Below are 120,614 nucleotides of genomic sequence, written 5' to 3' on the forward strand. Positions count from 1 at the left end.
GGTACCAAGAAGAGTGGATCACTTGAACTGGAAACTGATGTTGCCGCAAGTACCTTAAAGCCCTGACATCCATATCACATACAGAAGAATGCATTTTACCAAAATAAACAGATACCATAATGGATAAAGATAGATTTGACCAGAAATCTTGCTGTGAATGGTAGATGGCTTCTCTTCTCCTTAGCCCTGTTGAATGCTGCAAGTAATTTCTCCAATCCATAATCAGTATACCACATTAATAGCATAACATGGGATTCAGACACTCTCTTGACCTTGAATGTGGCAAAGAAAGTCATTGTGCTAACTAATAGGTGAGAAGAGAACATATAAAAATTAAACCCTCCTGATATACCTTTCCTGGAGAAAAAAAAAAAATCCTGACAAAATCCATACCTAAGCTTCTTCAGACCACACTATGAGCTTCCAAGGTTCAGATTTAAGAATCCTAAGTTACCTTCCGACTAATTTCAAATATATGATGCCTTTATACAATTAGTATCCCGAAGTAGCACCACCACATTAGTAGCTTTCACTTTAAAGGTAAAAATGGTGCTTGAAACTCTCAGAGCATGTTTGATTTAAGATCGAAATCGGAATTAGAGTGAGAATTGGAATGGCTATATTTCTCAATACATTTAGTTCATGATCGAAATTGAACTACTAAATGAGAGTAGAAATTGAATTTTAAGATATTGGATTGCACCGCAAAATGCTGTACCATGCTCATCGACCGCCATCAGGAGATGGATGGCTATAAACAGTGGCAAGCTATGTATGGCATATAAAGCTGTCTTGCATGATAGTCGCAAAATGGTGGATCTCTTTTTTTAACACATGCAATTTGATAAATTCACTCCTTTTTCTAATTTTTGCGTCCCTGTAAGCCTCAAAGGTGAAATAATGGGTGTCTATGTTGTAAAAACGGGAGCATCATATCATGCCGGCAGAATCAACAGAGATTGGCCGACTTCCATAGTTTTAAGTTCTCAGTTCCAAACACGCGAAATGCACGTGAGGAAAGGATGAACGGCTGTGATCTACGAAATCCTTCAGTTTGATGCCTGAGATACCTCGCCCTCATTGCAAGCACGAGACTAAAGTGGATTTAGAGCCGCACGAATAGAAATTAGAGATCTATAAGCTATAATTAATCATATATTAATATAATTAATTAATTAATTATGCTCCCCCGGGCGCGTGCTCTTTTTTTCTACTCCCGCTGCGGAAAATGGGGCTTCTGGAACGCGGCAACGCGAGGCGATCTCTTCGTCCCCGCGCTCGGATCGAGATCTCCGATGTGGATCCCCTCGAACTTGGCTTCAATCTGCTGCTTCCTTCTTCTTCTCAGCCTCGCACGCTGTAAAACCGTCAAGCGAGATGGTGCTTCTTTCTTCGACTCCAACTTTCGATACGTTTTGAGAGTTTGGTTGCATTGTCTCGTCTGCATAATTATTTCGAACTGAAGTGAGCAATTTTGCTTTGGATTTGATGGAAATGTAGAATTAGGTGGTTTTCGTTTGATTTTTTCCCCCTTCTTTGTAGTGAGATGGGTAGTTTAGTTTATTTTAGGAAGAAATTTAACTGAGTTTGGATTTCTTTTTCTGTTTGGGTGATGTAAATCGTTTGCTTCAGATCGGCATGCAGTTTTTGCTGTAAAGTCGTTACCTTTTTGTGAGCTGAAGTAATGATCATATCTGATGTTTGCTAATTGCGAGGAAATTTAGCTGATTGCAATAAAAAAATTTAATAAATTTTTTTTATTTACTTGTTTTAAAAGACAATATTTTATATCTTTGTTTGTCATCTGAATCAGCAAATATTACCTCAGTTACTCTTTGAATGCTAAGTTTTGGTGGAGGATCATTGAAGTTCAGAGTTATACATTGATTAAGTAAATTTAATAAAATATATCTCGGTATTTTTATAAGTGCTGCATTTACAAACATTTTTTTTAATCCAGTGCCTGTTTGATCCTTTCCGCAATCCTTAAACCCTTCATTCAGTTAAAGTTCTTAGCTGAAACTTTGAGATTTAGTACCTCGGTTTCTCCCTTGGTAAAAGCCCTTAACATGCCAAAATTTCAAATCAAGAGGTCCTTTGGTTTAACAGATAAAAGGCTTTTGTTGAGAAAATTGTCATGGTAACACTTAGATGACAAGATGTTACATTTGGGACAAGAAGTGATGGAGGGATAGCTATAGCGGCAGATGCCACAAAGCCATTGTCTACCATCATTGCAAGGTTGAATCTTGTTCTGATCTTTCTTTTAGTAAATAATGCTTTTAGAAAATCCTAAATAAGATGGAGAAGAAAGAAGGAAGCAGATGTAATACTTCTTTAACATGGACATCAGTCTTTTCTAGACTTAAAACCAAAGGAGGAGTTGAAGGAGTTAGTTTGAAGTAGGACCATCCTTACCTGCAGAGAGATGATCCATATGATTTGTCATGGGGATTCTCTTCTTGACTTGTTCTGGCACGTCAAACTTATCAATACTCAATAGTCTTCTTAGTAGCTTATTTGCTAAATCAATCGAGTGTCAAGATTAGCAAGGTGCAGTAATACGTATCTACCATCTCATGGGTCATGAGTGGAGTTGGATAATTTCACTATGGCACCAATGATGTAGCCCACTAAAAGGTTATGTACAAAGTGATAGAACAACAGTTAAAATCATTCTGGGGGCAGGAGAAAGGAAGAAGAGGAGATGACCTAAATGTGCTAGAAAGATTATAGCACTTCAAATCCCTCAGGAAAATTAATTAAGGGAACAACCCTCCCCTACTTATTTAGTAACAGTCAATAACTCAATCAAAGTCCTAATCACTTTACCAAAGCTTTCCGAATATTTGTATAACCATGCTGATTGAATTGGGAAAACCTGTAAACCCATACAAAAGCAGTGAACTAAGCACACCTCTGCCCCCGACACACCACCCACCACAGTTATTCTTTCACCGTATGACCACCAATAACCAAATGGATGACCTTATACAGTTGCGTCCTCTTATTTTCTCTTTGTTTCCAAAAATTCCAAACAATAGAGAACCATAGGCCTAAACCTTGTTTTGAGACTTCTATGATTATCTAAACTCTAAAGTATGCTATTCACCAGAAAGACAAAAATTCATTCTGTTGTTTGAATTGTTATGTTTTGATGGGTAACTCTAACTTGCAAACTGGATAGGAAGGAACACTTTACTCTAGTTGGTGGTAATTGTGCTATCTGTGAACTACATTTACTTTTAAATTACTTCAATTGACATATATGGAAAATTGATATTGCTTGCTTAGAATATAGTTCTTGCTGACAATGCAATGTGCTATGAATTTTTTAATTAATAATCTTCATTTATTATAGTAGTATAATATGAATGTTCATGGATTTGATCTTGCTTGAGGATGAAAGATTCTTCTTTGTGCTCTCTGATGGGCTTAAAATTGGCTTTGTTGCAGTAAAGGCATTAAATGAAATCAAGGCCTCGCTTGGATGGAGGGTGGTTTATGCATGGCTTGGAGATGATCCTTGTGGATATGGTGATCTTCCCCCATGGTCTGGTGTTACATGTTCTCAGCAAGGAGATTACAGGGTTGTGACAGAATTGTAAGAAAGCAAACTATTCGCTTCTGTCCTTTCTCTGTTCTCTCATTCATTTATTGACATTGGTGTGTAGCGCCACAAGTTTGATTGTCATTATTTTGGCTGATATTAACCATGGCCAATGCTAAGTTTGTAAAATTAACGGAAATGCATCTTAAAATGCATCATTAAATGGGATGAAATATAAAATAAAGTTTAGAATTGGTGAAATAAATGGGAAAAAGGCATACTTTTTTTAGGTCATATGGAGGTTGAACTTTTAATATTATATAATCTTTCAATTTATATCATATATAGCTGTTACTTTAGGAGCCAGCAAGAAAACCCTCAGCAAGTCATACTTTTACTGTTTTAATCCTTTAAGCTTTCAGAGTAGATCATATATGAATCTGAAGTCCAGAAGTCCAGAAGTTTGTAAAAGACTCCCTTCCCTTTTGCAAGAATTACTAAAGCTAAAGATACAAGACAAAAGAAGGTTATAGTTGTAAAAACACACATTTGTATGTGGTGAGCATTGCACAGAAACATTGTTTCATTGAAATTGCTTTGCAACATGAAAACTAAAAAGAATAATATTGATTTTATAGTATGGGAATAATGCAGCTGCACAGATATTTACTTGATATAAGAAGAATATGTCGATATGATGTAACTTTTCAGATTGATATTCAAACACAGGAATATATTCTTTGATACGTATTTCTTTATATTAAGGAGTAAAGTCTTGCATACTGTATTTGTCCTCGGGTGTTGATACAAACCACATATTGCATTGTTTGGACACTCAGCATACATCAGCATGGAATGACACATAAAATTACCATTTAATACTCAACACTAAGAGGCCAGTACTTCTGTTCTATTTGATCTAGGCTACTATTAATTTTATTTTTCAATTTATATAGTTATGTAAAATTTTAATGTATGCAAAATGTCTGTTTCTATATTAGAATGTCAAATTGCTTTTTTAACCTATTGACAAGCCTAAGTATCTCAAAAAGAAGCCAAAAGTTTGGATGTCTTGTATCCATAGTTCAATTAATGCACACAACAAGGTTCGCCTAAAAGGTACCGGAAGTCGTACTGGATGGCTATCGGTTCAGTATAGTATTGGCATGTACCTTACTAAGCCGAGTTGTATTGAAGACAAAGGATCGAGAGAAGAGGAGAACGCGTGGGGGGTGGAGGAGGGAAGACAAAGGGGAGAAAGATGAGAGAGGAAGAGGGGAAAGGGAGAAAGAAAGAGAGGGATAGAGAGAGAGGCGTACTGGTTTGAATGCCCGGAGAGGGACGACATCGGTGTTGGCATGATCCATGGTGAGGGTGTTGGCATTAGCATCAATCTAGGGTGATGACATGAGCATCAATGTTGATCGAGGGCGATGGCTTCGGTTAGGGTTCAAGAAGAGGGTTGAGAGAGAGAGAGAGAGATCTAAATACAATTAGGGGGTCATAGTTGCGGGGTTGTAATTGATGAGCTGAACTGTTTCAATTAGCCGAACCATCCCGATTCTTGGCCGGTTTGGTTCGGTACACCTTGAATTGCCCGGTTCAATTCGATATGTTCTAAACCATCCAATTCGGGATGGTTCGGTATTACCCTAAGCTATCTGGTTTGGGGCAATTCGGTATACCTTAAACCATCCTGTTCGAGATAGTTCGGTATGCCCTGAACCGTTCGGTTCGGGATGGTTTAGCATATCCTAGCACACAATGTTTGAGTTTGGTTTATAGTAGCTAGTATGTGCTAGAAGTCGACTGATAACCCTACACATCTTAATATATCATAGTTTCCTACGTGCCTTTATTTAGCATCTCAACTGCAAGCAACACGGATAGGACTGGTCAGCTTATTTCAGTGTCAGTAAACCTAAAGCAATATGCTCTCTCCTGCATGCCCACATGTATAGGGTATGCTTCAGATATGTCATATGAAGATTGAAGATAAAATACATTATTACTTGGTTTATATTATCAATGCTTTGGAACGAGTAAATGACTGAGACAACAATTCCAAGTACATCTTTTTGCTATCACTGTTCCATGATAGGACCACATCTATTAGAAGTTTTTCTAATTACATAAATATTTAATTTAAGGTTTTAAATGTCATTGTTGCTGTGGAGCTTTGGATTGTAACATCATAGTATTTATTTAGCACAATAAGGGATCACTGGTTTTCAGTGCCTCTCCTTTCCATGTATGTATAAACTTACCATTGGATGCAAATTGTCATTTAAAATTTTGAACCCTGAAAGATATTGGTTTCAAATGTTTAGAATATAGATTTTGGTGAACAAGCTCGAAGTGATTATCATGTTGAAATTCCCTTTAGTACATACCTTATATTATTATGATCCTATTTCTTCTGCAGGGAAGTGTATGCAGTATCAATTGTTGGTCCTTTTCCTACCGCTGTTACAAATCTCCTGGATCTGACGAGGCTGTAAGAATTCTCTTCTGTCATCAAAATCATGTTTATGAAATCTCAAAATCCTAAGCCTGTTATTTAATGGTTACTCTTGTTTGTAATGCTTTGCCAAGTAGTACGTTAGAATAAGAGAAATACTTGTGTTGCATCTGTGCTTGATCCTCGAGCTTGAAAAACCAGTAGTTCTACAGTTGAACATAAAAAAATAATTTATTAATCTTTGTCTGCTGTCCTAGTTACCTATAGCCATCCCACATCAACTTGAGCCTGTTGCTGGTGGTGACTTGATTTCGAAATAATTACAGAAACAGCATGTTCAGACAGTAAGCTTACTGCATCATCTTATGGAGTGAAATTTAGCCTAATGTGTCAGTCTCCAATGAATTTGTGACAAGTTTAAACATGCTCATGCTGTATTATGGATACTGAACCCATGGATTTTTTAATAGTCAGACATCCTTGAGAATGTGAATGGCTTGTATTGCTGACATCTGATGCTCTTTAATTGTATGTATTGAAAAATCATTAATCTTTGTTAATGCTAAGCTTGATTACGCTGGTTTTTTAAATTGTAAATATTAGCTGATTTTTGTGAAGTTAGATCATTGACGTTGTGTTATTGTTGTCCGCTAAGCATATGAGTTTTCTCCCCTTTGATGGGATAAAAGAACAGTGAAGCATGTCTGAAAATTTTGTTTCTGAGTCTGATAGGCATAATCAATTTATACAAGCAAAACAAATTCACCTTTCCATTGTGGAAGTTTCTGGGTGGTTCCTGTAGGCATGTATTTATATTTCTTTTCCTTTTTTGTTCAAAGTTGATGAAAGGCCGCTGCTCAACCTGACATCTTCAAATTACAGGGATCTCCATAACAACAAGTTGACAGGGCCAATCCCTCCTCAAATCAGGCGGCTGAAACACCTCAAGATATTGTATGTTTCTCCAAATTTTCTTGGCTAATATTCACATTTTGCATTATGTTATCGTCTATGTGATATATTTCTACTCAAAATTTTTTCTAATGTTATATTCTAAACATGAACACACCATGCAGAATTGATCTTTAGTATCATCCATTTAGGGGAAGTGGATTAGATAATATCTGTCCGGATCTATTTTCATATCCGAATCTCTCCAAATATGGATAGAAATTTGAGCATCTGAATAATATCCATATCCGTAAAAAAAACCCGGATATGAATATGAATAGACAACTTCTCGATCCTTATCTGGATATCCGATTCTCTTCATAATCTTATTTAATTGTATCCAGCGCTGATGAACTTTTAAGAAAAATAAATGATCATATTAATATGCTATTAACTTAGCCTATCATCAACTTAGTAATATCTTTGATTCTATGGTCATAAAGTTTAATTATTCGACTTGTATCCATATTTATATCCATGCTTCCAGTATCCGATTTGTATTCGTATCCGTTTAAAACAAATGTAGGTATGAATTTTTGCATCTGACTAACATCCGTATCCGTATTTGTATTCGTCAAATAAAACAAATATTGATATGGATATACGAATGTCAGATCCGTATCTGATCCGATTTCAGCCCTACATCCATTATATAAATACTAATACATATTGCAACATTTTCAAATTGGAGACCTTTTTTCGTGGAAAAATGTAGTTCGTTATTGTCTTTGGTGACTAGTTTTAGGATACCCATTTTTTGTGACCTGATCAATTTTGATGAAGCATTGCCGGCAATATTGTAGCAAAATTAATAAAATACAAGTTGCTTCCTTCTGTTTCAGATTTGGTTTTATAATTTCTTCATAGTTATTTGTTTCTCGTGATATTGATGCAGAATGAAAATATGTCCATTGTGGTGTAGAACAACATCAAAGTCGAAGTGGGCAATTTTTTTTTGGGTGTTAGCTTCAATTCTTTCTTCATGATGATAATTAACAAAATGCCGATGCATTAATTTTCATGAAGGTAATTTGGCAAATATTTAGAATTGGAATTCCATAGACCACCATTTCCAGGATATCCAATATAAGCCAAAGCAGAAATCCACTTTTGAAAATTATTCTGACTTTTTTATTTCTATATTGACAGCCAAACTATTTCCATGCTAGAGGAAGCCATATATTATGAAGACCAGCAGGTGTGGTCGGTGGTAATAACATGGTCACAAAGGGGGCGTTTGGTATGGGGTGATCGTCCCAGGATCAAGGATAATGTGGGTGGAGGTGATGAGATCACCGCGTTTGGTTGCACCACGGTGATCCTACGTGGCGGTAATCTTAAATCACCTCTACTCCTCAAATCACCCCCCAACTCGGTGATGGGATACCCGTCCTTGAGGTCGGAAATCCAAGATCACCCCAGCGCAGTGATCCTGGATTGAAAGTTAAAGACAAAAATACCCCTCAAGTTAGCAAAAAAAATTGATATATCAATATACCATCAATATATTATGTCAATATTATATATAGATATAATATTATGTTGATATTATATATTATATTAATGATATAAATTATATTATAATATATTACTAATCATATTATTATGCTATTATTATTAAAGGATAATTTTAAATTATAGTAGAAATATATCATTATATTTTATATTTATATAATGAAAATATTTAATATATTAGTATATTTCTCCTATTTACCTTATTTTCTAATCAAAATAATTATTTGTATTAAAAAAATCTATTATAAGTATAAATAAAAATATTAATTCTATAATGAAAAATAACATATTTTTATAAGATTAATAATTTATAGGAGTAATAAATGTATTTTTTAGAATATATTAATAATTAATATATTGATAAATATATTAATATTTTATTATTATATATTTTATATGATTAATAAATATATGATAAGGGCTACTAAAAGTAGAATATGTGATAAAATTATGGAGCTATTATAGAAATTAACATATTGGCTTACATTTTTAATTCATGGAAATTAAAAACACATAAAAAATTCATCTATGATATATCAGGGGTATTTGTGGTATTATGCGGTCAGTGATTTTGGATCTCCGTACCATACCAAACAAGTTACTCATGAATACCCGGGGATTTTTAATCACTGAACCATGGCCTACCAAATACATTGATCTTAGATCACTGGGGATCAAATCACCCCAGTATTCAGATCACCGGAGATCTTAGATCACCATGGTGATCCTGTTGGGGTTACCAAACGCACCCAAAGAGTATCAGGGCAATAAGCTTTTTATGAATGTATTGATTATTGATTTGGCTCTTTCCTTCCACTAAAATTGAGAAATATAACCTTAAAACTGACCAGTCTAGAGTTTTCTGGTCTTTTCAACTGGACATTTGCGAGTATACATTGTTTTGAGACAATAAAATACCAAATCCATGTTTCTAGTTAATATGTTACATGACATGAAAATGTGTCTTGTAAACTAGATGGTCCAAAATGTTTGATTATAATGTAAAATAACTGTTCATTTCTCATAATTTTTTTTAAAGCAAAACAGTGGCAAGCCTCCTTAGACTTCATGATAAATGAAATAAAGCTAGTTTTGAAAAAAGAAATCATAATTTCGATGTGATCTTCGTGAACTATCATTATTTGATTTTGATTCATAATTCCTAGAGGAAGTCAGTTTTGTAATTTATGCAATGTAGAGCTATCAAGTCTTGCTGTAGGTCTAACTGATCAGATTAACATCAGGCTCTACTTCAAATAAAAAAGTCAGCCTTTGGCACGTCATTTTCTGTTTCACATTTGGATGGTGCAGTCTAAATTATACCTGCGCAATTATTGTTTGTGTTCATAATATGCAAGAAATAACTCTACCTTTATTGTTAAATAATATTTTTATTGTAGTTGAGAAAAGCTGATCTAAGCTGACTTGTCATTATTTAAGCAATTAGTAATTTTATTTCTGAAATATTGTTCAATTGTGTACTTCTCAGGAATCTGAGATGGAATAAGCTGCAAGATGTTCTTCCTCCTGAAATTGGTGAACTAAAGAAACTAACGCATGTGTAAGCATGCCAGAGTTTTCCATTTCTTGGACTCGGTTTCCTTCTGAGTTTTACATACTGATGTTTGTTATATGAGATCTATGCAGGTACTTGAGCTTCAATAACTTTAGAGGTGAAATTCCTGTAGAGCTTGCAAACTTGCCAGAACTTCGTTATCTCTATCTCCATGGGAACCATTTTACTGGAAAAATTCCTCCAGAGTTGGGAAATCTCAAGAACCTACGACATCTGTATCTCTCTCTCTCTCATATGACTCTCCAGAAGAATCAGTCATTGATCTGAATTTCTAACCGATAACAAATTCCTAGATTTTTCCCTCTTATCATTCTCTTAACAATATTGTGCTGGCCAACTGTTATAATTTGCTAACCATTTATCTATTCCCAGTGATGTTGGTAACAACCGCCTCACAGGAACATTAAGAGACCTCATCCGCAATGGGGACTGCTTTCCATCCCTCCATAACTTGTAAGTGGATATCTCTCCAATGCTTATGTTATCATGATTTCATTTGAGGCTGTATATCTTCTTCCTAAATTAAACCTAAACTCTGATATCTAGATACCTGAACAATAACCACTTGAGTGGAGGATTGCCGGATCAGCTTGCAAATTTGACCAGCCTGGAAATTTTACACCTATCATATAACAAGATGACTGGACCAGTAACTCCCAAGCTTGTCGATATTCCAAGATTAACCTATTTGTGAGTTTATCCGATCTTTTAATCAGGAATTTCTATTCCACTCTGGAGGAAGGAAATCTTTGATAGCTCCCTCCTTTTTTGTTGAAATAGCTCCCTCCTTAGTGGGCACTAATCTGTCTTTCGTTTTCAAACATGTTATCAGGTACTTGGACCACAATGCATTCACTGGGAGGATCCCTAATGGGTTATACAAACACCCCTTCCTGAAAGAGCTGTGAGCTTCTTTGCAGTCTTCATTTTCTCATTCTGTATATAGTGTCATCCAATGAGTATTTTCTTACAAATACATCCGATGCAGGTGCATCGAAGGTAACCAGTTCAAGCCTGGGGCAAAGCCAAAGGGTGCACATAAGGTGCTTGAAGTCACTGATACGGAGTTTGCCTTCTAGTGAGCTTCCCACAATCTTTGGTTTTTTAAGGGATTGTTCCCACTTTATTTCCTAGAGCTCTGTTGTCCGCTGCCAATAGTGGATACAATTAGCTAATTTTTGTAGTATATGTTCCCAGATAAATCTGATATTAAATACAGAACTAGAAGATGTATGCAACTTCTACGGAAAAATGGGCAAGAATCTTGGTTAGAAACATTAGATAATGAACAGAGCATGGTATGCCGTACTGGATTGAACGGTACTGAGCGTACCGTACCGTATTGGTTTGGTACTAGTACCGGTACGGGCGGCGTACGGACCTTCAGTATGCTAAAAAAATCTGTACCGTACCGCATCGATACTATGCTAGTGTGGCACTGGTACAGGATTTGATATCAGTACAGCGAACCTTGAAATTGAAGGTACTCACATGCATAGCAGAGGTGAAGATGATGATGTGGATGTTTGATATTAAATAGAAAGGATAGAGTTAGAATACGAGGCACTCAAAGTAAGCCTGAAGAAACTATTTGAGTATAATTATTAGGGACAGAGAATTGATTTATTTATTTTTTCTTCATTTTGAAAGAATAATTGATATTGTTTCAAGGGAAGGAGATGGAGTTATGGATGGAAAGCAGTAGATGTACCCTCCCATTTTCATGACTCAGATGACAATAGCAGCGCACATTTGTTTTTCCTCCCTTCCATGTTTCCTTCACATGTTAAAAGCTTGTATTGCTCCCTAGCAATTCTCATTTTATATATTTTATTACCTTATAGTTGATTATATGTAAGCTGAAGTCCATATCTTGCAAGATACTTCTTTTTTTCATTTATTAATTTTTGTTTCTAGGTTCCTAACGGATACTATTTTTTTATTTACTAATTTTCTTCCTTTTAGAAAAAAGAGGGCGAGTCTTGATGCAACAGTTTGCTTCATTGTGATAAAGTTGTATCCATCCGACCTTCTCCAAACCTTGAGTCCCATACGCTAGACCGTTCTTTATTAGTTTTCTTTTTTCTGGACTTCTACAAGATCGAGCCAACCAAATTTTTTATTACAGAATACTGGTTTAATCTTAAGTTCCCCTAGATCTTGTGGCTACAGAACTTTAAGATTTTTTTTTCCTGTTTGGATGCTCAGAGCACTTCCTAAGGTGTAACCTTTCTGTCTTCCTTTCTGTCTTCTTCTTCTTATCTTTTGCTTACTGTCCTGTTCCTAATTGCCTCCTCTACTAGCTAACCATGCTTTCAGTGTAATGTCAAAGGACAGCTGCAGTCAGACCATTCTGTTTTTGCCCTAGGAGCCTTTCCAGAGTATTGCCTTCATGCATGAGGACCATCTGGGAGTCTTGGACGTGAAGAGCATAAAACCAAAGGCTTCATGAACAAAGTCTCAAAAAGTGGCCACATAGCATCGTTAAAGATGCTACTTGTCCTCAAAAAGCTTGTTGCCAGACAGTGCCATTATACTTATCTGATCTAAACCAAGGCCTTTGTGCATCATTCCTTTCTATGAAGCAGCCCTACTTTTTTGGTGGTCCCTTGAAACTTACATCATGCTGAAAATTCCAAGTCCTCCCAAATTTGAAATTATTGTAGTGTAACAACATCAAAATCCTTGAATGAGAGTGGAATCATACAAAACCCAACCAACATATGACATGGCTCCCACCTATCATGATAGCCTCCTTGATGGCTCTTGCTTTGGTCCATATGATCTTTCCCTATGTAACGAGTTTCGCTCTAATCCAATGAAATATAATTTTGCTGTGGCATCTTGAAAGCTGCCTTACAAATGGTCCTCATGACAAAGTAATTTGTACTGTACGAGCGTAGATTGTCGCAATCCTAACTAAATGACTGTAGAGTTTGCAAGTACTGGAGGTGTATAGACATGCGGCCAAATTATTGTAATGACGATGAGACCAACCTTGGACCATCGAATCATCGAGCACTAGGTTCCATATCAAGAAATAGATAGCCATGACTTGGTCTTAGTTTCAATTTTGAAATTATCACATGGAGTATGATATCTATTATGCTTGTAGTTTCTGTTCTTTGTCAGATATTACAGGTATAGAGATCAAAATCTCTAAGGAACGTTAGAGTGGTCCAAGTTGAAGGTCCTTATAGTACATGCCTTTGTCTTGACTGCATGGACACTTATAGTTGGTCGTCTCCCTTAGAATAAAGATGAACACACACAGAGCATCAAAAAATTTAAATGCTCCACAACTCCTTTTTTTTTCTTTTTTGTCTTTGAAATTTTTCTGTCCACTCTTTTCTTTCACTCAACCTTATATCACAAATAGAAGAATCATACTTACAATATAGCGAAAGAAGTCGCCACTTTCACCAAGCAAACATGGGCATGTAGATTAATATAAACTGTAGGTCCTCCTGCTTGGATATGTACAGGACTATAAGGAAACATTATACAAACTAGTAAATCACAAGGTTTACATTCACTCTAAACTAGGACAAGTTATTTACTTAGTTTTAGGGAGATTTATCCAAAGGATGGATGTTCTTAAAATAATATTCTACAGCATCTGAGTCTTGCTTCCTGAAGTGGAAGAAGGCATGTGAATTGTGGTTAAAATAATGCCTATGGCTATTGGCTTGGAGGTGGTCAGAGTGGCATTAAAACAAAGGATATGTGCATCCACTTAATCCTGCATCAACTCAATATAAATAAATCAATGCATCTCATTAATAAAATGCATGAAGTGCTTCATGGTGCAGAAAACCAATCCCACTTCCTAAAAATAAATGGTTTCTGAGTAACAAATTCACAAGAAAGTTAAACAATTATTCTGTAAACAAATTGTCCCCACAGACTGGGAACCCTTATCAGCAATTATCATATTAGACCTTTGTGACTATGATACTTATATATATGCATGTATGGGACAAGTTGCTGTAGAATACCATCGAGCGAGGGCTTATAAACTACAAAAAGCGAAATAATTTCTTCACTTTAAAACTACAAAAATAGAGGTGTCGGCCTGCCAATATAGCAGCGAAGGTGTAGATAATGCTTCAAGAAAGTGAGATTATACTATTTCGAGAAGTGATGCAAGTTATAAGTATATGATATGATCATGAATACTCCAAAATATTGTAGGCAGTCATTTTCATAGGGCAGAGGGTCACATTAGATGATGTAAAGTTTCATGCGTAAATTATGATATATGCATTATTTCTCACAAAAAGTTATGATTGCATGTGGTCATCACACCTTTAATGCTTTGTTGGCAAATAGGATTGCTCTACACTTCATCTTATTTTTTTTCTATTCTAGTAGGCTTTTTATGGTGAAGAAGAAGGATCTAAAAATAGAAATTTTGTATCGACTTTGTAAAGAAAGACCTATTGGCCAATCAGAAAGCTCTTGAATGCATCACAAAGAATTAATGCTACAGAATAAATGATAATCCTCATTGGCAATGACCAAAAACTTACATGCCACAGTCTGAATAAATTCTTTGAATTAATCAACTAAATATTTTGCTTTTTTTTGGTAGAAATTTACTAGTCGATTATTGATGCCATTGTATTTCATCTATTTGCAAGTAAATTATACTCTTACATACATCGTATGCAACAATTATGTTATGATTAAGATAAGAGAATAGTCCCATCCTTGATCCTCCTTTTGATTTGTGCAACTCTATCAAATTGTTTCACGAAGGTAGTTGGGTTTCCATAAGATCTGTCTCTGGCCGGTATTTCACCTAAAAAGAATAAAATAATATCACATGACTATGGTTATGATTGTGAAATTTGACTCTTTGATCCATTTTTTTGCATCAATCCAAACTCCATAATCTCTTTCTTTGACATAATAATATGGTTGGTATCTGAGTCCAATACCTTGATGTTGCTGGCTTAAGACCTTTCAACTCCTAAGGAGTTAAAAGAGATAGTGGTAGTAGTATTCACCAAACCTGGACCCTTCAATGACTACTAAACCATTTCCCACCAGCCCTGGCTTCTAAGTCTCCATTCTATTGTCACCTCACTAATTTTAACCAGTCAATTTGCAAACTAGCTAGCTCCAAGATAGGATGAGAGATGATGTATTCAATATGTTATTGGTAGAAGGACATAAACAATACTATCTTTGGCAATATCATCACCCTCTTAAATGGTTTGTTACCTTCCATACAAATGTAATTTAAAAGGTAAAATATTCACTTCTCCCATATCATGGAAAAATAGGTACCATGCAAAGCCATTTAATTATGTCCATATCCCTCCCCTCACCATCCATTATCTTCAGGTCAATTTTCTCCATTACCTTTAATTACTCAACATCAACTTCCCATTAATAGCCCCCCCCCCCCCCCCCCCCCCCCCCCCCCCCCCCCCCCCCCTCTCTCTCTCTCTCTCTCTCTCCCCATCTCATATTCTTGCTGACTAAGGACCAAAAACCCCAAAACAAATAAAAATTGATTAATTAGCTTATTCCTTATTTTTTGTATTTTCTTACTAAAAAACATAATTTTTATATTTAAATTATCTAAAACAGCAAAAAAAAAAAAAAAAAAAAAACTCAAGCAAGGAAGAAGGAAGAAGAAAGAGAAAGCAAGACCAGTCTCTCTCTCTCTCTCTCTCTCTCTCGTAGTCTCATGGAAGAAGGGAAGGAAAGATTCTCTCCCATAGCTTCTGACCCCCCCCCTCCTCTCCCATTTCTGGGTAAAAATTAAATTATAATAATAATAGCAAAATCTTTCCAGATTTTTATTTTTATTTTTAATATAGTATATAGAAAACAGAAGAGATTTAGAGAGAGAGGCAGCTTATGAACCGCTCCCACCCACGTTCTCGGATCCCCAATGCCGGATCGGAGGACCTCCCAAAACCCGACCTCGTGATCCCTCCGCTCCGCCGCCGCTTCCTCCCGATCCGATCGCCGCTCCCCTCGATGGCCACCCGCCGCTGCTGCTAAGGCCGCCGGAGCCGGCGCCGCGATCCCCTCCTCCGCCGCGGCCTCCGCCTCCGCCGCCGCAACCGGGCGGCGTCGGCGAAGACGATGCAGCTTCGGATCTCGCCGAGCATGAGAAGCATCACGATATCGAGCAGCAATGGGTTCCTGGACTCCATGAAGGTCAGGGTCGCCGCGCGCCTCATCCCCTACCGGACGGTCTTCCACACCATTCTCGCCCTCGCCTTTCTCCTCCCATTCGTCTTCATCCTCACCGCCGTTGTCACCCTCGAGGGCGTCAACAAGTGCTCCTCCCTCGGTAAGCCAACATCCCCACCTTTTCTTTTTCCTGCCCAAACTTTCGATTCCTTTCCACCTCCACATTGGTTCTCATATCAAAAGGAGATGTTTTGATGGCTGTGTGGCTGTCAATGGATGTGTTCTTTTTTGATCCGATGGGCTTCGGATTCGAATGGTGGTTTTCCAAATCCTATGTCGGTGATCTCACATTCCCTCGTGAAAAGCCTGGATTTTTAAGCTCAACATTGGATCTGGCATCAGTTGGACAGGTGTTTAATGCTTTGCAAACGTGCATCTCATGGGTTGATTCTATTTGGGTATTGATTTGGATTGGTTGATCAAATTTGGGTATCGTTTTGGTTGGTCTGTTTTGCAGTCCTCCCTTTTTGAGCTCCCCATTCCTTTCTTAATTTTTTGAGCTGCACATCGGCAGGTGTATTGCTTGGAGTTTGTTAATATTGCGAGTCATCATAAATTGGTTCATTGCAGGTTGATCTGCTATGGCTACGGATTGAAATTGGTGAAACTTATTCTTTTTTGGATTGTTTTTTTTTTGGTCCTACCTCAGTGCTCACCGAGCTCCCATTTTCTTGTTAAGCCGTTGAGATTGTAGTTTGAAGGATGGCGTTCGGATCTGTCGAGTTGTTTTCATGGTGGATTCTTTATTCATTTATACTGGTTTCTGTCTTTTTTATATTTCATGGATTGGGTTATAATGCTTGGATTGGTAGCAGATATGCTGATTTGAGCTGGGATGGTCTTTTGGCTTCTGGTTTTTTGATTGGTTGTTTCAGTTTGGATCACCAAGTTTTAGTGCAAGAAGTCAAATTTTTTTTTGGCATCTTGCTGTTCTAAAAAATCCCAATATCCTGGATTTTGATCTTTTTTTGATACCATTCTTGACTTCAGTTGGACAATCTTCGACTTCTGGATTTAGGATGATTAGGCTTTAGCTAAACTGAATTTTTGGTTACAACTTAAGTTTTGGTTCATTTGTAGATAATCTTTCATTTATTTTGTACCTTCTTGTGATGTCCCACACCTTCCCACCCCCTCCCCCACATACGCACACCAAAAAAAAAAAAAGAAGAAGAGAAAAGCACTTTAGTTATTGTTGTTATGCAGCTCGTCATTTTTGGGCTTTTCCTTGAACAAGGTGCACCTTGAATAGACTTCCCTCTGGTAGATTATAAATTGTATCATGATTGCTCTGTTTTCTTTTTTCGAAATAGGTCCCTAGAAAGTTATTTATTGATAGAAAGGCCTCTGTCAAAGAAATCATATTTTTCCTTCTTTCTTCACTTTGGTTATCAAATTTTAGGCAGATTATATCATATTTTATTTATGAAAGGGTTAAGGACTTCGTGGGCACAAGGGTTCCGTGGTATTCAATATGATGATGATGGCTTGTGGTTGCAATGAAAAATGTTTGATATGATAGTGAGCTTTACTACCTATTAAATTGAAAATTGGATTATGAGGTTCTAGGTAAATTATACAGAGAACATAGATTCCAACCAAAATGGATGATATAAGGCTCCTGGTGGTTTTCCTGAGTGGCTGATAGGTTATACCGCATTGAAGATAGGAAAATTTAAGGTGCATGATTGAACAATAACAGCTGCAGAAATATTGCTATCGGCAGCAGAATATCTGCAGTTCAAGCTGGAAAACTCCGTGCCTTATGATATTTGGGGGAAAGGGTGGTCAGCTGGAGGCAGAATGAAAAGAGTGTTTGAGAAAGGAAACCCAGATAGCAATACTGTTTTAGGAAAATAGAATAGTGCTTCTGTTGGATAAAGGAAGATGAATTCTTGTCTAGAGAATCATCTTATTTTCTTTTGTACTTTTGGTTGTTCTTTTTACCTTCTTGTCTTGATTATTTGGAATGCAAAACTGGACCTTCTGTTACTTCTCCTAGTATCACAACTTTTAGTGAATTTCCACATCATCTAAATGAAAAGGATTATTGATGAATCTGGATTTAAATTTGTTGCTTAGTTGTCCAGGTTTTATGATATGCATTTCATTTTTCTTTTGTCCTTCTATAATATTAAGATTGTAATGTGCATCTTCTGTTAAATCAAGTTACATGCAAACTGTGACAGTTTAATTAAGATTTTATGATTTTTTGTCTTTAACTATTGTATTATATTTATGTTTTCGTTTTAAAAATGATTTTACCATTCATGACCTTCTGGATCTGCGTCCTTTGTTGTGGCAACACAAAAGCAAGACATACTGAAAAAAGCAGCTCAGCATAACTGTTCTATGTGGCATATTCTTGTTAAGTTCAATGAAGCTAAAGTTGTATACTCTATTAACCTATCACAAATACATCAATATAATGATTGCACAAACCAGGGTAGTCCAACAAAGGGAAAATGACTACATGCATGAATTTGGCAATGAAAGGGGCTGTACTTTTAACTAAAACTTTACTATGGCAATGAAATAGATTTTACTTTAAACAGCCATCCAACAACTGTAGTTTAGAATACATCAACCTGGACCAAATAACTACACAGACAAGGAAAAAGAAAAGACAAAAGGAGAAAGAAATCCAAGGATTCAAAAAAATATGTTGCATGCGTATCTTAACTTTCATCTTTTTCTTTGTTCCAGATTGTCTGGGAAGGCGACTAGGGCCAAGGATCCTTGGCAAGAGGAGTGATGATTCTGCGGTAAATATGTACATTTACCATATATGCTTGGTTCATTATATCACAATCACTAGATGGTTTGATTTTTGAACGAAAAAAAAAGTTGCTCTATTGTCTTGACTGATCTAATTGAATTGAAACAGAGGCTTGTAAGAGATCTGTATAAGATACTTAATCAAGTGAATTCTGAGGAAATTCCAGTTGGACTGAAGGTGCCTGAATCATTCAATGAGTTTCTTATTGAAATGAAGAATAACCAATATGATGCCAGGACATTTGCTATAACATTGAAGGCCATGGTATGCGATGGACTGTGTAGATTATCCATTTAGTTGTTGCAACTTCTTGAGACCACTGCACTTGAGACATTCAGATATGCCAGTTATTTGCTTTAATTGTTTAAAAAACATCAAAATATATATGTTGTCATTATTGGAGGATTAGCATGTTTTTGTGAATGAAATAGCTGGAAATTGTGTTTGAGACTATTTGTTAATGGTTTTTCTATAACTGGGATGCTTGATTTTTTTTTTTTTTGATATGTGGCCATGAAGTTGCATATTGTTCTAGTTTTCAGAGGATACTCATTCATCTTCTTTTTATCATTTATTTATTTATTTATTTATTTATTTATTTATTTATATTTATGTATTTTGTGTGGGTGTTTTCTTCATGTTGTTGTTTTTTTGGGGGAGGCAACATATGTCATGGTTGTCCGCTGTTGTAGTTCTCTCTATGCTTTCACACAAGCTACTCCTTTGCGTCTTTCTTTGGCACCCTCGAGCTTTTCTTGTGCCAGTAAATTAAAGTGTTAAAGCTGCACATTACGACATGTAACTGTTGCCTTGATATCAGCCTCAATGTTTTAAAAGGCCACCATGGTATGTGAGCAGTCAAGGGACTGTACAGCATGTCCAGTATGAGGATGCAAGTGAATATGCCATTGTTGTTTTATAAATATTTATTAATTAAAAATACATAAAGCACAATAATAACATCAATATTTAGTAATACCAACAGCTGATAGTCAGTTGCTACTTACTAGTTAGTATTTGACAACAATAATCATCACATTGTTACAAACTAACAATGCCTTCATCCAACGTGGCTGTAGTCCATATCAAGCTGCCAACTTATTGAACCCACCACTACTCGCATAGATTTGCATAAGTAGGCCACATATGTGGCTGCATAATGCTAATTGGGCCACCTATTTGGCTTTTATGCATCCTGGCCTCATATAAAATATATAGAAAATGGAGTGCAATTATAGGACCGCATCAACATATATGACCTCACATACCACTTTTAAAGCATTGATCTGCCTTTGACCTACTTATTTGTACTCTTTTCTTTTTTTGCCACCTGAAGAAACCTTTGTTCTTGAACAGAAGAGAAAATATCATACAATGTCGCTGTTTATACTTGTAAAATAATCTTTAGCCTGGCTTTAGCTGCCATGTCATTTCAAGTCATCTATGAGATGTAATGCTGTTGTATCTGAAGTCAAATTATCACAGTAAAGTGTAAAGATATCTGAAGAGTTAAAATAATGAGCCAACTTCTTGTAGCAGGCTGAGTTGCCTGTTAGATGGTTCCAAGATCTGGGGAATTTTTTACACATACCTCTGAAATTATGGTGCTAAATGGCATGCCTTGAGTTAATATTTTGCATAGTTTGGGTGTGTGGTCAGACAGAAGTTGAGTAGCACTATTGTGCGTAGTATGATATTATGGTTAAGATCTCATGTGGCATGTCTGGGTGTTGTACATGTTATGGCTAGGTATAACTTGAGTGCATAGCTGAATGGTTAAATGTGGAAAGATACTATTAGGCATGGTAGCAGTGCACAGTCATGGGTGTAATTTTTTGGCTTCATTGTGCTGTATGGGCTTCTTATCCATTCTAAAAGTTTGGTCATGGGCCAAGATGGCTTGACATGTTTATATTAGCCTGCTAGGGTTTTGCCGCCAACAAAATAAGATTTCTTTTACATTAACTTGTCTATATAAGTAATATTGATGAAATGTTTATACACTAAACCAATTTGATCCTTTTGAATGTTAAGCAGTTGTCGGTTGAAAAGATGGAGACTTTGACCTTTATTGACTTGGAGAAAGCCTTTGATAGCATCTAACAAGAGTCATTTTGTTAGGTGATAAGGGAGGAATGTTTGCTAAAAACCAGTTTTGAACTCTAAAATGATAAGTATAACGAAATAATGGCTATCATAATAGGTTGTCATCGCCAGATTATTTATCTGTACTTGTGGTATGCCTTCACTTATAGCCTTTGATGTTTTTATTTCTTTCTGTATTGATGAAATAAATATTTGGTAACCACAAAAGGACAAATGATATATGTTATCTGTGGGTAATGCAGAGTTGATTGATGAGTCTATGGGTGAGTGCTACATTGGAAATATATAGGGAGATTTTTTTTTTTTTTAAGAAGAAAGCCTAAACACCAGGAGAATTAAAGTAAGAAACATTGCACAGAGAATGCAGTCTTCGTCAAACTTCAATTGAAAATGGGGTCCTGGTTATAGATATGGCCAATGGATATCACATATTAAACATTTTCGTTACATTGTGTATTACTGTACCAACAAATGGAAAGAGTAATGCTGTCATTTTCAAATTGAATTTTCAAAGGGAGAAATAAAGTGGGGAGGTGCCAATACATAGTTATGTAAGCATGTCTTCATTAACTAGAAGTTTATATTTTATTGTGAAGCGTGTCTCTGATAATGCTATATTGGGCATAATCTCAAGAATGCTGTAAAGGTGTGAGTTTTGAAGTAGAACTGTGGTCAGAGAATGGATGGATTTGTAAATGGGCACATTGAGTCTAAAAATGATTACAAGGAAGGAAGAACTGATAAAAAAATAAATAAATCATTAGTTGTTATACAAGCTTTTAAATGCTGCCTGATGATTATTTCAGCTAGCCTTGCACTGATGGTGGCCTTAATCATCAGGCTCTAACACTGTATCTGTTATAGGGCACAGGTGAATATGCCAATCAATAATAGTATGGGCATCTCATGACATCTAGCCTTGCCCAAACTATCTCGGTCTGGCTTTACAAGTCCTCATTAGCTAGACTTTCATTCCTATTAAGGACTATCTCTGATGTTATTCTAAGTCTTCCAAATCCTTTGTCACAAGTACCATCCAAGTTACTTTAGGTCTGTCCCTCTTCCTAAATTCTATGTGAAATATTTAGAACCTTCTTAACAGAAGCTTTTTTGGATTTTTCTTTACATCCTCATACTGTATTAATTTAGTTCTGCATCACTTTCTTTTCAATTGAGGTAACTTCTATAGCTCTGCTATACTTATTTCTTCCTCTAACCTTTCTTATCTCCATCACATCACATTTAGCTTGTTTTCATGGCCCTTTTTATTTCTCAGCATTTTGGGCCATACAACATTGTATGTCTCACTCTAGTGAAAAAAAGGTACATCTCACTAGCATTTATGGAAATTTCTATAAGTCATGAAAGTATGCATTGATCAAACAACACTGAAGAAGCACCCTTCTACTTATTCACTCATCTAGTTCTATTTCATTATATATGCTTTCCTTTTTCTCTTCATAGACTTCATTCATTTGTATAATAAATTGTAGAACATGGCACCTATCAATTTGCAGCATCTCTTCTTCATCAAGCTTGGCTGGGGTCCCATCTTCCTTTCTGTTATCATCAAGATATGGATAAAAGCTATTTGAGTCCATGATAACAACACCTTGTCCGGAGATTCTTGTAGTTCATTAATGTTTAGGATTCTTATTATATGACTCCAAACCACATAACAGAATGAAATTAACAGCATTTAGGAAACCTGTAATAGAAATAAATACAATACTAAGTAGTTTGGGTTTAATAAGATCCACTTTGTTAGTAGATATCACATTCATCATTGTGTATATAGTGTATCAATTTGTACAGCACCAAGCCTCAAGTTATGATGGGTTTGTGTCATGCTAATTAGGTCTTTTCATGATTATTGTACTATGGTATAATACATTTTGAGCCAAAATTATACATGTATGCAAGCATCAAAGCAGACTAGATACATTTGATGCTAAATTCTTCCTAATTGTCAGAGTTCCTGATACTGTTGCTCCTAGAAAGCAGCTAGATTGTGGCTTGCACCAATGCCTTTTGTCAGAGGAATCCTTCATGTATGTTTGACTCCTTTTTTAATTATCATCCTTTAGTGCGCTTGCTAAATTTACCATCAAAATCGTTGTGTTGCTCAACATTATGTAGATCAGTGTTGACCATGCAAATTCATTCACGTAATTGTTGATGTGTGATATCTTATATCAAATTGTACACCTAACTGTTGTGACATGCCATTCTTATCCTAGGAAAATTCTGTAAGATCCTCTACAAAAGTTTAGCAGGATCCATTTAATTTTCATTTGTAAGTTGGACCTCATTTGTATGAAATAACTTGGTAAAGGATTGGAAAGCACATCATAGTCATCAGCAAGCAATATATCGTATTTTGCCAGTATTATGAGATTTAGAAACAATGTTCCATGCCATATGCGTATTGGCTTGCAATAGCACAAGAGGATATCAAAGTTTGTGAGAAGGTACTCTGTAAATATATACATGAAAACCCTTGGTTTTTACTATCTAAACAATCTTTATCTTTTATTGTCAAGATTGACATATTTTGACATTTAATCCACATATTCTACTGATTTACACTACAATGCTTCTTGTACATGCATGTTCTTTTATATTTACATCGCTAGTATAAACATGTCATGCTATATCAAGAACTCTGAATCACAAATTACCAACAAGGAAAGAAGATCTTGCAAAAATAACATTTTTAGATAGTTTCAGAATTGCAGATCTCAAATGAGAACCTAATGCATCTTTACATGCATCTGAATTTTGCATTAAAGTTTAACAACTGGTTTGCTGAAAAACTGAACACCTTTTTGTCAATATATATAATATATGGCTTTCCTCGTGTGGTTAATATCATACTGATTAGATCAAAACTTGTTACTGTTGATATGATGGGATATGTAATGATACTATAAACTATGTTTGCACGTATTATGATATACTCTTAGTGATGGTTATATGAAGGAAAATAAATTTAGCAGCTCTTTTCTGTAGCAGTTGAATCTACAAAGATCTTTTTTCTTTTTTAAGAAAATTGTTAGATATTATGGGGATTACTCTTTTTCTGTTTATGGGGATTACCCTTTTCTGTTATCACTGTTATCAGATAGAATGTTGTTCAACTTAACTACATTCTCTCATTACACGTGGCATTTTGTTTGTTAAGCGTAAATGCTTTTTAATCTCCATTCCATTGATGTACATTTGTTTTACGAATTTTCTTCTTTTTTGGTTCATTCAGTAATTCTTAAAAAAACTTTTTAACTCATTGATGCAGATGGAAAATATGGACAGAGTTGTCAAAAGATCAAGGTTGGCGGAGCAGCTGAACAAACATTTTGCTGCAAGTGCAATTCCAAAAGGCATCCATTGTCTCTCTTTACGTCTGACTGATGAGTATTCTTCCAATGCTCATGCACGAAAGCAGTTGCCACCTCCAGAATTGCTACCGTTCCTCTCTGATAACTCCTACCGACATTTTATATTAGCAAGTGATAACATCCTTGCAGTTTCTGTTGTGGTCACCTCAACTGTGAGATCTTCTTTGAAACCTGAGGAGATGGTCTTTCATGTTATCACTGACAAAAAGACTTATCCAGGGATGCATTCATGGTTTGCACTGAATCCTCTTTCTCCAGCCATTGTTGAGGTAAAAGGTGTTCACCAGTTTGACTGGTTGATAAGAGAAAATGTGCCTATCCTCGATGCTATAGAGAACCACCGTGGTGTCCGAAACCATTATCACGGAGATCATGTTGCAGGGACCAATGTCACAGACAATCCAAGAGTTTTTGCTTCAAAACTGCAGGCCAGGAGCCCAAAATACATTTCTCTACTCAACCATCTCCGTATTTACCTGCCTGAGGTAAATATATTTGATCAGCGTAGATAATTTTTAGTTGTGTAGACTAATCTATCTTGATCCAGGATTTAGTGATAAGAAATTTACCAAATTGTTTTTTGCATGGGAATGAGAAGTTGGTTTGTGAAAAAAAGAACGTAGTGGAAGAACTCAATGAAATCTTAATGTTTGCTCAAGCTGTTTTGAAAGGTTGAAAATTGGATTGTCAAGAACTTGAAATGAGAAGAAAGAGGAAAGCACATTCAGATATCAAAGGTTGTTCAAGAATGCATACACAGAGGGGGTTTTGAATGCAGGGTTGGGTTTTAATAGGGATAAATATGATTCAAGAAAAAAAAAGGGGGTTGTTTCAAGACGTGAAAAATGGAGGGAAGGAGGGAGGGAGACTTGACTTGCAACATACTTGAGTGTTTCATGAGATGGAAAACAGAGGTAGGGACAGTGGAGCATGGGAGAGGGACTTGACCTTAAAGATACTTAAATCAAGAGGAAGGGAGACATCTAGATTCTCCCTTCTTTTGGCCATACATACAGGTTTGCCTCTGAAAGAGTGCTAAAAATGGTTAAGAAAAAGGAATATGGTCTCACCTGTCTTTGAATCAAAGCTAATTATTAGCATAACTGAACCATTTATGAAGCAAACAGCAGGATTTTTTTTAAAAAAGAGAAAATTCTGACTTTACATGCACGACTTCTGATAGCATAAAGTTGTTTTGTTTTTCCCCCATCATGTTCAGTTGTGACAAATCAATAGTGCTAGTGGACTTGGTTGACAAATCCTAATTCTTTAACAGTATCAGAATTGTGAAATGAGATTGCATGCAAAGATCCCGTTTGTCCTAGAATAAAAGTTATTTATCTTCTTTCACACTCGAGTTGTGTTGTTGGCCATCAATAGTGACGCTGCCCTTTGTAATGTATCCAAACAGCTCTTTCCAATCCTCAACAAGGTGGTCTTTCTTGATGATGATGTTGTTATTCAGCGTGACTTGTCACCTTTGTGGGAAATCGATCTTGTGGGGAAGGTCAATGGGGCTGTAGAAACTTGTAGAGGTGACGACAAGTGGGTGATGTCAAAGCACTTCAGGACATATTTCAACTTCTCTCATCCCCTTATAGCCAAGAATTTGGATCCTGATGAATGCGCATGGGCATACGGGATGAACATCTTTGACTTAAGCGCATGGAGGAAGACAAACATTAGAGAAACATATCATTACTGGCTGAAGGAGGTAACATATGAATTCACTTTCCATCTAGTATGTGCTTTCAATATGCACTAGTAAATACTTTTATATGGAAAATTTTGCATAAAAAATTATCCTTCTTTTTAGTGATGGTATCTTGGTTTTAGAAATGACTAGTGTTCAATCTTCTGCATGCATTTGTATCCTAGTTTTGACAGATCTTCATTTCCAGAACATAGTGAACATCTCATAGATACTAAGTGGTGTCAAGAGGTTCAAATTATATGCATAGATAGATACATATGTCCATGTGCGCACACGAGAGAGAGAGAGAGAGAGAGAGAGAGAGAGAGAGATGTATTTTATATTTTAATTTGTGTATGGCCCCAAATACTCTTCTGTGAGTAGGCAACTAGATTATGGATTGTGTTGCAGTTTAATTCTCTGGCTTATGCTTTTTGCATCAAATGAGTGCAGTTTACTGTTTCTTCATCTGGATTCTTTTCAAGCTTTGGGGAGCCCTAAAGGGTGCCTTTTGTTGTCGCATAAACAAAAACCATTATCAGCTCTTCTCTAAACCAAAGTTGCCTTGGCTAGGTGTCTGGCACCATTTAGGGCCTGTTTGGATAATCTTGTGCAATCCAGCAGGTTTTACAGGATCACAGGCTGGGCGAGGCCAATTCATAGGAATACCTTCAGAGCGGGCTGGCCCGAACACCATAGGGAGGAAAAAAAGGCCTCAGCAGGTCTTTTTTTTCTCCTTATGGTAATGGGCTGGGAGAGGTCTGGCTGACGTGGGCTGGGCTAGGCCTTATATTTTGTAACACTAGAAATCCTGTTTCCAATCCTGAGGATCCAGCGGTATTATCCAAACAGGCCCATATGTAGATCACTATCAGGTTTGATAACTCGTAGTAAAAGTTATTAAGGGGCTTTTTGGTTGTTTGTAGGTGATAGTTAAATAAAATGTGATAGTGTGGTATGAAGTTAATCAGATAATCAAAAATATAACTTTTATACAACTACCAAATAAGCATTTTGATAGAACTCATTTGTTTCTGCTTTTGCCTGGACCTGTTCTATTAGAACCTGATAAACAAAGAGCCCCGAATGCTACAAACAAAATCTTGATTAAAAAAATTGACCCCCATAAAATGGGATAAGGCCTGTTTTTTCTTTTAGGTTAAAGTAAAGGAGGTAATGAGGTAATACTACTTCATTATGTATGGGATGCCTATAATGATTTGCATAACTGAAAACAAGGTGCGTATCTGACACAACTGAGGGGCTAGATACAAATGAAGTAGGCAGGTGGGCTAAGGGTCATGTATATTGTATTTGGTTTTATGAACATGTGCAAGGTAGGAATGACCATGGACAAGTAGAAAATACTGGGCATGGAAAATGCAAAACTTGAGTTGATTTGGTGTCAGTAGATTATTAACATAGGCTAAGGGGTTGGGATGCCTTTAGATTATTGTACCCATAAAACATATATGCAATAGTGCACAGAACTTTGAGGAGGACTGACCGCAATTCATGCAAAATTAGAAGCATGAGAATTTTCTATTTAGGAAACATGATGGATGCATTTAAGCTAACTTAATATTTACCTCAAAACAATAAACCTTATCTCGTAGTTAAGTATTGAATATCCTTCCTTCTTTGCCAGTGGCTCTCCCATCATGGACTATGATCACTATAAATGCGAGTAAAATCCTTTCTCATGGCTTTCATCTGATATTTTTAGTTCTTGAGCTCTTTCTTGCTTCATTTGGCCAAATCTTGCTTAAGGGAAGGTTTTGGTTGTAAGTTCCATTAACCTTGCAGATCTTATCAAGAATGAAATCACGAGCTGAGGGAGCTCGTTAACTTCCTCACCATATACCCACATAAACATAAGTGCACACACAATCCCATGAGTACAACGTGCGTGTGCTGGTGTCTCCTTACAAACATATATAATTTATTTTTTTGGTTGCAGAATCTGAAGGCTAATTTGACGCTCTGGAAGTTTGGAACTTTACCACCGGCACTTATAGCATTCAGGGGCCACGTGCATCCCATTGACCCATCATGGCACATGCTAGGTCTGGGATACCAGGAGAAAACCAACCTTGACAGTGTGAAGAAGGCTGCTGTGATCCACTACAATGGGCAGTGTAAGCCATGGCTAGAAATCGGGTTTAAACACCTTCAGCCTTTCTGGACAAAACATGTAAACTACACCAATGATTTCATAAGGAATTGTCATATCTTTGAGCCTCAATGATAGATCAGAAGATAGGACAAGTTTAAAGAAATGAGGGAGAGAGCTGTAGTGAGTTTTGGTAATCCGGACATGGCATACATCATAAAAATTCAAATATTGGTCACACAACCTATGCAGATATCAAGATATTGCTGGTGGTTGCTGGTGATTGCTGGTGGCAGGAGAGATTCTTTCATTTGTAACATATTGATGCAAACTCTTTGCTATACTTCACCAAAGCCTTTTTGAGGGGGTACAGTATCCCTTTTCTGGTGCATAAGGGCAGCTAAGCATTGAAGTGCTCACAGAGTTGCAGAGGGTGGAGCAGCAGAACTGCACTGATCAATCTTACAGGAGGAACAAAAGGCCTGAATTTCAAGGCACCCAGATTAATCTTTTGCCCTTTTTTCTTTCCCATATATTTTTTCCTCCCAATTTTTGTTTCATTCTGTTAATTGTATTCATCCGGTAATTTGGACATTTGTTCTAGTACGGATACCATTGAACTTGCGGGAACTTATAGGATGTTTATTACCATTCATGAGATATTATTGGAAATGTGCAGATAATTCTTTCTATTAGCTTGTGTTATACCAAGTTGCTTTCTTTACGCTGGATAACTCGACACCGAGTACGCTGGATACTTCCAAATTTATATTAGCTTTCTTTCTATGTGCAGTAAATTTTTCCAAATTCCAGGCTTGTGTACGCTGGATAATGCATTGTGTTTCTGTTTGCAACTGAATGATAACTCTTGACGCCGAGTGTCTACTGGAAGGATTGTAAATTTGTAATTGAAATACCTTTAATGAAGTCTTGGCTTGATGACAGGAATTGTCAAGATACTTCCTTGTTGAGATGGGATGAGTGATAACTAAAGGAATTAAGGGACCGTTCGGTGTTTTTTTTTTTTTTTTGTATTTTTGTTTGCTTACAAATGCGTGAACTACCACCATGAAGATTGAGATATCAGTCGCATAGAACCAAAGAAATTAAGGGCTTGTTTGGTATTTTTGTTGTTTTTGGATTTTGTTTTCTTACAAATATATGAAATATCAACATGGAGATCGAGATATCATTTGCAGGAATTTCTGTCATTTCTTGCTTTTATTTCACTTCAACAAAAGCAACAAGTTTTTGATGCCCAAAGCTCCAACAATTTTGTGAACAATTTTAAAAGCAGAAAGGTTTCATCATGCATTTTTGTTCGCTCTAGTTCAATATTGTTCTTGGATTTTTAAAATAAAAATAGAAAAAAAAAAAAGCAACACCAAATAAACCCTAACTATCCTCTAAAATTAAAATCCAGAGAAGACAATTAGAACACAATGGGATCTTCAGATAATATCCTGCTGGGGAGACCTTTTTTTGAGGGACACAGTTTGTAGGGCTGATTGGAGGAGGAAAAAAAACTTTACTGCAAACTTTTCAGTTCTGAATTTCCAGTGAGCCATTACCCTGCACCCTCAAATGAATGAACTCATCTAGTGCACAAAAAAATAATTGATGCATGTAAATTGATGATGGATGCACCCATGAAACATGTCAATGCATAGACAAAAATGTTGTTTTATGGTGATCACGAGGCAGGAGTCAATGGTCAACTAAAGTCCAATACATTTTGTTTCCAGGAAAAAAAAGGCCTTGATTTGCAAAAGCATAAATAAAGTGAACTTATCTTGCAAAATTCATGTTCTTTGTATTCTTTTCTTTTTAGCCTAGAGGAATATGTGAAGTTAATAGACGGTAGGTGAGACATACTGTGGATGAAGAGATCTATATGGTTCGGTCGAAAAGATTGTCTTGATTCTCAGATTTTTTTTGGTTCTATAAGTTGATGGTCATGTGATTTGCTTTTAGATGTGGATGGTTCCTTGTTGATTGATTCTTACATTTAGATTTTTTTTATCATTATACATAAGCTTGATGTAATCATGATAAGATTAAACCAAATTAAGCCATTGTAAGCCATGGTAGTCTCTCCATTTTCTACTGATCAATTTAACTCCTAGTTAGCAACTGATAGAATTATAAAACAACGAAGGAGTTGATAAAACATAACGAGTGAACATAAATTTTCATATTAAATAATACTATTCATTTTTAGAAAAAAATTATGTTAAAAAAAGTTTTGTTTTTTGGTAACAGGAAGTGAGATAACTCACTACAAATAAATAAAAGAAATGCCTTCTACATCTGTTTTAATGTAGTTTGCCAAAATAGGAGGACAATCTTCGATTCAAATTCTTTTCACTTGTTGAGTGCTTGCCATGTCTGCTAGATAATCTGCCTACTTGATTAGCTTCCTTAAAAATATGATAGCAGGAAAAATTAAATAAAGTAGGAAATAGATTCTTCATTCTTCTTAATGGTAGATGCTGCGAAGCCCAAAAAAGTTTGTATTTTTTTGGTATTTTTCTTTTTCTTACAAAAATATTATTTGGCTACCAAAGAAGTGATCTTTTCATTAAACAATTGTATGTGGACTTGTGCTAGTAATCATGATGAACTCTGGTCTTTGTAAATGTTATGTGTTAATGCAAGAAAATATTGAAAGAAGCAACAATTTTGTATTATTATCAATTAGTAGCAAACTAGAATTAATATTTAATTGTAGAATGTTCATGACTATATTGTGCATCATGATTATTAGTGAATTGCATAAGTCATTTAAAAATCCAGTGAAGAAAAATTAATAAAAAATATAATAGAAATACTTGAAAAATATAACAATAATGGTGACTTGAATTAAAAAATAAGAGTTGTGCAAAATGGTAGACCTCCAATATAAATAGTAAAACTCAATGAAATATAGTGTTGCATTTGCAAAAGAATATACATATGTAACATCATTTCTCTTTTTTTCTGACAAATTTTAAAATAATTAAATGTTAGAGTCTTTTTTTTTGGTACATATAAAAATTAGTCTTTTAAAGCACTAAATAGAAATATCAACCTACTGAGGGAACAGTAGTCTTAGTTCAATTCCATGGACAAGGTCAAATGTCAAAGCCCACCACAATAATTTTCAAATTTGTTTGAAAACAAAGTTTCATGCCTGGGAGTTAGCAAAAGATCCCTTTGATTGGAAGGGAATTCCAAAGTAGACAAAACTTATATAAAAATTAATAAAAAACGATATTAAAATTAAAATAGAATAGAGGGCAAGGAGGAGGAGGGAAGGTGATAGAAATAAGGAAACATCCAAATGGTTTTAATTATTTTTCCGTGGTCTTAGGAGGCGACGGATTGGCATCAGAGCCGGAGAGGAGAATGATAAGGTGATAGGCGGCGGATTCATTTGACCACGGACTTCGGTGATTTCGATCCTTCCCCTGTCTCTCTCTTTCTGCGCGGCGGATTCTATTCAATCTGCTGCGGCCCTCGGTTTCTGCATCCGGTTCGGAGAACTCAGATCAGTACCTGCCTTCTAGTTCGGTGCCTATTTTATTTCTGGTTTTTTGGGATTTTGGGAACGCCAAGTTCGAGATTTGGGTTGTTTTGGCGGAGTTTGAAGGGATTTCGAGCGTTGTTTGGTGTTTTGGAGGAGACCTGGATCGAGATTTGGGTGATTCTGGAATAAAGTTGAGATTTTGGAGGGTTCTTCCGCATCGGGATTTGGCTGGCGAGAAATTAATCGTAATTTTATAGATTTTTTCCTTCTCTTGAAAACCCTATCATCTCCAAGCAGATGTTTTTTTTTAACTAATTCGAAAATGAAGTCTTCCAGATTCTTTCTTGCGAAAATAAATGTTTTTTTTAAAAAAAAATTATAGAGAGGTTTATTGTGGAACTTTTGGTTGTTTGGCTCCAGAGACCTTCTGTGATCCTTGGAGATGTCTGGAGTGCAAGAGCCGCTTGAGATCAAGTTTAGATTATTCGACGGGTCTGACATCGGTCCCAAGAAGTATGCGCCTGCTACCAGTGTTGCCACCCTCAAAGAAAATATCATTGCTCAGTGGCCAAAAGGTTGGCTTTTGATCATATGATATGTTCCTTTATATTTTGAGTGTTGTTGGATCCATTTTTATTGGTCTGCTCCATTTCAGAAAATATGATGGTGGTTTGGATTCTCTCATACTGTTGCTGGATACTGTTATGGCATTGTTCCTGATATTTATGTGAAGATTGTTAAATTTTACTTCATTTTTTTAATAGCAAGTATACTTCCCTGCTGTAAATTTGATAGCCCATGTTTCCATAATAGAACAGGGGTAGTATCTTTCTGTGATTTTGGTTTTGTGTTTTGCAATTTCTGTGCTTAGATTTATCTGATGTGCTTGAGTGCAGAGGGTAGAAATTCTATTGTCATCTTATAGATTGTGTCTTCTATTTAATTGTGGGTCATCATTATTGGTGAAGTCATACTGAGAGATTCTGAGCTAATGAGGTGAGGATCCTACCTCTTGTTATAAGCAGATCTCCTGCACTCATCGAAATCTAACCAGCATACGAATATGAACATGTGGTGAATAGGAGATAGAATAAAGTTTAATAAAGATAAAACTCGGAAGATGTGGGTGAGGTTTCATAGAGGAAAAATAAGAAACTGAAGGTACTTGAATAAAATGATCAAATTGTAGTGGCTTTTAATTTTTTTTTAATATGTAACTTGGCCACATGTAAATGAGGAGGAGTCGGTATGTGGAGACCATATCAATGGTACTGATAAACTTGCCACAGTTTCCAATTGCTAAGTCATCCTTAATATCTGGCATTTTAACCTTTAAAAAACCTAAATATGGGGTAGGTTTTGAACAATCTGAAGAATTACATATATAAATATTATGACTATGTACCAATATCAATAATCAAATTGTATTTATTTGATAAGTGTGTCTTCATGTCACATTTTCTTACAAAAAAAGGTTGTCAGATTTAGATATCCAAATTGTCAGTATTTGGTGGTCCTTGGAATGGTTGATAGTTGAGTTGACATCACTTGTATCATTTCAAGATCTTGTGAAATGTCCATGCTTCGGTCTAGTGTAAGCAAGAGACCCATTTTCTATCTGCCAAATAAAACCTCAAGTGGCCTATTAACATGGCTTGTATCTATTGTTTTCATTGCATATTATTTTGATATGTTGTATGCATGCATTTACAACTGATATGCACTAAAGTATTCTGATCGGCACTCTGTATATCTTGTCGGCAACCATATGGCATAGTACATGTTATCTAAGATGGTATGTTGAATGACTTATTGGCTCTTATATTATTAAGGTCGCACCAGGTATGGTAGCATCAAATGGCTCTTGTCTATATTAAGATCTTATGAGAGCCCTAAATGAATAGAGATACCTGCATATCAGCTTGAAGGTTTACTAAATTGTATTGAAGTCCTGTTATATGAATATAAGGTTTATGTGAAAGACCTACCATCAAAGCAGAGATTGCGAAGAAGAAATTGTCTCTGGAAATAACTGTTGTGATTGCTTAAACTTTTATCAAGGAGGTTGAACCTATACTTGTATTTCCTTGTCTAATGTTCAAAGTTTTCTTTATGGCTTTACCAAAAGTACACATTCAATTTCTCTTGCTACCTCAGATGAGATCATAGAGGATTAGAATACAATGTGGATGATAGAAATGTACCTCCTACTTTGGTTCATTTAGGTGCTCTTTATGTTGGGAAGTTTACTGGGGAAGAGAATTTCTATAATGCAAGCAATGCAAGCTATCATTTGCTACATCTGCTAAATGAGTAATCATCTATTTTTTTTTCTTTTCCCCTTGCTTCTCATTTCTCTTTGTTTATTCTTGGATCAGTGGATGATTGTCAGTCGTTCACTTCAGTTAACATGTTGACCGAATCACCACAATGGAGGGTGCAAAATCAGAAAGTGTTACTACAAGACATCAGTTAGTTGATATTCTCTATTCAGTTGAGATGGGATGACCTACTCCCGTGCCAAGTTTGTGATGATAAGATGGAATGTCATGAAGAAGCAACCTAATGTATGCAAAAATTCGGGCACCAAGATGTATTGGAGGGTGCTTAGCTAACAGTTGGGAAAGATCTGGAATGCAGAAACAAATAATTTTTGAAAGTTAATAGCTTTCAGTTGTTTTTATTTGTTAAACTACCTGAATTCATGCATACCACGTCAGTAAATTAGCATCCATAATCATTCATTCTTTTATTAGAAAGAGTGAGATTAGTTTTTCTTTTTATGTTAGTAAATGATAACTAATTTTACACCTCAATTTTTCCACGAAGCTATAGGAAGATTTAACATGAAACTGCTTGGTCTGAAAAGTACTCAAATGATGAACAATGTTGTTTGCATAGCTGAATAATAACAGAGAATCTGGAATTGCACAAGTATTTTATGTGGCAAGTGAGATGAAAAAAGTTTCTCAGCTTGGGAGAAATTGGAAAAAGCATGTTCTGCACTATTTGTAGCAAGGTATGCATCAACAAACTAGAGAGATTCAGAAGATAGTTAATTCACAACAAAATGAATTTTATGTATAAAACCTATCCCGAACATAATACATTTTTACTTAATTGTGATACAAGTAGGGAACTTTTTGATCAAAGATTTAAGGGAACTTTCTGAGGATCATGCGGCATTAGCTCTCAGGTCTGATATCTGTCTCCTATGTGATCACTAAATTGGGAAATTTATATTGTTGAATGCTGAAAATGGTGCAATGCATCCCACAGAAATTTGTTGATGTCAGAAATAATTGGTACTTGACTTGCTGACACTTGTTACACACTTGTACTGGGATAGGAAATATTGTAATATAAGCTATTTTGCCCCTTTATCAACACATTATTTTATTCTATTTGAGAAAAAGATGGAGAGAGCATCTATTATCAACTATTTGATGGATATATGCTTGATATTTAAACTATCATATGATGTGTAAGGTTATTACAAAATTGCAGTTTCAAGTCTGCAGAAAGAGCCGCAATGTGACATCTGTATTAGAATGTCATGTCATATTTTAGTGAGTGTCTTTGTTTTTTATAATATGCGGCATGCTTGTTATCAGTCTTTCAGTTGGTTTTTTCTTCTGTGCATTGTCCTTTTTATGCTACTTTTCGGTGCTGCTGATTCAGAACTCTTCAACAAAATGGTGTCTAATGACAGGGAAGGAGAATGGTCCAAGGACTGTGAACGATCTGAAGCTGATTAATGCAGGGAAAATATTAGAGAACAATGGAACTTTAGCCGACTGCAGGAGCCCAATGTATGATTTATCTGGGGTTACAACTATGCATGTTGTTGTTCGCCCCCCTTCTTCCGAAAGAGGGACTGGTATGTATTATCAATACTTGATAAATTTATAGATTCCATTATCTTGCCTCTCTTGCTCTAAATCCGGATTTGTTTTTCTTCGTACCTTATGTGCAGAGAAGAAGGCATTGAGCAAGCAAAAGCAGAACAGATGTGGTTGCGTTATCTTGTAATGTGCTCTTTCGAGAAAAGTAGCAGGAAGATCAGCTGGTTGCCTCACTCAATTATCTTGTCTTGTTTGTATGGTGCATGAGATTGCCAACTAATGGAGGTTTCTCCGCATTGAATGTGGTGTTGGATCTGGCACAACAATGACTACAAAGTGGCTCAAGTCTCGTATAAGCATAAGCATCGATAGAACATTCAGAATTTTTCAAAATTTTGATCCACTGCAGATCTTCATGCGAGTCTTGGCTTTCTTGATAAATTTGCTGTTATAATGTACATTTCATAGCAATCAATTTCTTACATCCCCAGACTGTGTACATTCCTTCCACTTCTTTTCTTTTCACTTCAGGTTTAGGCAGCATATCTATGATTAATAGCAATTGGAGTTCTGGAGCAAAAATAAAGATTGGTTGTGTCATGAATTCACTGGTCTATATCATGCCTCAGCAAAGCTGCTACAGAGATTCCCCCCCACCCCCCCTTACCCCCTACAGAATCCTGAAACCAAGATGGTGTTTAATAAAAAAAACCTTGAAACATCTTGTGATTCATGAACACCAAAATATGATGTAAAATATATGGCTATCTTTATTTTAGGATTTAAGAAAAGAACTAAAGGAAAACTACTAATTGCATCTTGTCAGCTTCTTTAGTTGGTTTTGATCACTTGTCGTTTATTATGAGTCCTCCCCCCAGAAATTAATGCCTCCTCTCTCTTCCTTTCTCCTCTCCCTCTCTCTCTCTCTTCCCCTCCCTCCTTATGCAGGATTTTGGTATAATTCTCGAGATTTTACTAACAAAATAATCTTAAATAACGATAAAAATTATATCTAGCGTCGAATGAAGTATACTTGAAAACTTCTAGGAAAATTCAACATGTCCCTTAATATTCTAGATGGGCATCAAAACAGACCCAATCCAATCCCAGCTTTCAACAGAATGGATTGAAATGAGGTTTTAAACTTAACTAACAATAGTTTAGGTTGGTTCTGTTGGACATGTGGTTGCAAGCAAGTTTGGGCTAGGTCAGATCGACCCAAACCCAATCTGATCGAGTTTAGTTGGGCAGTCAGGTCCCAATTTTGGACCCATGCCTGACCCATGGATCTTAATTACCTCAAGCATGATCCGGGTCAAAATTGCATACTTCGGGCAGGGATCTGCACCCTTAGCTGGACCCGACCCGATCCCGACCCGAGAAACCTGAGTTTGCATTGAATTCAAGGGCATGCTCATTTGAAATCTAAACCAGAAGGTTAACAAACCACTGCAACGAATTGGTCAAATTATTGCCTGAGAAAAATGCTTAAAGTGGCTTCCTTTTTTCAACCATGTGCTTAAAATTTGAACTCTTAACAATTCTTATCTTTTCCTCAATTAACAAATTTTAAAAAAGATTGCACATCCTTAACAAGCCCGGATCCTGGAGTATTTCTCGGTCCCACGCCTTCTCTCTCTCTCTCTCTCTCTCTCTCTCTCTCTCTCTTCTACCATCTGTGTTCCAAGTCAAGTTTGGCTATTCTCCATGCATAGAGCCATGGCTTTTGTATCCTTTTTCCTCTCCTTTTTGCTCTTCTCCAGCTTCTCTCTGAGTCTAGGGGACAAGGTGACGGTGGCCGTGAAGGCAGTGACCACCATTGCCAAAACGGACGACAACTTTATCTGTGCAACCATCGACTGGTGGCCCAAGGAGAAGTGCAACTACGACATCTGCCCTTGGTACAGTGCCTCCATCATCAACTTGGTACGTTCGTCCTTACTCATGTCGGCCTGTCAGCCTGTCAGCCATGTTCATGTTGAGGGATACAAACATGATACGTAAACTTGAAAGTTGATTCTCCCATTATTTGTTTGTTTGTTTGCTTGTTTGTTTGTTGCATATATTTGGAGGGGCTAATCCTTACCTTCTATCCGATGTTTGTCCCATCTCTCGAGGGCTGACTCTAATCGGAATCGAACTGTTGTCCAAGTGGCCAGAGGTGATACCATCCGAGCAAATGCCTCGTCGACAATATTTTTTTTCTATAGTTATTTATTTCTCTAATCATCTTCTTGTTTGCATCAAAGCCTATTTTCTTCTTTTCTTTTTACGCTCGCAGTTACCTTTTATGAAAAGCGAGGAGGAGGATATGTATTAAATAAATTCCATTCTAAATCTTTGGTAAAAAATTAACATAAATATTTTGTGACTCCAATGGCATTACAACTATATTGTGTAAATAAACTTTATGCATATTAGAATGTATATCGTAGGCGATCATCTATCTTTGATTCAGATTCTCATGGATTCATTCATGTCAGTGAATTCATCTATATATGGTTGTATTCATATGGTGTGGTAGTTGCACGCATGAGAGAATAACCATGAGTCTATGCTTGCATATCATATACTGTTACTGAGCTGGATTTTGGCTGTGTATCTTGCAGGATTTGAATAATACCATTGTATTCAATGCCATCAAAGGTAAGTGGTTTTATAGATGGTGCTTTTCAGGCATTATATAAGAGCAATCTTTTTTTTTTCCTCTTTTGCATGTCGTTGAGGTTTAGTGATCCCTCCCCATCCCCCCTCTCCTGCCCCCTAAGCTAGCATTTGGTGAATTGATGGAAATCATGGTGTGAAACTGCAGCTTTCAAGTCTCTGAGGATTAGGCTTGGAGGGTCACTGCAAGATCAAGTGGTGTATAAAATAGGGGAAGAACCTGCCACCTGTGAAGACTTCAAGCTTGACAAAAATGGGCTGTTTGGATTCTCTAAAGGCTGCTTGAGCATGTATAGATGGGATGAGCTCAACACATTCTTCAATAAAACTGGGTATTGATCTTTTTAAGTACATTTGAAATTTAATGACAAATCTTTGCAGTTTAGAAAAATCTCCAGCAGTACAATATTTACAAGCCTCTTGCGATGTCTATGAACAATTCATTAATATGTTTTCATGAATTTTTCATAGATAATCATTACAAAATTTTGTTGAGATCTTATTGTTGATCATTCAATGGTTGCAGAACTATATTAACATTTGGACTGAATGCACTAGCTGGGAGGAAAAAATCTCCAGAGGGTAACCTCTACATGGGTGAGTGGGACGCTACTAATGCTCGTCAGTTCATCCAGTACACTGTCTTGAAGAATTACAAGGTTGAATCTTGGGAATTAGGTATTTAATTAAACAATGTAAATTATTGATCAAAAGTTTCAGTTTTCTTCTTTCTGCAGTTTTCTCGCATATTGACATTGTGCTTCCATTCTCGACAGGAAATGAGCTCTCTGGTGAAGGAGTATCTGCAAGTGTGGATCCTAAACAGTATGGCAAGGATTTGATTGCCCTGAAAAAGCTTCTCGGTGATATATATAAGAATTCCAGTACTGAACCGAAGATATTGGCACCTGGTGGTTTTTTTGATGCACAGTGGTTCGCTGACATGCTTCAGACATCAGGACCTGGTGTTGTCAATGGTGTTACTCATCATATCTACAACCTTGGTGCAGGTGAGTTTGCTTAAATGTCTTTGTTTAAACTTGTATTTCTGTTGATGAATGCATTCAAGTGCAAAGCAGCCACTACTAAATTTTATAAGACAATTAGTAAAGGAAAAGTAAGCTTTTCTGCGATTTTCTGTACTCAGGTGTTGATAAAGAGCTAATCTATAGGATTCAAGATCCTTATTATTTGGATCAGATAGTACAGACATATAATGATATTGAGACCATCATCAAGGATTTTGGTCCATGGAGTGCTGCTTGGATTGGAGAATCAGGTGGTGCTTACAACAGCGGAGGCAAAGATGTGTCGAATACTTTCGCTGATAGTTTCTGGTGAGGCAATTCAATCTTCATCTCCTGTTGTCTGATGCACTGCCTTGTGATGAGCTCATGTCAATGACTTGTTGTGATTTAACTGTTCACCATCTCTTCTTTTATATAAAAATTTATTGTTGCAGTTCATATTTCTATAGTATTTTCCATACTCTTCAAAGAGTTCTTAAGTTGTCCAAATCAATCCATTTTATATTAGAATAATAATTATGTTGCTGGATCTCACTTTTTCTTTGGTGCTTTCATGGAGAGCTCTCTGTTCTTTATACTAATTCATATTTTAATAGGTAAATCTTCATTATAATTCAGTTATGTCCTTCATTTTACTTTCATTGTGAATTTAAACCTGCCACGGCTTTTTGTTAAATCTATGTAGAAAAATTTCTGATGAGAAACTAACAGATTGAGTTTTTGCTGGCTGGATCAGGTTCTTAGATCAGCTTGGTATGGTAACCACATTTAACCACAAGGTCTTCTGCCGGCAAGCCTTGATTGGAGGAAACTATGCTCTTCTTAACGCCACAACATTCATCCCCAACCCAGACTACTATAGGTTAGATTCGATAAGTTCAGAGCCTAATCATTAATATAAATTCTATTCAAATGTCCAGATTATGATGAGTTTTATCTCCCCTTCACCTCTTGCTTAATTTCTTCTATCAGTGCTTTGTTGTGGCATCAATTAATGGGACCTGGTGTTCTTCATGCCACTCACAATGGATCGCCATACCTTCGTGCCTATGCTCATTGCTCCAAACAAAAGGTAAGACTCACAATTCAATTCATTCCAAATGCTTCTGTATTTTATGTTACTCTTACCACTTACATGTCTTCAATTTTCTTCGACAGCGTGGAGTTACTCTATTGCTTATTAACCTATCAAACTCAACATCCTTCGATGTTTCGGTTGTCAGTGACCTGAACTTGTATCCACCTAACATGGCTCGATCTTTAGCATCTGTACAAGAAAAGGGACAGAGGGAAGAGTACCATCTGACTCCTCAAGGTGGCAATATCCAAAGTAGAGTTATGCTTCTTAACAGACGACCTTTGAATCTTACACGCAGCGGAGACATTCCTGAAATGCATCCATTTATTGCTGATGCTGCTGCCCCTCTACACATTGCTCCTCACTCGATTGTCTTCGTCGGCCTCGAGGACTTCAAAGCTCCAGCTTGTGCCAATAATTGATTAGCCTCCTATTGAAAAGTTCAGAGTTGAATGAGTTGAAGAAATTTGGGCTTAAAATATCTTTGTTTGATTTTTGCAAGCAATAACAGAAACTTTTACATGTTTGGCTGTCTTTAGCGTTCACTGGTTGTGCAATGTTCAATTAAATAAGAGGATTTCAGGTTTGATTTTTCCAATCTCTCTCTCTCTGCGCGCGTGCGCGCCTGCCTGCATGACTCCAGCACCCTTAGAATTTGATCAAGTGATTCTTTTGTTCTATTTATTTATTACATCTCCCATCTCTTACCAATATCAAAGCCAGAGGAATTCTTTTCTCATTCATCTTTCTAAGAAATAAAACCAGCCACATATTGAGATTTGTGAGCACTTGAAGCTCATTAGCAATAAGAAAATAAATACATATATCTATTGCAAGAATTCACTTCACCAAAGGTTCATGGGAAGTGGGGGAAAAAATGAAAGGCTTTATAATTGAATATAGATGATGCATATTGTTCTTTTCACTTCTCTTTAGGACATTCAGGACATAAAAGTTAAGTGTAATATAGATGGCACAAACTCAGTTAACATACCATCTATAAGCAAGTGGATAACAATAAAGAAATGGGACTTCTTCAAAGACAACATCAATGTTCAAAGAACATATACCTCCCTTCCACAAAGGAGATGTGAAGTTAAACACAAAGCCCAAGTGAAAGAGCATAAAAACTGAACCTTTTGCATTCATAGGAGACATGGGTTTGGATCCAGTCGAATAGAATTGAACTTAAAGCTACCAATGGCAAATACAAACTTTTCAGTCCTTTTTACAGTGGATTAATGCATGCAAGCATTATGATGACATAAGCTAACTATTTGATATTTATCGGACGCTTTATTAAGCTAATTAGCATTTGAGAAAGCTAATAAGTTTAGTTGTTGAAGTCGCTAGGAGATAGATAATAGCAATCATGGCTTGAGCCTCACCTCCTATAATTAAGATAAAATTGCAAGGAACTTTGCTCATCTTCTTCTCAAAAAGTAGTTATTTATATCTTAATGCTAAACTTGGTTCTCTAACATTTATCCTACCTAATAAACTTTTCTAAGATCTTTGTAAAAAAAACCCAAATTGTTGTCTTACACTAGTCATAAATTAACTAGATTGTTTGACTTGTTAATTAGCATGCCAATTGGAGCCAATTTGCTAAGAGTTAAATTTCATATGGTTGTATAGAATAACACAAAATTGTATCTTACCCTCACTAATTATAATCAACATCTTCTGCTGCAAAATCTAGCTTAATAATTGATAAGTTGACTTCTTTTCAAAAAAATTGATAGCTTCACACATATGGCATTCAATTTCTACAAATTTGCCGAACAATCATCATTTTACATAACGACAATTATTCGCTCCACATACTAGTGGAACGAAGTAGGATTTGAATGAAGCCATTGGGTGCAACTAAATAACTTTACTAGTGGTTTTTGGTACAAAAAGTTTTGCAAGCTTTACAGCTACATCTATCATTTTTTGCCACTAGCTTAAGTTCAGAGCTTCTAATAGTCATGCATGAATAAATACTTTATTTTGAATTGCATCACAACTGCCCATGGTTGCTTAAAAAAAATATTGTTACAAGTAAACTTCATCCAAATTGAAGCAAAAGCCCAATATTTCCAAGGCATCAACATTCTTGATCACAAAATGTTACTAAAGTTTAAAGGTGATCAAGGACACGAAAAAATCCTTTTACCCACTAATAAGCAAGGCATCCCAATTTCTTTCTCTTCTGATGTTCGCACCGTCAAATCACCGTCAAGTCAACATCGGACGGTCGAGATGATCCCCATCACAAGCCAGGGCTTATCCTCCGCTTCTTTTCCTCTCCACCACCTTCGCGACCGCGCTTTCGGGCTCTCCGTAGAACCTCCCAGAAACCAGCAGCTAATTCTCCCCTACTTCCCTTTTTTATATATATTCCCGCCATACCTCTCACATTTTCTCCGCCAAATTCCCTGAACGCCGCCGCCGGAAGAAGAGCAAGCGAGCAAGATCCTCACCGGATTCCGGCCATGGCGGCCTCGCTCTCAGCCCACTACCACCTGCTCAGCCTCGTCCCCCTGCCTTCCAAGAGCTCCGGGAGGAGCCCCTCCGTGGCGGCGCTCTCGTTCCCCGTCTCGCCTAATGGCCGGAGATCGCCGAGCGCCCTAAGGGCCCTCAGGTGGTCGGAAACCCTAGGGAGGAGCTATCGCTTCGTCTCGAAGAGGAAGGGGAGGTCTGGGAGCGGTTCGAGGTCGGTCGTCATCCGATGTGATGCGTCCAAGGATGGGAGGGTAATTTGTCTCCTCGTTGTTGCACTTTTTTTTTTGTAGCGATATTTGTTGAGTTGTTGAGTAGTTGCTGCTTAATGTCGACCAATTTGGGCTCTTTGCCTTGTAGATTTTTCTTATCTTGTTTCGTTTCATCTTAATTCGTTATCAAAGAAGGAACTTTGATTATCGAATGAGTCTTTTTCTATGTGATTTTGCTTTCTGGATTTTTTTTCTTTTTTGTTTTTCTGGGTGTCATGTTACGTAGCTTTATCCAAAGAGAGATGGAAGTACTTAATTGTGTAAAGCGTACATATTTAACGAGAACAGTGCGAATTCATTGAAGCTCTGCTTAGATATGTGAATGATAGCATCATTTGGAGCTCTAACTATCTATGATTAATTTTTCTTTGACGATGAGAGAGTAACTAGCAAGATATGGCAATGAGTCTTTAATAGCTAAAATGAAATAGTACTTGGTAACTAGAATAGCAGAAGGAATCAAACTGAACCTGTGTTGCCTAGACTAGTATAACTGGCATCACCTTATATCATTTTCCATGCTGCTATTAGTACCTCATTATTGTAATTAGTTCTTCTGAATGAAGAGTTCTGATTCTGTTTGAGCAAATTGAATACCAAGATGCTATGACCATGAACAAAATGGTTCAGATTTTTGTCTGGCATGATTATCGTGATGTGCATAAGAAATGCTAGGAACACAGTTATGATAGGTGGTCCACACCTGGTGTCAGTAACGCATCCACACCTTCATCTGTAGTGATACATGCAGTTTTCTTCTGGACTTGTATATGTTTGAGGTTCTGGGTTTTATTGGAAAGAATCCTGAGACATATAAACCAAATCTCATATAATATACCTTCTCCTTTGATAAGATATCCTGAGAAATTTACAAAACTTTAGATGCATGATAGACAGAATGTTTGGCATCAATTTAATGTTAACTTAGATGCATATTCGGCATTAATCTGTAGCCATGCTTATTTTATTATTTAACCATGCCATATTTTTTGGTACACGATTTTCTCTTGATTGTTTTATTCTGAGCAACATGTATTAAAACTTAATATGCTACAATTATGATATGAAATTACATGTACAAGCCATGCAAACACTGCATGCAAATTATTATAGCTTGCTATTTGCTCTATATTTTTTAAGTTAAAAATATTTTGACACCTTTGTTAGTGTTTGAAACAGACAAATATTTTTGACACCCTTGCTAGGGTTCAAAACAATCAAACTTAACCAAGATAAAAAATTATGTAATGGTTTATGCTTTAAAAGGGCGTTGCCTAATTATGGTCCTAGCGACCCAGGGTCCTGGGAGGGGCAAGCTGGGGATAGTCGGCATTTTTTTTTTTTTGGGCACAAAGTGTCTGCCTTAGGACTTGAACTTGTGCCATTGCTCTTGTCAGCCCAAATTATTTTATCAGTGCACCAAGCAATGACCCTTGTGTTTATGCATAATATACAATATTAATTTTTCTCTCAAAGCATGCACATAGATTAGTACATAGGCATTGCACACTGATACACATGCACACATGCATATACATAAAGATAATATGTTAGATTCATGATTTCCTTCTGAGAGTGTAATGATTGAATTTACATGTTTATTTTCATTTTAGATTACTCAACAAGAATTTACAGAAATGGCTTGGCAAGGAATTGTTTCATCACCTGAAGTTGCAAAAGAGAGCAAGCATCAGATTGTGGAGACAGAACATTTGATGAAGGCTTTGTTGGAGCAGAAGAATGGGCTTGCTCGTCGCATCTTTTCCAAGGCTGGAATTGATAACTCCCGGCTTCTTGATGCTACTGAAAAGTTCATCCAGAGGCAGCCAAAGGTTGTATAATCTGATATTTTGAGGTTGTCGCGATACTTATTTTCCATGTGTCCTATGTTCTTGGCGAACGAGGATCCATGAAGCTGAACCCAAATAGTTGGGAAAAAGCTAGAAGGCTGTCAACCACAGAAGAGGGTTTTTTTCTCTTGGTTGTCAACCAGAGTCCTTTTTGTTGCGATTATGTTTCCCTGTTTTCTTCTTTCCTTATATGAACGTAGTGCTGGAAATAGTTTCCCATATCTGACATGATTATGTTTTGTTGAAACTGTGAGTCTGGCAGATTTCAGGAGATCTGTGCCAAAATTCCCCATTGTTTTGGATTTTTAGCTTCTAGTCTACCAATTTTGGTCAACATGACCTGATCTGGTAGACCCTAAACTATTTTAAATATTAAGCCTCCTGATTTCTACCCAACCTGTGCAAGCTACAGTTATATAACTAAAACTTTGTCAGGCACCTATGTGTACCCCTATGTCTAATTTATCTTTTTTCACTTTATCTACATTTCCTTTCTCTTAACTACTTTGTTATACCTTGTGTGGTAGTTGGTACTTCATATCACTGAGTTAATAATGTTTCTATTATTTAGCACAATTACAATACTTTATATCGGTAAAACACTGCAGTGGAAAGACCAAGTTTCATCAATTCAGAGATAGCAACAAATGATGTTTCTTCAGACTTGGATTTGAACTCTTGTTTGGGTTATATCTAGTGTGTGATGGAAAGTAGTGCTGATGAATGGAATTGGAGGGAATAATGCTTAAACTTAAGAACCACTTGATATATCAATTTAGTTATTGAGATGTTTTTCTGATGATGTAGGAGGAGGGAGAGTTAGCTGTTGGGTTATCTATTGTATAAAAAGATGGGATAGCCTTGAATAAGTTTGACATCACATTTCTTAGTTCAGATGAGGCCTCTGGGTTTTGACCAAGCTGATACAAGAAGTATTTCATTGAAAGAACACTCACTTAGATTTCCGTTTCTCTGTCATGTATATTTTTGAAGGGTTAGAAAGCATAATAGTATATATAGGTTCACAAGATCTAAATTTTTCGCTACTCTAATTGACATAGACTATGCTGAAATTTTTCATATAGCTTTATCGCTGGTATTGGTCCAGAAATCATCATATCCTGGCTCAGTTTCTTGCTGACATTATTGAAACCATGCAATCTTGTTGCCTTATGTCTTGCTCAGCACTATTTGTTCTCTTCATCATTGCAATAACTATATCAGTACAACGAAGTTTTCATGCAAATGAATCTTGTCAAGATGAAGATGAATTGTCCGTCTTTATGTTTGCTAGTGTGTGACTTTGCTTTCTGTCCTAATATTTGTTGCCATCTTTCCCACCTTTTCCTGAGTGTGCTACTGTGAGTGTTTAAGTTTATTGCGAGCAAACAATTCATAGATTTATTGGTTGTATAGATTATTTATTTTGATGTGTCTTTTCTTTAATTGAGCTGTTTGAAGTCTGTTTGCTTGGTTATATACTTCTTTTAGTGGATTTATGCATTCATTGCAGTCCCTTTTTTACTTTTTCCTAAGTTTCGACATTTGGTATTACTTGTCTCATGAATCACCGCATATCATCTGCAAATGACATGCACCATGGATCAACCTTAGAATGCTATAATACTTAAAGCATCATTGGGCTGCAGCCTGTCTTATAGCTACTATAATTAATCATCACTTTATCATCAACCATATGGTTGGTTTCATCCCAATTTTCAGTTCACAATTTTGTGTACAATCCCTTTTGCAATTTCTTACGTAGAGATCATGGAGGGAGCCAGTTTAATTTTGACAGAGAAAAAAAATGCCATCACATATGTTTATTAAATACTCATTTTTTAAGCCAATTATATAATTTTTTATTATATATAAACATATTTTTCATATATTGGTAGAGTTCTTCTAGATATTCATCACTTCTTAAGTAACCTTATTCTCATGGAGTTGTCTAACCATTGCAGGTCCTGGGTGAGACGGCTGGGTCCATGTTAGGACGAGACCTTGAAGCTTTAATTCAGAGAGCCAGGGAGTACAAAAAAGAGTATGGGGACTCATTTGTGTCAGTTGAGCATCTAGTGCTTGGTTATGCTGATGATCGGCGTTTTGGGAGACAACTATTTAAGGATTTTCAAATTTCACTTCAAACCTTGCAATCTGCTATAAAAGCTATAAGAGGAAACCAGACTGTTATTGACCAAGGTATAATGAAAGAGCTTGTTTTTTCTATGAAAATTGTTGCAGTCTCCACTGTTGTGTTGTACTATTTCACAGTAAACCTTTTTCGAATCCTTTTTTTTTTTTTTTAACTGTGGAAGAATGTCATCTTTCCCTGGAAATTTCAAATGTTATGATCTTTTCATGACTGCAAGTACTAGCTGCGTCATTGTTGACTAAATCTTTTGCCCTCAATACGTACATGATATTTTGGGATATCTCAACCTAGATAAAGCTGCCTTATCCCATTCGTAGGGCTCATGCATATTGATTAGTCTATTTGATATATCGATAAATTTTTTTTTTGCAGTTGACTTTCTTTTTGGCACTTTGCTGCATGATTAATCTTTAAAATTTAGGCTTTTTATTGGTGCAATAGTTGTTTAGGTGTCATAATTTTTGTTTGGACTGCATACCTGTATAGTTGAAATGCTACTCTACTGTACATGCATGCACGCAACAACACTCCCACAACAAGCAGGCATGCAGCAGTTACTCTCTCTCTCTCTCTCTCTCTATCCATTCTGTGTATGCGCTTTAAACAAAACTGAGATTTATCATTGTTATTTATTCTTTGACATGTTAGACTATATCTAATAAACCACTTGGATAAGTTGCAACAGATCCAGAGGGCAAGTATGAAGCCTTGGAGAAGTACGGGAAGGATTTGACTGCTATGGCACGTGAAGGGAAACTTGATCCAGTTATAGGGAGAGATGATGAAATCCGTAGATGCATACAAATTCTATCAAGGAGAACAAAGAACAATCCTGTATTAATTGGTGAACCTGGTGTTGGAAAAACTGCCATATCAGAAGGGTAATCGTATATTATGTGTTCATAAGGAAAAGTAATTATATCTTCTTCATGGTATTTTTTTCAAGTTTATGTTCTATATAATTGCCCTGATGCGTTATTTTTGACAGGCTTGCCCAGAGAATTGTGCAAGGTGACGTTCCTCAGGCATTGATGAACCGAAGGGTAGGCATTTAAGAAACCCAAATCAGTGAAGTATTCTTTATGGCTTCCAATATTTGCTCTAGAAACTACAAACATTGCTTTTTACTTGAAGTAAGACTAGGCATATTACTTTGTGAATTCACATGTGTGATAACAAGCCTTCTGGCTGCACACAAGTTTGCTCTGCCTATTGCTAATGCTGGTTATTAGGAATTCTGGTTAACCTGCTCCAGTGTTAGCATTATGTGTCATGAGTTGCACATTAGCCCAAAGTTTGTCAAGGCTATTTGATTAGAGGTTTTCTCTACAATTCGCTTAACATATCGTCTGAAAGTTTGCTTAATATGAGTTATCCAAAGGTTTGCAAGAGTTTACTGTTTTAGGTATTATGGAATTTAAAAGTTTTGGGGCATTGCTGGTTCAAGAGATCTCTTGAGAGATCGCTGTTGGCAGGATCGTTCCCGGCTGACATGCTAAACAGACTGAATTTTGCAATATCTTCTTTATGCTAGCCCTATACAATGTCACCATGTTTCTGGTAATGGGCTTGATAATCATGATATTTTGATGACGTCAATGTGAAACGGGATCGCATATACCGAATGCAATACATTCATATCATTAATGTCTAAGTTATGGAATGGTTTATGTTTTAAATGAAACTTGCTAACAAATTTTATGCATTGACTATTAACTTTCAAGATGTGAACTTTGCAGCTAACATTTTTGTACTTATCAAATAAATACCAGAAGCTGCATATAATACCAATCTTATATGGATATGATTCAGTAATGACAGCAAAATCGAAGTCTCATTCATGGTTGAACTGTTGGATTTTTTTTTTTCATAACTTATATGTACATTTCAACTTGTGCACAGCTAATTTCCCTTGATATGGGTGCACTCATTGCTGGGGCAAAATATCGGGGAGAATTCGAAGACAGACTGAAAGCTGTATTGAAAGAAGTGACTGAATCAGATGGTCAGATAATCCTATTCATCGATGAGATCCACACTGTTGTTGGAGCAGGTGTGATTTATGCCTATAATAAGTGATTCTTTATGCACAGTATGCATGGTTTTTTAAGAAATTTTATTTTTTCATAGCTGTTCTTTTTTTAAATTTGCACTCTGATTGTGTTAGGTATATGAAATGAGAGTTAACTCAGTTATAAATGTTTTACTCTGGGCTCATCAAATTTAATGACTAATAATTGTTTATGTACCTATTAATGTGGGATTGACAAAGATATCTCTTGCATATAGATGCATTTCCATTGTGTATGTACCTCTCTAGAAAATGTTTAATAGAATGGTAGACCAAGGGAAATTCATTGTTTGGAAAAGCTACTTTTTTTTTTTTTTTGATAACATCATGATGGCAAAATTCTTAGTTCTTTTACATCTTTCTATATCACATGGCTAAAAGTAGCTGTTCCTTAGTTTATAGTGTCCCGTGATTGCTAATGTTTCAACTATATTAGGCATTTTTTTTGGAGAGTGGTGGAATATAGACTTGCAGGAAAGCACGTGAAGTTGAGAATTTGGCAGGTTAATACATATGCTAACATATTTTTTTAAATATAAATAACTTATAATGGATTCATTATTTTGTTAATTAAAATAAATTTTAAGTCTTCATGGCCTTATCTAATTTGCTTTGCTCTACATGATGGTTGGTTCATCGCTATGATCAAATAGTTGAAATTAGTGTCATCAAATCCCTTTATATTACTTACATCTAACTACTTGGATCTATGAGTTATTTGGTTTTCTCCTTCCCTTTTTAATTCTTTACCAGAATATAACACTCCGGATATGGTATAATGGTAGACTTACACCATATGATCGTATATGATACATTTTTGACAATATTGAAGCTAAAATCTTTTGATTTTTACCATCAGGTTTAGATCTGATTTATGACCTTGTACTGCCTTATAGACATATGAAGTATTTGTTATACTGCCATGGGCATCCTCATTCATCCTAATGGTAATTTTTATATTCATTAAATTTTACTCTATATGCTAACTAATGCTCCAAGCATTTCTATTTCAGGTGCCACGAATGGTGCAATGGATGCAGGCAATCTGCTGAAACCAATGCTTGGTCGGGGGGAGTTGCGCTGTATTGGTGCAACAACCCTTGATGAATATCGTAAATATATTGAGAAAGATCCAGCTTTGGAACGTCGGTTTCAGCAAGTTTATGTTGATCAGCCTACGGTTGAAGACACAATCTCTATACTGCGTGGATTGCGTGAAAGATATGAGCTGCACCATGGAGTCCGTATATCTGACGGTGCACTTGTGGAGGCTGCAATTCTTTCAGATCGTTATATCAGCGGGCGCTTTTTGCCTGATAAAGGTAAACTTCTGATTAAAAAGCCTCTTTTATTCCCTTAAATGAGGATGCAGGGGCACCTGTTTGCATGCTCAAAAAAAATAATATTTTTATGGACTTTGAAGAACAAACTTTATCGTTTAATGAAATGCTGAATTCTGAGATGTTTGTCTTGGCTGCAGCTATTGATTTAGTTGATGAGGCTGCTGCTAAGTTGAAGATGGAGATTACATCCAAGCCAACTGCTCTGGATGAGATTAATCGTTCTGTACTGAAGCTAGAGATGGAGCGTCTATCTTTAACTAATGATACAGACAAAGCTTCAAAAGATAGATTGAGCCGCCTTGAAGCCGAATTGGCACTCTTGAAAAAGAAGCAGGCTGAACTTACTGAGCAGTGGGAGCATGAAAAGTCAGTAATGACGCGTATTCAGTCTATAAAAGAAGAGGTACAGAGAGTTATTTCCTATTATTGTGGAATCTATTCTATAATAGATTTTGATGCATATACAGTAGCTTGTATTATTGTCAGTTTTTGTTGTTGAAATTAACCATGCATATCATCTAATTTGTCATGTTGTATACTGCCGAGATAGCCTGGTTGAGACTGGTAAGTTAATATGGGACTAACTATATAAGAAATTTACTTGAAAGAACTGTACCAACTCTTGCTATATTGTTCATGCATTTAGAATGCTGTGCATATGTGACTAATTTGTTAATTAAGAAGTCTTGGTTGTAGAATGAGGAAGTCAAATACTCCCATTAGGACTACCCTCTATACTCCCAGTAGCTTTCTGAGTTCACGGTCTCGAGCAAATAGTCCTTGAACATGGTAAGCTATTAAAGTGTCAGGATAAATTGGTAGAATTCTAAGAAAGATGTAAACGATTAATGGCAAGTACAAGGGTTGAACTTTCTCTCATACAGCTCAATGAGTAGGAAGGTCATTAGCCATACCCTCTTTATATTCAGTTGGCTGTATGTACCATTTTGTTGATATTTGTAACTAGGCTGATATTCTGATGCCCTGACACGAGCAAAAATCAGGGCATCAAGTGATTTGTGCAGTTCTTTTTTACTTGAACAAATTTGCACTTTTTCGTGAATGAGGAAATAGATATTCAACCATTATTTATTGAGTTTTAGTCTTATTATTCATCATTGTTGTTCTGCATTTGTACTACATTTTCATGTTGCTGCCTGTGACTTGGTCTGCTAGATTTATGTTTGTTGCTGACTTATTGTACATTGACGCAGATTGACAGGGTGAATGTAGAGATCCAGCAGGCAGAACGTGAATATGATCTTAATCGAGCTGCTGAATTAAAGTATGGGAGCCTTAATACCTTGCAGCGTCAACTTCAAATTGCAGAAAAGGAGCTGGATGAATACCAAAGTTCAGGGAAGTCAATGCTCAGAGAAGAGGTTACTGGAAATGACATAGCAGAAATTGTCAGCAAATGGACAGGCATTCCAGTTTCCAAGCTGCAACAGTCTGAAAGAGAGAAACTGCTGCATTTGGAAGAGGAATTGCACAAGCGTGTTGTGGGTCAAGACCCAGCAGTGAGAGCAGTGGCAGAAGCTATCCAGCGGTCGAGGGCTGGCTTGTCAGACCCACACCGTCCAATTGCTAGCTTCATGTTCATGGGCCCCACAGGAGTTGGCAAAACAGAACTGGCAAAAGCCCTTGCATCTTATATGTTTAACACTGAAGAAGCTCTTGTGAGAATAGACATGAGCGAGTACATGGAAAAGCATGCAGTCTCAAGATTGATAGGAGCCCCACCTGGTTACGTTGGATATGAGGAAGGTGGCCAGCTGACCGAGACGGTACGCAGGAGGCCTTATGCTGTTATATTGTTTGATGAAATTGAGAAGGCCCATTCTGATGTGTTCAATGTTTTCCTTCAAATACTGGATGATGGCAGGGTGACTGATTCACAAGGTCGCACCATCAGCTTTACCAATACAGTCATCATCATGACATCGAATGTGGGTTCTCAGTACATCTTAAATATGAATGATGAGACTGGGTCAAAGGATTCTGCCTATGAAGCTATTAAGCAGAGGGTGATGGAAGCTGCAAGGTCGATTTTCCGCCCCGAGTTTATGAATCGTGTTGATGAATATATCGTTTTCCAGCCTCTAGACCGTGAGCAAATAAACAGTATCGTCGGGTTGCAGGTATGGGTTCACTGCCCTCTGAATTGCTCTATGTTTATTTAGTTTTTCATAAGATATAACTCAGCAATTTGGATATCGACATTCTGGGGGTCTCTTATTGAAGATTGATTCCTCTCTCTCTCTGAGCATGGACCAAAGGAAACATTATTATTGTATTAAGTAACATCTCATATTTCACTAAAATGGTATCTCACAATAATTTCAAAAGTGAATATTTTTCTCCTTGTTTCCTCAGAATGTTTACTTGTTTATTTCTAATTTCTACTCATTTTATCTTTTTTTTATAAACTTTATTATTTGTCAAATATTTCTAAATATCAATAGTATGTGAATTTACATATGCACCCACACATTGCATACCTGCTATGCAGTACTCCAACATCCCTCGTACCAGGGCCATTTCTGAGACTTTTCTAAACATTAGAAAGAGAATAACAGCTGGCATTGATTTGATTTGCAGGATAGCGGGGTCAGTATGTATACAGTTTCAAAATATGTCATTTAGTGTTTTATTGTTGTAGATTCTTACTCAATTTCTACTGTAAGATTATTTTATTATAGGTCAGTGTGGTACCAGCCTTCTGTATTAATGTCTTAGTCATAGGTTTTAACTTATTGTATATTGTGTACTTTTTGTCTACTTGGAATATGGGGAGATGCTGCCTCTTGTTCATGTAGTGGAGAAAATTGTTTTAATCTAGAGGTGTAGCTCTAATGATACAAGTAAATGAGCGAGTCCTTGCACTGTGTTTTTCACTGACATGATGATATCTGTGTAAACAGTTGGAGAGAGTACAGAAACGAGTTGCAGATCGGAAGATCAAAATTCAGGTGACGGATGCGGCGGTTGAGTTTCTGGGAAGCCTGGGATATGACCCCAACTATGGTGCCAGACCGGTGAAGCGTGTAATTCAACAGAACGTGGAGAATGAACTAGCCAAGGGTATATTGAGGGGTGACTTCAAGGATGAGGATACCATCTTAGTGGACACAGAATTCTCAGCGTTCTCCAATGGCCAGCTTCCCCAGCAGAAGCTTGTGTTCCGGAGAGTGAATCCTGATACGTCGGATAGGCCTGCTTCTGAAGACCAGAGGGCTTTCTTGCCTAGTGTCTGATGATTTTCTTGTCTTCCCCCTTCAAAGTCCATGTAAAGATACACAGCTATGGGCTAATAAATAGCAAATGCTAATCGGCTTATTCATAATAAGATTGTACAGCATTCCCATATATTTTTTCAGCATTAAAATTCCTGAAAGATTAGTTATCAAATGAAGAATAAGAAAACTAAAGAATTTATGTCATTGCTCATTGTTCATTCCGGTGAAAACTTGTAAATGATCAGATACTTTCTTTTTGGTGGTGTGAGGAGATAGAAGGGGGCTTCTTGACGTTTTGTAGCTTGTTTTCAAGCTCAGTAGAAAAGTTGCGCTATGACATGCGAGAAATGGCTCCTATATGATCACATTTTGTCTTCATTTCTGACAATGCTTCGATCAAATGCTTACAGCTTTCTGGTATAATACAAATCCAATTTGTAGCAATGTTGGGAAGTACTGAAAACTGATATTTTTGTTGGAGGCAAAGCAAGGAAATTGATGCAAGCCTAAAGCTTTATATCTTTTGGATTCATCTCTCCACTGTATGTAGTGAAAGAGCTGATGTTGGGCATAGCTGAAATTTTGGTTGTCCAACCATTTCAAAGTATTTTGTGGAGAGTGGAGACTAATAAAGTCCACCTAACTATGATTCAATCTTTTTTGACCTGAGCTTTGAATGAGGTTTATTTGTTAAATCATGAGCAAATAGTAATTGGCAAGACCAAATTGGTTCTTAACATGTAAAGGTTTTCACTTGATTCCTCAATGACATCTCCTCATCTTTCTCCATTTATGGCCCTCTTAAGACTATCATGGTAAAATTATCATACAAACCTATGTGAAAGGAACTTTATTACAAATTACGAGGTCGACTCAAAAAAGAAAAGCCAAACAAAACAAGCAGCACATTGATCGTGGTCAACGTCAAAGATTAGAAATATCAGAAAATGTCATATCAGCTCGTGATAGTAGAACAATCCCTATCCTTGCTCAAAGTAGAACATTACAATTAAGTTAGGTGGCAATCACTACACCATTACTCCATGGGTCACAGCCTAGGACCATCACCATCACCATTCAGATTGGATGTTTGTGGCCTCCCCTCATGATTGATGAAGATTACCTTGATCATAATCCTCTTCTCTGGACCCACCTATTTTAGGATGCAGATTTGATATGTTTTAGGAAACCTTTGCACATAACACCCTGCCAAATTTTAATATTGGAAATGAACTACTTCCATCCGCTCTCTGTTCCCCTCTTGGGATTACTCATTCTCTGCTGTCGCTAAGTACAAAAATAGCACTCCCAAACTGTAGTAATTATTTAACGAGCCGCTAGGAGCCGACGCGGAACGAAGAGATTCCGAAGAATTTTCGATGTTAAAGCAGATCTCCGCCATGGAGTCCGTGGGTTTCCGTGGAGAAATAAAAGACTTTCTTCTCTTTCTTCGAGGAGGAGAGAAGTTCCAGTTCGGACTCGACTGATCGGCGGTGGATAGCGGGTGGAATAAGATCCTTGAAAGGGTACTCAGCTTAATTATTTTTTTTAGTAATTTTCTTTTGAATCTGTGATTTCTTGTAGTGGTAGACATTGTTTCATCCTTCTTGAGTTGTTTTCTTGTTAAATTTTCTGTAAGAAATGTACTTGGAGGCGGCGGCTGCTGCTTAATCCTTCTTCCCCGTACTAAATTTTAGGGTTTAATGAGATTTTTTTTTTTGGACCATAAATTTCGGTTCTTTTGTTGGAATGTTTGATGGATTTGTTATAGGGGTTTCAAGATGACAACTTTTCATATTTATCACTTGCTTTTTGATTGAAAGCAGAAAGGGGAGAGGGGTTCGCTGTCATCTGAACATGGAGAATAATGGAGAAACCGGTGATGATCCGGGCTCCGGATGGCTTGAAGTAAAGAAGGTACCCCGACACCTCATTTATTTATAATTTTCTGTTGTCCTTTTACTTATCGCCACTTCTTTCTTCAAACTTATTTTTTTGTGTGGAAGTTACTGATTGCTTATTGCGTAATTGTATGTAAGCAAGGAGTTTTCCAGGTGATACCTACTGTTCTTCCTGTGTTTAGCAGTTGCATTGTTTTAAATATGTTTGACTGATAACAAAAGAATGATCATGAGGGAAGCCATTTTGTTGGCATTAGAATGTAGATTGATATTTTCTTGTTGTTATTGTGCATTCAATTTAGACCATGTTGTTTTCATTTCAAGATACAGTTGGACTTAATTGAAGCCGAAGCTTTGATTGTTAATGTTTTCTCTCTTGACTTCTTGCAGTATTTATTTATTTATTTGGTGCAGAAACACAGAACAAGCTCAAAGCTTGCAATCCAGAAGGCTTTGGGGAAATCTTCCAACATAGCCCACTCGTTTTCTCCACACTCTCAGACTTATAATAATGATGAGGCTAGAAACTTGCAGAATCGACGACCAGTCCAGCCCATAGAAATAGGTTTTGATTGTACTTCTCATTCAAAAAATTCTTCTGCTAGTTCTCTGTTGGTAGAAGTAGATCAAGGTAAAGAATGTCCTGATAAATCGGTTGTAGAGCGGGTGAGCAAATCTCCAAAGGTAAATGTTGCTAATTCAGAAGGTGGAACAAAAGCAGTTGAGGGGGTGTCAAGGAAGGAAAACATGAGCACAGTTCCCAAAATCAGGTGGGGTGATCTTGAAGATATTGCATCGATACAAGATGAATATTTTGAAGATTCAAATAATTCTGCAAAGGACAAGCATGGTGAGGTAGTGGATGGTGGTTCCCAAGAACATGGACATGCTGTAAAGCCTGATGAGTCAGTATTACATGCATCACCTTATACTTCTCTCCTAGAGGATAAGGCCATGGTAACATCTAAAGATGTGGAACAACTTCCTGATGGAATGGTATCTTCAGATGTGCATGAAGAATCTGGCAAGAATACCTTGAAGAATGTTAATGAGATTCCATCTGAGGATGTTGAGGTAGTGAATGCCCATCCATATGGAGCTTTGGGAAATTTGAAAGAAAACCATGATGGGGGTGCCAAAAAAATGGAAAGTGAAGCTTTGGTTGACTTAGGTCCTAATAATGCAAACGTCGAAAATAGTCCTTCATCACCAGTTCAAGGGATTGTAAGACATGTGCTACAGGTGCCTCATGGTAATTCTGAGAATAGAATCTTGAATAGCTCTGAAATCTCAGTCGGCAACGTGAACATGGGTATAATGGTTGGCCTAGGAGATTCCATTTTGCTTCCACACCAAAACAGTGGAGTTAAAATGTCTGTTAATGCTTCAGTTACAACTTCTCTGGAAGATCAGAGAAGGCTGCAGGATGGTGCAACTGATGGAGCTGAATTTGGAGAAGGCGAACCTGGGGAGAGCAAAGAAAGGTTCAGGCAAAGGCTTTGGTGCTTCCTTTTTGAAAATCTCAATAGGGCAGTTGATGAACTTTATCTTCTTTGTGAATTGGAATGTGATATGGAGCAAATGAATGAAGCTATTCTTGTTCTTGAAGAAGCTACATCTGATTTCAGAGAACTAAAATGTAGAGTAGAACATTTCGAAAACACAAAGAGATCCTCTTCTCACCTACCAAAAGATGGGACACCAATGACTTTAAAGACTGACCATCGCAGGCCACATGCCCTATCATGGGAGGTAAGAGTATTCACCCTGCCTAACTATTTTATCCTGGCAGAACCTTTAATGCTCATTCATACTTCACATGAACAAATTTGCAGTATACAGAAGATGAAAGGTCTGTCATACATGTATAACCGTAACAACTTTATGACTTTCTGAATTCTTAATTAGTTTCCATGTTTGACATGTACTTGCTGCACAGTTGATGCATAACAGTGTCTAACAGGATGTCATGTGATTTTTTTTGGTACTTCCAATGAAATAACATCAAATCCAGGACTTTCAGTGGCAAATGCAGTGCAGGTTAGTTACAGCATGTAAGAGGAATGAAATTGATCTCTAGTACAAGTGATAGATAGGTTTTGTCCAAGTGTGCAAACAACAAGAATTTATTCCTAAGCCGAGGTTGGGTTGAAATTCTTTGTCAAATCATTCTATCATCTTTGCCGAATCATTCTATCTGGAGACCAAGGAATTCTTTATCAAATCATTCTGTCTTCTTTATAGCTTCTTCTGTAGTTGATTTATGAGATATAATGCTCTCAAGTAATCTTTGCTCGTTTGCTTTCAGCTCGTGTTTGGACATAACCCGTGGTTCAGTTTTCATATTGCACTATAATGCTGCGGTTTATTACTAATTCCATTTGATAATTTGACAACTCTTACCGTTGCTCTAGTTTCTTCTAAAGAAGTGCATCCTTTGGTTAGTAGGGCTTCATGTTATTGCCATCTTAGAATGAGAAATATCCTGAACTATTCAACAAAAAATCTCAAGGGTTTTGTTGATGAATACAGATGTAACGATGTTCATTTTAAGTGTACAGAAGTTTTGTGATTGCATCAGGAGACTTAGAAGTTTGGTACCGTGATTGAAAACACTAGTTTAGATTGGTTATCCTTTAGGGATTGTGCAATAGCTGTTTGTGTGGTGTATTTTGAATTATCATGCAACATTCGAAAGCAGCTTCGGACATGCTGGGTGGGTGGTCCTATCTTTCTATGCTTGTTACAGAAAACATTTTTAATGGGTAGGGCAATCGCGAGTGGCTCCAAGATCCAGCTTGAAAACTAGGCTTGGACTAAGATTTTAGGCCTCTTGATTTGATCAGAAAGCTACGAAGCTGGAATGATTTTGGACCCGGCTGTGGTTTATATTTTGGTGAAAAACGAATGAGGCCCCAATTGAGTCTGGGCTGGCCTGAGAAAATGCCAAGGCTTGCGTCAGATTTGAACCTGGTAACTTGGTCAGGCTCAGCTCGGGCCTCAGCTTTGAACCAAAGGCCTAGAGCTGCACCAAGGCCCCACATGGCTAGCCTAGTCTTTTGACACCTGTAGTCATAAAAAGCATCATAGTGATGTTCATAAGTTGGTGTTACCATGCTTTTTAACACAGTGTTAATAATAAGAGAGTTGGTTTAGATGCTAAATCTGAATTATATAAGAAAGATTTCCTTTATAAATTCAGTAAAATTAAACAAATTAAATGAAGTTTCCTTTGGCAGAAAAAGAAACGAAGTTGAGGCCCTAGGAAAATTTGATGTCCAAGAGACCAAGCAATCTTATCATTTCAATTTCCATAGATCTGCGGGGATGAACTGGAGATAAGCTACTGGGACGTGGGGCATTATTTGATCAATGCAAGCCTTAAGACCTCAGTGTTTGACAATCAAAAGTCTCTATTTGTTGTATCCTATTGATGTTCGGCAACTAACATGGTCCAGGCACTGAGATGAGCTTTTTATAGATGAGGATGCCAAACTGGATCTGCTGTTAAGTGAGAAAGGTGAAACACTGAAGTCAATAATATGAGGAATGATGTGAAGACCCAAGATAAGCTCAATGAAATTTGTGAGGAATTATTTGCAAATGCTTGCAGTTTAGTTAGACACAGCCTTTGATAAGGCTATATGATGAAGAAGAACTAATGAGGAAGAACCCACAGAATTGAAGCGTGCTCTGTTGGATTCATTTAGGGTTATCAGGTGAGAGACCATGACAAAGTCAAGATTCTTACAGGTTTGGCTTGAGCCTACTTTCCAGGAATTATATTGCACTATTTACGTGATTGCTATGAATGGCTATCCATTATTTTAGCGTATGCTCCTCGGAGATTTGTAATGTTTTGACTTAATTTTTTTATGAATAATTGTTGGTTGATAGGCTTGCTTAAAAATGCCAGAAGAGTCTATTTTACAAGTGCAGGACAATTTAAATGTATCCGCACAGATAACCGTAATTCTGGAACTAATATTACATCTTGAATTTTAATACAAGCTTGTCTTTTTACTAACAAATCTTTGACCTTGATCATCAAGCCTTACACTAACCATATAAGATTTGCTTCATGGATCAAGTTGTCATCTATTGATGTTCATGGCATTTTATTCTTTATCTTCAGTCTAACATCATTTTGCTTCAAATTGGTATTGAATTCCTAGCCAATTAGGCAACAAAGGGCCTCGCCATAAAACTCATAGATGACTTGGAAAGAAGGAAAGCCTATCATATTAGTTAAACTATTTTGAATGCATGAAATTTTGGAGAACGAGAGAGAGAGAGAGCGAGCGAGAGAGAGGGAGAGAGAATCCTTGATGCAGCCAAGTTAGAAGATCAAGCCTTATTAGAAGGTGAAATTCTTGGTAGAAAAGATAAATTTTCAACTGTATTTGCTGTGTAATCTTAGTGGTCTTCTGAGCTTTCAGTTTGATATGGGTTTGGATTTAATCTTTAAGAGATTCAGGGAGTTGTTTTGATGATCTTGGTTATTTACTTGATCAAGGGCTGATACATGTTTCAGATGGTCCATGGAGTCTATGTTGGTCTAGCTTTTAAGTTGCAATGCCCAGTCTGCAATAGGTTGGCCTAGCAAGGAGTAGCTGACCACTATATGAAGTCCTAATTGGTCTGGCTGTGTTAATGCAATCCCACAACTATGTAAGTGTGTGAAGGGAGTTGAGTGACTAGTTTTTTAGGACCAGTCAAAGGAGGTTAGTTTCTGATTGACTGATCCCTTACTTGGTTGTCTCATATTTGCCGTCATCTTTTATGTCCTTCCTCTATCTTTTGAGAAAACTAGTCAAAACGCACATTCAGATGCATGTAAGAATTAATCACCAATTTAAGATACTAAATCATGATAGATAAAATAAAGAATCACTGTAAGATGTCTCTTTTCCCTCTTAAACAATAATTTGTGGTTAATAATTTACTGACAGGCATCTAGGAAGATAATCCTACATTGTAGTTGTTACAAGGTCAGCCGCTTTAACTATCGCTAGAATTATTTGTATGATTCAAGTTTTTACTAAATAGGTGATCTTCTTTTCCTATGCAATGAGTGGCATGCACTCTAAATAAACTACTATCATGAAATAATAATGAAATAGCATTATTTGATAAAATAATAATATTGAAAACCTCAATTGAAGAAAAATGAATGATTTTGGGTTTAGTCAATGCAGTTTATTTTCACATCCATCTTGAGCTTCTCATCTTAGCTCTTTGCCTAGAGGAAGATTTACAGAATTAGCTATTGGGATGATAATCGGAAATTATTTCAATCTCTGCATGTAATATTTACATGACATGATGAGTTTGAGATGAATTGCAAATAAATGTCCATTAAGATGTCCCTTCTAGTGCAGGATTTGTCTAGGGTACGTGGTACTGGTAGGTGGAAAGAGACTAGCATATTATTATCATTATCATCATTATCATTATTTGTCATCATTAGTATCATTATAATCATCATCATCATCATTGCCGTCATCTTTATCATCATCAATCATCATTATCATTATCACCATTATCATTATCATTCTAACTAAAACTTCTATCCAGATGTGCACTTTTATCTTTTTATCACTGCAAGCTACATGGTGATGCTACTGAAACATATTTTATATTATGTAGGTTAGGCGAATGACAACTTCTCCTCACAGGGCAGAAATACTGTCTTCATCTCTAGAGGCTTTTAAGAAAATTCAATTGGAAAGGGCTGGCAAATACATAGCAAAAGATGCAAAAGATATGATTTTTTCAAATTCAACTCATCAAGTTCCTAGTAGTTCACAAGAAACAAATAATGTGTCCTCAAATGCTAGAGAAGCAGGTATTAACTCAAAAAAGCAAACTGATGTTTTGGATGCTGATCCAGGGGATACCAATAGAGAGAAGCAGAAAATGGAACCAACCAGGAGAAGCAAAGTGCATTCGGTGCAAATTGGACGTGTTTCTTCACAAAGCTCGTCTGCTTCTGCTCTTGGAAAGTGCAAAAGAGAACCACTAGAGCCAATTACTGAAACTGAGAAGCAGTTACCCAAGAGGGATAAAGAGTTTGCTGAAAGTAGGATAGAGAAAAATATGAAGGCCACAGATATGGTTAAAAAGCATCTTTCTCTTGCTCAGAAAGAGAAGCAAAATACAGCCCCATGGAAATCCATGGATGCGTGGAAGGAAAAAAGAAACTGGAATGATATACTTAAGTCTCCAATGAGGACTTCTTCTCGAGTCTCATATTCGCCAGGCATGAGCAGGAAAGGTATGGAACGTGCTAGAATGTTACATGACAAGCTGATGTCTCCTGAAAAGAAGAAAAAGAGTGCTTTTGATATGAAGAGAGAAGCAGAAGAAAAACATGCACGGGCATTGAGGATTAGAAATCAACTTGAAAATGAGAGGGTGCAGAGGCTGCAGCGCACATCTGAGAAATTAAATCGTGTCAATGAGTGGCAAGCTGTTCGTAACTTGAAATTGCGAGAGGTCATGCATGCGCGTCTTCAGCGTAGTGGGTCCCGCCATGAAGCATATCTTGCTCAAGTTGTAAAAAGAGCTGGTGATGAAAGCAGTAAGGTTAATGAGGTTCGTTTCATTACTTCGTTAAATGAAGAGAATAAAAAGCTGATGCTGCGTCAAAAACTTCAAGATTCAGAAATGAGGAGAGCTGAAAAGTTACTGGTTATGAGAACAAAACAAAGGGAGGATACAGCAAGAGAAGAAGCTGTATTAGAACGCAGGAAGCTTCTTGAAGCTGAAAAATTGCAGCGCCTTGCTGAGACGCAACGTAAGAAGGAAGAGGCTCAAGTCAGAAGAGAAGAGGAACGCAGGGCATCAAGTGCAGCACGGGAAGCGAAGGCTGTTGAACAACTTCGGAGAAAGGAGATTAGAGCTAAAGCTCAACAAGAAGAAGCAGAGCTGTTGGCCCAGAGGTTAGCTGAAAGGCTTAGTGAAAGTGAACAACGTCGGAAATATTACCTGGAGCAAATACGCGAGAGAGCTTCAATGGATTTTAGAGATCAATCTTCACCTTTACAGCGCCGTACTTTGAACAAGGAGGGTCAAACTAGATCTGTATCAACCAATAGTGGTGAAGATTGCCAAACATCACGCATTTCAGGTGCAGGGGATTCTGCTGTAAGACTAGTCAATGTCACTCAACAACACTCATTGAAGCGAAGAATAAAAAAAATTCGTCAAAGGCTTATGGCACTTAAGCATGAATATACGGAGCCTCCAGTTGTTGCTGAGAATATAGGGATTGGTTACAGGGTTTCTGTGGGAGCTGCAAGGGCAAAAATTGGAAAATGGCTTCAAGACCTTCAACGATTACGTCAGGCTAGAAAAGAAGGGGCTGCAAGCATAGGATTGATTGTTGGTGATATTATAAAAGTACGTTTTGTTAAATGAAACCCTTTCCTAATGATGACATTTTTTTTGTATAAAATGATTGCTACTTCCATAACTGACTAGATAATTTATATCATTGTCTTTAATAAAAAAGGTTAATCATTAGTGATTTTTTTTTGGTGGATCTGTTGATAGCTCACGCCATCTTTCGCTAATTTCCATGTCAAACAGTTTCTAGAGGGAAAGGACCTTGAGCTACATGCTTCTCGCCAAGCTGGTTTGCTTGATTTCGTATCTTCTGCATTACCAGCTTCTCACACATCAAAGCCTGAAGCTTGTCAGGTGACAGTATACCTTCTACGACTACTGAGAGTGGTCCTGTCACTGCAGGCAAATCGGAGTTATTTTCTTGCTCAAAATCTCTTGCCTCCTACAATTCCAATGCTATCAGGGTCTCTTGAGAACTACATTAAGGTTGCAGCATCTTCCAATAATGGAAACACAAACCTTTTATCAAGCAAAACATCAACTGACAATTTGGAATCAGTCACTGAAGTCCTGGATGGCTTCTTATGGACTGTGACTGCAATTATAGGTCATGCCCATTTTGATGATCGGCAACTTCAAATGCAGGACAGTTTGATGGAACTGATAGTTGCTTATCAAGTTATTCATCGTTTGCGAGATTTATTTGCCCTCTATGACAGGCCCCAGGTGGAAGGATCTCCATTTCCTTCATCCATTCTCCTAAGCTTGAATCTCTTAGCAGTCTTAACATCTCGGCCTGGAACCTTTTCTTCCATCGACTGGGAATCTTGTACATTCAGAACATCCACTGGTGGCAAAATTCAAGAATTAGAAATTTCAGAATCTCCTAATATAGGAGAACCTTCTTTGACAATCAACTCCTCTGGAGACAGCAGATCACCTCTGAATTTGCATGACTTTGCTGAATTGCCTTCAAATAAATCTGGTCAGATATCTGGGGAGAAGTTTCTTTCTAGTGAAGCATCTCTATCAGATATTCTGGTGGGCAGGCCATTAGATGAGGAGAACAGAGAAAGGTTGTGTGGCTTTTCACTTGGTCAGGACAATGTTGATTCTACATCACAAGGGCATCCACAAACACTGTCAGTTGAAACCCAGAATGTTGTGTTAGATGAACATGCCAAATCACTTATACCCCAAAAGGATGAAAAGGACTCCATGAATGATTGTTCAGAGAAAAAAAGAACTGATGAGCTTGCAGTGTATAATAATCCTGGAAGTAGGAATACAGTTAGCTTGAAGCAGCCCATTGCTTTACTTCTTTCTGCCATAGCTGAGACAGGCCTTGTCAGTCTTCCATCACTTTTAACAGCTGTGCTGCTTCAGGCAAACAACAGGTTGTCTTCTGAACAGGTAGCTAATTACAATATGAGAAATGTTTCTTTTGCAAAACACCATCTTCTTTCTCTTACCAATTGTACATAAAAAGTTGTATAGCTATTGTGCCTCAGGCTAGAATCTTAAGCTTCTTTCATAACTTAAATGGGTTTACTTCTTGAGTTGGTGTAAGTATACTTTTCTAAAGCAACTAGGAGTATGTGAAGTCCACAGTGTTGGTTAATTTTGCGTTCTATGTTGACAAACAACTTTCTTATGTGCAAATTTATTCATTTTTAAATGTAAAAAGGAATAATTAAGATCTTGCATAGGAAATAAGTACAAGTGGATCTTAATAAGAAATGATTACTCAAGTGGAAGGAAAAATGAATATGCCAGCATGAGTAAAATTCCTAATGGCCTTAAAGCACTATTCTAGCAAGTTTGCCTTCCATCATTTGTATAGCTGCTCTGCACTTGTTAAGAGTATTTTGTTTGGGCAGTGCAAGATGAGATATGGCATACAAATAGTGATCATGTCTAATTTCAGGCTTCCTATATTCTTCCTTCAAATTTTGAAGAAGTGGCTACTGGTGTATTGAAGGTTTTGAACAATTTGGCTCTGTTGGATATTACTCTTCTACAGAGTATGCTGGTAAGTCTTTGTTTCTTATACCTTCTGAATGTTTGTTCTGTATGCTCTGAACTAGCATCCTTGCTGATTATTTCTGCATTTAAATCACAGTGCTTATGACTGTAAGTTATGATGGGACTGCATTTCCCTTTGTTTTATAAAAATGTTAAAGCATTCCCATATATTCATTGACTACAGGCTAGATCAGATCTAAGGATGGAATTCTTCCACCTGATGAGCTTTCTTCTGACTCATTGCACAAACAAGTGGAAAGCAGCCAATGATCAGGTTCCATGCAATTCTCAAATATCCAATGTACCACATTTAGTTTATGCTTTCTTATTTCATGGTAAAGTTATAGTATATTTTGTTCAGATAGCCAATGATCAGGTTGCATCCTAAACTTTTGTTCATAGTAACTTTCCTTATGCAATGTATGGCTGCTAAAAGCTTGTTAGGTATTGTAGAACTGCTACCTACCATTTCAGTTAGTAATTCTTTCTATCTGTATAAAGAAATACTAAAAATTTCTTAATTTAATATACCTTTTGGTATGAGACAGCCACTGTCAAGATTAAAATAGTATATCTTAGCAATTAACAGGTCAAAATAATGTGATTTTAAGCATGTATTAATTGATAGCAATCGTCCTTCTGAATAGTAGCCTCAGCTTGCAAAACATTGATTCAACGGTAAACTGATTCCGATTTTGTTGTTGATTGTATTGCCAGTTAATCTAGCCTTTTTACCAGTATAGAATCTTCTTTGTTACATGCTGAAAACAATACAAACACAAGGTTGAAAAATGGTGTACTGTAATATGAATTGAGATTACAGAGCATAACATCTTCAGCTCAACATCTTCAGCTGCTTGAGCTGTTCAGCAAATGCTACCAACTCATAAATCCCATATTAAACAAGACAGTTGTTGCATTATTTGTGATAATTTGGGCATGCCTTTCGACTAAATTTCACACTCTTCTGCCTAGGATACAATTGTATCAATTTCTTTTTCTTCCTTTGAATCTCTTAATAGAGGTGTAACTTGGATGGTTTGGGTTAAGGCCCAAACATGAACAGTGCTACATCCCCACGCTGTGCAACCTGAACTGCAAGAAGTTGACTGTGAAGGTGAACTTGACTTGGCTCTAAAAATTTCTATACAATATTGGGTTGGGTTTGGGGTAGGTCATGTCAGGTTAGTTTCAATTATACTGTAATGAAATAGGATGTCCATTGTAAATCTTCATTATATTTTAGAATAACTTTAATTGGTTTGTGATGGGTTGAGAGCATCATGTAAATACGGGCAACATGGTTAGGGTTGGCTTGGATTTAGTTTGAAGCTCTCTAAAAGCTACTTGGGTTGGGTTTAGGATGAACGAGTCTTAACCTGAACTTGTGCAAACATGAAGGGTATCCTTTTCCCGTTCAAGTTTTACCAAAGTAAGTTTTTTCCCAACTAATAATAGTTAGGTACTTGCTGACCTAATTAGGTTTGGCAAGTTTTTGGTTACCCAAGCACAAATTACATACTTAGCTCTTGTAGATTGCGTCAAAGCTTAGTAGCAGGATTCTTTTGTTTAGGATGGCACACCCACTTTTGAAACTACCTGGAAACTCATCACTGCCCTTGCTGCCTATGGTTTCTTGTTAAATTTTTTGAAGAGACCCACTTTCCCATACCCACACCTGACCTGCTTCTGTATCTAAGCATCAAAGGCACTGGATCTTACTTGTATCTGCTTCACTTGCACCAGAGTCTTCTTCCTATCTCTGTATCAGTTTTCTGCTGCTCAATCAGACATCCTCCACTATCATCAAAATCTATCAAAGTTTTAGATTCATATGGAATGGAAAACCTTGGCAATTGAAGTCATCCACTTATTCTGTTATCATGTTCAAGATCAATATCATGTGATTTTGAAATTGAAGCAATGAATAATTATTTATGGAAGAAAAAGGAGACCACCATATAATGGATTTTTTTTTTTTGTTGGGAAGACAATATAATGGATTGTTATTGCTGTTGTTTTTGTATGCAGACTTCTATAATAAACTCTTTCTTCTTTCTGGAGTCCACTTTCCTGCTCTCCCTTGAATTTGCTTTTGCAAGTGTTCCTAGTCATGCTGCATAAGTTAGAAGTATAAGCTTAGAGGGCAATTATTTCCTGCAGGATGAAAAAGATTATTACACAAGCTAGTTTAAATCAATCTTTAGGTTTACATATTCATCTAACATGTCTGCACCAATCTATATTCCATTTTTGCACCTTCAGTTTCATACCATTGACTGTTCTTCCAAGCATCAAGATGTTCCATCAATTCATGTCTTGGTACCACATTCTTGTGCTTTATATAGATGTCGTAGTTGATGTATGAGGATAATATATGGTGAATGATATGCATATTGTATGAAGGCAATTGTTTTCATTTTTGCTTTTTTTTGGTAGGTTGGTTTACTTCTGCTGGAATCTCTCTTACTTCTTGGTTACTTTGCTTTATTCCATCCTGGAAATCAAGCAGTTCTTCGGTGGGGAAACAGTCCAACCATACTTCATAAGGTCATTGTTATTCACTGATGGTGTTTTATGTAAAGCTTTTGGAATCTTTAGGAAAATTTAATCTAATCTGCTTGATCAAATTAAAACAGGTCTGTGATCTGCCCTTTGTTTTCTTCAGCGACCCCGAGTTGACCCCCATTTTGGCTGGCACACTTGTGGCTGCTTGTTATGGGTGTGATCAGAACAGAGGTGTAGTGCAACAAGAACTAAGCACAGAAATGCTGCTTTCTTTGCTAAAGTCCTGCAGGCAGGGTTTGCTGTCTGTCCAATCTGATTCATTGCCACAAGATGGTAACGCAGCAAGTGATCCATCCGAGGGTAATCAAACAGTTGCAGAAGCTAGAAAGCCTCAAAGTGAAATTCCTGTAAGGTCAAACCGTAGAAGTGCACGAGCTTTGTTGGGAAAAGGAAGTGTTTCTGCCAGCAGCATTAGAGTCAGCAAAACAAAGATTCAAAAGACAAAGACGTGTGACGAGTGGGCCCTCAAGCACAACCTACCAGCCTCAGAAGCTTCTTCTACTTTCATGTTGCATCGGAGATTTTCCAGCTCTTTCCTGGATAAAGCAGAACAATTCTTTTCAGCTGAGACCTCAAGCCCTCCAGTGTAACTTGGTGAGCCAAATTTTCAGGACATCAGTCAACTCTGGATGTCCGATGTTCAGTATGCTCTCAAATAGGAATACAAGGTCCGAGGGATACCATCAATTTCAGAATGCTCTTAGCTACAGCTTCAGCACTTTTGATTGGCGGATCAAGATAGTGCTTCATGGACAACAAGATTTTCAGTAAAAGCTGTTTTGGTATTTGTTGTTATCGGCTGATGGCTGTGTACTTACTAACGACTGAAGAGATTCAGGGAAGCAGTAATTAGTCAACACTTGTAAATCATCATTATCTGGTTGATGGACTATATAAACATGTACTGAAGGTCCAGATGATTTGATCATCAGTTATGCTTGGGAGATGCAATCTGTGTTCCTAACTTGCGGGACTATCTAGAGAAAAACCTACAGCTCTACTAATGTCAAGAAAATAAGGGAAGACTTAAAAGTTTTCTTGAAGAATTAGCAAATTCTAGCAAGTATACTCTAGTTACAACAATATGTAGATTCTCTGGTCAATGTTACATGTATAATCCCATCCCCAGATTGTATGAAGGACAGGTACTTTTTATAGTCAACAACTGTTGCATTTCAAATTGTTTGACATTGTCGTTGCTTAATTTTTTGACTACCCTTTCAATCTTATGGGAACATTGTGAACAGCCTTGGCAGATCTGGATTATATTTGAATTCTTTCTGGTTGGTGAGCATGGCTGAATCACATAAGTCCCACCCATTTCACCTATAACTTGGAGTTTGCGGTTTGGAGGCTTTATTTCCCAATGTTATATCTCTTCCTTTCTCTAATCTTTTTTTCCCTTGGAAAAAAAAAATCTCCATTTAGGAAGAGGAAGTTTTATTGCTTATAGAACCACATTGACAAGAAGTCGGGGAGGGAAACATCATTAGCTGGTTCTCTACATGAATTGAAAACCTTCTGGTTCCTTGTTCCTAATGTTCTTTCAGACATTCGTAGCAAATGGAATTTATTTTGTCAAAAAGCATTCAAGTGCTATATTCTTCTGATTTTGCGGTACATTCCAGCACACCTTAGAAAAAAAATGCAAGATCTTGGTCAATGCCTCAACTGAGTTCCTCGGGCTGAGATAATTATTAGAAACAAATAGAAAGGCTAGAAAACAGGGGAGCGGAAGTTTGCTTAAGGGCTGTCTGGATGCTTCAGATTGATGCTTTCCAATCCACTCCAGGCATATCCAACCTACTGCACCATAATCATATGCTCCATCTCAGCAATGGTCCTAAAGTATATTTACAAGTCATCAAACAAACACAATTGATCCATAGAAGATGTTATACAAGCTATAAAATAGCAGTCATGCTAAGAAAATCAATTTTATGCTGTACTTTGTGAAGCTTGGTACTCAGTATACTTGCAATGTATGTGAAATGTTCCATCCTATCAAGCACTCTTTCTTATCATTAGACACTTCACAAGCTTCATCCCTTCCTTGGCAGCAAAATTCTGATGCTACTCCCTCTTCTGTTCACAGTACTACAGTGCTTATGTTCTGATTCCGTATTTTCTTGTTACTAATTACCTGGTTGCTTTGCAAGTGCCATGAAGAACTATTTGATGCTTGCCAGTTCTCGAAGTGTTGCTCTCAACCATGGGAATAGGCTGTTTTCCCCATCCAAATGCATAGTTTGTTAACGAACTCCATGACGCGGTCCTTTTACTATCCAGGAACCAAAGGCCTCTTCCTCTTGTATCTCATATATAGGAAAAAGCTAGCTGCATTCCTTGTTCTTCCCTGTCCATGAAAGCTGCAACCATAGTGGCCATTTGTCAAGCTGTCAAGGTCGCTTCCTCTCATCCAGACATTGTGCAGTACCATCAAGCCCAGGTAGAAGGTTTACACTTTGCTGACAAGGGTACCCTCAAGGAAATACAGATGCTCTACTCCTGTGGACGTTTCATCTTGTCCTGCATGACATAATGGATCATTTGAGCAGGCACAGTTAATATGCTGAACAGACTCTAGAGTGGTTATTGCTGGAATCTTTTGCCTTCCCCATATCATAGCATTATGAGGAATTCACATGTGACTACCATTAAATAATGTCTGATCGGGTAGCTGGTTCGGGACGGTTATATGTAGGTTTAGTGATGCAGCTTATGTCGGGTTTAGTATGAGAAGCTTGAGTAGTTGAGTGTCATACGCTTTCAAACGAGACAGAGATTTAAGCATTTCTATGGCATGTGTTGAGGCACAACAGCAAGGAAAAAACTTATAAATACTAGTGTGCGCGCCTGGTTTTGTATTATTCAGACATTTTTGGCCCAGACTGTAAAGGAAAATATAAATGTGAAAATAATCAGTCCAATAATTTTTACAATATAGAATGTCTCATGTTCATATAAGATCAGAAAAATAAATAGATCCATACAATTTCGGAATTAAACATGCTGTTTAAATGATTTAAAAATAATATAGAAGCATTTAAACAGTTTAGGACAAAATATTAATCAAAACTGTTAAATTTTTATCTCTGTTTTTAACTTCCTCCTGATACTCAGCACAAGATATACTGATCCTTTTTGGTTAATAGCTAGTCTATTTGATCTTTATTTTACAATCTCTTCACTTCAGAAAATAACACTATAACCCTTTTTTGTTCGAAAAATAGTCCTATATGACTTAGATTTATAAAGAAAATAAAGCATTCTACTGAAAAAAAAAATGGCAGTATTGCTAGTTGAAGCATATAAGCAAGAGCTGTGAAAAAGTTACCAAGACCTCTTTGCATAAGAGCCATATAAAAATGATTTATCTGCAGCATAGTTCCATGAACATATTTCAAGATAATGGAATCAAAACTGAAAACAACGAAAAAAAATGACCTTCGAGGAAAAGAGTCTAAAATTCAATGATATTATTATTAGTTCTAGGCAGATCCAGACATGATCAAAGGAAGTTCCTATTTGCCCCCCATATGTCAATTTTTTGTTAGCTAACATTGCACAGCAATTATTCATTATAGTTTGTATTAAATCAAGATCCTGTTCTTGGATAATTAAATGAATAAAGGCTTAGAATCCAAGGTTGACATTGAAAATTTACCTATACATGCTACCAAACTTTATTATTTGGCAGGTGCTGCAGCATCAATGCTCTTGTTCTGCCATCCGGTTTAAGGCCAATACTGCGCATCTTGGTATACAACTTCTTTGCTAATGTGATCTTGCCTCGTAAACAAAATCCGTGAATAAGTGCATTGTAGAGGGATGAATTTGGTTCAACACGCTGTTACATCAAAATAATAATAATAATAATGGTTAAAATATCGATTAACAATTTATGATGCCAAAATAAATGCATATATAATGCTTTTAATCATGCTCTCTTTTATTTTATAAGTGAACAATAGTGACACAGCACAAGGATCATAACCATAACCATTGACCCTGTCCCAGCCAAGGGTTTTAAGTACTGATGCTGGTCGGCAAACTGGTCACCTGCTGGAATCATACATATTGTGCGATGACTGTATAAAAAGAAGAGACTTTACTTTTTATTAAAATATAATAAAAAAATATTTAAGTAGGTGTTTCCCAACCAATGCTGTGTCTTGAACTGGCCTTGCATGATACATGCAAACAGCAAGGCTGGCACTTGAAAAACTGTGGTCCCAACTACTAGGAATTAACTCTATGAATCCTTATTTCCTGATGATTCTACTAAGTGCTATCTCTTCGCTTTAATGCTTGTTAAAATTTTGAATTAGCACTTGTCTCATGATTAGAAATGCCTGGCAGACCGCAGAAAGAGCTCTAACAGAATTAGAGATCACCTACTAGAAAGGGATAAGTAAAACAATTATTAAGCACAAAAAATTTAAAAATAATTTAAGTCCAAAAATTAGATGTGCACATTGCCAAACTATCTAGCTTTAGGAAAGATATCCGCAGACCTCTCAGAGAAGCACCTGAATTAGAAGCTTGAAGGAGAGGACCAAGAAACGATTTATTATAGAATCAAATTCCATGTGAAGCTTTACTGACAAATCTGTTTTTTTGTCTCTATCTGTTTAGAGCTAAATATTTAAAGAACTCTGCAGATCAATGTTTCAAATACCGCTGGAATGGGCAGTAAAAATGGTACTGTACCAGTAAATATGGATACGCAATAAGTTAAGTGTCTAACATGTCAAAAAAAAAAAAATCAAAATTTCAAGTGTGCAGGTAACACTTATAATGGGATTGGATTTGTATTTTGGTTGGATGAAGGACTACAGATTGCACCCTAGAATAACTCCCAGCCTCTTTGTTCAATCATCAATTAGCAGGCTCAAATTGCAGATTACTAACATGGGGATAGCTGGCAGCTTAGTTTTAAATAACCACCGTCTCGTTAGCTCAGGAGGCCTGCTGTCAATATAATCTCCTCCACGAATTTAGAGTACTGTTGCAGATTGTTTGAAATTCAGACAGAAACAGATCCTTCTCTTCCAATTCGACATGTACGACTACCAACAACGGCGAGGTTTTTGCAGCTCTGTTAATGTGATCTGGAGGATGAAGGTACCATTAGAAATCAAGATCTTCATTTGGTTGTTCTCTAAGAATCGGCTCCTTACTAAAGATTATCTAATCAAGAGCAATATATATTTAGTCATCCCCCTATGCATTTTATGTGAGACACAAGTTGACATAGCTATACATTGCTTTTAAAATGTCATTTTGTACAACAGGTGTAGAAGGGCTTGTTCAGAATTTGGGACACCAAGAAGAAGGACCTGGAATTATTTAGTTTATGGGCTAAATGGAGAGAGGATAACATTCGAAGGGACAACCTTGGACTGGGACATGACAATAGCAGAACTGTTTTGGAGCGCTTGGTTAGAATGGAATTCGAGTCTTCACTGCTATCAAGAAGCTTGTAGAGGAGATGAAGAGGAATGTCTGGTCTCTGGTTCCTACTGGTTATCAGAATACACTTTTGTCTGATAGGGATAAAGGCAACCAGTTTCTAAACAGGAATCAGGGCAGGTCTTTTACTTGTTTTTGTAGTCTTATTCTTCTCCCTCTGTTCACTCGTTTCCTGTGGTTAATTTGCTGGACCTGTTTGGTAGTCAGCATATGGTGTGTTTTCTCATTTATTCCCTTAATGAATTTAATGGGTTTCCTGATCTTCTCCCTCAAAAATACAGAGAGGACTTCTAAGTATTTGAACATGATTAAATAAATAAATGATGTAATTTGGAAACATGATTGTTAAATCAATTATACTAACCCTAGACTAACAAGTTATAGCTCTGGATCTTTGACTGCTTTCTGTTTTAACTTTTAACATTCCAACCATGTGCTGTTATATCTTTCCATTCATCCCCCATCATTCTATCATATTTTCCTATTAATTTTGGAACTCTATGCGTGCATTGAACAATACGCTTCACATTAATACGATGAAAGACATTATAAAAAGAGCAAAATATCATTTCATCCATGTATACTGATCCAATTCAAGTGTATGATGGTCATCAAAGCCAAATGTGAAGGGGAAATTGCAACTTAAAGCATGTCAAATTTCATGCGACATGCCAAGGTGTATCTTTGAACTTAATAATCATGCAGAAAGAAAAAAGATAGCATGGCAAGTGTTGTGACATATTTTAATAAGTTGAGAATGAAATTATCGAGATGGTATGAAAAATAAAATGCATAGTACCTCCAAGATTTCCTCCACTTCTGTCCAAAGAGATCCCCAAATACAAGTTCTTATCAGCGATAGGTATGTGAATGTATCTGGAGCACACTTCCTGTGAATCATATGCTGGTAGACTTGCAGGGCAACTTTTGGCTCCCTAGCAACCTCACAAGCACCAATCGCATGATTATAAGACACAGTGGACATTTGCATTCCACTTCTTTCCATCTGGCATAAAAGCTGTAATGAACGCTCCCATAAACCAAGTCTTTGACAAGACATCAAAGCAGTGTTACATATATGAGCATTTAGCTGAAAGTGCTGTTCTGTTTTAATCCCCTCAAAAAGTTGTAGGGCATCAACATATCTCTTAGACCTGTATAAGGCACAGAGCAATGCACTCCATGTATATGTATCGGGTGTGTGCCCCAAGGACTTCATCATATCATAAATACTAAATACAAGTTCTCCTTCCCCAGCCTTTGCAAGGCAGTTTATCATTGAGTTGAAGGTAATAATATTTGGCTTGATTCCATCGTTCAACATTTTTCGAAGAATGTTGAGAGCCAATGCCCAGTTACCTTCCTTAGTGCAAGAGGCGATTATTGCTTTCATAATATCCTCATTTGGTTCCAGCCCATTCTGAATCATTTCATGGTAAGCATCGACTGCTAGTTCTGTCTGACCACACTGCACAAAAGTGCTGATGAGCAGGTCATAAGTAATTTTTGTCCCTCTAAAAGCATTCTGCCTGAGTTTTCTCCACATTCTCTCTGTCTCAACCCAGTTCTTTGCTTTTCCACATACCGATATCATTGTATTGTAAACAATAGCATCAAACTTTTTCTTTGATATGCCTTCTTCTTCCAATGCATCAAACATTTTCAAGGCAGAATCACAACCTTGAGTGCTGGCAACAGCCTTGAGTATCAAGCTATATGTATGGCCTGTAGCGATTTCTTTCTTTCTTATCATCTCAAAAACTCTCAATGCATCATTAAGTGATCCATTTCTCAAGAGACAGGAGACAAGAGAGTTGCAAGCATGTGCATTCGGTTGAAGGCCAGAGACTTCCATTGATGCATATAATTCCAAGGCACTTCTGACTTTATTAGATCTGCTAAGGCTCAAAATTCTTTTTGATAATGTCTCTTCATCCCTTTCATCTAAATAGTGCAATTTCACTTCAGAAAGAATGTGCTCCCTCTCTGAGCTAGCGGAAGATGGTCTATTTCTCAGTTCAATAATAAGCTCCTCTGGAATAACTGGAGTCACAAAAGGCAGCTGTATGTCTTCATGATTATTAGTGATGAATTGCTTTGCCCGATTCCATGTGGACATGCCGACATCTTTTTCATAAACAAATCCAGCTTTAAAACTCGAAAAAGTTACCAGATTGTCCCTTCTTTTAGGGAAGAGGAGACAATTAATTCCTGACATCTCCAGTGGCTTGGATCCGTTCCATCTACCACATTTGACCATCATAGACGATACCTCCGATTCATCCACTGTAAGGATATCTGGACAAAATCTCTCTTTGCCCAATAGGAAATTCAGTCGATGGTAGCAAAATGGTACCTGGGATCTTTTTCTTTTGAATGAATTTCTTTCTAAAGGAGAGCCATAAGGTGTTATGCAGATTGCAGGGAAACCATGCAGCAACATCATCATGTCTACAAAGTGAAAGAGATAGAACCCAAAAGGATATGTCTATGAAAAGGCACTTTGGAAGAGACTAAACATTTTGCAGCATCTCTGTTCCCAAAGAAAATTATAAATTAAAAAGAGAACTATATCAGCTTCTGCCCTCCAAAACATCAGCTTCTACCCACCAAAAGAGAACTATATCAGCCTCTACAATTTTACAAACGAATGTGACAACAGCTGAAGCACGTCCAATTCTCAATTACGACAAGGATACCAGTTTGAATGGATTCGAGCCTCCTATACCAGACTATTGTGACTTCCAAAAAAACGAAGCAGAAGTTATACCCATCACCAAAACAAACCTTCCATAGCTTCAAATATCGGGAAAGATGTCATCTTGTGGCTAAGATTGGGACCCGTCTCAGCTTCTAACCTCCAAAAAAAACTAATTTTTGTTATAATTATAGAAACGAATTCGTATCAAGTTGGAAACTTTAAGGCCTCTAACATTAAGAATATGGGATTCCTTTATATTCCCCAAAAGATATCAGATTAAAAAAAACAGTTACGAAGCATCAAACACATGGCAGGCTTAGGATAAGACCTGGGTATCATTTGTACTCAAGCAGACGAAAACTTGCAAAAGAGACAGGGCCTACGACACCACTTGAGGGAGCCAATCCAAACTGGTTCTTCCCACAAACTCGGAGAAATTCTCGATTGCCACCCGATAGCAGGCGCTGGTCCCTCCCTCTCTCTCCCTCTCGCTCGGAGAGGAATGGAGGAGGTGAACTATAAATATCTAGTAGAGGACCGGTCTTAATATCCCATTGCATGGACCGGCATAAGGGCGGGTCTGAGTCGGTTGAATCGACCGGACCGGCTAAACCTGGGCCGACTCAACCGAGACGTGGGAATGAGCCCAGCTAGGGATAAGATAATATATAGAAACTATAGAGTTGTATAGAGTTATATATTTGGGTTTTTTTTTTTATGAATACCCTCCAAAAAAAAATTAAATTTGCATGAATACCCTCTTCAAATTTTTATTTATTTCTGTACCTATATAAAATATTATTTTTACACAAACATGCCTAATATAACCGTTCTTCTAACACCGTTAATAAAATTATATTTATTTTAATTAACAATAAAATAAAATTTGAAATTACTTTTTTGTTCTTTGTCATGATCGCTTTATAAATTTTTTTTTACACATCTATCTATTAAAAATATTTTAATTATTTTAATTTGAAACTGTTAATTTTATAACAGCATTAAATAGTATGGGTACATATGAAAAAACAAGAATAACAAAATAAGTGTTTTATGTAGATATCGATTTTGGAAGAGTATTTCTGCAAAATTCGATATTTAGGAGGGTATTAATGTAAAAAATCCTATATATTCTGGGCAATCCGATGCCGCGTTTCTGAAAACGTAACCCGGCCCGGCCTAAGTCTAAGCCTGCCCAAAACCGGGTCAGGGCAAAGTTTTCTACGGTCCAGGTTACCCATCATCTCAAGTGTTATCTTATTGGTAATCTAAAAGCACCTTGCTTCCAGATTCGGATTAAGGGATCCTTATGGAAGTTGGTGATCTTGCATGGCTTGGCCCTGGAAAGGTTGAAGTAATCTAATCATGGGTAATTTCGTTGCAGAGTTCCTAATATTGCATATTTTGAATTGCATGAGAAGAGTTCAAAATCTTTCCTCTCATGAGCTTTTTTTTCGACAGTTCTTTTGAGAGGCTCATTGCATGCATACCCAAACATGCACTTTGGCTCGAGCTTGTCCTTGGTCCCCAATTATTATCTAAGCTTCGAGCCTATGTGTATTGGGTGCAACATGGTTGTGTAGGCTGAATTTGGCTAAATTTGTTCTTCGTCTAATTACTTTGGACTTATGTTTTAGTGAATGTTTAGGCACTAACCTAATTGGTGTAGATGGAGTCCACGCGTGTAACTTTGGTTCATCCTTCTCCCTTGTTCTTGTTGTTTAATTTTCTCAGTGCCCATCTTCCTCTTTCCTATCCGTAACTAGTTTGAATTTAACTAGTTTCTAATGGTTCCTTTTCCACACTTTTCACTTCTCTTTTTCCTAACTTGATTGGGAGGTTTTTTGGCATTCTTTGCCCTTCTTTCTCTTGAGTAGGTTGCCACCCAGTGGCAGAGCCATGTTTTTGTTTTCTAGGGAGGAACAGTAAGATTACACTGAAAAAAACAGTCATATGGAGGCAAAATGGCAAGCTAATCGTCGTATCATGTCCCTCCAAAACATAGTACGCCATACCATTCGATCCAAACCGGACAATAGAGAACATACCGTACCATACTGTTTGGTATTCGGTATAGATAGCATACCGATGGCATGCTAAAAAAATTTCATACCATACCTTACTAATATATCACCGGTATAAGATCTGGTACCGAGATAGCGAATCTTGCTCTAAAATAAATGTATGGTGAACCACAATAAGCAAAAAAAAAAGATATTGTAGCAAAGCAATGTGATGGGTTTCAAGGTGTCGGTCAGGGCCCACCTGCTCTCGACCAATAAATTTAAGACACTATTCCTCTTTACCTAAATTTGCATAAGTTGACAGCTAAAAGAAGTTCTCTGCTATAAGATGTGCTCGGTCACCACTCACCATCCAGGCCATTATAAACTGAAATACCATTTGACACAACACAATTAGTTTCCAAGGGGCCAGCATTTGAAGCCCATTGCAATTGGTGATGAAACTTCTGAGCACAAGGGGGAGAGGTACCGGGATCACTACATCTGTCGTTGAAGGGGTAGACTGATTCTATTTTGCTGCTGCCTTCCTTAGTTCCCAGTAGCATATGCTCCCCAAACCAGTGAGTTGTATCAGTGTAGTAGTAGTAGAAGGGCTATCACTCGTCAGGCAACTCAATCCTGCTGAATTCGCCTTTCCGAGATTACTGGCAGAAATAATGAAGTTTCGACAATTGAACCTGCACGGCAGGGTAGAGCTTGGACGTAAAAGAAGTGCATACCTGCTTTGTAGCAGGAACTTTTTTAAACCCTCGAGAAGACAATATTGTAGACGTAATTATGTAGGCAGTGCTGAAAATGCAGTATATTTTCGTAGGACAGAGTATTTCTCTCCTCAGCTCTGAAATAGAACCAAAAAGTATTTCCTTTTTCTACATCAATTAGCTGCACATTAATTTTATTTGTTTTGTTTTCTACTCGGGCACTGCAATGATCTGCTAACTCAAACAAAGAACATTAATTTCCGTAAACAAGTTGGCTGCAACAAAAGGCATGGGAACAATGAAGCTATATAGCATTCGCAAAGTACTTTTATTCAGATGCATTTGAACAAGAATATGTCATACCTTTAAAATCCAAAAATGAAAATGTAAAATACTTGTCGTAAATCCAACATTTTCAGAATGGACAAGGCGTGATCACAATCACAACCATACAGGACAGCGTAAATATTACAAAACACCGATGTATGCCGGCTGTCGAAGGTGCCAAGAAGGCAATTAGCGAAGCATTTTGCTTCATCTGCTGGCGGAGCACTCATGTTCCTGGCCGTCAGGGGTATTGCTTTCCTTTCTAGAATATGCACTGCCAGGGACCTTAATAAACAGAGGCGACCCTTCAACAGGCTCCACCCCAACCTCTTTTCTTCCACTCCCCTAGAAAGATCATAAATTAGAAGGCAACGGATTATGGTGCCAATCAAATAACTCCAGCAGTAGTTATAAACTACATGAAGAGTTTGACATGAAACTCAAATAAGAATTAAGACAAAACTAAGGAGCTCAATCCAAAGACGAATTAAATTACCATATATGACGGGGACAAAGATATATACATTGGCAAAGCTAATATCATATTCTCAATTTAGCAATAGCAGGAATCATGGCTTAATGCAGTCCGACCTAAATCAGTAGCCTAGTTCTTCACAACAAAAATAAAGTGGTGATGCATGATACTGGCATTTGACATTCAATTTAGTTCAGCATGATATTCTACAAAATGTACTGCCAAATGGTCTTAATAATATAATCAGTAACATATTATGCAATTATTGCATATGAAACACTGCACAAGCAAAAATGAAATTAGCAGACTGATAGTGTAGGTACCAAAAAATAAAAGAGAGTGTATAAAAAACGTAGCTATATAAAACAGGCTGAAGATTAGTTTCCAAGTGAAATGCCCTCGAGCGACATTCTACAGTAGTGTCATTTTCCAACGTTTAATTGATTAACCACAATCTAATCCAGCATAGCCACCACTACACCCCCACTTCTTTTTGTGTGCGCTCCAAGGACCCTAGACCAACTCTAAGGCTAGGGCAACTATAAAATCAAACCTAAGAAGATATTAAATCTAACAGGTTTAGTTGGCAACCAAACATAACAAAATATATGCACAACAAACTAACAAAATGAAAATAAGAAGTAAATTAGCTTTGCCTTCGATTTTCCAGAATGCAGGGCAGTTTCTTTGTCCCTTGAAACAATATTATGGTGCCAAAACAGTGATAAAACGAGTAATAAAAGTCCTTCTAATGCTCAAAACTCAACCATCAAGATTCAATACTAACATCACTAGAGTTGGCTGGTTTGATATTGCTTCCATTTTCAAGCTCCTTCATGGCAATCTTGAGCTGTTTTTTCGCCCTCATCCTCATTAAGCATCGCTCAGCCCGTTGAGCCTTGGTGACCTCAGAATGACAGGCCACACATAGGGTCCTCATATTCTCCAATGTACACTCCCCTGCCAATGTTTTGACTTCAATTTTGACTTCTGAAACTACAATACCAACCAGATGTATAACATGGAGTCTGGACCTTGTCTTTATAAAATATCATACCTCCTCCATTATAGACTGGTACTATATGATCTGCATGCCACGCATTTCCTTCAATTGGTTCATGAACGAGTTTATCAAGCCTGCAACATTTCAAGGACTAACGTCATCTCTCAAGTTAAAGAACTTTATTGAGCAGTTCTTAAATATTATTAACAAGAAATTTCATATGAATATGCTTGGGGTACTCTGTTCATTTTAAACTCTTGCCACAATTCACTCTCCCTGTCAAGTTCTCATCTTGCGATAAAATTTCATGGACACTATACTTACTGCTATGTGCTACTCCTTTTGTAGCACAAGCTAGCAGAAGAAATGGAAAAACAACACAAGGTAATTCCATTATAGAGCATGGAAAGAATTTCTCCTTGTGTGTATGTCTCTTTTGTGTGAACTGACCCACTTATGTTAGCCCACTGAAAAAAAAATGTTTGTTAGAGTGAAAAAATGTTATTAAAAATTGAAGGAAAAATGATAGCATTTCTAACAGAACTAGCACTCCCATGTTTAAGAAACTCCTTTGTGCAGACCTGCTAACATAGTAATATTGTTTTACAATGTTTCAGCGTTCTCCAGTGTTATTCAGTAAAGCTACTGCACAATGCTGGTGGTTGATCCTTCAATACTTTATTCTAATTTCATGTCTCAAATATACATCAAATACCAGGTATATTTCAATTAGCATGGTTACATGTCAAAAACCAAGCATTTTAAAACTAGATAAATTTAAACCAAAACAAAGACCCACCTTTTTTTCCTTTTTCTTTATACAGTTAGTTATGTCTTTCTTTATACATTTGTCAGGCAATGTTTTATTTGGGAGATATTAGAAATTCATTTTGATGGAACAACTACTTTATGCACTCGTTTCCAAGCAGAGAAAGAATGAAAAAAGCAGTATAATTATTCAAACAGCAGGTGTAACATATCTAACAGAAAGACAAATAAAGAGAGATAAAGAGTCACTCATATTTTATTATCTTTTTTGGTGGGGTTGGGAAAAGTTACTCGTTCAATTAACCATTATATGATAAACAGTTAGTCCAATCAATTGTCTGTAATAAACCAGTCATGCCTTACCAAAGAAGAAAATATACCAAGTCATGACTATGCATGATTCCTAATTTACCATTACGTTCACAATTTGCTAACTATACAAGATTGATCATTTTAACCGAAAAATGTACTCATGAATTAAGCTAAAAGACTGTAGAGATGAACAGTACACAATCTGCAAACAGAATTAACAATAAGACAAACATACAGGCATGGAAAATACTCACAGCTTCTTCTTACTGGCCAAGTTTGGAGCAACCTTCTCAATGTACTTTTGCCGATTTTTAATAGACAAATGTCTTATACATTCTACAAGCTTGTGACAGTCGAGCTTGCACTGAGCACATACACCGTGTTCTATTTGGAAGAGTGCCTGATATTAAACCTCCGTATCAGACAAAGTTCATCATAAGTAATTTTGAGAAAATCTCAAGCATAATCCAAAATAGATATGGCATAAAGCAAAATGTATTTTTAGAAATGCCAGATTTACAGTGAGTTTTTTGTGTTGACCAGAATATGTGCACATACCTCGCGAAGGGCTCTTTGACTGGTTCTCACTCGGTATTCTTGAAAGCAGCTCAAATTACAGAACAGATCCTCGAAATATTCAGGAGCCTTCGCAAGCTTTCCACTGCATGGAAATAGTTCATTAGTAGTCAAATAATAAAGCATCAATCGAGCTTAAACCCCATAATGAATCTGAACCTACTTGCAAGGTTTTTGGCAAAATTTACAGAGAGGTATATCTCCAACCATCCAGGCCTGAGTATACTCTCTCTCCTTTGCGGTGCCACCATGCAGAGCAACCTTCTTCCAAACAGCATGTTCTGGTAGGGGACGGCTAATATCACTTAGAGGGGTAACACGTCTCTTACTCCCACCTTTCAGCAATCCCTGAAAGAAAATATTCCACTAATATCTAAGCCATGTTATCAGATAAATTGGTACCAATGATATTACATGAGTGGGAGAAATCCAAAAGTGGCAATGTGGAATTATGTGTTATCCACAAGCATGACTCAATAAAAAGCTAAGGCTAAATTTTTTAATGGCAAACAGAGAAATCAGATCATAATGAAGAATACATAGTCCAACTCCACTAGAAAAGAACTCTCATTTGCAGAAATAGATACTTCCTACGACAGCAAATTTGAGAAAATAAATTATGAATAATGTAAAACTCAAGTCTATCCAAATTGTCCCTGACAATAGGGTGCGCCATGCATTTTTACTCAAGATGAACAAAATCCTGAAAATAATTTAATTATTTTAGTACTTTTCTTAGTCAGAGCATCTTGCACATCCCTTCCCATAACTTCTTAAATCATGATATACATGAATATGAAACTGCAGCTTTTTCTCTTTACATTCAGAAAAAAAGAATGCAAACTTATTCCGAGGCTATAGTAGCTACTCTATTTGTTTGGTGCAATGTACCAACTTATTCACAAATAATGACTAATCAGATATGCATGTTAACATTTTTTTATTTTTAATAAACTAATTTTATCAACATAAGAGCACAACATTCATGCTTCAGATATATGATTAGAAGTTACATACGCTGCATCCGTGGTTGACACTCTCCTTTAAATAGCAAAGCTCAAGGCTCAGAGGAAGTTGTAATGGTCTGCCATGGAGCTTCTTCCGCTCAATCGGTCTTAAATCATTCCACTCTCCAATGAATGTCTTGAAGACATTGTAATATGCAGGATTTTCCTTCAGGAATTGTGTAGTTGTTTCCTTATCTATATCACCAGTTGAAAATGCCATTGACTCAAGTTCCTCCGCCCGGAAATTCTCAAACAATGGTCTAGGCCTGGAATCCTTTCCTTGAACGCAAATATACAAGTGAACCCGCCCTGTATATTGGCTCACCTAAAGAAGAGCCCCCCAACACCAACCCCGCACCCCCCCCCCCCACAAAAAAAAAAAAAAGAAAAAGGAAACAACATCAGAGGATGTAGTACTATAATAGATCAACTGACCTGTGGTTGAGGAAAAACATGGACGAGTAGACAAGCAAATTGAAGGGCTTCAACAATTCAGTAATCTGATGTAACAGGATATGAAATGCTTAACATGCACATCTCCAATAAGCAAGAAAACTGTAATGACTTGAGACTTTTGTTAGGAGACTGGCTAGCTTTGAAAAATACAGTTACTGGAACAAAAAAATAGATTGAGAACCATCACATTTGCCTCAAGAAGCTAAAACATCTGAATAGGTGAATCAAAAACTAAGCCAAAATTATAGTGTCCAAAGAGAAATTTTCAGAAATATGTTGTTTACACTGGAACATATGCCAACAAGAGACTTACCTATAATATCTACAATTTATACCCATATAACAAATTTGAAAGTACTGATAGGCAATGTTTTAAAAGATTGAATATGGCAGACGGGTGGCCGGCAGCCAGGAGGCTGCCTAGCACCGAGGTGCTAGGTAGGACTTCAAGCAGGTGCCTGAAGGTCAAGGCAGAGCACATATGAAAATATAAATAGTAAATATAAAAAGACATACAAAAAGATGGTTATAATCCAATAAATGAAGCATGACTTGCCGAGATATAGTAAGTCAATGGGAAGTAACAACTTGACAACATCCTCTATGCTTGAAGATGATGCAAAATTTTAAGATGAGTTCCAAGGCTACCACACCTAAGCTGACTGTCTTGGCAGCAAGGATGGATGCATATTCAACCTTCCATCCAAGGCCTCATAAAACACGTCACTAATCATCTCATAAACAGTAAATAAATACACCATAAACATGGTAAGACCAATAGGAAAGTCCATACCACTACCAGGGCTACAAATGCACTAAGCTGTTCATGTACATCCTGGACTCAGCTCAATAATAGTCTGGACTGAGCTTATGTGATTAAGAAAAAAGTGAAGCTTAAGCCTCATTTACACAGGGACTCATGGAGTCATAGACAAGCCAAGTTTGAATGCTCTGGGCTCACAAAAATAAATAGAAGCTTGGGCTCAGATCCACTCGTTCAAGAAAAGTCAATTTGGAAAAACCCAAGCTTGAACTTATTTTTGCTGAAGGGCATGTTTGAAGTTGCTTCTGCTTTAGAGAAAGCGAAGGAGAAGCTCGAAGGAAGGTTATCTAGCTTTCCTAAAAGCACTTTTTGACCTTTTTCTTCTTGTAGTACTTTTTAGATGATACTGCCAAACAGTCATATTTTTTTAGAAAAAGCTTTCTTCGCTTGAAGTCACAAAAGCACTTCTTTAAGCAATACCAAACATGCCTAGGTGCTTAGAAGGCCTAGCCTGCCTAGGTAGTGCTTGACTAGGAACTCTTCCAACAAAGGATGTACAAACTCCCTTTTTTGTTTGCATTGTTCTTACTTTGTTTTCACTAGTTTGACTGAAATAAACTTATTTTACATAAATTAGATGTGAAAATAACATAATCTAAGCCTCTAAGGTATATTTCAATTTGCTCATTTTTCCCTATCTTTCCCCAAGTCCCAAGCAGATGTCTCCCTCATCTCTCTATGCTAGGGCAACTGAGCAGCCCCCCACCAACTATTGATTAATTATCCACTTACGCATCACCCAATAGAGATTCTCGTGGAGCACAGCAGCCGTCCAATAGGCTGTCAAGAATTGTCGACTACCCAAAGGCCTCTTAAAGTTTTTCTTTCAATTATTTCCCAAACTTACTCTTTTCCTTTCTTTTTCCTCTTCTCATATTACTCTTCTTACTCTTTCCATTCTCACTTGAAAGATCCTTTTTCTCCTCTTCGTCCTCTGTTCTTTTCCTCTGTATTTTGTCTATTTTCCTTTTTTAACTTCTACTTCCCTCCTTGTTGCAATCCTTTTACTTTTGAATGTAAATGCGGTATTCCAGCTATAACTTATGAGCTTTAGATTTTTTAAAGCCTTGTCAAATATATATATTTCAAATTAACTTTAACAATTTGATTTTGTTATCGCATACCATTCCTATATTGGACTTAGTCGATTAACATGAAAAGAAATCATGCCGCCATTTGTAAAAATCCAAATTCACCATTATAGCATAATAGGAGGTTAGATTTTGTGTACAAAGGTTACAGGAGGTTAACTTGTTAGTCACAAGGCAGTCCACCTTGGCGCCAAGGCAGTTAGGGTTCCCTATTTACTAGGGACCCCCTACCCACATTGACAGCCTTGGAGCTAAACTCAAACTTGACTCAAGCTTGAATATCACTGTTATATAAAAAGACAGGCCTGAGCAGCCCAAAGCTCATCTCTTTTGCAACCAAGCCACTAAGATATAATTCAAGCTGAATTTCAGAGGTCAAGGTGGGTAGACTCAACTTTCTAATGAAAGAGCTTGTGATGTTAGACATTAACCATATTACAGTTATCACCAACCTCCGGTCCTATTAAAAGTGAGGAATTAATTTTTTGCCTTCTTAGAAGCAAGAACTAAAATTAAACACTCATGTTATGTTCAAAGAGAAGATTGAAAAGTATAACTTGCTTTCAAACAACCTCTTAGATTTCTTACTCCAAATGCCCCACAATACTGCTTGCTTAAAAGGACCATGTCTTCTTCCTAAATCTTTATACTTTATAAATGGTGTTCTAACCAAGGTCCACCGTACCGGGTCCGGTAGGCGTACCGGTTGCCTACCGGACCGGTACGGGCCGGTTCGTACCGTGCTCCGGGCGGTACGAACCGGGAAGCTCTTCCCCGCCGGAACCGGGGAAGAAGAAGAGAACCAGAGGGAGCGCGGGGAAGAGAGGGAGCGAGCCCACCTTCGGCCGCCATCGGAGAGCCGCGGAGGGGCGTCGGAGGCCGGTGGGGGGCGGCGGAGGCCGGCGGGGGGCGGGGGAGCCCGCGGGGGCGCTGCGGAGGCCGCGGCCGCGGCCGCGTCACTGTTTCGAAAGAAACAGGGGACGCGGCCGCGTTTTTTAATTTGGGGATTTTTAAGTGAAGTCGGCAAATCGGTTGCCGACTTCACTTAAAAATCCCCAAATTAAAAAACGCGGCCGCATCCCCTGTTTCTTTCGAAACAGTGACGCGGCCGCGGCCGCGGCCTCCGCAGCGCCCCCGCGGGCTCCCCCGCCCCCCGCCGGCCTCCGCCGCCCCCCACCGGCCTCCGACGCCCCTCCGCGGCTGTCCGATGGCGGCCGAAGGTGGGCTCCCTCCCTCTCTTCCCCGCGCTCCCTCTTTTTCTCCTCGTCTTCTTCGTCTCCGGCAAGAAACCGGCTTGTACCGGTTTCCACGGCTCCGCCGTACCGGTAGCTGGCCGGACCGGTTTGTACCGGCCCGTACCGGCCGGTACGGGCCGGTTCGGCATACGCTGGTTCTAACTAAGTAAAATATATCTCCATATTCTATTCATTCCTTCATAAAGCTCGCTGCAGGATCACCAACTGCATTTGCAGATGACATTTCAAGTCGAGTTATAATGAAACCAGATAGCAAGTGTCTCGCTCCCACTTGCAAGTAATTCTCTAAAAAGATGCAAATTTCTTCAACAATACTTGATAAGAAAGTCTAAAAATTTAGACAGCTTAAAGAACTGCAAACTTTTCCTTGCATCCACCCCCACCACCATTCCTTCAGTCATCTTCACCTTGAGACGTGAAGCATGCTATGATCAGAGCCTAACAGGCTCATTCTTTGTATTTAAGCCTCAAAAGAAGTTAAACTTAATAAAACTGTCTATAGTGACCAAGAACTTGAGAGTTGGATCACTTATTTCTCTGCCAATACTGATAGAACGTCCATTCTGCATATGTGTAGATTAACAAGTTAACCTCCTGTAACCTTTGTACACAAAATCTAACAACTGTAAAATGGGACAAAGTGATAAACACATACTGGAATGCTAGAATGTGTTACTTATACCCAATAAAGATCTGAGACATATATGTTCCTGTACTTTGGCAATACAAACAGCATTAGGCTTCCATAGAACCTAATATTAACTGCTATTCAGGAACTTTAGATTATCAATGATATTAACATGATTGAAAATTACCAGGACGTTCCATCATGTAGTAGAAAGGTACACCTAGAAGAAAAACTAGGAAAATAAAAAGTAAATCCATATAAAATAAAAATGCTAGCAATTCAAAAGTATTCATGCTTTCACAAAAGGATTTACCTCAAAGCGGAGTGACTCTGTTTGGGTATGATTATTTGCATCAGCCTCTATAGATACATGAGAATCACCATCAATATCATTTTGCAATCCAGCATGCATTTTGTCAGCCTGCATTATTCAAATTAACGTAGCCTTAGATGACGCATTACATCTTGTGATTGTGCAGCACCAAGTACAATAAAGATAACAGCAACAGACTACATTTGAAATTCAATTTTTTTGGTCAAAAAAACCACCTTTGGGGTTGTATTATCTGATGAATTGAGTTCTGGAGTGCCTTTGTCAAGTTTGCAACTAACAGTGCCATACTGTCCACCTTCTGTAATTTCTGAGCTATTGCCTTCTAAATTTTCAAATATTCTAGGGTGCACCTCAATATCTGAATCTTGACTGTTCTCAGCCTATCAGTGCAATTTTGGCAATTAAAAAACAAAATGGAATTAAGTAATTAAACAAACTCAGATCATCAGAATTTTGTATAACATATCAAGACACAATGTTAAAGTTTTCTTGGTCAGAGGCAGCAGAGGAAAGAAACAAAGTTCGACCTCAAATTGGAGAGGAAATGTTCCAATACAGGACTTGTTATCTGCTTCTATGTGCTCCACAGTACTATCACATTCTTTGAATCTGCAGTTGTATGTACTGATGGCTAGCATTGTCTGATCAACTGTACAAATTTCAGAATGTGTCAGATTTACTTGTAAAAAAATATAACATCTAAACTGCCTTATAAAAAGGTTTTATCAATCATATTGATGAATTTCTAAAAGATTATACCTGAATTTATTTTTGTCAAGTCATCAGTAGGAATGCTTTCTGGATTCACAATATTAGAATCATTGCCACTGTATTCTAGGTGGAAAATTCTGTCAACCTGGCAATTTCAAAATTGCAGAAATGAAGGGCTTACAAAAAAAAATACATTTAGTAGAAATAATGAAGACATCAAAAAAGTCACATGAACGAACTCAATGTTTAAAAAAGAATTCTGTGTTCTATAAGACATGAAAGAATTGGAGATTTCACCAGCTTGGCAAGACTCAAACTTTAACACTTTAAAGAAACCATGGCAAGAAAACACAAATCATATGTCACCTCTATCTCTTTAATGGCATCCTTCTTTCCATTCATCATGGATGAAACACGAAAAAGACTCTTGTTTAGGTGCAGCCAATGTGATTCATCTGATGTATACTGTCACACATTGTACCTTCATCAACAACGCAACAAACCAAATCTAACCATTTGGATCAACTTGTTGAAGAGTAAAATACCTTTGCACAAAAGATGTATATGTTGACTGCATTGATTTGTCCTCTCCTATGAGCTCTATCTTCAGCCTGCAATGGGTTACAAACACATACATACAAAAAGAAACTTAAATGTAATGAAATCAAAAGAATAGATCTAGCGAAATAGCTTAGGATTATAATCCTATGGGAAGTTTTAAAATGATCTAATGAAAAAGTTATATAGATGGAACATACTGAAGCCATCAACAGAATTAAACCAATGGCAGTTGTAGATAATCCTTTTCCTTCAGGGCATAACAACTATAAAGATACCCCCAGAAGGCACTAATGCGAGGCAATTTGGCATGTATACTACTTAGCACATGTGATGCATGACTGGTTCTGATGAAAGAAACATTTCATGGATGGCTGATGTTATCAACAGCCAAAATCTGGAATTCAATTTTTTTCCATGAGGATTTTTCCTTTTTTAGTTATATAGATTGATAGATATACTCCTGTTGTTGGTTGATGTAATTCTCTCGATCTTCTTTCTCAACTATAATAAATATTGTCTAAAAGGAGTTCTTTACTAAAACAGATGTACTCATAGGAGGTGAACTTCATGCTAAAATCCAACCATGCTGAGGCAATAACATTACATACTGTAGAGATAAGAGCATTTGATATAAGTCATGAAACAAGGTCCGCCGTACCGGTACCGGTCGGCGTACCGGTGGCCGGCCGGACCGGTACGGTACCGGTCCGGTCCGGTCCGTACCGGCCGGTACCGGTGGTTTCAAAAACCACAGCGCGCGGCGCTGTGGTTCTAAAAAAAAAAAAAAAATCGTACCGGTGCGAACCGGCCGGTTCGCACCGGTACGAGGCCCGTACCGGCCGGTTCGGATAAAAAACCGGGAAATACCGGTTTTTTATCCGTTCCGGTACCGGTCTAGGACCGGACCGGTACGTACCGGCCGGTACGGGCCGGTACGGCATTCCATGTCATGAAACATGTACAATATGAAGTTCAATGTGTAGAAAGTCAAAAACGGTGTGGAATATCCTAAAAGTTTTAAAGCATTTTTTCCTTTGTTGCATGAAGTATGAACATAATATGATGCAATTGCTGCCAACTGGGTAAGGCATCAAAACCTGGCAAAGAGAGTGACAAGTCTACATGAGTCAAAAACTAATTTCTTGAATCCTCGTGAATTGATCAGAAAGTTGGCAGGTCAACTCAATTCTCAAAATTCTCTAAGTTTGTTAAATCAGAACAGATTTGACCAGCTTTTTCAAAGCTAAAATCCCCCCCCCCTCTCTCGCATACACACAATTTCAGATCTTCTATTTTAACGACCAATCCAAAAGTTTCCATGAAAGGATTCTCAGTTCAGCATTTATTTTTGTATATAAATTTTATCAAAGTCACTGACACTAGATTGCCACACATAATGTTCTAATTAACAATATTAGGCTATCAAGCTGCAGAACTAAATGAATCAGGACAGACAACAAATGATATTTTCAGCATCAAATTATTCATACAATAACAGCTAAGTAAACCAAAAGAATCAACCTGAACCATTTCTGATGCAGACTTAGGCAGCTCTAAAAAAATAACATTTTGAGCAGATGAAAAGTCTAGCCCAACACCCCCAGCAGTTATCCCAATGATTGCAATCTTAACCTGATATGGACATGGAAAGCATGGTGACAAGTTAGACAATTAACAAGACATCATATAGAGGCTAATATAGTGGAAACAAAAAGTGTGGGATTGAGAATTTGCATCCATCAATCTTAAGGTAAACTATAAATTTACTTACAAAAGATGTTCTATAACACAACCAGAAGTGAAAGGTTTCATCTTGCTCATGCAACTACAATTAAAAGAACAAAAAGAAGACCAAAATATACACCTCGGTTGACAGACGAAAAGCTTCAACAGCTTCTTGCCTGTCTCTAGCCAGTGTTCTGCCATCAATACGGACCAATTTGATTCCTTTCTCAACAATAAACTCCTACAAGAGTCAAATAAATAAAACTAATAAAGCAATCAATTGAATTAAATAAGTTCTTTTTGAACAAAAAGATTACAGCTCAAATTGGGGGAAGAAAGCATATAAGTTAACTTTCAATGGCTGTTGTGTAAAATTAGGATGTGCTTCATCCAATCCTTCATCCAAGATTTGACCCATATAAATAAGGGTTTGAATAGAAAACAACTTGATATTTAGAAGTCCCCTTGAAAGGATTTAGTAAATCTTGCAACCAGCTGTCAGCATGACATCATATTCCTGGCCAGGACAAATTTAGTCAAGAGAGGAGCATCCCATGAAATCTATATGGTCAAGTGGTGCATAGGAAGGTCTATTGTATTGGATGCAGTCTATATTTTAAAATTGTCACCATGGCCACCTGGCTGTCCACCTTGACAGGCCATTCTACGGTTGCCCAGACACGTGCTTTAATGTTTTGTTTCAAGTTTGAATATGGAGGATGAGATCAATCTATGAGTATTAAATATCACCAAGCTTGTACTCCCACTGAATCACTACTATTTGATAATGTTATGACATTATGTTATATTCTTTTAAGTATAGCTTTTTTGCACTTTTCTCATATTTATTATTATGTGAATTATTATTTACAGGCCACCTTGACCTGTAGGTGCCCACCAACTATTTTAGGTGCTTGGAGGCCTCATGGACACCAACTTACATTGTTCTAAAATGTTGATCACAGTTTAAGCTCATGAAACCAAGGAGCAACCCTCCAAAATTCCCCTAGACTTGCAAAGAGTCAAGAAAAAAGGAGTACGATGATAACTTTTGATATACAAGCTATGTTCATCTCGAAGGCACAAATAAGTCAAAATTCTAAACAAAATGCAATCCGCCTAAATCAAGATATCTTACCATATAGAACATGCTTCATGGAATTCTTCTCACCAACTAATTAGGTGCATAAATGGGAATGAAAGAATATTTTGACTCAGATAAGGTCAAACTCTAAGAATGTGAACTTTAACTAACTACAATGCATCTTTTAATCAACAACTTTCCAAAATGAATTGATCAAAAAGTAGAGAAATGATTTTTATCCTTGAGATAACTTTGCTTTCAAGATACTAGTCATGGATTCTGGATTGTAGACCACAGATTATAGGTTATAAGAAACACAATGCCATGAAGACTGCGTTATTTTTTATGATTATTTGTCCATACAAAGTAGGTCCATACTAGATGGTTAAAACTGATATATCAAAGAGCAATAAAAGATTCGCATGAACATCTATTACTGATAAAAAAAGAATCGAAGGATCTGGTTTAAATACTTATTCATAATCTTAATCTCACAGTATTTGGTTCTCTTGCATGCACCACTCGACCAACAATGTCTAAATCTAGTAAGTTTGTCTATCAAATATCTAGTCTATAAACAAACTAAATATTGCATTTCCAGTCTGTCGATGACTTCCTAAGCTAACTGGCTATTGACGTTTCTTCAACCTAGACACCAGTCAAGCAGTGTCAGTGCAATATACATAGCCCCTGATTAAAAACATGGAACAAGTAGTAGTAGTCTTAACCACTCATCATTAAACTCTTCAGAAGGTACACCAAAAGATATAGGGTTAGAGAGAATGCACAAACCCTACATGTATATAACATTTCATAAATTCATCCTCTCATGGTAAATCAGGTTACATGCAGCCCATGGATGAAAAAATACACCTCAAAGAGACGTTTATGGCAGTCACTGGAAAAGGAAAATCCTAGTCATTGAGTCAAACACTAGTAAGAAGTTAAATATGCCAAGACCTGAAAATGATAAATTTGCAACTGGCAAGAGTTATAACTTTCAATTTCTGTTTTTCCAAAATTAGTGTATTAACTTGATAACAAAGTAAAATTAATTATCTATTTGAATTTAAATACCTTATCATTAATTAAATACACTTCACATGATATAGCCATTAATTAATCAAGAACCTTTAAATTGTGGAACATGAAGTCAATGTCATATAGTTCATCCCATTATGACAAAAAACTTGATCCTCTGAATGGTTACAAGTAAAACAAAAAGCAGTATAAGTTTCTCATCATCATTCACCACAGGCGAAAATATAGATCTAATTATAATATTTATACAGGTTTCACCTTTCAAACTAAGATCAAAAGAAGTGGAAAAAATGTTGCACTGAAAGCAAGTTATCTTTGTACCAAAAAAAAGCAAGTTATCCTATTTTCCCTCTCTTTGGGATACCTGAGACAAGCATCGCCATCTAGATCCGAGATTTACAAACAACTATCTGTGCTAGGGACATGCATAAATTGCGATCTGAGATGTTAAAACCTGGGTCAACAGTAACCCAAAATACAAGTCAAGGGGCATTCACATAAATAAGATGACTCTAAACATATGCCAGCAGTTGGAAGCCAGATTTCCTTTAAAAAGAAGGCATCAGAAAAGGTGTAAAAAGGTCCTTGTATCTGCAAGAATTTTATACAAGGTTTTAAATACCAATACCATGTTTCCATCGGAATGGTATGGTATTGTTACGCCACTCGTACAGACAGCACATGCATACTAAAATTGACAGTATTAAAAAAAATGAAAAACCATTAGTATCGACCAATACGGTTAGCACGGTATTGTCAGTAGACACAAATATAGCCTGGTACATCTGGTACATACTAGTAGTAGCATGGTTTCGCTGTTTCAGCGCCCATACTGTACCAATTTCATGTTAGAACTGTATGATATTGACGATATCGATTGTCTTGGCGGCTTTTGAATCCATAATATCATATTTATACTTCACTCTTTTAATGGATTTCAAATACCAAACTGAAAATCCACATTTCCTTTAATGGATTTTAAAAACCAAAATGAAAATCCATAACCATTATAAAATAAAAACTTAATGTGCATGTCCATGCATTGCCATAAAGATCACATAAATTTGTAGATGTAAATCAAGCTCATGAAGTGGAAGTAAGTTCCCTTGAGAATTTTTCCTGTCGCAACCATTCAGCAAATCAACAAATTCAGATAATTATCAACAATGTGGTTACGACAACAAGTTAACGACATGACCAACACCTGAAAATCCTACATTAGCACAATGTAATAACAAGCCATGTTCCTTACGACCTTACTTCTGTATCATATCAAAACAGTAAATAAATAAATCAAGATAAAAGACTAACCTGAATCCCATCTAAAACCTTCAAATGATGGGCGAAAATTATAGTTTTTTGGGAACCAAATCCCATGTCCAAGCTGGCAGCATCCTCTGATTCTCTAATTATCAAATGGTTGGAAAACCATTCACGGAATCCAGATAGTTTTGCAATGCCAATTTCTTGATCGGAGAGGAGTTTTGGAGTTCTTTTACGGTCATTATCTGAAAAAAAATGCAGAAAATAAGTGAAAATTAGTGAAATTCAACATGTCCTCTAATGGCATAACCAGATTAGTGCTTAAAAAGGCATGAAACCCCTAGCAAACTCCAATGAGCTGAAATCTTCATTACTGCATATCAAAGTCTGCAATCTCGGTACCGGGCACCGTATCAGTACCGGGTATCTTATCAGTTTGGTGCGGCATGGTTCAGCAGTATCAATACCTTATCAGTTTGGTGCAGTATGGTATGGTACACCTCTGTGCCGAAATAGCTCCCCAACCATTTTTCTCAATTTCCATCATGGTACGCTTTGGTACGGATAGTACACAGGTCGGTACACCTCGGTACAGGTTGGTACACCTCGGTACAGATCGGTACACCTCGACATGGGGCGGTATGTTTCGGTATAGGTCGGTACACCTCAGTACAAAACTTGTACCGACTTGAAGATGTGTTTCGTATTAGTTTTCTCTCGGTACGGTATGCCTCATACCTGACGGTGCGCAGCTATACAGCAGACCATGCTGCAAATAATAACTTTCTGTAGCTTTATAGTACCATCAAGCTGGATTTAGTTCAAAAGAACCAGAAAATACAATAACATCTACAGCTAACTGCTGGTAACAACATCTGACAGATTCATGAATGCAATAATAGAGACATGATAGCAAGACACAGAAATTATGCATATAAATTAAAAAATTACCGCAAGAGATATTACACTTCACCAATTTCTCATCTCCATCAGCATTACTTTGGTGACAGCAACAGTCCATCAAACATACCTCCTGGTGTTCCTCGTTAAGAGAAATCCTTTTGCATACCCTACATGTTGTAGTTGCTAGGAGAATATCTGCTGCCTTCAGCTTCAACCTGATGATTTGTCGACGCTTTGGAGGCAGTTGTGCCAACACATGCTCCTTCAAACGCCTTATCTATAAAATAAAACCAGCTAGACCAGCATTCAGCGAAAAAAGCACAACGACATTCCTTAAACATGCTATTAGATGTCAACTAAGCAGATATGTGATGCAGCTGATCTCAAGAACATCTAATCATCAAAATCCCTTCAAGAAGTGTTTGAGAAAGAAAAACAACAGAAACAAAAATGAATGCTTAATAATAACACCACTAAGTAACATGTACACGTACACCATATAGCCAAGATCAAATGTGATTCTAGGTTTTCCATCCAATGACTAAACTACCGCATCACAGCATGAACATGTGGAAATACTTCCGCTGTTCTGCATCTAGCCGCAGCAATCCTCCTTAAACATGAATAATTCACCCCAAATGAAACACATTCTGACATGAAGGATTCACATGGCACCTTAATCACTACATGAACTCAAACATCTTCATGCAGCTAATAACCACTAACATTCCTCCACCACCTCCTCCTTACAAACCAAATGCTGTCCACCTCTCTCTCTCCCTCTCCCTCCCTCTCTCTCTCTCTTGTGCAAGACAAATGAAGAATAAGTCTAAATAATTCACTTGCAGCTCCGCATTTAATGCGTATCCTGCAGACATAAGACAAGAACAAGAATACTAATTCACAGAAGTCAACCGTTCAATCAAGGATAATCCAATTCCTAATGTTATTACTATCAAAGATAATACCTTTTGGTTTACAAGCTCTAACACTCTATACACTGTAATTCTCATCCAGGTGCAACCTCCACTAATCTTTCACTGTCATACTAACTTCACCATCTACAAACTATCCACTTTCAGGTTTTTATATACCAACATCTTAGACTACCTAAACCTAAATATATGTTCATAAAGATCAGCAATTATATATCTCAAACATATTTTCATTCTAACTTGCAATCACTCCACGTACCATATGGTCCAAAAACAATCAATCACCTTCTTATCCACTGGCATACAATGCATATACACACACACACACACATATATATATATATACATATATCCATCCATATGAGTGTGTGTGCGCATTATCATCATCATCACAAAGAAAACAATAATTTAAGAGGACAAAATTAAAAGTGAGCCAGAAGGAAAAAGGTGAAAGAGGGAAAAATGGAAAAAAAATGTGAGAGCAAGCCATTGACACAATTGCAGATCAAATTAGTAGATATTTAAAAAGTGAGTACTAATTGCATAATCTACTAAAACTTTTGTAAGGGTAGTCTTTTCATATCATAATCAACTAGCCTCTTCCAAAAATTTTGGAATGATATTCTTTTGAGAAATCTAAAGATGAGAAAAACAGTAATACAAAAACTTTGAGGATAACCAAATAACTCAGAAAATTAAGCAAGTGGATGCAACAACATATATGTGGGATTCATAAAAAAATCAAGAATACAACAATTAAGGAGCATTACAAAAGACAGCATCACCGTATGACAATTAGATAAGAATTAGTCATATGAAAACAAGATCAAAGGTACCTATGATGGCATAAGTAAAGGGGATAAGAACAAACCATGAGGGTTTGCCTAAGCAATACATTCAACTCTCCCAGTCGAATGCCTTTTGAGAAATCCTGCAAGGATTTTGATTGATGAGGATTGATTCAAACAACAAAAAAAGAATCACAAAAACATAAAACAAAATAAAATACTTGAGCCACCAAATGACACAGAAATAAAAACTACTCTAACAAAAGGAAACTAAGCAGAAAAGAACTTAAGAGATTGTGTAGCCTATTGGCTTGCCCTTGAGTTTTGGGTGGCCTTGCATGCTTATTGCCATCTAGGGAAGGAGAAAATAGTGAAGTTTTACCATGCATGCAGCTAGCATATTGTACATCTAGTTGCTATAATGATGTAAAGTTGTAAACAAGGTCCGTCGTCTCGGTACCGGATCCCATACCAAAGTCACACTAACACTATATTGGTACAATATGGTATGGTGCGCCCCATACCGCCCGGGTTGGGCTGGTACGACGAACCATGATTATAAACAATAAGATCTGCATTTCAGAAACAGGAAGACCATGCGGTAAATATTTATTACTTACTCTCAAGGTACCTTATAAATTTTTCCCTGGTGGCCTTTAGCAAGTGTCATTAAGCAATAATTCTTCGCAAATTCAAACTTATCCTTTCCTAGCAATCGAGGCCTGAAGTTTGAAAAATGCAATAGAAGAATTATTATTAAAACCTTACCATCTTCTAGCATTCCTCAATTTTAAAGACAACAAAGATACAATTATGAGCAAAGTACTCACCATAACATATTTATTTGATGATAAATGTCATAAGGCCTATGATCACCTAGGAGAAACCAAAAATAGATTAACATTGCAAGTTACTTTGATAATGTAGTCAAGTTAAATCCAAATATGCAAACATAATCATGAAATCAACAAGAAAAATGTTCAAGATTTTCTCACCATTTTTTGTTTGTATATATAACTAATGAATCTCCATATTTCACGATCCAAAATAAGTGTAAAGTTGTGAATAAAAAAAATAATCGAAAGGAACTCCTTTTCTAGTTTTAACCTTGTAAGTTGGCCCTTTTAAACAGACGCAGCATATATAAGAATCATGGAGGTAAAGAGAAGCTGATTATAATGTCATAAGGACTGCATAGAAAAATGAAACAATAGTGAAATTGGTGATTAATAATTCTAAATCATTTGGAAGGTGTCATATAATTATACAAATGGCTGGCATTTCTTCACAACATATATCCATCTTGTTTCTTCAGATTTTTCATAAATTTCACTTATTTTAATTTTTTGAGAGCTTTTACTAATGGAGGGACTGTCCAAAATATCATTTGAATGTTCATGCTGAACTTTTAACTGCTTGATTTAGTAACACTGCCTTTGCCTTATAATAAATTCAAATTTGCGTTTGAAAATTAAAAAAAAATAGTTTTCCAAGAATTTGATGATGAATTTTCAGCCTACAACCTTCAGCAGAAGACCTTACAACAATCTGGGGAACCATGTTACCTCCCTAGCATGAGTAAATGTCTCAAACATTTCCTTGTGAAAATTTCCTACTTGGTGATCTGCAGTCCCTACTTAGCGTTAAAATGATTGGAGGACTCAATCCCTGATAAGTAGACTTATCAATTTCTTAGAAAAGTTTGAATTTAAATCAGAAAACAGCAATATAAGAAGGAATTTGAAAGTTAATTCATATACAACCTTGACAAAGAAGGTGTTCCAGAGAGTAGAATGATGCGCTTGACCTTTGCTGCTACTTCCAGTACAGCTTTTGTCTGCCATAACATCGAAACTGTTGTCACCAAAATTATTATACCTATATGGCAATGATGATGACTGAAAGGATGTCGCGGTGAGAACTTCAACACTCCAAATGTATTACATACTACAAATATATCTAATATTACAATTCAAACAAAAATCACAGGATGCTGCATGACCTTAGTTACATGGATTTGGGGAATGACTGTCAGGTGTCATTGCATGTCTAAGTGTCAGATCCGTCTAAACTACAGGAACTTCTACTTGAAGACCTATAGTCCAAGCATCCTGTTTATTACTCATATTGAAGTACTGGGCGCTCTAAGTCTTAGGTAAATTGTAGGGTTTATGTAATATAGTGCATAACTATGAGACAAGTGACATGCGACACCAACAAAAGGAAAGCCAAAGAAATAGTTCAAGCATAGAACATAAAACATAACTAAAAGAGCCCCCAAAACTAGAAAATACTTAAACCCCATAGAACACAAGCCAGATATGTGGGTCACTGGCCTTACACAAGTACTAGTAGACCTACCATATGGCCGACTGTGTGGGGACTGGGGATCATGTTGGCTCCATACATTGCAGCCGCCAAACCTCATATCCATATTCAAGGACATGTCAAGCCTCCACGACCATATTTTAGAACAGTGGCATTGAGATCAAACCTTAACATTGGTTTGATAGAGCTTCTAGCACGATCCATTTCTGTACTAGGTAAAATATCTCCACGATGATGAGTGCCCTCAAGTGTTTTAAAAGCCACATGACACGCAGCATAGGTCAAGCATGCCTCAATTCACGAAGTTGATATGACATGATCATAACAGTTGATAACCCAGACAGACCAGTGAACAAATTTTAAAGGCATTTTTCTTGAACAAGACTAGGCTTTTATAAGACCAGAGGACAAAGAAAGAATTTCAAAGCCAACCACAATAATTAGAGATGGCTCTTTCTAGTCAGCAAGTTCACATGTTTTAAAATCAATTTCATAAAGGTCTTCACATCTTTTTAATCAATTTCGCAAATTTAGCATGTGACATACTCGGAAAGCAAATAGAATGGCCTTTCAACTAGTGATAGTCATATTAAGCAAACTACCATGTCAAGTACAAAACGACCACAAAAAGTGCACAAATAGACAAATTTTGAAGTCATAATTGTCCTAAAATGCCTTAACCACATGGCGTCATCTGTAGAAAACCTAACTGGCAGCCCTTGCCCAGGACAGCAAATGAACCAATCTGTTCAGTTCAGGCTTGGCTCGGCAAGGGATCTTCCAAGCTCGCTTCAGCTATAAAAAAGCCAAGCTATAACATTTTTTAAAGCTCGGCTCAAAAGGGAGCTGAACGTGAACACCTTAAGTTTGCAAAACTAAGTAGAAGCTTGGTTCAGCTTGATAAAAAGCTTGTTCGATCCCAGTTCAAATGAAAACCGAGCTAGAACATACATTGTGAAGCCTGGCTCAAGCTCAATTGCCTCTTTCTTATAGCAAGCCAAGCCTGAGCAGTCTACTAATGGGCTTGGCTCAGAATATGGCTAAGCATCTAAGCATTCAATTGCCTATCAATTTACCAATTATGCGCAATTGGCTACCTCAAAGCAGTGGATTAACATACAACTTAGTGTATGGTATCAACTCTAATTGTTTGGACCCAAAAAAGTTGCACGTAAAGAGACAATTTATTGCTCCATAGGAAAGTCAGACCACCGATAGAGATAATGGGGCCTTATACAAGGACCTCCTGAGAGGAGGGTTTTGAAGAAGCATTTAGCTAGACCCTGGTTTTCTCCTAAAGCAACTCTCAGTTCTTCGATCTGGCTGTTTATTCCACATAAGCTGTGCATGTTTTGTATTATTATATTGGTAGGTGAATAAGTGAATTAAGTAAACAAAAGAAAAAAGAGAATTGACACTTGGTAGGTTAAAAACGGAATAGAGCAGTAAAGAGAACCAAGATCACCAATTATCTTCTATATGGAGAGCATGCAATGGAATAATGATAAAAATATTGGCATATTCAATCTTCGGTGACCAACTACTGCAAGCAAGGAGTTTAACATGTAAAAGTTATGATCACGAAAAAGAAGGTTAAAAAAGTCATCCCAAGGATTATAGCATCACATAACGCTTGTACCAATGAAGGGCTTCCATAGCACAAGCATGTTGCAATGCACCATTGGATATAAGGACAAGAATCAGCATAGCAAGATATACCAGAGTCACACTAACATACCGTAGAGAAATAAGTTTATCTTGAACTATGCTATGGTGACAGACATAAATGTCAAAGAAATCTAGCATGTTAGTTATATTAAAGGTGCTATATCATATCTAGTGTACAGGTAACATGAATTAGAATTGTATTAAATTAAACAAACAAATAAAAGCTTCATCCTCAAAGAACATAAATCATTTTCAGATAGCTTTCCTTGTAGACACGTGCAATTAAATTGCACGCCTACCAATATCGATCTGCGTCATAGCATACAATTGGCATGTGCTACAAAACAAGCTAATACATATCAACATGGTTGAACATCAAAATGCAATTCAAGCTTTTGCTAGCACTATGAGACATGGTTCATACTTGCAATAATAAAACATTGTATATAACAATAAGGTACATGTCTAGACATAAACCCTTGAATGAAGAAACTGACATAAATCCTTCCAAGCTATTCTCAGTCAAAATTTTCAGTAGAATTTTGATCAGAAAGATAAGAAGCAAAATAAAATTAAATTATCATTTCCCCCAATTTCTTGCTCAAAAAAAAAATGCAAATATGTTCCGAAAATACACACAAAAAAGTTCGCATTTAGACCATACAGGAAGCAAAATCATCATGTGAAACATTAGTCAGCATGCAAAATACAAATCAAACTCAACAAGAATAAAACCTTTGAAAGCAATAGTTCACCACCAAGACTACAAATATTATTAATTACAGAAGCATATGATGTAGTAAATTAAATAAATGCAAGGCAAGCAGCAAAACTGTATTTTTTTCTGGTTAGGTTTCTAGTGAAATATGCCCCACTGATTATGATATAACAAGAAAACAAGTGACGCAAAGGCCATAGAGAAAATGTATAAAAGTTGATACCCAGCTTCAATTTTAAGGCATATATGGCTTACAAGAAAATGCATACATATAAGTAGTCATTTGCTCCTTAACATGATACCTCTTCTGATTCCAATTTTTGCTTTGTGCAGCGTAGATTGTGTGATTCATCGATAATCATAAGTGCCCACGCCCGCTCTAACATACTCTTCCGGAGACGGTTCAACATTGTGTATGAAATAACCACTACTTTTGGAAATCTTTCCAAATAGTCAAGATTATTTCGGTGACCAAATACTGAAAATCAAAATAAGACAACAGTAAACATCTATCAACAGTAAACTTGGAACAGTTCCACACTATGTAACAAACTTAGTAATGAACAAAGGTAGACATCTGAAATTTGTCAAACACAACCAAAAAGTTTCAAAAGGATAAATACTACAATCACATGCATATGTGTAACACTAGTAGTACATTAAGAGGAAGAGAAGCATATACAATGGAAGAAAACAATTACCAAGATAGGATTGCCTTTTTTGTTATGATATGTATGCCTACACTTGTTAATCGCATTCGTGATTTACTCAAGTGGCTGGTAAAGATCACTAGAAACCCTCTCCTAATGGAGGCCTTGGTTCATGTCATATGGGTTGCTGAAGTTCATCAGCACATGTACCAGCTTTTAACTTATTGGCTGCAAAGCATGGTGAGCGATAACAGTCTGATAGTAGTCATAGAAGGAGAAGAAGCAATTCTGATGGTTGTGGCTAGAATTCAACCGCAAAATTGCATCAAATTTTTTTCTTGATAGCCCCATGGAATGTTATCTCAGTAGTACATGGCGCGGTGATGCACATGTGTCAAAATCCTGTGTCCATAGTCTGGATCTTATGATCCAGATCAAAATAGCCCTAACAATCTGGATCTCATCCTTGGATTGTGATCAGTTAGGATCATATGATCTAGATCTATATTAAGCAGCACACAATCCCTTGGAACAAAAGATCCAATTTGATAATGTTATTTTCATATCAAAACATGTGGAACCCATTTTAATAATTTATCAGCTTACATGGCCTTTAAAATTATTTGTTTGTCTCTAACAAGCTAAAGCACATAACGTAGCAAACTCACTAAGATTTTCAACTTCTAAAAAGTGAAGGCGACAAGAAGAAGAATTGGAATTTATGGAGTTAAGATCAAGATTCAGAATTCTCATATTTTTACAATCACTTGTTAAATCTGATTCCTTTTTTTTCCTAAAAACATTCTACCTAGAAGGCTAATTGAATTGATAGGTTCTATATAAATATCCTAGATAACTATGATGCCTGACTTACTAGACATGCTATATATGGATTCATGATAGTGGAGACAAACTTCTTTTATGTATGGCATTTTATTCTTCATTCATGTACTTTATAATTTACTCATTTTTGAAATATCACTTTTTTTATATTTGTAAGCTTTCTGAAGAAATCAGAAAGATCTTACAGTGCACAATCCAATCCATGACCTAATCCAACCTAACTCCCTCTATAATTTACAACTTGATCCTGATTTTAACAGCATTGTTTAGACAGATTAATAGGCAATCATGTCCCTTAGAAAACCAGCACTCCCTCTCACCAATTGCTTATAAGCCAGTACATGCACGGAATGTCAAAAGAACTGATCCCAGGTTTTTCTACTGATGCCATTCCCTCTATAAACAATCACCCCAAAGAGGTGAAGACACTCCGACTACAAGACCATACTTCCTCAGAATTGCATAATATACACTTATCGATGAAGCATCAAAAGCATTAATTATTATTGGTCATTTATGGCATTTGCAGAAACAACATTGTCCCTTATGTGATGCGATGGTAAGCATGCAGGCTACTTATATTATTTGGGTTTGTTTATATAACAGATTTCAAAGAATCTACACCAAGTTATGATCCTTATATTTTCCTTAGTTGCAGATCAACCCATTCCTAGAAAAATAGATGCCATGATAACCATAATGTCTTTGTTATTGTCATAGCCATATCCACTACGTAGCCCTTTTTATTTGGATGTTAGATTTTACTATATACTTCAATTATTTATTCATAAATTTCTTAAATTACCCCTGAATCTGTGTAATAGCTTATTTTATCTCCTGCCAGGCTAACTCAAAGACCTCATCTTTGTAATCACTAGGATCAAAAGGTTTAATGCCATAACGTGATGGGAAAAATATATGTTATTTTGTATTATAAACTAGAAAAGCTTATATAATCATGCAGAACAGGATAGGTATTTTCCAATTTCAACAAATACACTACCAGATGGTAGCTGGGAAATTTCTTCTAGACATCCACATAGGAGAGGCTCCAAAATTAAAGTGGAAGAACAGATGACCACAGTGAATATTAGTGTAAAGGGCAAGGTGAGTTAGTGTTTTAAAGATCAACTCAATCAGAACTAATTATCGTTACCATTAGCAGAGAAATTACATCACTAACCATTCACAATGAAAAGCATTTAGTCTGCTCGAACAAAATATGAAAAGAGAGTATGCCATAATGCAGCTTGCAGTAAAGCTTCAATGCTTCAGCAATGCTACGCTTTATGAGCACAATAGAACCACAAAGCAGCTCCTCATGCTCTTCAGATGAACTTTGTATGATTCGGTATCGTTTGAATTTACTAATATAATCTCCAGGTAGATCAAGGCCCTGTTTGATTGGAGGATAATCCCGGAACAGGGGTTTGTTATCCCATTATCCTGCCAAACAATCGCTTTTCGGGAACCAATTTTGTATCAGTCTATGCAACTTACCCAGCAACAGGTGGGGGAGTTATTTTTTCTCTCTCACTTCTTCCCCACTCATTCAGTTAATCCTACAAACTTTAAGCAAACAACTCTTCTCCTACCAGGAATAAGAGTAGCCTGAAGGCACTCCGAGGCATAAGGATAGTTATTCCTAGCTTTTCCATCCGACTATCTAACAGGCTTACAAGAAGTAGAGGAATCTTGTTCTTTTGACTCAGATCAAAATTAGTAATTGCCATGGTGTCTCTGGACAACCAGAAAGAAAAACTGTTTCTGGTACCAGAAGTTCTTTCTTAGCCGTTTTAGCACTGTTGTTGAAGTAGGAGGCAAATATAATTATATTTTACAGGATATAGCAAAAGATTTTTTTTTTCTATAAGCATCCTCAATTGATTGGCTTCGGAAAAGCATGCTAGCAGTTCCAGAAACTTCCAGAATATTTAGCTTATATAAGCCGCGCACTAGAGCAAATTATAAATGAAAAGATAATGAAGAAAAGAATATCCGCAATCCAGATTATCCTATTAGTGGCACGATATAACGGAACCATGACTGCAGAATGCACATAAAATCGGTAATATATAACAGTAGCTACACATAAATTCTGGGAATTTCAGGGCTTGGAGTTGGCTAAAAACAGCCAGGAAATTGGCAAAATTGATGGGAGAAGCCATGAAAAAATGCAATGAAATCTGTGACACTGGTGTTAAGAGCCTCACTTGGAGGTGTGATGCTAAATGGAGGAATAGTTATTCTTCAAAATATGTATGTTGAAAAAATCAACTTAAAAGAATCACTCATTCAGATTCAAAAAACTTGACAGAAAAGCAGGCTTCATTTCAGCACTAATGATGGTATATGGCTTGCTGAACCTAAGGTAAAGCAGGACATGTGCAGCGAGCAACCAATTGTTTCAACAATTTGTCCATTTCATCTAGTAGATTTTCCATGGTAATGAGAAAAATCTTACAAAACCAAAACAGGAATTTAAAGCAAAACCATAACTGCACATGCAGGTCCTCAAACTCTCTTCAAATTCATCTTAGGTATGAGATCTTAGAAAAATACCAAGATGGATATCATTTGGTAGGAGGGGAAGCCAGTGCTCTAACTCCTCTGCCCATGTGTAACGGAGGACAGCTGGACAGACTACTAGTATAGGGCCTTCATCCTTGAAACAACATGCTATTGCAATTGCCTGAAAAAAAATAGGGAATGCACAAAAAAATTTCATATCTACTATGGGTTAATTCAGCATCATGCTACTAGAAAGAATGTTTAACATCACAAGACGAGTTAACAATGTTCTTCTGCACATTATTAGCTAGTTTATAAAAAAAGAAAAAGGAAAAGAAACTGTACTACAATAAAGAGGCAATGTAGTGGCCATATTACATGTAGGGATCAGTAACTTTAGGCTAATTTTTAACAAGGAATTAACATAACATATAAAGACATCAAGTTGGGATTGTAGTTTGTAAATTGTTCCCTATCAACGTATTCTACCAAAGGTGGCATCCACTATTATACATGGCTTACAACTCAATCCTTGCAACTTCTGCACATGTTTCCTCATAGTAGCCACTTGGTCAAGCATGACCAAGCCATGGCTAGATCAAACCATGATCTCTAAGCACAAGGGTGGGCCAGGTCCCTGCCTTCTAACTGCAGCCCAGGCCAACAACTCAAACAGGAAACTGCCCTAATTTTCTCAACAACATAGCTTAACCAAAGGCCTACCTTGATGTAAAATGTTTTTAAAGTATCGACCAGAGAAAAGAGAGTTCAAATTTAGGGCCTTTAAAGGTTCATACTAGTTTAAGAACTTGGTGGTCCAATCTAGCTTAAAGACTCCAAGACAAATTGACTTTAGTGATTTAATTGTCCAGATTTGATTAGTTGTATTGAAGCATTTGCCCGTTGATGACTTCATATGAACCCTGGAAATTTATATAGTACATTCGGATACCAACCTTTTCTTTTTTAATTTAAAGACCTAGAAAGGACTTCTAAATCTCAAGTTTCACTTCTGATTTTAAGAGCTAGAAAGAACTTTAAAATCCCAAAGTTTGAATATTGATTGCAAAATCTACTTTAGATTTCAAGTTCAATTACATATTCCAAGGCCTGCGCTGGACTTTCAGGTAATAAAACTGATTACTATTTAATTTTTGAATCTACAAACAACATTGAAATCCATGATTTGGAAAATTTGATATCAGAATTTGGAGATAACTTTTAGTTCCCCCATTCAAATGAAATCTAGAGAGCAGTATCAGATCCCATAATCGAATTCATCAGTTCATTAGACCATGTGTCTACCAAGTTGACCGTGTGGACCACCGATCCCTATGATGACAATGTGAGTACAACTTTTGGCTTCTATGCAGCTTCCTTCAAGGCCACACATTTGTCAGCATTGTGAAATTAATTTTGAATTACAAATGCTTCTCCTAAACAACACATTTGTTAAATAAATCAGCCAGTTTCATCAATCCTCAATTTTATTTTTATAGGTTGCAAGCCTACTGCATAAAATTTCTCACCTACTTTTCTCATTCTCTTGCAACAATCAATACTTCTAGAAATTATCTAGTAAAGTGGTTGATTTATTATTTAACATCAAGGAATTCATATATTTCTCATTTTCTTATCTAACTTATGCAAAAAGTTGCATTTTAGATGTTTCATAGAGTAACTTCACTATAAGTATACAATATCTTCTTTCATCATATCAAGCCTACACCAGCTGTAACTAGGTCTATCTTCTTACAATTGTCACAAATAATAACATGGAATTTCTACTGGTGTTAGCTCTAAGTTCGCAAGTGCTTACAATTTTCATACAGAATCATAAAATTACTATTGATATTCAAGAGATACCATGGAGTACACAATAGGATAGTCAAATGCTAACATGAGCTTTGTTTAAATGCTTAATAATATTATACATGAAAAAATTGACTAATAAAGACCTAAATTTAAATAGAACTAAAACAAAGTAAATGAGATGTGGTTTCCTCAAACAAGAGAAATGAAGCTCCAATCAACATTGATGGTCAAGAAATACTATTTTGTGATCATGAATGTTATCCTGGAACAAACAAAGAAAGGTATAAATTCAAAGTAGAGCCAAGTAGAAAAAGTACAAGAGCAGTGTAAAATGATATTTCCTCAATGCATTACTTTGAGATTAAGCAAAAATTTTGCCAAATGGAAACAAGGAAGGCAAGCTGGATTATCCAAATACATTGGACAATAACAAGGGTTCAAAAACAACAAAAATCCGGAATGGAGAAATTTAAGGCGAATTATTGGTAAAACAAGGTAGATTAGGATAAGGAATGAACATATCAGAGGAAGCACTAAATCTTCAGCAACTGAAAGACTGAGTTATAGAGCACTTCGTATTTTGTATTGTCCTGCAAAAAAGAGACCTAGAAATGCTCCAATGTAGGCTCTGATTTGTATTAAAGAATTACGTGACTGGCAAGGAAGAACTAATACAGCAAGGGTGGAAGTTTAGCACATATTTAATAAAGGTATGTAATTCTAGTGCCTGTCCTAGAAATGATAAGTGAAGAAGGATCCACATAGTTGAACATAGATAGTTGGGATAGGACTTACAGTGGTAATTATGATCAGCAAAAATGTCAGACCTTGTACATTTCTAGACTTTAAATTATATTTTATTTTTTTATTTTATTTATATTATTCTTATGTGAGGGCTTTTAATTTTGTGTTCATCAAAGGTACTAAGAACTAGTGGCATTAGACTAGAGAATAAGGCTTAGTGCTACATGTTAAGGATTTGAGACAATGAGCTTTGATCAATCTTAACTCTAAATACGTAGAATTTTTGAGTGAAAACAATTTTACATGAAAGTAGACTTCAAGAGCTTTGAAATGGGTAGCAATTTTGGCATATTTAGACAAAACAACTAAGTTATGAATTTTTGAAGTTGGACCTGATGTACTGTAATAACCCCAAAATATTTTTTTTTTATATAAAAAAAGGATAGAATAGTCCTTTAAAATTGATATAAGGGGTAAAATGGGAAGGAATCAAAAGATAATGGCATAATTGCAGATATATCGAAGTGGCAAGGGCAAAATGGGAAATTAATAATATTAAAAAAAGGGTGAATAGTGTTTTGATGTGATTTAATTGGAGGGTTTGAGCTGGCTCACGGGAGTGAAACAGAGAGAAGAGGGGAAGGGTTCTCAGACGACACTGAGAGAAAGAAAAAGAGAAGAAGAAGAAGAAAAAAAAGAAGAAGGAAGAGGGATTCGAGGTGGAAGGGAGTCCTGGTTGCACTTCCAGCTGAAGGGAAAAGTGTAGATCTCCTTCTTCTCTACGCAAGGACCTCGATTTCCAAAAAGAAAAAGGTAAATATCCATCCCTATCTAGTCTTTTGATGACATTAGGCTATACCAAGGGTGGATATAGTCTAGAGGGGTCGGATAAGGGTTGTAGAGGCGGTTAAAAGAGGAAGAATCGGATTTTAACAAATTTTTCCGGCACTACGAAAAACTGTGTCGAAGTCCCAACTTCGGCGAATTATTTAGGGGGTCAAACGGCCTCCGATGATGATGCATGTTATCTCTTTGGAATCCTCTATGAGTGTAGAATGTTAGGTAAAAATTTCATCAAATTTGGAGTCCTGAAAGTGGATCAAAACCGGGATGAAGTAACCCACTGTCAGTTCGGGTTACTGTTCATCCGGGTGGAAAATAGGGGATTTCATGCTATAATAGAGTATTAAGCCTAGATCAAGCAAAAAGGGACCTTGTACTCATGCAAAGGAGTCCCTAATACACATAAATGGTGAGTTAATTAATTAAAAAGAAAAAGAAGAAAGAAAAGAAAAGATTTAGGGAACAGGGGAGTTGAATCAATTAAAGTTTCCTATGTTATAATTGGCACGTAGATTATAGCCCTTGATACAAGACTAAATGTATTGTAAATGCATGTCACAGTTGGGCAAGAAGCTAGGGAACAAGAGGAAGAAGTTCCCCACTGCCTGCTGTAGATTTTTGGAGGCGTATCTGGGCTGTGCCGGATTGACAGGTGAGTGGGAGTCATGTACTTTGCACCATGAGCATTCTTAATTCATTTTCATGAATGTCGCCAAGTGTGAATTGATTCCACTTGTGCATATTGACTGATATTGTAGTAGATTCCTCTATAATCTTGATTCTCCATGCTTGATTATTCTGTACATGCATTTGAGAGAACATTGAGAGGAATTACGAGAGGTTGATGAGTAATCAAATTGATTCCGAATTGTGAAATGATTTCTTTTGTAAATTGATTTCATTTCCTCTATTTCAAAGATTTGTAGAGCCTTTTTAGTGGTATATTGAGTTGTATTGCACTTTTTTGACCCTCACTTCTAACCCTGATGTTAGTTTATGATTGGGTCATGATCAAGTGAGTGGTAGTCTTGATTATACTCCTTTTTAGTAGAGTATTGGGAGGGTGCATTATGGCATTTATGCATGGCTTGACAGTATCTGCAGGACACCTATAGTCGATGGGGGTTGAACATCGGCCTTTGTGCACATAGTAGCCTTCTGGGTGGGCGGAGCCCAGTCCCTTCCTAGGGGGGACACGGCCCTAGGCGTAGGATCGGCCGGTCCTACGACTTATATTCTGCTTGCCGCCGGGCATAGTAAGACCCCGCGAGGTGCAGTATGGCTTTCCGCGGATGTAGAATTCCCGCGAGGTGCCGTTTAGTACGTAGATGTGAGATGGATTTCTGTTCTGGATACTGGCCAGCATTTACATGATCAGTGTGGTATCTTATCCTGCATATGCATGTGACAGTGGGGAGTTGTTGCTGGTTCGCCTGGGGCGTAAAACCCACCTCCCGATAGCTGTCTAGCATTTACATTATCGATATGGTGTCTTATCCTGCATATGCATGTGACAGTAGGGAGTTGTTGCTGGTTCGCCTGGGGCGTAAAACCCACCTCCCGACAGCTGTCTAGTGATGATTTCAGCATATTGACACCTGATTTGTATGTTCCAGCATTATGATCTGTTGAGCATATTCATGAGTAGCATATATGTTTACTTGATTATTCCATATATGCTTCAGATGAGTTGATATTGATTGTGGTGATATTGATGATTTACTCTATATTCTCTATGTTGAGTTCATGTTCATGTTGTTATTGATCTTGAGATTTCATCTCGAGCCATGATTATATTCTGTCTCATGTGCATAGTACTCTCTACTCCACTCACTGAGTATTCATATACTCACTCCCCAGTTTGGTGTTTTTGATTGCAGGGCAGGTATTGTATAGAGAGGAGCAGGGTTAGAGATTGTCTGCTTGCTATGCCGCTCCATAGTATAGTATAGTATAATGTAGATAGAGGTTTATTCCCTTTTGGTGTATTATAAACCTTCTGTGGTATTTAGTGTATAGTTACAGTCATAGATCCTGTTGTGGATATGGGTTTGACCATGGATAGAATGGAAACCAGATTTTTATACAGTTGAGTTATATGCCTGTGATGATGTATTGATATATATTGTCCAGGTTCGTTATGTGACGGATTATGTGATTGCTGCTCTGACAGGTAGTGTGTTGTATGTATTGAGATAATCCTGACAGGTCACTATAGGAAAAGTGATCATTTTGTGCATGCATCATGCCAAATTTTTCAAGATTTATTGATGATTGATAGGTAGTAGGGTTCTACGCGGTGGCTGGTGGCCTTATGCCTACCCGCACCCTAGGACCGTCGCGGCGGCCCGCCGGGAACGGGGCGGGGGTCGTGACATGTACAGACATGCTATAGTGGGTTATATGGGTTAACGGCTTGTCATTGAACCTGAGACCAAATTTTTCTCTATGTTAATAGGAAACCCTACTTTTCTCGGTGTTACATTTAAAAAGAAAGAAAAGGAAAGCTCAGCCATTGAGAGAAAAAAAAAAAAAAAAAGAAGGAACAAGGGTTGCAAAGGCAATTTGAAGGAAAGAACAAAATCTTGATTTTTGGAAGAAAAAAATCTTGCAGAGGGCTTCACTGATTTTGTTTTGGTACAAAGGGCTCCATTAATTAAGGTATGCATGGTTCATAACTTATTGTGGAGAGGTGGCGTATCGATTGGCTTTACCACCGGCTTTATCCAGTGTACACAATGTTTTTCATGTGTCAATGTTGAAGAATATGTTCCAGATCCGAGTCATGTGGTAGCATATGAGCCATTACATCTTCAGGAGGATTTGACCTATGAGGAGTTTCCGATACGAATGGTGGACAGAAAAGATCAGGTATTACAATACCGAACCATTCCTTTTGTAAAGGTACAATGGAATAATCATACGAAAAGAGAGGCTACTTGGAAGCTCGAAGAAGAGATGAAAGTCAAGTACCCACAGCTTTTTGAAACCTCAGGTATGTCAATTTTGAGGACGAAATTTTTTTAGGGGGAAGAATGTAAGGCCCGCATGTGGTTTGGGCCAGCCTCCAAGCGAGGCGGCCCAACGCATGAGAAAGCGGGGAGGGAGACTCCCGATTGGCTCCCTCCCCTGTTTTCAAGCTCTTCTCCCCTCCTTCCGAATCCATCAGAGGGGAGGTTATAGGGTGATAAAACCCTACCAAATCAGGGAGATTTCCTCTCTTTCTTTCCCTAGGGCATCAACCGAGAGCCCTTCCACACACAAAAAAAAAAGAGAAGGAAGATTGGAGTTCTACCTTGCCGCAGGAGGGATCGGACCGTTCGAACGTCGATCCGATCGGGAGGACCTCGTCGCAGGCAAGGTGAGCACCTTCTCCTCCTCCTCCATCATTTTTGGCCATTACCTCTTTGGGAATGTAGCCGGGAAGTCGCCGGATTGAAGGAGAAGCCGAGCCCTGTTCGGCCTTCTTCTCTCTCTCGTTCCGGCCGGCCGTCGCCAGGCGTGGCACCGCCACAGGCCGAGGACCGTGGGGCGTCGCCGGCCGTGGGCCACCTGCTGCCGAACCCTCTTCTCCCCTTTCCGTCGGGAAGAAGGAAGAAGCGAGAAAGAGAAAGGGGCTTCCCATTCCCTTTCTCTTATTATATTTCCTTCTCTCTCTAGTTTATCTCTAGGTTGGGTTCTCTCTCTCTAAACTTAGATCCAGGGAGATTAGTGTTTTGAGGGTTCTGGGTTGTCATTTATCCTGAGTAAATTTTAATATTTACTTGATTATGTAGGGGAACAATCTATTGCACGAGAGGACGCTGAGCGGAGTCCTGCGCATCCCAGTTCCTAGATCGCCGTAAGGGCGGGTGATTAGTCTGTCTGAGTTTGTCAATAAAGGGTAAGAATCCTTGTACGCCAATCCTGCATGATATAAATATTTTTACATCATATGTGTTTGATATGCTATGATCCAGACAAAGCAGAAATAGTTTTATATTAAATTATATTTTGATCGTGTTGGCTTGTGATTGGTAGTATGATGGATGCATGTATGTGTATAACTTATACCTGCATAATTCAATTTATGAATGTGGTGGTATGGACTAACCATGTTATATTGGTTGCTCTGTCACGGGCCGGAAACATGACCATGGTTAGTCTAGGTCGGATATAAGATGGAAAAAGGGAATTGATGTATGTGTGAATTGATTAAATGAACAGTGACTTTGGGCTTATCTCGTTAGTATTGATTGCCCCATCACAGGCTGGAAATGTGATATTATCGATTGCCCCGTCACAGGCTGGAAATGTGATACTATCGATTGCCCCATCACAGGCCGGAAATGTGATACCATCGATTGCCCCGTCACAGGCCGGAAATGTGATACTATCGATTGCCCCGTCACGGGCCGGAAACGTGACCGGGGTGTAGCCCAAAGTCGGAAAGATAATTGATCCGGATCAAGTTAATATAGAATGAAAAGAAAAAGCATTGAAAACATTAATTGAAGATTTTGAGATATCGTATGACGTATCACACTTGAGTGGCTGGACTTTTATTGACATTTGACTTGCATATTCATACTGATTATTCGAGCTTTTCGATAGCCGGTATATGATTTTATGATATGTGCATTGGTTTGTCGTGGTTTCTAAATTAATATTATTATTATGTTGGTATGGATGTGTAGGAATTCTTACTGGGCTGTAAAGCTCACCCCCTCTTCTTCTTTTTTTCTTTACCAAAGTTGCAGGATGCATAGATTTGGATGGGATGGGCGCAGAGTGCAAGTACCAGAGTCATTAGTTAGTTTGTTTGTTTATCCTTCTTTGATGTTGATGAACTAATTTGTTTATTTGGACATGTCGGATTTGTCTATTTGAATTATCAATTTCTTGTGGATTTAATGAAATTTTTGTTAATCATAGGCCTTGCATGATCTTTAGGGCACTGCTCTAGGGCTCATGCGGCCGGTCGCGTACCGGACCCGGGTGCTGGGTTCGGAGCGTGACAGTTTCAGCCATTAGGATTCTCCAGAGTATTAAATTACTATCTATTTTTAAGTTATGTTGAATGTATTCAACTGAGCCCTTGTGTTGGTTAACTTAGAGTTTAATTTTTGCCGATGATTTTTGTATGTATCTGTTCAACATGTAGAACTTTAAATCTGAAAAGTACCAAGATTTAATTCTATTTACAGGAAATTATTTTATATTTATTTCAGAGTGGCTGTTTGCAAGTTAGTATACCTGTAGGCTAAATAAGAGAACTTTTCTACAAAAGCTAGACTTAGAATTTTTTAACCAAATTTTTATGTATTGGAGACTTAGATATGAATTACTCCCAAACTGAGTAGGGTAAAAATTCTAATCCTAGGTCAGCTTTTCATGATAACTCTCTTTGCTGCCAGCAATGGCAGATCTGTAGTAATAACAGAATTGGTTATTTTTAATAATGCATTGATTCCCTAGAGACCCAGGGACTGTTTGGAATTGTGATGGAGTTACTATTGGACCATAGGAAGGTTTAATTAAAAGTTGCCATGATAAGGGATTATGCTATAAAGTGGTAAAACTAGTTACTCTAAGTTAGAGTAAGCAATTTTGAATACCATTTATTGAATATAGTTTTAGATGATTCTCTTTTTAGAACTTAATTAACAGTTATTTGAGCTTATCCGGATGCTATTGGTGAACAGTTTACAAGAAGAATAAGAGTTGTATGTAGGTGTTCATGATAGTCTATTTTTTCCTTTTTTTTAATATACTTTACTTGGTAACGTCATTAATAATTTACATTATGCATTTATATTATAAAATCAGATTTCTCTATGAAATCATACGGATTAAGAAAAGTGTTTTATAGTCAAATTATCTGTTTTTAGTTTGAGCATTTTTTATTTTAGCAATTAATGCTCATAATATGTTATTAATTAAATTTTGAAATTCTTTCATATAAGTTAAAATTATTGTGGTTCCAATTTGACTTGGCTTGATACTTATGTGCCACAAATATTTTGAGGTTAGAATTATATATGCGACTGTTGTACTGGCCAGCAGGGACGGTGTTGTTGCCCTTCGATACCGATGCCTTATTGTGCCCCAAGCTATGGGAAGCTTATGATGTGCCCATGGGAGCCTATATGCTATATTTAGTCTATGTATATCCTAACCTAACTCTATGCTTGTTAACATGTTTAAATGGTAATTTTTGAGTGAACTATTTGACACTGCCTTCTTTCAAAGATTGAAGGAAGCCCACTAATATTAACAATTACTCGTGATAATCTTTTTGGAGGAAAAAGTAAAAATATTTTATTATCAAATTTCTATCTTCTAGCTAGATTCTATTTGATATTATGAATATTTGTTTAGAGATAGGGCTTTGCTATTTAAGATGAGCAAATGATCAAGTTGGTGGAAAGCTGCATGTAAGGAAATTAGTTTGATATTTTCATTTTGTCAATAGTTTTGTACAATGATTGTTTTCTTATGATCATGGTTGGCGGAACCATTCCGAACCGCTCAATTCAGAGCGTCCCGAGCCGTACCAGCAGTGGACCGGAATGGTTCCAGCAATAAAACCGAGATGGCGACAAAGAGGGAGAAGGAGAAAGAAAAGGAGAAAAAGAGAAAGAAAGAGCAGAGGAGGAAAGGAGAGGGAGAGGAAGGAAGAGAGAGGCCGGCCGGGGCAGGCCAGCAGAGGCCGATGAGCCTCCGCCTCCTCCGCGCGGCAGCTCCCTGGCCTCCACCTCCGCGCGACGGCTCCCCAACGCTCCGCTGGCTCTCCACCGGCCTCCCTCAGCCTCTCCCTTCTCTCTATTTTTCTCTCTCCCGTTCTTCCTCTCCCCCACCTCTACTACGTCGGTACAGCGCCGGCATGGCACGACGCAGGGCCGTAGCGATCCGTGCCGCCGGGCAACCAGTCCGGGGCCCGGTACCGGCACAACAGACTTTACTTATGATTTTATTCTTTGTAGTTTTGGAGAGATAAGTCATCTTTCTAGAAATTATTTAGTTTGTATTTTGGAACTGAAATTTCTCGTGTAGCAATGATTTCATTGATTGCTTATACATTGAGGATTTAGTAGCTTTAATTGTCTTTTCATTTATATAGTGCTAAGAAATTTGATATTTTATTTAAACATAAAGCTGAAACATTTTGGAGTATTACTTATTTTGCTGGTTGAGTTCTTTATATTTGATTATCGGTGTTGCATTCTGGACCATTAGTGTTTTTTGGTTCGGTATCATGACAAAACATCCTTAACTATAGAATTCCTTCCTAAGCAATAGCATTCTCCTTGGATTCCAATTACCAGCTTTTGGAGTAAAATTGAGAGTCATATACCAATAAGATAATATAAGGTAAAAATAAAATTTAGCCCAAGATTCCTCACAAGACAAACATTTCAAAGAACACAGGCTAAAGGATATGAAGTAGTTTAAGACATATAGTACTATACTGGCGGTAGAAAGCAGACCCCAATATGACACAAGATCTCACCTGGATAGTCTTTCCTAGACCCATTTCATCTGCAATAAGGCAACGCCCACCTCTTCGGAGGCCGAACCTCACGCCATCAAGTTGAAAAGGGTGCAGTGCATCTCGTAACTTTTTAGGTAGTCTCCCTAGTAACTCATCAACTTGCTCGTCAGAATAATGCCCCTCCACAGAAGGCACCCAATGATTACCAACACACTGTGAAAATTTTTGGACAACCATTTGTGTAGTATAAGGAATGTCTTGCAACTCAACCCCTTGTAACTTCTTTAGGCATCTCAACACCATGTCATAATCCTCAAGCTTAAACACAGAAGTCCTCCGACCACCCTGGCTTACCATCGGGCAAAATGGTACGACCTAATCATATAAAACAAAATGAAATGAACCGTGAACACCATGAAATGACAGACATTTGTCATTTAAAGAGTGAATCAATGACCTAGATTCCTTTACAAAAGAAAATCTTGGCAATGCTGAAATCTTTCTTAACAAAATGAAAAGAACCATGAGCACCATGAAATGACAGACATTTGTCATTTAGAGAGAGAATCAATGACCTAAATTCCTTTACAAAAGAAAATCTTGGCCATGCTGAAATTTTTCTTAAAAGAATCCACGCAAAACAAAATCAAGAAAAAAGGCGCATTAAAAACTCAAATTTTCAGGAATAGAAGAGAGAAATTTAAGCTTCAAGAACTTCAAGAAGAATATGAAAGGATAGATATGGCCAAAGGGCAAACCGATGAGAGGGAAGCCTCGATGATCCGAAGGCACTCCAACTCTCCAGGAAACGGAGAACCCCGAAGAGGCTCCGGCGTGACGGAGAACTCGTCGGGAGAGCAAATCTCAAGGACGACGCGGAAAGGGGAGAGCGATGGCGGCGGCGGCAGCGGCGGCGGCAGCTCCGGCTTCTTCTCCGGTTCCGACGCCAGGCGTTGAATTTTGCAGCACTTGAAGAGCTTCCACGCCCCGACGTCCGGCATCTCCGCCGCGCGCTTCCGCTTCTCGAGAGCCGCGAGCCGGTTGGCCTCCGCCCTTCGCTTCTGCTCCTCCGTGATCTCCATCGATTCACCGAGGGAAAGGAAGCGGGTTCCGAGGATCCAAAGGAACACAGGGACAAGTTCTCTGTTTGAGCGTCTCGAGATTAGGATTTTGGGAGTGGAAGGGGCTAGGGCTTCAGAAGGGCGAAGAAAACATGGCGAAGCGACAGGAGGTCTTGATTTCGAAATGGGAACTGGGGGAAGAGCGGGAGGATCTAAAAGCCGGCAAATAGTTTAACGATTTCGTCGTGATCTCGGTATCGGCTCAAATTTTAGCCGTCGGATCAATGGTCTTACTGACCTCCTACACGATTACTAGTTCGTTTATCATGGTGGTGGGCTGCTGTATTATTTTATATTGTAGATAAAAAATAAATTTTATATTGTAGATTATGTGTTATTTTTTTTTTCATTTTCAATGACTTGCATAAGAATTAAGAACCTTTTTAGGATATTTCTTTTCATTGTTGGACAATAAATGATGAAACTCAGTAGAACAAAAAAAGAAAGAAATTAGAATTTTTTTTTGCAAAAAAATTGGAATTTCCGCTATAAGATTTGCTCGTAAAAACAAAAAACTAGTGGATTAAGATCACTACTCGATGTTAAAATAATTTTTTTGCAATTTAAAAAATTGAATTTAATAGAGTAAATTTTTTTATTGATTTTTCTTTGTCAACTAAAAAATCCATAGGAGCATATGTTTTACTTAAAAAAGAGTATGAGCAAAATGGAAAATGAGATTGTTGCCCAGAGATGGTCACCCAAGAGGGGGGTGAATTGGGTGTTTTAAAAGCTTTTGACTAATTAAAAATAAAACACACGAATATATGCACTAAAGTAAAGAAGGAGGAATAAGAAAGGTCAATCGCAAACACAATGTTTTATAGTGGTTCGGAGCTTCCACTGCTCCTACATCCACTCCCCAAATCACCTTTGGGAATTTCCACTATAATCCAAGATTACAGTACGGTAGTTTTGCGAGTTCACTACCCAACTCGTTGTTTTACACCGGGCTCACAACAAACCCTAAAACCCCCAATTTCACTTAGGCTTGGGACGCCTTTCCCTTGTTCCAAGTCCCTTGACTGGAACAAGCACCACAACGAAAGAGTTTACAAAAGAAAGGAAAAGCTCTAAAAAGCAAATATTGCAATTATGAACAATAGAACCCGGAAGAATCCTTTTGCCGTTGGAAGCGTGGGAGATATTGATTCTTCCGATGTGGAGCGCGTAGGATTGAGTGTGAGCTTTGAATCCCAAGCGCACGAGAGTGATTGAGCTTGAAATCACTTGGGAAGCTTGAAAACACTTGATTTCTTTACTTGAATGCACTCACTCCCTTGAACTTTTCTTTCTTACTTCTCTCTTGAATGATCTAGCTTTGGGTTGGCGAAGAGTTGTTGAGAAGCACTTAAGAGGTCCCTTTTATAGCCCAAAAAAACAAATATAGCCGTTAGAGACAAAGTAAAAAGGATTTGAAATTCAAACCAAACCTGAAAAGCTGTCAGTCGCGTCCCAGTCACTCCGGGGACGTCTCCGCTTCAACGGGAGACGTCTCGGCTACAAGATTTTACTTTTTCCGTTGTCTGGGGTCGACTCGGCACTTTCAGGGGACGTCTCGGCTTGTTTGCACTTTTTGAATGGGGACGACTCCGCTGATCTGGGGACGACTCCTCTTCTTTATCTCCGAAGAACATGTCCTCTGGTATTTCCTGAGAGAGTCGACTCCGCTCCTTCAGGGGACGTCTCGGGTTGTCTGCACTTTATGCATGGGGACGACTCCGCTGTCTCAGGGTCGACTCCGCTTCCTTATCACCCAAAAAACCATTCTCTGGAAAACCCTGAGAGAGCCGTCTCCGCTATCTTGGGGACGACTCGGGAAGTCTCCTTTTTACTTGCGGGGACGACTCGGCTTACTGTGGGGACGTCTCGCGCATATCTCTTGAAAACTGCCTTTCTGCCGCCACTGAGAGAGTCGACTCCGCTACTGAGAGAGTCGACTCCGCTAACGCGGGGACGACTCGGCAGGTGTCGGGGACGTCTCCAAGTGTGCCGGTTCTTCCTGTTTGTGCCAGAGACGTCTCTGAAACTATCCGGAGACGTCTCGGCTGTCCCTGATCTGTTTTCTTTAACTCAAAATATTCTTCAATAAATTTATAAAAATTATGGGAACTTGCCTAGACATTTCTTAACAATATTCTTAATAAGACACATGAATTCCTCAATTAAATTGTTAAGATATAATGAAATTTTACTCTAGTGTTTTGTATTCATCAAAATCTATTAGGGGGTCAACAATCTCCCCCTTTTTGATGATGACAAAACACTGAGTATATGCAAAATTTGAGATTTAAACATATACACAGTATTTGATCAGATGTACAAGTATAATGTTTTGATTAGAACTAGATACAATGTGCATCACTCAAAGTATTCAATTTTCAGTTCTTTCCTTGTGCATAAGATTGATCTTTATAGTTCTTAAATGATTTTAGCATATCAACTGAATTTGAATCAAGTTAAAATGAAGTATTGATACTGAGGATAATTGAAAGCTAGATTCTTTTTGACTCCCCCTTTCTTTTCCAGAAGGGCAATTATCTTAAGGTCAATATTCTTCAATTTTATCTTTTCTAAATCAACTTTGGAGAATGATTATAAATTTTGCATTCTATATTCAATATCCATATATATAACTGCTCCCCCTTTCACTATCTCTACATTCAATATCTACTCCCCCTTTTTGTCATCAACAATGAAGGGGACAAATTATCTCTATATTCAATATATTCAGTGTTCATTTTACTCCCCCTTTGATATTCAGGTTGTGCTCCCCGTGTTTCATATGCTTTGATACGTTGTGCCAAATCTGAATACTTAATGTATGTTATGAGATTCTTATGACACATCAAGAGGCACATTCACATTCATAGAAACACATACATAGAGTTGGCAATGTACACAGTTTTCAAAAGGGATTGTATTCATGTATCATTGTGAACCTTTGAAGTCAGTACATAGTCAAAAAGAAGAAATCATTACAAGTATTGATTTCTAATACAAAAGTGTTTCAAAAATAGCCTAGGATTTACAAAAAGAAGATCCTACAAGATATCCATCATCGGCGACGTTGCTCATGGGCCCTACCAGCTGTATTTTGTTCATAAACCTTACAAGCTGCATCTATGAATGTGTTGATGGAATCCATGAGGGTCTTAAATTGATCTCCCTGTGACTTGTGGAAACCTG

General features: G+C 37.2%; 8 protein-coding genes across 21 annotated transcripts; 6 read left to right on the top strand and 2 right to left on the bottom strand.

Moving 5' to 3' along the window:
* Positions 1-1,165: 1,165 nt before the first annotated feature.
* Positions 1,166-11,338, top strand: LOC103709257 (uncharacterized). The gene is made up of 10 exons (XM_039127529.3): positions 1,166-1,380; positions 3,457-3,604; positions 5,976-6,047; positions 6,894-6,965; positions 9,967-10,038; positions 10,125-10,268; positions 10,426-10,506; positions 10,600-10,743; positions 10,886-10,957; positions 11,042-11,338. The coding sequence occupies exons 1-10, from the start codon at positions 1,182-1,184 to the stop codon at positions 11,130-11,132; spliced, it is 1,095 nt and encodes a 364-aa protein (XP_038983457.3). The 5' UTR covers positions 1,166-1,181; the 3' UTR covers positions 11,133-11,338.
* Positions 11,339-15,917: 4,579 nt separating this feature from the next.
* Positions 15,918-29,053, top strand: LOC103709258 (putative galacturonosyltransferase 14). The gene is made up of 6 exons (XM_008794522.5): positions 15,918-16,369; positions 18,976-19,034; positions 19,157-19,312; positions 24,450-25,037; positions 25,964-26,266; positions 28,206-29,053. The coding sequence occupies exons 1-6, from the start codon at positions 16,159-16,161 to the stop codon at positions 28,491-28,493; spliced, it is 1,605 nt and encodes a 534-aa protein (XP_008792744.1). The 5' UTR covers positions 15,918-16,158; the 3' UTR covers positions 28,494-29,053.
* A 2,639-nt stretch (positions 29,054-31,692) lies between these two features.
* LOC103709259 (membrane-anchored ubiquitin-fold protein 1) lies at positions 31,693-36,201 on the top strand. 2 transcript variants are annotated; one of them, XM_008794524.4, is made up of 4 exons: positions 31,716-32,111; positions 32,287-32,441; positions 35,579-35,746; positions 35,843-36,201. In XM_008794524.4, the coding sequence occupies exons 2-4, from the start codon at positions 32,309-32,311 to the stop codon at positions 35,896-35,898; spliced, it is 357 nt and encodes a 118-aa protein (XP_008792746.2). In that variant the 5' UTR covers positions 31,716-32,111; positions 32,287-32,308; the 3' UTR covers positions 35,899-36,201. The 2 variants fall into 2 exon arrangements, with proteins under 2 accessions (XP_026661293.2, XP_008792746.2); XM_026805492.3 differs by having other exon boundaries at positions 31,693-32,441.
* A 1,098-nt stretch (positions 36,202-37,299) lies between these two features.
* LOC103709282 (heparanase-like protein 2) lies at positions 37,300-41,079 on the top strand. 2 transcript variants are annotated; one of them, XM_026805491.4, is made up of 9 exons: positions 37,300-37,637; positions 38,321-38,357; positions 38,524-38,707; positions 38,902-39,053; positions 39,152-39,385; positions 39,523-39,712; positions 40,140-40,265; positions 40,376-40,475; positions 40,562-41,079. In XM_026805491.4, exons 1-9 carry the CDS (start codon positions 37,419-37,421, stop codon positions 40,901-40,903), a joined length of 1,584 nt encoding a protein of 527 aa, XP_026661292.2. In that variant the 5' UTR covers positions 37,300-37,418; the 3' UTR covers positions 40,904-41,079. The 2 variants fall into 2 exon arrangements, with proteins under 2 accessions (XP_026661292.2, XP_089780317.1); XM_089924191.1 differs by having other exon boundaries at positions 40,627-40,688.
* A 1,664-nt stretch (positions 41,080-42,743) lies between these two features.
* CLPB3 (casein lytic proteinase B3) lies at positions 42,744-54,102 on the top strand. The gene is made up of 10 exons (XM_008794526.6): positions 42,744-43,222; positions 44,854-45,072; positions 47,055-47,292; positions 47,931-48,126; positions 48,234-48,288; positions 49,148-49,298; positions 50,330-50,638; positions 50,797-51,062; positions 51,874-52,800; positions 53,584-54,102. Exons 1-10 carry the CDS (start codon positions 42,962-42,964, stop codon positions 53,914-53,916), a joined length of 2,955 nt encoding a protein of 984 aa, XP_008792748.1. The 5' UTR covers positions 42,744-42,961; the 3' UTR covers positions 53,917-54,102.
* Positions 54,103-55,106: 1,004 nt separating this feature from the next.
* Positions 55,107-68,922, top strand: LOC103709262 (uncharacterized). 11 transcript variants are annotated; one of them, XM_008794528.5, is made up of 9 exons: positions 55,107-55,424; positions 55,725-55,815; positions 56,214-57,551; positions 61,449-63,203; positions 63,393-64,562; positions 65,077-65,181; positions 65,359-65,448; positions 67,614-67,724; positions 67,814-68,922. In XM_008794528.5, exons 2-9 carry the CDS (start codon positions 55,756-55,758, stop codon positions 68,330-68,332), a joined length of 5,148 nt encoding a protein of 1,715 aa, XP_008792750.3. In that variant the 5' UTR covers positions 55,107-55,424; positions 55,725-55,755; the 3' UTR covers positions 68,333-68,922. The 11 variants fall into 11 exon arrangements, 7 of the variants coding, with proteins under 7 accessions (XP_008792750.3, XP_088557120.1, XP_008792751.3 ...); XR_015967212.1 differs by having other exon boundaries at positions 55,109-55,424; positions 63,393-64,546; XR_015967213.1 differs by having other exon boundaries at positions 55,109-55,424; positions 63,393-64,546; positions 67,843-68,922.
* Positions 68,923-69,397: 475 nt separating this feature from the next.
* EMB2076 (Pentatricopeptide repeat (PPR) superfamily protein) lies at positions 69,398-76,438 on the bottom strand. Of its 2 annotated transcripts, XM_088700996.2 has the most exons (4): positions 76,247-76,438; positions 74,017-76,070; positions 71,410-71,592; positions 69,398-70,271 (listed from the first exon to the last, which is right to left on the bottom strand). In XM_088700996.2, exons 2-3 carry the CDS (start codon positions 75,664-75,666, stop codon positions 71,419-71,421), a joined length of 1,824 nt encoding a protein of 607 aa, XP_088557122.2. In that variant the 5' UTR covers positions 75,667-76,070; positions 76,247-76,438; the 3' UTR covers positions 69,398-70,271; positions 71,410-71,418. The 2 variants fall into 2 exon arrangements, with proteins under 2 accessions (XP_088557122.2, XP_008792753.4); XM_008794531.5 differs by having other exon boundaries at positions 74,017-76,438.
* Positions 76,439-78,935: 2,497 nt separating this feature from the next.
* LOC103709264 (SNF2 domain-containing protein / helicase domain-containing protein / HNH endonuclease domain-containing protein) lies at positions 78,936-117,793 on the bottom strand. Its single transcript, XM_008794532.6, has 25 exons — positions 117,063-117,793; positions 116,323-116,679; positions 105,480-105,609; positions 101,727-101,902; positions 98,474-98,547; positions 97,541-97,576; positions 97,342-97,432; positions 96,794-96,853; positions 95,036-95,264; positions 94,133-94,329; positions 90,836-90,937; positions 90,493-90,603; positions 88,956-89,021; positions 88,777-88,875; positions 88,459-88,555; positions 88,227-88,348; positions 87,915-88,079; positions 87,679-87,786; positions 83,122-83,436; positions 82,268-82,452; positions 82,087-82,189; positions 81,783-81,928; positions 80,503-80,582; positions 80,233-80,405; positions 78,936-79,315 (listed from the first exon to the last, which is right to left on the bottom strand). Exons 1-25 carry the CDS (start codon positions 117,384-117,386, stop codon positions 79,178-79,180), a joined length of 3,684 nt encoding a protein of 1,227 aa, XP_008792754.4. The 5' UTR covers positions 117,387-117,793; the 3' UTR covers positions 78,936-79,177.
* Positions 117,794-120,614: the final 2,821 nt, after the last annotated feature.

This window comes from Phoenix dactylifera, chromosome 7, assembly GCF_051530095.1.
Source record: "Phoenix dactylifera cultivar Ajwa chromosome 7, Ajwa_hap1_PhDact_Kaust_v1.1, whole genome shotgun sequence".
NCBI lineage: Eukaryota > Viridiplantae > Streptophyta > Magnoliopsida > Arecales > Arecaceae > Phoenix > Phoenix dactylifera.

Excerpts from the sequence above, each read along its gene's own strand:
- LOC103709257 (XM_039127529.3), top strand. The coding sequence starts at position 1,182 with ATGCTCCCCCGGGCGCGTGCTCTTTTTTTCTACTCCCGCTGCGGAAAA. Across the intron at positions 1,381-3,456 it reads TAAAACCGTCAAGCGAGATG|TAAAGGCATTAAATGAAATC; the intron begins GTGCTTCTTTCT and ends GCTTTGTTGCAG. Across the intron at positions 6,966-9,966 it reads CTGAAACACCTCAAGATATT|GAATCTGAGATGGAATAAGC; the intron begins GTATGTTTCTCC and ends TGTACTTCTCAG.
- LOC103709258 (XM_008794522.5), top strand. The coding sequence starts at position 16,159 with ATGCAGCTTCGGATCTCGCCGAGCATGAGAAGCATCACGATATCGAGC. Across the intron at positions 19,035-19,156 it reads AGAGGAGTGATGATTCTGCG|AGGCTTGTAAGAGATCTGTA; the intron begins GTAAATATGTAC and ends GAATTGAAACAG. Across the intron at positions 25,038-25,963 it reads TCCGTATTTACCTGCCTGAG|CTCTTTCCAATCCTCAACAA; the intron begins GTAAATATATTT and ends GTATCCAAACAG.
- LOC103709259 (XM_026805492.3), top strand. The coding sequence starts at position 32,309 with ATGTCTGGAGTGCAAGAGCCGCTTGAGATCAAGTTTAGATTATTCGAC. Across the intron at positions 32,442-35,578 it reads CATTGCTCAGTGGCCAAAAG|GGAAGGAGAATGGTCCAAGG; the intron begins GTTGGCTTTTGA and ends GTCTAATGACAG. Across the intron at positions 35,747-35,842 it reads TTCTTCCGAAAGAGGGACTG|AGAAGAAGGCATTGAGCAAG; the intron begins GTATGTATTATC and ends CCTTATGTGCAG.
- LOC103709282 (XM_026805491.4), top strand. The coding sequence starts at position 37,419 with ATGCATAGAGCCATGGCTTTTGTATCCTTTTTCCTCTCCTTTTTGCTC. Across the intron at positions 37,638-38,320 it reads GTGCCTCCATCATCAACTTG|GATTTGAATAATACCATTGT; the intron begins GTACGTTCGTCC and ends TGTATCTTGCAG. Across the intron at positions 40,476-40,561 it reads CTCATTGCTCCAAACAAAAG|CGTGGAGTTACTCTATTGCT; the intron begins GTAAGACTCACA and ends TTTCTTCGACAG.
- CLPB3 (XM_008794526.6), top strand. The coding sequence starts at position 42,962 with ATGGCGGCCTCGCTCTCAGCCCACTACCACCTGCTCAGCCTCGTCCCC. Across the intron at positions 48,289-49,147 it reads AGGCATTGATGAACCGAAGG|CTAATTTCCCTTGATATGGG; the intron begins GTAGGCATTTAA and ends ACTTGTGCACAG. Across the intron at positions 50,639-50,796 it reads GCGCTTTTTGCCTGATAAAG|CTATTGATTTAGTTGATGAG; the intron begins GTAAACTTCTGA and ends TCTTGGCTGCAG.
- LOC103709262 (XM_008794527.5), top strand. The coding sequence starts at position 55,756 with ATGGAGAATAATGGAGAAACCGGTGATGATCCGGGCTCCGGATGGCTT. Across the intron at positions 57,552-61,448 it reads CACATGCCCTATCATGGGAG|GTTAGGCGAATGACAACTTC; the intron begins GTAAGAGTATTC and ends TATATTATGTAG. Across the intron at positions 65,182-65,358 it reads CTCTTCTACAGAGTATGCTG|GCTAGATCAGATCTAAGGAT; the intron begins GTAAGTCTTTGT and ends CATTGACTACAG.
- EMB2076 (XM_088700996.2), bottom strand. The coding sequence starts at position 75,666 with ATGATGATGTTGCTGCATGGTTTCCCTGCAATCTGCATAACACCTTAT. Across the intron at positions 71,593-74,016 it reads AAGTGGAGGAAATCTTGGAG|CGTGTTGAACCAAATTCATC; the intron begins GTACTATGCATT and ends TTGATGTAACAG.
- LOC103709264 (XM_008794532.6), bottom strand. The coding sequence starts at position 117,386 with ATGGAGATCACGGAGGAGCAGAAGCGAAGGGCGGAGGCCAACCGGCTC. Across the intron at positions 94,330-95,035 it reads GAAGTGTAATATCTCTTGCG|ATAATGACCGTAAAAGAACT; the intron begins GTAATTTTTTAA and ends ATTTTTTTTCAG. Across the intron at positions 88,876-88,955 it reads TATACATCTTTTGTGCAAAG|TATACATCAGATGAATCACA; the intron begins GTATTTTACTCT and ends AATGTGTGACAG.